Genomic DNA, 144,179 nt, shown 5'->3' with positions numbered 1-144,179 from the left:
AGCTAGCAATTTGTGAAACAGCAGGAGAGAAGCAGTCAAATCGTACTGGGAAGGGATCTGATGTCAGCTACATTCGGCATAAAAGTGGCGATGCTGGTGTTCATCTGTGACTCCAGTTCTCAGCAGATGGAAGCAGAAAGAACAGAAGTTCTTGGGTTTTTTCTCCACAACCCAGCAAGTCTGGGATCCTAATTTCTCTGTTAATTAATTATTGTATTTTAAATTAAAATGAATCCCAGTTTACATTTTCTCTTACTCCCCATGACAAAAGTATTGACGGGAAACTGAAGATTCAACTGTGGCAAGACTGTGTCAGACCTAAGGACTGCAGAATGGGCTGGTCCTCAGACCTAAAGAGGCATGCTGTCTGTGGTCACGGCCTCTCGGCACATCGACAGAATAGAGAAGACACACAGAAGTGTGAGGGATGACCCTGTAAAACTGACCAATCTATTTGGTGTTCTGTTAGCTTCTTCTACCTTTATAGGCATATTCTTTTTTGGTTGGGATTTACTGAAAATATTTTCAGAGTCTTTGAGTTATGATTCCTTTCCTTCTTCTATTATTATTCTTAGGTTTGGTTTTTTTTTCATATTGTTCCAGACTTATTGCATGTTTTGTGTCAGGAACTTTTTAGACTTGGTATTTTCTTTGACAATGTATGAATTTCTTCTATAGTAACTCTACACCTGAGATTCTCTATTGTATCTCTTGTACTGTTGGTGATGCTTGTATCTACAGTTCCTGCTAGCTTACTTAGATATGGCATCCCCAGGATTCCATCAGTTTTTGTTTTCTCTTTTTGCTTCTATTTCCATTTTCAGGTCTTGAACAGTTATGTTTATTCTGTTCACCTGTTTTATTTCTGGTTGGTGTTTACCCTTAGTTTTCTTTAAGGGGCTTTTTGGTTCCTTCAATTGCTTGTTTGTCTTTTCCTGACTTTCTTTAAGGGATTAATTAATTTCCTCTAAATTTTTTTTGTCTTTCCCTAGATTTCTTTAAGGGTTTTAAACATTTTTTCTTTAAGTTTCTCTATCATCTTCATAAAATTGGTTTTAAGGTCATTTTCTTGTGCTTCAGCAATGTTGGAATAATTGGGGCTGGCTTAATTATGATATTTGGGCTCTAGGGTGACATATTACCCTGGCTGTTGTTGTGTTCTTACACTGGTATCTTGGTCTCTTAATTTTCGGGTAATTATGTGTTTAGATGTCAACTTCTGAGTTTATCGCTGTTGGATGGGTATTTTCCCTTAGTTTCTGTTTAACCTGTAGTCTTCTGGCCTAGGTGGATGGTGGTTCTGGTTGTGGGAAAGCCCTCTGGTGTAGTGGGGTGCCTCTGCTGAGGTTCTGGTGGCTTGGGTGACCTCTAGGGTTCTGAGTGCTGGCTTTGACTGTGGTAAGGCAGGGGCCATCTACTGGAGTTGAGAGGTAGGAAATGATGATGATGAGGGATGTTGGGGATAGGATGGGTGGTCTCTGTGGGAGTGTTGGTGATCTGCTAGAGAGGACTTACTTGGGTTTCTGGGTATCAGTGTGGCCTCTGTTAAAGCAGAGTCTTCCACCAAAGTTATTGGCTGGGGTATATGAATTATTATAATTTTGATAAACATTAATATGCTGTTTGATAAAGTACGTAAATCTAAAGTATAATGTGTGTTGTGATTTCAGGAAAATGAAATGTTATTTTGCCATTGATCCTTTCTCAAAGTAAATTCATGAAAGTCCCTTGGACACCTGCCATAAGGAAATAGAAACCAGACAGGGAGGTTATGTGAATGGGAAGGGATGTATCTGAGATGATAATGGAAGAAGTGTGAAAGTAGCATTAAGCAAAGGGTTCTACCTTACACAGCCATTATGCAGGGTGTATATTTGTCTTCTAATTTAACTGAAGGTCACACTTTCAAAAGTTGAAAATAATGAAAGCTTTCCATTTCATGATGGGCTCAATTCTGAGAAATGAAGGTATAGAGCAGATCTGAAATCAAATGGATCAGTTTATTTATTCACTAATATACTAGCTCAGTAACAGTTACTGGGATAAGACAGGACTCTGAAGTGTGATAGTATTAAAGTGAACAGATTAGCATGCCTATGGTAAAATTTTGTTTGTTCAAGGGACAGAAATAAAAGAGATATTTTTAAAGTCATTAAACATGCAATATGTGCTGGGAAGATGCCCCAGTGGCTTAATTTCCTGGTAACAAAGTCTGAAAATCTGTGTTGGAATTCCTAGAAACCCCATAAGGCCAGGACAAATAGTGTGTTCATCTGTAACCCCAGCATTTCAATGGCTGGATGGGAGATAGAGACATGAAAGTCCCCAGGAGCTCATAGTAGCTCATCTGACATGAACAGTGGCTAAAGGGATCTAATGTCAAACAAGTAGGAAGGTGAGGACAAATATCCATGGTTTGGGATTTCCGTAGTTTCTGTCTCACCTTGCTGTGGCATGGAAATACTCACACTCATGGAAGAACACACTCACACACATACATACACCCACACACACACACACACACACGTGCATGCACAGACACATGAAAGTTCATTAACCAAAAAATTCATCTTTTCTGAAGTGACAGATCTTATCCTTGTCACTTGAAACCTAGAAGTAAAGCTCTGATTCAGTGAGACATTCCATAAAAATTCACCATGCATTTCCATTTTCCCTTAACCCTATCCATCTTTATGAATCATCCCATCCTGAGCTAACTCTTCAATGCCTCCAATTTGAACCAAAGTTCTTTGCGGTAATTCTAATGCCAAACAGGACCAGTAACCTGGGATAGATGTGTGAAGTCAGTAAAATGAACTGTGAATACCTGTTGTAAACAAGTGGCCTCAGATATCTTGGGCCATTTTTATTTTTACAATTTCAGTTTTTTGAGTGAACATTTTTCCAATCAAATTTGTTTCCTTAAGTTTCTAATAATGGTTATAATAATTACCAGTTTGTTCCTTTACCTCTTTCCTCTTCTGTCCCCCAACTTTCCCACAAGTAACACTACCTACTTGATTCATTTGCTCTACTGTTAGTAGCATAAGCAGTGTTGTAAGCATAAAAGAAAGTTTTCTAACTTGGCACACCTACAGATAGAACAGTGTGCCGATTTGGCAGCATTTGTGCAAAATTCTCATGAAAAGTTAGAGACAATTATGCCTCTAGAGGTTAATTTTACCTCTAATCAAATCTAAACCTTCACAATCAGCTTATCAGCCAAGGCAGAATCAATCCATGCTTAATTCTATGCTACATTATGTCCTATAAGGGTTATACCATGTTTTCCCTAACATCCTGTAAGCTAGATAACTAAGAATCTTACTCTTAATAGTAGACACTGCTTATCCCTCGTTCTTCTGTCTTTCTACTCTCAACTTCCTTTTGTTTTGGCACAACTATTAGAAATGAGGGAATTGTGAATTTTCATGATCTGCTTCACTCCCTGTTCCTACACTGTTTCCATTAACATCTGACATGACCTAATATTAACATTTTTCTTAGGCTCTTGCGGTTAAAATCATTCTCTCCAGAACATTTATGCAAATCTGTAATGTAAATAAACTGCCATGACTCTTTCAGATTAGTCACAAGATGCATTGGAAAGTTCTTGTTAAGAATCCTGAATTCACCGTCACACTTGAAACATTCTCTATAGCATCTCCTCTGACACACTGAGAAGAGAGTTATCATGGGGAATTTTTCCTTATGCAATAGTCATTTCATCTGTAGCACTAACAAAGTGAAACCAGACGCATCCAGCAGTGTGATTTGTATAAAGAAAGCAAGAAGAGCAGGTAGCACATATGCTACTGGGGTCATGCCCAGAATTGTGCAGCAAACTAACAATCGGCCTTGTCAAAAATGGGTAAGATTCTCCAGGTTCTTGTCACAAGGAGAATTTGTTCAAAATATTCTCAGGCCTTGTTCCCTGAAAAAGTCACATGACCTTCCTGGCAGTTCTTGATGGTTTATTACATGCAACAAACACTGGAGGGAGCAAGCAAAATACTGACACCTCGTTGACAGGCCTCAGCTCTGAGAGATGATGCAAGCACACAGTCTTCATTACATGAATGTCAGAGGACTTCTTCTCTCCATGGCATCAAATCTGAATGTTTGGGGTGAAATGGACTGTGTTAGAAGGGAGAATGTTTCAGAGGCAAGCTTGTATCCTGCTTTTCCCTAGGGAAATTACCAGACTCCTGCATTCAGTGTTCTGTGGTAGAATCAGCAGGATGTGAGCTCAGAGAAAACAGCATACCAAGAACTCTGAAAGTTCATGCAGTATATACTGACCTTTCTTCCATGTTCCAGTCTAAAGATGGTGAGATGGAGACCTGGCAAGTACTTAAGGGTCTTTTAGACAGTTGACAACTTTGTTATTTAATTCAGCAGGTTCTTCTAGGAGGTGAATAAGAGTTTATGACCACATGAATTTTGTGCTAACTCTGACCAGACACTGTGAACTTCTGTCTGTGTTCTGGGGGCAAATCATGCATCAGATACATTTGAATCTGGATTTTCACTAAAGAGTTTCTTCATGTCTGTCTCTTCTATTCACACGTAAGCCTAACACATTAAGTAATATTCATTCACATACCTCTAAGTGATTGTGATTCTCACATTGCAAACACACACTGTGGTCAGTAACATCAAGGATTATGAGGTGCATCCTAGGAGTTTATGACTAAAGAATAAATGTATCATTGGTTCACTCAACACCCTTAATGGCCAAACTGAAATTACTCTTTTGGTATTTTCTTTATTATAACAAGCTCATCCATTTGTATAGCTCTGTTCCAAATTACATAAATATACATACAATGAAATAGATTCTGAATTCCACTTTTCACCTATCGCCATTTCCTAATTTCAATATCTGGGTGCTTTTGTCATCAGTGTCTCTGAATACAAACTTATTTTCATTGATGATTTGTCCATATGACATGGATCTACAAACTTTCTGGGGGAATGCAGAATTTAACACAGGGAACACATACTTCTCGCTTTCTTTCCTTTATGAAAAGTTTTCATTATTCATACTCTTCCAATATAAATGCTAACATCACATAATCAGTCTTATTTCACATTATTTCCCTTGTTTTTTCTTAATGCTAAAAATATTTTATACTACTTAAATACGTGGTATCACTTAGGAATTGACAAACATATCAAACTTTAGCTGCTTTAGGAAAATAATTTCTATGGTTTGGATGTGGTTGAACTATCTCCTCCCCAAGTGTTAACGTGATTGTTGCTTATTCCCTAGGATGGTGTCTTTGGAAAGTTTTGTGAAACATTTAGCAGCAAACCTAAGGGGATGGTCCACAGAATATTGGGGCTATGGTCTCAGATATCAGTTTGGAGAGGTAGCTCCGTGTTTAAAGAGTGCACTGCTCTTGCAAAGGACTTTGGTTCATTTGCAAACAAATGAGGCACATACAACAATATGTAGCTGCAACTTGCAGGGATCTGATGCTTTATGTCCTCTTCAGGAACCTGAACACATGTTGACATATCCCCCCACTTTTTAAATTAATCTGTTTTTGTTTCTGTTTTCATATGTCTGTAGACACTTTCTTAGTATTGTATAATTACCAGGAGTCATTCTCCATATCTCTGGCAAAAGGAACAAATGCTTGGGCTGTCTATTAGCATATTAATGTCTATTGTATATGATAGCCCCCTCAGTCGCTACAAACAAGTACCTGTTACAGAGTCATGCTGCCTGGAATACCCAGCCCCCTACCCTAAACCTCTCCAGACCCTGAGCTTCCCTTCTCTTCACTTCCTTTAGCTTCTATTTTCTCCTATATAACCTAGCCATTTTGGTTATGCACTCTCTTGGCTCCTGGTCATCTATGATAATCTTTGATTTTTTTCTTGGGAATACTCCAGGACCTCTCTTCATCTGTTTACCTTTTCTACTCTTACCACTCACTTTTCTCCCAACCAAGGCTGGATGGGGGAGTCTGCTAGCCCAGTTCAGTCTGCTGAACCAGTTCAGTCTGGATCCTTCTAGCAGTCTCAGCCTGCCCTCTCCATCACATATGGCAAAAAATGTCCTCAACCTATACCTAGGAATAATCATGTCCTCATTTCCTTTACACTGAGTTTTCAATAGCTGTGATAAAATACTGGACAGCTATAGTATAAAGAGTTAAATGTGGGCTTTCATTTTCAGAGGGTGAGTCCATGTCCATGATGGTAAGGAACATGGTAGCAGGCAGGTAGGGAGGCGTGTTTCTGGAGCAGTATGTTAGAGTTTACATTTGATACACATGTGTAAGGCAGAAAGCTGAGAATAGTGTAGACTTTTGAAATCTCAAATCCACCCACATAGACACAACTCCTCCAATAAGGACACACCTCCTAATCCTTTCAAAACAGTTCAGCTGGCTAAGGGTTAAACATTCAAATATATGAGCCTATGGGGGTGTATTTTCATTCAAACCACTGCAGTATTGCTCAGTGTTGGGTAGATTGACCTATTGATGTCTGTTAGGTACACTTAAATTAAAAAATATTTGACTCAGAGCAGCTGTTCCGGTGGCAGGATCAGGTACAACAGGCCCTGCTTCTGGGACTCTGTTCCAGTGCCTGGGGATCGCCTGGGAACTGCACAGAGCTTCCAAACCCAGTGGGAACCACACATGCCAGACTCCAGGACTTCTCTCCTACCAATGAGACTAGGAAAACAGAGGAGCCAGGGAGACCAGGGGAGCAGCTGTTCAGGGGGCAGGATTAGGTACAACAGGATCCAGCAAAGGGTCCAGGGGACCAGGTGGGAGGATAAGCACCCCGGATTCCTGTTCTTTTTCTTCACCCATGGGACCAGAACAAGGACAAGGAATAGAAGATCTATCAGATTATTGGACTTGCTAGCACCCACAAAAGGGAACTCTGGTCCCCTAACCACCAGACCAGTAAGGGGGTCTTTCTGCACCCACTAGAAGAACAGATGGGAAAACGACAATACATAAACACACTCAGCAGCAGATTCGAGATGCGCCACACCAGCAAGTCTCCAACATTCCAAAGGAAACGAAGCAGAAGGGAATGATTAAAACCAATTTCATGAAAATGATAGAGGCATTAAAGAGGATATAGGAAAATCCCTCAAAGAAATGGAAGAAAAAACAATCAAAAATGCAAGAAACAGAGGAAAAATCAAACAAAAAAAGCAAGAAATGGAAGAAAAAACAAACCAAAAAATGCATGAAATGGAAGAAAAAACATACCAAAAAAGTAGGAAATGGAAGAAGAGACAAAGCAAAACTTGCAGGAAATGGAAGAAAAACCAAACCAAAAAATGCAAGAAATGGAAGAAAGAACAAATCAAAAAATTCATAAAGGGGAACAAATGGAAGAAAAGATAAACCGAAAATTGCAAGAAACAATGCAAACACTGCAAGAGTTGAAAACTGAAATAGAGACAATAAAAAACACAATCTGAAGAAAGGTAGGGAATAGAAGGCTGGGCAAACTGTCAGGTACTACCGATATGAGCATTACCAACGGAATAGAAGAAATGGTAGTGAGAATCTCAAGTGTTGAAGATACACTAGGAGAAATAGATTCATCAACCAAAGGAAACCTTAAGGCCAACAAATCCTTAACACAAAACATCCAGGAAATATGGGACACCGTGAAAAGACCAAACCTAAGAATAATAGGTATAGAAGAAGTTGAAGAAAACCAACTCATAGGGCAGAAAACATATTCAACAAAATCAAAGAAGAAAACATTCCCAATCTTAAGAAAGACAAGCTAATGAAGGTGCAAGAAGCTTACAGAACACCAAATTGTGTGGATCACAAAAAAGTCACTTTGCTACATAATAATCAAGACCCCAAATATACAGAATAAAGAAAGAATATTAAGAGCACCTAAGGAAAAAGGCCAAGTAACATATAAATGCAAACCTATCAGAGTTACACCTGATTTCTCCATGGAAACTCTGGAAGCCAAAAGATCCTGGATAGATATTCTACTAACACTATGAGACCATGATGGCAGCCCAGACTCCTATACCTACCAAAGCTCTCAATCACTATAGATGGAGAAAAGAAGATATTCCTTGACAAAACTAGATTCAAGCAATATGTATCCACTAACCCAGCAACACAGAAAATTCTGGAAGGAAAACTCCAACCCAATGTAGTTAACTAAAACCAGAAAAACATAGGCATTAGGGAATCCCACTCTACCAACAGCCAAAAGAAAAAAGAGGGGAAATTCCACACATAATTCCACCAATAGCAACCATTCCAAATCAAAAAAGAATGAGCAATTAATGGATATTCATATCCCTCAACATTAATGGCCTTAACTCACCCATAAAAAGACACAGGCTAGCAGAATGGATTCGAAGACAGAACCCATCCTTCTGCTGTTGGTTCATTGTATATAGCTTTTATTATGTTTATTATGTTTAGGTATGTTCCTCTTATCCCAGATCTCTCCAAGACCGTTATCATGAAGGGATGTTGGATTTTGTCAAAGGCTTTTTCAGCATCTAGTGAGATGATCATGTGATTTTTGTTTTTCAGCTTGTTTATATGGTGGAGTAAATTGATGGATTTTTATATGTTGAACCATCACTGCATCCCTGGGATGAAACCTACTTGATCATTGTGAATGATTGTTTTGATGTGTTCTTGGATCAGACTTGCCAGTATTTTATTGAGTATTTTTGCATCAATGTTCATGATGGATATTGGCCTAAAGTTCTGTTTCTTAGCTGTGTCTTTGTGTGGCTTGGGTATCAAAGTTTTTGAGACTAGCAGAAAGAGCAAGGCAAAGACTCTTTTGCTTCTATTGCATGGAATACTTTGAGGAGAATTGGTATAAGCTGTTCATGGAATTTCTGGTAGAATTCTGCACTGAGGCCATCTGGCCCTGGGCTTTTTTGGTTGGGAGACTTTTGATGACTGCTTCTATTTCCATAGAGGCTATAGGTCTATTTAAATTGCTTATCTGTTCTTGATTTAATTTTGGCATGTGATATCTATCCAGAAAATTGTCCATTTCCTTTAAATTTTCAAATTTTTGGAGTACAGGTTTTCAAAGTATGACCTGTTGACTCTTTAGATTTCCTCAGTGTCTGGTATTATGTTCCCCTTTCATTTCTGATTTTGTGAATTTTCATGTTCACATTCTGCCAGTTTCATGAGTTTGGATGAAGGTTTTTCTCTCTTGTTGATTTACTCAATGAACCAACTCTTTGTTGTATTGATTCTTTGTATTGATTGAGTTCAGCCCTCCACATGATTATTTCCTGGCATCTATTCCTGGGTGAGTTTGCTTCTTTTTGTCCTAGAACTTTCAGTTGTGCTGTTAATTCTTTATTGGGACTGATATCCAGTTTTTTCATGTGGGCACTTAGTGCTATGAACTTTCTTCTTAGCAGTGCTTTCAAAGTGTCCCACAAATTTGGGTATGTTGTGTCTTCGTTCTCATTGAATTCTAAGAAGTCTTTAATTTCTTTTTTTATTTCTTCTGTTACCCAGGTGTGCTGCATTTGTGCATTATTCAATTTCCATGAGTTTGTAGGGTTTCTGCAATTTGTGTTGCTGTTGAATTATATCTTTAAAGCATGATGGTTTGGTAAGATACATGGAGTTATTCCAATTTTTTGTACCGGTTGATGTTTGATACGTTACCAAGTATGTGGTCGATTTTTGAGAATGTTCCATGTGGCACTGAGAAGAAGGTATATTCTTTTGTGTTTGGATGGTATGTTGTATAAATTTCAGTCAAACCCAATTGAGTCATAACTGCTAATAGTTCCTTTGTTTCTTTGTTAAGTTCCAGTGTTGTAGTCCTGTATAGTGCTGAGGTTTGTGAGGTTTTATGTGTGGTGTTAGTGTTAGTAATGTCTCTTTTATGAATGTTGATGCTTTTGTGTTTGACGCATAGAATCGAGACTTCGTGTTGGTGGATTTCACCTGTGATGAATATGAAATGACCTTCTTCATCTCTTTTGATTGATTTCAGTTTAAAGTATAGTTTGTTAGATATTAGGATTGCTACTCCTGCTTGGTCCTTGGGTTGGAGTTTTCCTTCTAGAAATTTCTGTAAGGCTGGGTTAGTGGATGTGTAATGTGTAAATCTGGTTTTGTCATAGAATATCTTATTTTCTCCATCTATATTGATTGAAAACTTTTCTGGGTATAATAGTCTGGGCTAGCATCCATGATCTTTTAATGTTGGTAGAATACCTATCCAGGACCTTCTGACTTTCAGAGTTTACATGGAGTTTTTGAGTTCTTTTTAAATTTTGGAGATCAGCCCTCTTTCAGATATGGAGTTTGTGAATATCTTTTCCCATTCTGTGGAATGTCATTCTTTCTTGTTGACTGTGTCCTTTGACTTATGGAAGCTTCTCAGTTTCAGGAGTTCCCATTTATTGATTGTCAATCTCAGTGTCTGTGCTACTGGTGTTATATTCAGGAAGTAACCTCCTGGACCAATTCATTCAAGGGGACTTCCCACATTTTATTCTAAGAGGTTCAGTGTGGCTGGATTAATGTTGAGGTCTTTGATGCATTTGGACTTAAGTTTTGTATATGGTGACAGGTATGGATCTATCTGCTTTCTTTTACATGCCAGGATCCAGTTACTTGAGCACTATTTGTTGAAGATGTTTTCTTTTTTCCATTGAAGAGTTTTAGCTTCTTTGTCAAATATCAGTTCTTCAAAGTTGTGTGGGTGGATATCAGGGTCTTCGATTTTATTCCATTGGCTTACCTCTCTGTTTTAGTGCCAATACCAAGCTGTTTTCAGAACTATAGCTCTATAATAGAGCTTGAAGTCAGGGATGGTTATACCTCCCTAAGTTCCTTTATTGTACAGGATTATTTTGATTATCCTGGGTCTTTTTTTCCATATAAAGTTGAAGATTGCCCTTTTAAGGTCTGTGCTGGTAGTTTGATGTGATTGCATTGAATCTGTAGATTGCTTTTGGTAAGACTGCCATTTTTACTCTGTTAATCCTACTATCCAAGAGCATGAGAGATATTTCCACTTTCTGGTATCTTCTTTAATTTCTTTCATTGAAGACTCAAAGTTCTTGTTATACAGGTCTTTCACCTACTTGGCTAGAGTTATTCCTAGATGTTTTGTGCTGTTTGTGGCTATTTTAAAGGGTGATGTTTCTCTGATTTCTTTCTCATTCCCTTTATTGACTATATATAGTAGGGCTAATGATTTTAAAGTTAATTTTGTATCCTGCCACTTTACTGAAGGTGTTTATCATCTGGAGGAGTTTCCTGGTGGAATTATTCGGGTCGCTTACATAGACTAACATATCATCTGCAAATAGTGAAAGTTTGACCTCTTCCTTTCCAATTTTTTTTGGTTTTATGAGACAGGGTTTCTCTGTTTTGGAGGATGTCGGTCCAGCCTGGCATCAAACTCACAGAGATCTGCCTGCCTCTGCCTCCCAAGTGCTAGGATTAAAGGCATGTGCCACCAATGCCTGGCCCTTTCCAATTTTTATCCCCTTGATCTCCTTTTGTTGTCTTATTGCTCTGGCTAGAAATTCAAGTACTACATTGAAGAAATATGGAGAGAGTGGACAGCCTTGTCATGTTCCTGATTTTGGAAGAATTGCCTTGAGTTTATCTCCATTTAGTTTGATGTTGGCTGTCGGTTTGCTGTATTCTGCTTTTATTATGTTTAGGTATGTTCTTGTTATCCCTGATCACTCCAAGACCTTTATCATGAAGGGGTGTTGGATTTTGTCAAAGGATTTTTACGCATCTAGTGAGATGATCATGTGGTTTTTCTTTTTCAGATTGTTTATATGGTGGATTACATTAAAGTATTTTCATATGTAGAACCATTCATGCATCCCTGGGATGAAGTCTTCTTGATTTTCTTGGATTATTTTTCTCATGTATTCTTGGATTCAACTTGCCAGTATTTGATTGAGTATTGTTGCATCAGTGTTCATTAGGGAAGTTGGTCTGTAAATCCCTATGTTGTTTTGTCTTTGTGTGGTTTGCGTTTTATTGTAATTTTAGCTTCGTAAAAAGAGTATGGCAGTGATTCTTCTGTTTCTATTGTGTGGAATAATTTGAAGAATATTGTTATTAGCTCTTCTTTGAATTTGTGGTAGAATTCTGCACTGAAGCCCTCTGTCCCTGGACTGTTTTTGGTTGGAAGATTTTTATGGCTGCTTCTATTTCTTTAGGGTTTATAGATCTGTTCTTGATTGAGTTTTGATAAGTGATATCTATCCAGGAAATCATCAATTTCCTTTAAAGTTTCCAATTTAGTGGAGTACAGTTTTTCAAAGTATGACCTGATGATTCTTTGGATTTCCCCAGTGTCTGTTGTTATGTCCCTTTTTTCATATCTGATTTTGTTAATTACCATATTCTATCTCTGTCTTTTGGTTAGGTTGGATAAACTTTTGTCTATCTTGCTGATTTTCTCAAAGAACCAACTCTTTGTTTCTTTGATTCTTTATATCGTTTCTTTGTTTCTACTTTATTGATTTCAGCTCTCAATTTGATTATTTCCTGGTATCTACTCCTCCTGGATAAGTTTGTTTCTTATTGTTGTAGAGTCTTCAGGTGTTCTGTTAATTCTCTAGTGTGACAATTCTCCAGTTTCTTCATGGGGGCACATAGCGCTATAAATTTTCCTCTTAGAACTGCTTTTAAAAGTATCCCAAAGTTTTTGATATGTTGTGTCTTCGTTTTCATTGAATTCTAAGAAGTATTTGAATTCTTTCTTTTTCTTCTTTCACCAGAGGTGGTGCAATTGAACATTGTTCAATTTCCATGAGTTTGTAAGGTTTCTGCAATTTGTGTTAATGTTGAATTCTAATTTTAAGACATGGTGGTCTGGCACTACATTCATGGAGTCTGAATCAGTCTCCTCTTGGTTTCTCAGCCATCAGTCTGGGATTCAAGAGCTCCCCCTTATCTGGTCAGCTATCTTTGTGGGTTTCAACATCATGGTCTTGACCCCTTTGCTCATCACTCCTCCATCTCTGTCACTATGTTCCAGGATTTCCGTTCAGTGTTTAGCTGTGTGTATCTGTCTCTGCTTCCATCAATCCCTGGATGAAGGTTCTAGGATGGCATATAAGGTAGACATCAACCTTACCATCAAGGAGTGGCAATTAAAGTAGTCGCTCCACTATTGCTTAGTTTGCCAGCTGGTGTTATCCTTGTAGATCTCTGGAGATCTCACTAGAGTTATCTTATGCCTCAAGCCTATAATGACTCAATCTATTATGGTATCTCTCATCCTGTTCTCCTGTATTCTTATCTCGACTCAACCTTCCTGCTCCCCAATGCTTTTTTCTCCCCTCCTCCTATCAACCTCTGTGTTTCTTGGTTCCCTCTCCTTTCTCCCAATGTTCCCAATATGCTCAGGAGATCTTGCCCCGTTCCACTTCTTTAGGGTATCTTGCATCTCTCTTGGGAAACTCCTTGTTTCCCAGACACACCAGCACTGGGATTGTAGGCTGATACTCCCCTGATCCATATCTAAAATCCGTATATGAGTGAGTACAAAGCATGCTTGTCTTTTTGTGTCTGTAAACTAACCCTGTATTTCTGCAGTAAATCTAATTTGAAATTGGTGGGTAATATACTTGATGTGTGCTTATATTTGAAGCCTCAAAGCACACTCCCAATGATACACGTCCTCCAATTTGGTCATGCCTGCTCAAATAATGAAAAATGTCCTAATTCTTTCAAATATTGCCATTCCCTATGACCCTATAGGAGACATTGTCATTCAAACCACCACAGAATGATTATATATTTGCTGAACATTAAAATTTAAAAGCTTACAAATGCATATGATTTATATTGCATATAAGTATCTTAAAATGCTAAAGGTATGAATAATTAGTGTAAAGAAAGGAGAAGAGAAACAGGCCAAAGGTAAAGAAAACTTTCTAAACAAAATCAGAGAAGTAAGTCTGCTCCCTATCAAGGTACAAGAGGCATTCAGAACACCAAGAGAGAGAGAGAGAGAGAGAGAGAGAGAGAGAACCAGGAGATAAAATCCACATGACACACAATATTGAAAAAACTAAATATACAGATAAAAGAAATGGTGCGCAAGAATTTTTCCTGGGGAGAATCAACACACATATCTGCTCATTCCAATATAGATTCCATCAGATACAAAGTACAAATACCACAAAAGTACAACCTGGTGAACCCATGAGTTTTCATCGGGGGCTGCTTGCAGTAATATGGCTTTGGTTTACTTACAAGAGCAGAATTGACTCAAAGGCATCTGCACCACCACAGCCCACTCCAGCATGGGAGGCAGACCACAAAAGCTGGGAGCCTGGAGCACAGTGCTTAGCTTGCAGGCAGCTCAACAGATTGTAGCATGTTGTTTCCAGTTGGTCTAAGCACCGTCTAAGAAGCTTCTCCTACACAGCTGGTCAGCTATCACAGGCTTCATTGCCTTGGGTCTGCTCTCCTGAGGAGGGTTCTCAGCTTTTATTGCCAACTCTGACAGGGAGAAGCTTAGTGAATCTGGTAGGTTTTATGGACTTCCAAGGTCGATCTGGAGTTATTTACCTTCCTGCTAAGAAAGCCACTTGACAAACATAATGGTAGTGAAGCTCACCAGAATGAAATTAACACTGTCCAGTCAGGATCAGAGCCAGGTAGATGGGCTATTTCTCAGGCAGATTTCCAGAACACCGACACTGGAGTGGGGGAGCTTTTAGGCCACACTTTCTCTGTGGAAGCATGGAAGCCCTGGTCAGTTATCCCTTCAGCTGAATTTTAAAATATATCAGGCACTCGTCCAGCAGAAGTCTGAAGGCTGACACAGTTGTGGTTTATCTAGGCTCCTGACAGCTTCAGCCATTCCCCCAGAAGGATCCTGAAGGTCTGACCCAGCAGCCTCTTCCACTGAGTCTGTCAGAGAAATGTTGAGATGTTTCCTGGCTCCCTCCAACCCGAGGAACAAAACTGCATCCAGTTTCTCCCCTTTTGGGTCCCAAAATAATGCCACAACCCAAAAATCTTTAGTGCTTACTTCCACGGGGGACCTTTACTCTATTTCCTTTATAGTTTTGCAAGGATGCATGCCCACTCTGGATACTCTGACCAGATGTGTTATATAGTGAACTGTTTGCTCCTCTTGGCAGATCCCCGAAGTGGCTCTCCCCTCACCTGTGTGACCAGCCAGAGGGGACCCTTATAGTCTTTCTTTTTAAACCTATGGCCCCTATCTTGCATCACCCCCAGGAGGAGGCTCGACCCCCACCTTATGTACCACCATGTGCAACAAACACAAAGGCACCCCATTCCTCCCATCCTACCCCATCTTCTGTTTACCCAAAGCCACTTATGGTTAAGGACAAGCTGGCCTCCTCCTCCAACACTAATTCCATCTCTTCACCCTCCCCCATATCCACTCCGGGGTATCTAACCACTCTTGCCGCTCAGACAGCCCAGGACCATAGTCCTACCATTGCTGCAGGCCCCTCCCATACAGCGTACCCAACAAGGGGGGAAACCAGACCCAAAACAGGAGCCCACTGTGTATACACCCCCTTCACTAGAAGTGATATCTGTAATTGGAGAAGCCATACATCCCCATTCTCTGAGAAGCCACAGGATTCAATTTCTCTGTTAGAAAATAATTTTCACAATTTACTATCCACTTGGGATAACTGCCAGCAGTTTTTGCTATCTTCACTTACCAGGAGATGGAGAGGATTTGGGGAGAAGCCAGGAAATTAGTTCCAGGGAATGATGCCTGACAGACTGCACTACAAGAGGTCATTGAGACAGTGATCCCTTCTCTTCCACCCCACTGTAACCCCAATTCCAATGAAAGTGAAGACTCCCTAAAAGTTTCTTGCCAGACTCTATTGGCTGCTCTCCATGAGGCTATCAAGTGTCCCACCAATTTGTCTAAACCTACTCAGGAGGTGCAGGGACCTAAGAAACCCATAACTGCCTCTCTGGACTGATTGATGGAAGCATACCCTATCTCAGTGTCTGTGCCACTGGTATAATGTTCACGAAGTGGTCTCCTATGCCACTCACTGAAGAGTGTCTCTCACTTTCTCTTCTAAGAGTTTCAGTGTGGTTGAATTTATGTTGAGATCTTTAATCCATTTGTACTTAAGTTTTGTACAAGGCGATAGACACGGATCTATCTGCAGTCTTCTACATGCCAATACCCAGTTATGGCAGCACCATTTGTTGAAGATGCTTTCTTTTTTCCATTGTATAGTTTTAGCTTCTTTATCAAAAATCAAGTGTTCGTAGATGTGTGGGTTAAAACCAGTGTTTTCAATTCAGTTCCATTGGTCTACCTGCCTATTTTTGTGCCAATACCAAGCTGTTTTCAAGACTATAGCTCTATAATAGAGCTTGAAGTCAGTTATGGTGATGTCTCCTGAAGTTCCTTTATTACATAGGGTTGTTTTGGCTATTCTGGGTCTTTTGTTTTTCCATATAATGTTCATTATTCTTCTGCCAAGGTCTGTGAAGAATTGTGGTAGTATTTCGATAGGCATTGCATTGAAACTGTAGACTTCTTTTGGCAAGATTGTCATTTTTATTATGTTGATCCTACCAATGTAAGAGTATGTGAAATCTTTCCATTTTCTGGTATTCTTCTTGATTTCTTTCGTTAAAGACTAAAAGTTCTTGATATACAGGTATTTCACTTCCATGGTTAACATTATCCCAGATATTTGATACTGTTTTTGGCTATTATAAAGGGTGATGTTTCTCTGATTTCTTTCTTAGCCACTTCATCTTCTGTATATAATAGGGCCACTGAATTTTTGAGTTAACCGTGCATCCTGCCACTTTGCTGAAGGTAGTTATTAGCTCTAGGAGTTCCCTTGAAGGGTTTTTCATGTCGCTTATGCAATCTATCATATCATCTGCAAATCTCTTAAAGGTGGGAACTGACAGGGGCAGGGGCTGAAAATGGCAATTGTGATAGATTGGTCGAGTTGAACTGTTTCAATTCTCACTTTAAACAACTTAATGTATTTGGTGTATAAGGAAAACAGGCAGTTTTTTGCTGCAGGTGCCCAAGAATGACCTCACCCAGAACTGTCCTGTGCACAACCAGGTGCCCTGTTACATCTTAGACAGAGGACACAATGGCCATCGTCACATCACCCCTCAGTTGTCAATGTAATATTGCAGCCAAAGAAGAGCTAATTCCAATACTCCTCAAAGTATTCCACACAATAGAAGCAGGAGGCTCACTGCCAAACTCTTTTTAAAAGGCAACAATTACCTTGATACCCAAGCCACACAAAGACACAACTAAGAAAGAGAACTATAGACCAATTTCCCTCATGAACATTGATGCAAAAATACTCAATAAAATACTAGCAAACTGGATTCAAGAACACATCAGAAACATCATTCACATTGATCAAGTAGGCTTCATCCAAGGAATGCAGGGATTGTTCAACATTAGAAAATCTATCAATGTAATCTACCATATAAACAAACTGCAAAAGAATAACCACATGATCATCTCAATAGATGCTTGAAAAGCCTTTGACTAAATCCAGCACCCGTTCATGATAAAGGTGGGAATTGACCTTTTATTATTAAAAGCAATATACAGTAAACCAACAGCTAACATCAAACCATATGGAGAGAAACTCAACTCAATTTCTCTAAAATCAGGAACAAAACAAGGCTGTCCACTATCTCCATATCTCTTCAATATTGTACTTGAAATTCTAGCTACAGCAATAAGACAACAAAAGGAGATCAAGGGGATACGAATAGGAAAAGAAGAAGTCAAGCTTTCACTATTTGCAGAGAGACTATTTTAAATGCCCCTCCCTATTAATGATTTTGACGACTACCTTACATACCAACCATTGACAGACATAAGTAGAGGCAGACACCCACAGCTAAACATGGAACTGTACTCCTGAAACCCAATGACAGAAAGGGACAAGTGATGAGCAAAGGGGTCAAGACTGGGTTGTGACACCCATAGAAACATCTGACCTGAACAAGGGGGAGATCTTGGACCCCAGACTGATAGCTGAGAGGCCAGCATGGGACAGATCCAGACCCCCTGAATGTGGGTGTCAATGAGGAGACTCAGGCAACCTATGGGGTTTTTGGATAATAGATCAGTATTTATCCCTAGCATACAATTGGACTTTGGGGACTCATCCCGCAATGAGGGATTCTTTCTCGATCTGTACACTTTGGGGAGGGCCCGGGCCCTCTCCAGAACGAAATGATAGACTCTAGGGATGCCCTATGGAGGGCCTTACACTCCCTGGGGAATGGAGTGGGAATTTCGTGAGGGACTAGGGTGGGGCCTGGTGGGGGGAATGGGTGTGGAGGGGAAGGAGAGGGAGCTGGGAATGACATGGGAAACAAACCTGTTTCTAATACAATATATAATAAGAAAGTGTACAAAAATTAAGAAATGAAAAAGTATTTCATATTGTGATTGCATGTATGTTATTTTATATGTCCTGAATAAAGAATCTAGAGTAAAATGTACATGGAAGTTGATGATGAACATACAGTGAGAACTTTTCCTAATAATTATGATAATAGCGCTACTTCTTCATTTCCCACCAGAGGTGTATGGGAAATGCAGTCTCTCACAAGTGACAAATCCCTATAGTTTCTATTCTTTGCACTTTAGACATGTTAGGGAGTATGAAGTAGTATGTTCTTGTGTTTTAATGTAAATTTTCTTAATGCTTTGGAGATTAAATATATGAGTAACACTATGCATTTCCTTTGTGTTCATATTAAATTTTCTCTATAAGTTTTAAACTTTGCTGTTTCAGCACTGATTTGCAAGTTTTTTTCTAAATTTTGAATTATTTGTATTGTGTGTGCCTTTGTGTGTATGTACATATCGGTGCAGTTGACCAGTAAAACCTGAGCTTTCAGATCCCTCAAAATTGGTTGTCAACCACCTTATGTCAGTGTAAGAAATAGAATTCAAGTCCTCTACAAAAGAAGTCTATGTTCTAAGCTGCTGAGCTATCTCTAGCTCATCTAAAATATTTGTACTTAAACTGTACATTGTTTGATAGTAAGGATCCATGTAAATAATTTCTCACTTGGCCATGGGACAACATTTGGATACTATGGGAAATGCTTTACATGAATAATTGAAGGAAAGGAAAATAGTATTTTTCTCCACATCTTCACTAAGGTCATTCTATTGTTTCTGGCTCCAGGGTATCAAATACTGAGTGTGTCAGAAATATTGTGATAGAAGCAAATTGTAGAGAAAATCTGGTCACATCATTATCATCAGGAAACAGGGACTTGAATGGGTCACAAACATGACTTATGATCAAAGGCCTAATGTGGTTTTATTCATTTCAGTATCCGTGACTAACCATATAGTTTCAAGCTATCGAAACAATGCCACCAAATTATGAGCCACTCATTACTAATCTTATAATGAAGTTAGGGACATTCTGATACAAAGACTCCCTTGAAACCATATTATCTGTTAACTAAGCCTTTTACACATTGTAAAATTTTTAAGGAGATTTAATTTTCAAAATTTAATATTTCAACACAGGCCCTAAAACATATATACCTACCACAATATAAAACATGTTTGTGTAGCAGATTTGCAAATTCCTCTCCACCTTGCAAACTGTAATAGTTACAGGAGTTCTCAAAGAATAAGCAAAAGGCTCTGAAATTTACCTAAATTCCTAGGTACAAGCCTCCAAGGATCAAGAAACAAGTTACATTCTTCCAACACATAATGGTAATACAGAAGGTGCACTTCATTTTCACAAAAGAATCAGTGTTTCTGTGTCCCTTCAAATAAATGACTCTAGGTCAGATGACATGGATTCTTGTTAGAGATGCAAACGTCTACAACAGGGCCAGAGGAGAACACAGAGAAGATCCCAGAATCTAGGATCCTGAGAGCCCATGGAATATCAGTACCTCCCCACAACATCTTCACAGTTCCTATTTCTGGACAGAACCACTGTTGTGTGCATTGATTTTGTCTTTATTTCTTCCCATTGTGTTTGGCTGTTTACTTGTTTTCATCCTCATATACAATTTCACCTATCCCAGAAAATCATCATGATCATCAAAAGCAACGTGGTGTGTAGAAAGCCTACGGATTCTTTTAAGATAATTTTGTCCCCTGCCTTTTGGCAGGAATTCCTGTTCCAATAACTGTTCCTATAAGCTTTCTGATAAAATTTTGGCTTCTAACACACACACACACACACACACACACACACACGTAATCCTATGCAAATGTGGTAATATTATTTTCATTTTTGAAGCTGTATCCCTTTAATTTACTTCTCTGCTTTTTTTTTTGTTTTAAGCATTGCAGGTTACACCTTTATTGCAAAATGTACTAGACACTTTTAAGACAACTTTGAAAAGTGGGTAGGAATTGGGAAGCGTATTCTAACCAGAAGAAACAGCATGAAACAAAAGCATAGAAGTGAAAGTTGTCTCCAAAAGGCACCCAGTTCGATTTGCCTTGGGACATCAGCAGCGTGGCCGCTTTCATGGGGAGTTAGAAATGAATGAGGAAATTTAAGGTAGAGCTTTGGAAATGAGCAGCAGGTGAATTAAGAAAAAAGTAAAAAATTGAGAAATCTCATATAATAATCCATTTAACAACAGTACAAATGTGATAATACTGGGAAATTTTTCAATTTTCTTTTTATAAATTTTTTATTTATTTTTTATTTTACTCCAGCTACAGCTTCTAGCACTATATTTACAAGGAGTGGGCAGAGTGGGCAGCCCTGCCTCATTTCTGATTTTTATGAGATTGCTCAGAGTTTAATTCATTTAGAATAATTTTGGCTACACGATTGTCCTATGTAGCCTTTATTAGGCTGGGATATGTTCCCTACAGTTCTGTCTCTCTAGACCTGCACACAAAAGCAAGTTGAATTTTGTCAAATGACTTTTCTGCATCTATTGAAATGATCCTGGGATTTTTGTAATATTTATATTGAACCAACCCTGTATTTCTGAGGTAAGTTTAATTTGAATATGGTGGGTGAATATGGTGGGTAATACTCTTGGTATGTGTTTATCTTAGGGTACCTAAGGTATATAATTCCTGTTCTGGTCTGAATTTTCAAAGCCCACTCCAATGAAGCACTTCCTTCTATTAGGGCACACCTTCTCCAACAATGACACATGTCCTAATTTTTTCAAATATTGCCATTCCCTATGACCTTATAGGAGACATTTTCATTCACACCTCCACAGAATGATTTTATATTTGCCTAACAATAAAATTTAAAAGCTTACAAATACATATGATTTATATTGCATATAAGTATTTTAAAATGCTAAATGTATGAATAGTGAGTGTAGAGGAAGGTGAAGAGAAACAGGCCAAAGGCAAAGAAAAGTTTCTAAACAAAATCAGAGAAGAAAATCCACTCATTCTAAAGAAATAGCTCCCTATCAAGGTACAAGACACATACAGAACACCAAATAAAGACAACCAGAAGATAGATTCCACATGACACATAATATTCAAAACACTAAATGTACAGGAAAAAGAAAGGGTGCCAAAAGTTTTTAAGGAAAAAGAGCATGTCACTATATAAAGACAGGGCTACTAGAACAATTCCTGACTATGCAATAGAGATTTTCTACTGGATTATCAAACCAGCAAAGGTATCAATCACAATTGATAAAAAAGAAAACATTCATGACTAAAATTTAAAAAAAGAAAATTTTCCCCACCAATTCTGCTCTATAAAATGACAAGAAGGAAAATTTCAGTCTGAAGAGGCTAACTTCACCCAAGAGGACACAAGGAATTGTACAAGTACTTTTCCTGGGGAGATGCAAGACACTTATCTGTTCATTCCAATAAAGATCCCATGAGATACAAAGTACAGACACCACAGAAGTACAAGTTGGTGAACCAATGAGTTTTTATCTGGGACTGCTTGCAGTAATATGGCTGTGGGTTACTTACAAGAGCACAAATGACTCAGAGATAGCTGCACCACCACAGCCCATTCCAGCATGGGAGGCAGATGCCTAAAGCTGGGAGCCTGGAGCACACTGCATAGCCTGCAGGCACCTCAACAGATTGTAGCATGTTGTTTCCAGTTGGCCTAAACACCGTCTAGGAAGCTTCCCCTAGGCAGCTGGCTAGCTTTCACAGTCTTCATTGCCTTTGGTTCTGCTCTTCTGAGAAGGGTTCTCAGCATTTATTGCCAACTCTGGCAGGGAGAAGCTTAATGAATCTGGTAGGTTTTGGGGACTTCCAAGGTCGATTTAGAGTTACTTAATTTCCTGCTATGAATGCCACTCGACAAACACGATGGTACTGCAGCTTACCATACAGAGTAAAAACAACACACTGTCCAGTCCAGATCAGAGCCAGATATAAGGGATACTTTGCAGGCAGACTTCCGGAGCGGGGGAGCATGGAGGCCAGGTGACTCAGCTGTCTCCCCAGCAGAGCCTCTAACACTTTATCTGTGTAAGCCTGGAAGCCCTGGTCAGTCATCCCTTCAGCTGAATTTTAAAATACATCAGGCACTTCCCCAGCAGAAGTCTGAAGGCTGACACAATTGTGGTTTGTCTAGGCTCCTGTCAGCTTCAGCCATTCCCCCGGGAGGATCCTGAAGGTCTGACCCCGTAGCTTTGAAAGACCCTGGCCCAGTCTAACAGGCAGCTGAGGCTTATGGAAAATTCCGTTCCTCCACAGCTGCATAGTCATTGCCTATCAAAAGGAAGTTCAGCCTAAAGAACACAGGCTGCCTGGTGGCAAACACAAAGATATCTGTGGGCGGTCGGATGGCCCGCTCAGCAAGGTTGAGCAAACACAAAGATATCTGTGGGCGGCCAGACAGCCAGCCCAGCAAGGTTGAGCAAACACAGAAACCGATTGTTCCTCAGACAGGACCAAGACTAGAGTTCTGAACCCTAGCCTCATTTGAATTGTCCAATCAGGGTCCTGTTACTAAGCTTCTCGCTTCTGTCCTGCGCTTTGTGCTATAAAAGAACCCCAGAGTCCCCAGCTCGGCGCGCTCAGTTCCCGAGACTGAGACGCCCGGGTACCCGGGTACCCGTGTGTTTCCAATAAAGCCTCTTGCCGTTGCATCCAAGTTAGTGGTCTCGTTGTTCCTTGGGTACGGGTCTCCCTTCCGCGAAAGCACCCCATCTGTGGGGGGGTCTTTCAGCTTCTTCCACTGAGTCCTCTAGAGAAAGGTTGAGATGTTTCCTGGATCCTTCCAACCCCAGGAACAATACTGCATCCAGTTTCTCCCCTTTTGGGTCACAGAAAAGGAGCCACAACCCAAAAATCTTTAGTTCTTACTTCTACAGGGGACTTTAATCTACTTCCTTTGCAGTTATGCAAGAATGCTTACCCACCCTTATATAGTGAACTGTGTGCTCCCCTTGGCAGATCCACGAAGTGGCTATCCCCTCAACTGTGTGACCAACCAAAGGGGAAACTTACTGTCTTTCTTTTTAAACCTATGATCCCTTTCTTGCATCCCCCCCAAGGAAGAGGCCCGACTCCCACCTTATGTGCCACCATGTGCAACAAACACAAAGGCAACCCAGTTCTCCTGTCTAACGTATCTTCTGTTGCCTTGAAGCCGGCTATGGTTAAGGACAAGCTGGCCTCCTCCTCCAACACTAATTCCCTCTCTTCACCCTCCCCCATATCCACTACGGGGCATCTTACCACTCTTGCTGCTCAGACAGCCTGGGACCATAGTCCTACCGTTGCTGCAGGCCCCTCCCATACAGCGTACCTATCAACGGGGAAACCAGACCCAAAATAGGAGCACTATTTGGTATACATCCCCTTCACTAGAAGTGATATCTGTAATTGGAGAAGCCAGACTTCCCCATTCTCTGAGAAGCCACGGGATTCAATTTCTCTGTTAGAAACTATTTTTCTTTTTAGTTTTAAAAGACAGGGTTTCCCCGTGGCTTTGGAGGCTGTCCTGGAACTCACTATGGAGACCAGGCCTGGAACTCACTATGGAGACCAGTCTGGCCTCAAACTCGCCGAGATCAGCCTGCCTTTGCCTTCCAGGAGCTGGTATTAAGGGCATGTGCCACCAACGCCCGGCTATTTTTCACACTTACCTATCCACATAGGATAGGTAAAGTGAAGACTCCCTAAAAGTTTCTTGCCAGACTCTATTGGCTGCTCTCCAGGTGGCTACCAAGTGTCCCACAAATTTGTCTAAAACTAGTCAGGTGGTGCTGGGACCCAAGGAATCCCCAACTGCCTCCCTTGACTGATGGATGGAAGCATACCATACCTGTTTCCCCATAGACTCAGAAGCAGAGTAGACTAAGAGGGCTATCAGCATAGCTTTTGTGACACAGTCTGCATCTGACATTAGGAAGAAGCTTCAAAATTTGAGGGATTTGAGGGAGAAAACTTCTCCAAGTTAGTGGAGACTGACACCAAAGTTTACAACTGAGAAGTCCAAGAGGGCAGCCAGGCTAGGAAGGTGGTCCCTTTACATGAGGAGCACAGACAGATAACCCGGCAGCGCAGGAATGACCAAGGAGACACCAAGAGGAAATTATAATCCTAAAATTTATATATCAAATGTAAATGCAACCAAATCATATAAGAGACATTACTACAGTTAATATCACATACTGTCGCTAAAATTGACCCAATTGGTAATACGCCACACTCACCAATAGAGAGATCATATAGACAAAATCCAAAGCAAAGCGCTTGAGTCAAATAAGGTCTTAATTCAAGTGAGCCTAACAGACATTTATAGGTCTATGCTCCAATCACTGAACAATACTGCAGTGATTTGAAGGAAAATACCCCCCATAGGCTCATATGTTTAGTGTTTAACCCTGAATTACAAAGGTGTGTCCTTATTGTAGGACTTGTGTCTATGTGGGTCGGCTTTGAGATTTCAAAAGTCCACACTATTCTCAGCTCTCTGCCTCACACATGTGGATCAGATGTAATCTCACACATACTGCTCCAGAAACATGCTTGCCTGCCTGCCTGCTACCATGTTCCTTACCATCATGGACATGGACTCATCCTCTGAAAATGAAAGCCCACATTTAACTCTTTATTCTATAACTGCCGAGTATTTTGTCACATCTATTGAAAACTCAGAGAGAAAGAAAATGAGGACATGATCATTCCTAGGTGTGGTTGAGGACATTTTTTGCCATAGATATGAGTGAGAGCACAGGCTGAGATGGCTAGAATGATCCAGACTGAACTGGGCCAGCAGATTTAACCATACCTTGGTTGGGGGAGAAGTGAGTGCTAAGAAGAGAGAAGGTAAACAGATGAAGAGAGGTCCAGGAGTATACTCAAGAAAAAAATCAAAGATTACCAAAGATCAGAAGAATCTAAGAGTGTGCATAATCAAAATGCCTAGGTTATATAGGAGAAAATAAAAGCTTGAGGAAGGGAAGGGAAGGGAAGCTCTTGGTTTGGAGAGGTTTAGGGTAGGGGGCAGAGTATCACAGGCAGCATGACTCTGTAACAGGTACTTGTTTGTAGGACTGAGGCGTCTATCAAATACCATAGTCCTTAATATGCTAATAGACAGCACAAGCATAGGTTAATTGAAGAGCCATTTGTTCCTTTTGCCAGAGATATGGAGAATGACTCCTGGTAATTATACAATACAAAGAAAGTATCTACAGGCATATGAAAACAGAAACAAAAACAGATTAATTTAAAAAGTGGGTGGATATGTCGACATGTGTTCAAGTTCCTGAAGAGGACATAAACATCAGATCCCCTAAAGTTGCAGCTACAGATTGTTGTGAGCCGACTCAATTGCTTGAAAATGAACCAAAGTCCTTTGCAAGAGCAGTGCAAGCTTTAAAAACAGGGCCTCCTCTCCAAACTGACATCTGAGACCATAGCCCCAATATTCTGTGGACCATCCCCTTAAGATTTCCCTGCTAAATGTTGCACAAAACTTTCCAAAAACACCATCCTAGGGAACAAGCAACGATCACGTTAATACTTGGGGAGGAGATAGTTCAACTGCATCCAAACCATAGAAAGTATTTTCCTAAAGCAGCTAAAGTTTGATATCCTTGTCAGTTCTTAAGTGAAATCACATATTTAAGTAGCATAAAATATTTTTAGCATTAAGAAAAAACAAGGGAAATAATTTGAAATAAGACTGATTAGGTGATGTTAGCATTTACATTGGAAGAGTATGAATAATGAAACTTTTCTCAAAAGAAAGTAAAAAGTGTGTGTTCCCTGTGTGAAATTCTGCCTTCCCCCAGAAAGTTTGTGGATCCATGCCATATGGACAAATCGTCAATGAAAATAAGTTTGTATTCAGAAACACTGATGACAAAAGCAACCAGACATTGAAATTAGGAAATGTTGATATCTGGGAAGTGGAATTCAGAATCTATTTCATTGTATGTATATTTATGTAATTTGGAACAGAGCTATACAAATGAATGTACTGTGTTATAATAAAGAAAATACCAAAAGAATAATTTCAGTTTGGCCATTAAGGGTGTTGAGTGAACCAATGATACATTTATTTTTTAGTCATAAAGTACTAGAAGGCAAGCTGATAATCCTTGAGTTTACTGCCTGCAGTGGGAGTTAGAAATCTGAGAATCACAATTACATAGAGGTATGTGAATGAATATTCCTTAAGGGGTGAGGCTTATGTGTGAGTGGAAGAGACAGACATGAAGAAACTCTTTAGTGAGGATCCAGATTCAAATGTATCTGATACATGATTTGCCCCCAGAACACAGACAGAAGGTCACAGTGTCTGGTCAGAGTTTACACAAACTTCATGTGATCATAAACCCTTATTCACCTAATAGAAAAACCTGCTGAATTAGAGAAAAAAGTTGTGAACTGTCTAAAATCTCCCTCCCATTAGGTACTGATCAGCTCTCCATCTTTCCATCTTTGGACTAGAACATGGGAGAAAGGTCAGGATATATTGAATGAACTTGCAGAGTTCTTGTTATGCTGTTTTCTCTGAGCTCACATCCTGCTGATTCTACCACAGAACACTGAATGCAGGGGGCTGGTACTTTCTATGGAGAAAGGCGGGATACATCTGAAACATTCTCCCTTCTAACACAGCCCATTTCACCCCAAACATTCAGATTTGATGCCATCGAGAGAAGATGTCCTCTGACATTCATGTAAGGAAGAAGACAGTGTGCTTGCATCGCCTCTCAGAGCTGAGGCCTGCCATAGAGGGGTCATTATTTTCCTTGCTCCCTCGAGTGTTTGATGCATTGAAGAGTTAACTTAGGATGGGATGATTCATAAAGATGGACAGTGTTAAGTCAAAATGGAAATGCATGGTGAATTTTTATGGAATAGCACACTGAATCACAGCTTTACTTCTAGGTTTCAAGAGACAAGGATAAGAGATGTCACTTAAGAAAAGATGAATCTCTTTGGTTAATGAAATTTCATGTGTCTGTGCATGCACGTGTGTGTATGTATGTGTGTGTGTGTGTGTGTGATTGTGTGTTTGTGTGTGTGTGTTCATGACACAGCAAGTTGAGACAGCACCTGTGGAAATCCCAAAACCTGTGTAGTTGTCCTTACCTTCCTACTTATTTGAGATGAGCTCCGCTTAGCCACTGTTCATGTCAGATGATCTAGTATGAGCTCCTGGGGACTTTCATGTCTCTATCTCCCATCCAGCCATTGAAATGCTGGGGTTACAAATGAACACACTATTTGGCCTGGCCTTATGTGGGTTCTAGGAATTCCAACATAGTTTTTCAGACTTCCGTACGAGGAAATTAAGCCACTGTGGCATCTTCCCTACATATATTGCATGTTTACTAACTTTAAAAATATCTATTTTGTTTCTGTACCTTGAACAAACTAAATTTTACCACAGGCATGGAAATCTGTACACTTTAATACTATCAGACTTCAGAGTCCTGTCTTATCCCAGTAACTGTTACTGAGAAAGTATATTAGTGAATAAATAAACTGATCCATTTGATTTCAGATCTGTTCTATACCTTCATTTCCCGGAATTGAGCCCATCATGAAATAAAAAGCTTTCATTATTTTCAACCTTTGAAAATATGACCTTCAATTGATTTAGAATATAAATATACAACTTGTGCAATGATAGTGTATGGTAGAACCCTTTACTTTATGCTCCTTTCATATCTCTTCCATTAGCATCTCAGATACATCCCTTCCTATTCACATAACCTCCCGGTCTGGTTATCTATTTCCTTATGGCAGGTGTACAAGGAACTTTCTTGAATTTACTTTAAGAAAGGATCAATACCAAAATAGCATTTTATTTTCCAGAAATTACAACACACATTATACTTTAGAATTATGTACTTTATCAAACAGCATATTAATATGAATTAAAAAGTTTCATAATTCATATACCCCAGGCAACAACTTTGGTGGAAGACCCTGCTTTACCAGATGCTACACTGACACCCAGAAACACAAGTAAGTCCCCTCCAGCAGATCACCAACACTCCCACAGAGACAACCCATCCTATGACCAACATCCCTCATCATTATCATTTCCTAGCCCTCAACTCCAGTAGATGCCCTCTGCCTTACCACGGGCAAAGCCAGCACTCAGGACCCTAGAGCTCACCCAATCCACCAGAACCTCAGCAGAGTCATCCCCACTAGAACAGAGGGCATTCCATCCACCAGAACCACCGTCCACCTAGGCCAGAAGACTACAGGGTAACAGAAACTAAGGGAAAAATACCCATCCAACAATGATAAACTCAGAATTTGGCATCTAAACACATAATTATCCAAAAATTCAGAGCCCAAGATGCCGGTGTAAGAACACAAGAACAGCCAGGGTAATATGTCACCAACAAAGGACAATTATCCTAATAAAGCCAGCCCCAATTATTCCAACATTGCTGAAGCACAAGTAAATGACCTTAAAATCAACTTTATGAAGATGATAGAAGAAGAAATGAGTAAATCCCTTAAAGAAATCTAGGGAAAGACAAACAAAAATTTGGAGGAAATTAATGAATCCCTTAAAGAAAGTCAGGAAAAGACAAGCAATTGAAGGAACCAAAAAATCCCTTAAAGAAAACCAAGGGAAACCAACACCCAGAAATAAAACAGGTGAACGGAATAAACATAACTGTTCAAGACCTGAAAAAAGATATAGAAACAAGAAGAGAAAACGAAGACTGATGGAATCCTGGGGATTCCATATCTAAGTAAGCTAGCTGCCATAAGCTAACACAGAGAGAAACAAGTCCAAGAGAACGAGTTGTGTTGCAGTCAACAAAGCTGAATGGCGTCTTGCATTTTTTGATTTGTTTTTGCTTCCATTTCTTGCATTTTTTGCTTCGTTTCTTCTTCTATTTCCTGCCTTTTTTGGTTTTTTTCTTCCATTTCTTGGATTTTTTGGTTTGTTTTTTCTTCCATTTCTTGCATTTTTTGGTTTGTTTTTTCTTCCATTTCTTTGAGGGATTTTCCTATATCCTCTTTTAGGGACTCTATCATTTTCATGAAAGTGGTTTTATGGTCGTTCTCTTCTGCTTCGTTCGCATTGGAATGTTGGAGTCTTGCTGGTGTGGAGTCTCTAGAATCTGGCGGTGTCATATTTGTTTTTCTGTTGCTGACTGTGTTTTTGTATTGTCTCTTTCCCATCTCTTCTTCTAGTGGGTGCAGAAAGTGCCCCTTACTGGTCTGGAAACCAGAGTTCCCTTTTGGTGGGTGCTAGCAAGTCCAATAATCTGGTGGTTCTTCTATTCCTTGTCCACGTTCTGGTCCCGTGGTTGGAGAAGAAGAACAGGAATCTGGGGTGCTTAGCCTCCTACCTGGTCCCCTGGACCCTATGCTGGTTCGTGTTGTACCTGATCCAGAACAGCTGCTCCCCTGGTCTCCCTGGCTCCTCTGGTTTCCTGGTCTCGTTGGTGGGAGAGAAGACCTGGAGTCTGGTGTGCTTGGCTCCCATCGGGATTGGAAACTCTGTGCAGTTCCCAGGCGATCCGCAGGCACTGGAACTCAGGCCGGGAAGCTGGCCTGTTTACCTGATGCTGCCACAAGAACAGCTGCTTCCCTGGACTCCCTGCCTCCTCTGTAATTTTTAATAGAAATCATAAATATTTTCATGTGCATATTTTATATGTATATATCTTTTTTCAAAGTTAATTAAAAAATTCTGTGTGGGAGGATTGTGCATGTACGTACAGGCACCTGAAGAGGGACAAGAGGGCATTAAATACCCCTCAAGTTGGAGTTACAGGTTGTCATGAATTTCTTTACATACTTGGAAATCCAATGAGGTCCTTTGCAAGAGCAGAACATACTTTAAAGCCTGATCCATCTCTCTGCAATGATTTCTGAGACCATACTCCAATATTCTGAGGATTATCCTCTACACTGTCCCTGTTAAATCTCACACAAATTTCCCAAAGCCACCACAATGAAGAGTAAACATCAATCACATGAACTCTGGGTGTGGAGAAAGTTCTTCCTCATCCACACCATGGCATTCTACCTACAGCCTCCAAAAGATGAAGCACTTGTCCATTTCTAACTGAAATCATATTTTAAAATTATAAATAACATAAAGTGATTGTAGCTTTAAGGACAAAGACATAAATAATAGAAAATGAGACTGAAAATATTATGTGAGAATTTATAAGTACATAAAGAATGGATTTTATGAAAAACAGTGAGAAAAACATATATTCTAGGTATGGATTTCTGCCTTTCCTCGGGAAAGTCTTAAGATCCATTTCATATGCACAAGTTAACAAAATAAAATGTTTCTTTTCAGAAATACTAATGATAAAAATACTTAGATGGTGAGATAGGATGTGGGGTTATCTGGAGAATGGAATTCAGAGAGTCTATTTCTTTCATTTTTAATATTTAAATAAAAGTATGTGTTGTATGTGTTGCAGACACTATTTCACTCTTGTCAGCTTAACAAACATCACATGGAAAGTAGTTATCAACACAAACATAATAATTCAATCTCAAAATATGCAGGTGGCACTATACATAGCTACTGTTACAGTGATGGTTATAATAATTACTTTTCTAGATATTCAGTTTGATGGCACCTAGGAGAGTTGAAAATATACATATAGAGATTTGTAACCTATCATATATACACAGTCAAGGATGAGAAAAGGAAGCTTGTCATCAATGAGATGTCCATCTTGCTTCTTCTAGGATCAAGAGCCTTCCAACATCAAATGGGATGATTCTGGTCCTGAGTATGCTGTGAATTCTACCGGTGCCTCCAACAGTAACAAAGCTAGAGACAAAAGTGTTATCATCGCTGCCTCTTCTGCTGATGCTCTGACATTTGTGATGGGTGTGAAACCACAAAACGTATGATAACTCAGTCAAATCAGCAAAGCTTCCTGCAACACCAACTGCTTAGCTCCTATGGCCAAGGTCATCCATAAAAACTTTGGTATTGTGGAAGGACTCATGATGATAGTCCATGTCATCACTGCCACCCAAAATCTGTGGATGATCCGTGTGGGAAGTTGTGTCATGAAAGCCCAGAACTTCATCCCTGCATCCACATATGCTCCAGACTGTGGTGAAGTTCATCCTAGAAGGTCATATCACTGCCATGGCCTTCTGTGCTCCTATCCACAATGTGTCTGGCATGGATATAACTATCACCTGGAGAAAATAGACAGCTATGATGACATCAAGAAGATGGTGAAGCAGATATCCAAGGGCCTGCTAACAGGCATCCTAGGCTACACTGATGACCAGGTTGTCTCCTGCAAATTTAACAGTAACACCTACACTTCCATTTTTGATTGTGGGACTGGTAGTGCACCCAATGTTAACTTGTAAAGGCAATTTCTTGGAATGAAAAAATTATGGCTACAGCAACAGGGCAGTGGACATCACTCCCTCAAAGGAGTAAGATGCCCTTGATCACTTACCAGGCAAGAACGTGAGAGCAAGAGAGGTCCTGGGATTTTAAAGGCCCATCTCAGGTAAACGCTGAGCATCTACCTCACAGTTTCCATCCCAGAACCACAGACAAAAGGGAGAGGCTTAGGGATCCCTAATCTCTTAAACAGTATCAATAAAGTTAAGTGCATACCTGAAATATATTTAGTGTTTGATACTATATTATAAATAAATATGGAAAGTTGAATGAGCCTAATTGTCCAGGTATAAGAAAATAGACACATAAATTTGAGTGTATCATTCAACAAAATACATAAAGCAATTAAAACAAAGAACTGTACCTACATATACCATTAGGAATAAAAATATAAATATACAGTTGAGCATGAAAAATATTACAGAACATCACAGATGATACTATATAAACCTGTCACTTCCTTTCTAATATTTTTATTTAAAAGTTTTTAAATTTTAATGCATACTCATATTCTTCCCCTCCCTCCAAGTCCTCCCAGATCCTTTCCTGCCCCCTATCTACCCAAGTTAAGATATTTCTCAAAAAACACACACAAACACAAAACAACAACAAAACCCCCTGAAACCAAGAAAACAGTTTATGGGGTTGAGTAGACCAATGATGCATTTATTGTTTATTCATAAAGTCTCAGAATGAAAGCTCATAATGATTGATGTTCCTACTATGAAGAGAGTGTAATCAGAGAAAAGCAAGTACTTAGAGAGATGGTGACCAAATATTATTTAATGGAAGAGACTCATGTGAGAATGGACCAGGGTTGATGCCAATAAACCCCTTAGTTAACTGGGATTCAAATCTGTGATTTGTTTCTACACATGTACAGGAAGACACAATGCCAGGTCAGAGTTTTCACAAACTCTACTTGGTGGCAAACTCTTATGTCCTAGAAACATCTGCTGAAATAAATAACAAAGTAATGAACTGTCTAAGAAAAGCTCCCTATCCTTCAACACTGGCCATCTCACTTCTCTGTACTGGAGCATGTATGAGAGATCAGGACATGTTGCATGAACTTGCAGAGAGTTCTTGGTGTGCTGTTTTCTCTGAGCTCACATCCTCCTGATTCTTCCAAAGAACACTACACGCAGGGGTCTGGTGCTTCCTACATTGAAAGTCATGTGGTAGACGTTTCCCCTCTAGTATTCTCTGCCTCAAAAACCATCCCCCATTTGCCCCAAACATTCGCATTTGATACCATAAAGAGAGCACATCATTCTATGTTTATTTGAGAAAGAACAGCTTCTCAGAGCTGAGGACCTGTAGAATAGTTTGATTTATTTTTTTGCTTGATTTTCTATATTTAAATCCATACTAGAAGAGCCACTTGTGCTCTAATTAAATCATTTAAAAATGATTTTTCAGCCATCATATCATCTGGAGCTCGCACGTGTTTCTGTGCACACAGAGCAGACATGCACATGCATGGACACACGTATTTATGCACACACACTTGTACACACACACACACACACACACACACACACACACACACAAACCCTACTCATCCTAGTCATTCTTCCCTAACAGGTTCTTGAGATATTTGAAGAGACAGTGTAGGTAAGACAGTGTAGGGTTTTCTAAAGTGATGTATTTAAATCATTGAACACTGGGAAGTTGGTGCCTACCTAGAGGCTTTATCCCTACTGAAGGTACTCTGCACACTATCAGAGGAAAAAGGTAAACACCAACCCAACTAAAAAACTTCTGACCTCAAATGGTCACCTGCAGACAAGTTATAATGGTACAATAGTAGCACAAAATTTTAAAAGTAACCAACCAGTACACTTCTGAATTTAAGGTCCACTTCATGAGAGAGGACCCAGGCCAATCACTTCTCATGTACTTGTCTAAGACCTTGGCACTAGATATTCCATGGACCTAGGGGAATACCAAATGCTACTGTTCTGCTAAAAAAAATATAGCAATAAAATGACTCCTAATGACATTCCAATATACTCATGGATCACTGTCCTGCTCAGTGTTCATCAGGGATGCTTCCTCCTACAGCACATGAGAAAAATTACAGAGATTTGCAATGGGAGAATGTGCAGATAGTGAAAGGACTTGGAAAAATCAGTCTTGAATAGGATGTCTCCGTCAAATCACTCTCCTCAGAGAGGGCTGGAGAAGAGGAGACAGAAAGATTGTAAGACCCAGAGGCAATGAATGACACCAGCATGGCATTCCAGACATAACAGGATTGATACACCCATAAACATACAGAGACTGTGGCAGCCTGAACAGGGCTTGTATATGTCTGCATCACATGGGGTCTTAGACCTGACAAGGGAAGTAGCCACAAACCACCATCTTAAACCCAGAAGCTATCTCCAATTGATAAACACTCACAAAGGAAAAATTAGTTTTCTCCAATAACGTATCAGTACCTATACAAACCACAGCTAAGTGCAGGCCTCTAGCCCAGAAGTAGATGGCCCATAAAAAAAAAAACGCAATGGTGTTTAGAGGTTGTTTTGTCTCATGATGCCATATGTATTATCTGGGATTCTTCCTCTTCTCATTCTCCTTCCTCTTCACCTTAAAGATCATTTGTTTACAGATTATGATGTCGTGCTTTGTATTTAATGCTGGATCTGTGAGACAGAATGTGTGTGTGTCAGGGTCTATTGTCTGTATTTGCTTCTTTCATCTTTTCTTTGGCTCTGTTTTTTCTTATTTGTTTGTTTTACCCCATTCTTCTTCATTTTTACTTTGTTATCTTAAGTTTTCCAAATGCCTGTTTGCTATCCAATGAGAGAAGAAAGACAGGGAATGAATTTGCGTTGGTGGGGAGGTAGGGAGTGTGCAGGAAGAGTCGACTAGAGCAAACCCTAGTCAGAATATATTCTATGAAACAAATCTATTTTCAATTAAAAACTCTTGTATTCTTCATAGGAATAGCAGTGTCCTATTCCTCTAGTAGCAATTGCATGCCCATCACAATTCGTACTTCCTATGCCTCACCATCTCACCCCCCATCTTGTAGAAGAGACGAAGAAGAAGGCTCCCACTGTGTTGGATTTGTCCTTATTTGCCTCACTCCACTTAGCAGCCCTCCATTGGACATGCCCATGTTCACATTCCCTCTCAATAACAGCACTCAGAGCTCACCTTCACTTCCTTCTTCCTTCCTGTGATGAGCAATCATCTTGGACACACATCACATTGTCATTCTGTTCACCTAAGTGCTTCCTGCTGCTCAACAAAACCGTACTACATCTTTATCTCAACGCCCTACTAACAAACATCAACTATTTGTACATGCTCAAGTAATTCTGAATACATTCAGGGCTGTCCACCAAGGAGAATTGGGAATATCAAGAATTTCTCAATCACTTGTCTATGTCTGTTCTGATGTCTTCTGTTGTGCTTCCATTTTTATTTTCTACATCACTCAAATCATCCAACACAGTAAATCTGCATGCATAATAAACATGGAGTAGTAAATTGTTCCCAATTTGAATTTCTGATACTCTGTGAGATGCTTCTATCATTTTATTAGGTAATTCTATTATATTAAAAAAGAGAAACTGTGAATAGTTCTTTTCCTTTGTCTTGGTTTATTATTTTTGTAAGGTTTCAAGCACAATGATGAACAAAGGTGATGTGAGATGTGCTCATGTCATTCTAGATTTTAAGAGGTGATGTCACTTTCCCACATGCAATAAGCAGCTGGCTGTTTTTAACATATTGTCCTTACCATCTTATGGTAAATTTTCCTATTCCAAGTGGCTCCAGAGTTCTCATCTTGAGGAAACATTCAATTTTGTCAATGTCTTTTTTTAATATTTTGAAATTATCAAATGGGTTTCTTTCATTTTATTTACATTATGTAATACTAATTTTTTGTATGTTGAAGTATTATTTCATTATTGTGAAAAATAACTTATTAATTTGATATACTTTTATCTGATTTTGAATTCTTATCCTTACTGTGGTTATTTTATTTTTAATTTCATATGTGTAAGAAATTCATTTTGATCATATTCACCTTCTATTACTCTCTGTCATGTACCCCTCCTGTTGATCTCTTCCTTCAACAAAATCTCTTTCCTTTTTGTGTGTCTTATAATTTTTATATATGTCTTATAATTCATTTATCATACAGTCTGTGCCCTTGCATGTTTTCTTTTGTTTCTTTTGTTGTTCATTTCTAATTGTACTGGATATATTAAGGCAGGAAGCATTTCAATTTGTTGGCTTTTATACAGACTGTCTTATGACCTAAAACATTTTAGAGAAAGCTTTTTGTTTTGCTGGGAAGCATACATGCTCTAGAGTTGTTTAATGAAGTTAGGCACTTATATATTAAATCTCTTTTTCACTTAAGTGTTGTATTTCTGGTTTCCTTCTCAATTTATATACTGGATCATACATTAATAAGAGTTAGAATCAATTGTAATGGCAATTTCCTATAACCCCAGCAGTCTAGATGCAGAGACAGGCACATCTCCACGAATTCAAGGCCAGCATAGCATACATAGTGCATGTCAAGCCAGCCAGGCCTACACAGTGAGATCTTGTTTCAGTAAAACAAAACAAAGAAAGAAGCAAAAAGAAGTTGTATATTAAGTCACCATTGTGTAGCTGAATTTACTGTCATGTGTATACACTTACACACACACACACGCAAATATTATTTCTTGATGAAGTATCTATTTAGTAGTATACAACATTATTACTTCTATATTTGAAGATTATTATGCCAAATAGAAGTAAAGACACCCTTGTTCTTTCATAGTGCATTCATTTAAAATATTATATTCATCCTTTTGTTTTTTTCTTTTTTTATTTTATTTTCCAGTTTAAATTTAGATAAGAAACAAGGTTGCTTCACAAGTCAGTTCCAGGTCCCTCTCCCTTTCCCTCCCTCATCCCGTACCCTCCCCCCAACCTCCCCCCACACGTTATCCCCTCATTCCCCCAGGGAGGGTGAGGCCCTCCATGGGAGTGTCCATAGTCTGTCATTTCATATAGGTCAGGGCCTAGACCCTTTCCCAAGAGTTCAGGGTGAGAGTGCACCTCACATTGTTCTATGCGAGTCCAAAGTCCATGTGTATACTTGGCATGGGTACTGATCTGCTGCCCAAGGCTCAATAGATTATCTAGGCCTCCTCACTGACACCCAGATTCAGGGGATCTTGATCAGTCCCATGCTGGATTCCCAGGCTGATGCCTGGGATTCAAGAGTTAACCTTTGTCTGATCAGCTGTTTTGGGGGGTTAAACCAGCCCAGTCTTAATCTCTTTGAACATCAGTCTTCCCTCTCTGTTACTGGCTTTCTTGAGTTCAGCTCAGTACTTAACCAAGGGAGTCTGCCTCTTCTTCGATCAGCCACTAAATGAAGTTTCTGTTTCCCAGACTCTCTGGCCATAGGATTGTAGGCTGGCACTCCCCAGATCTATGTCTAAAATCCATATATGAGAGAGTACATGCCATGTTTCTCTTTTTGTGACTGCGTTACCTCACTCAGGATGGTTTCTTCTAGTGTCATCCATTTGCCTGCGAATCTCATGATTCCATTATTTTTTTCTGCTTAATAGTACTCCATTGTGTAGATATACCACATTTTCTGTATCCACTCTTTGGTTGAGGGACATCTAGGTTGCTTCCAAGTTCTGGCTATTACAAATAAAGCTCCTATGAACATAGTGGAACAGACATCTTTGTTGTATGAATGGGCATCTTTTGGATATATGCCTAAGAGTGGGGTTGCTGGGTCTTGTGGTAGGTTTATTCCCATTTTTCTGAGGAATCTCAATACTGATTTCCAAAGTGGCTGAACCAGTTGGCACTCCCACCAGCAATGGAGGAGTGTCCCCCTTTCATCACATCATCTCCAGCATAAATTGTCATTGGTGTTTTTGATTTTAGCCATTTTGACAGGAGTGAGATGGTATCTCAGAGTTGTTTTGATTTGCATTTCCTGGATGGCTAAGGATGTTGAGCACGTTCTCAAGTGCCTCTCAGCCATTTTAGACTCCTCTATTGAAAACTCTCTATTTAGTTCTGCAGCCCACTTTTTAATTGGGTCCTTTGATGTTTTGGAGACTTGATTCTTGAGTTCTTTGTAAATTTTGGAGATCAACTGTCTGTCAGAGGTGGGATTAGTGAATATTTTTCCCATTCTGTTGGCTGCCTTTTTGTCTTGCTGAGTGTTTCCTTTGCCTTACAGAAGCTTCTCAGTTTCAGTAGGTCCCATTTATTAATTTTTGATCTCACTGTCTGTACTGCTGGTGTTATGTTCAGGAAGCTCTCTCCTGTACCAATTCGTTCAAGGGTACTACCCACCTTATCTTCTAAGAGGTTCAGTTTGGCTGGATTTATGTTGAGGTCTTTGATCCATTTGGACTTAAGTTTTGTGCATAGCGATAAACATGGATCGATCCGATTTTCTATGTATGTTTTTGTCAGTAATTTTTTTCTTGCAGACAGTAAACAGCTGGAGTTGAAACAATTTATGATGGTAGATGTCATTCTGTAAATATGTCTCCCTTTTTGGTTATGAGTAAATCTCTGCTGGCCAATATGGAAGCAAGATAGGTGGTACTAAGAGAGAAGAAAGTTTATGGAAAATGTAGTGGGGAGTGGCCATGAGATCCCAGGATGAGAGGATTCATGAGACTGGTGTTTCTCGGTAAGATAAGAGCTTGTTGAAAAACATATATTAGTAGTTATTTGTTAATTCTTAAGATAAGGCTAGTCAATAAGAAGCACTAACCATTGGCCAGTAACTAACAGAGTCTCATTGTGTTATTTGGGGTTGACACAGCACTAGGACCAAGTTGGCAGGAATAGTTACTGTAACAAATTTACTTTAAAGGTTACACTGAGAAATATGCAGTAATCTTATAATTTGGAGGGTTTCCTAGTAGATTTGAATAACAACTCTGAGCCAAACCAATTAACTGTTTGCCAAATAAGAGTTGCCAGTGCCAAGCTGGTTTTTCACAGCAATAGGAACCCTAACTAAGACAGAAGTTGGTATCAGTGACCTGGATATTGCTCTCATAGGTGTGACCATGTTTTTGTTTGAAGGAATTTGAATTTGGGTATTTTGTGTTAAGAACACAGTGGGATGATTAAAGCTCTGCTTAATGGGTCATCCTAGTTGGAGCATGGAAGACAGTGTTGCTAACAGTTATTTGAACTGGATCTCACATAAGAGGTTTCAGAGGAGAAGAATTTCAGTTTGTTACCTAGGGATCATTCTTCTAATATATTGGAGAAGAAAGTGGTTGCCCTTTTCCCTTTTCCTTAGAGTCTGCCTGAGTCTGAAGTCAAGAGAATTGGATTAATTCTATTGTCAGAGGAAAACTCAAAACAGTCTAGTATAAACTCTGTTTTCTGGTTATTAGTATTAATTTTAATGAATACTCATAATGAAAAGGAGAAAGCTGAGCACAATATATTACAAAATATTAAATTTAAGGGAAAAGAAACATCAAAAAGTGTATTGGCCTCCAAAACAATACAGAGAAACCCTGTCTCGAAAAACCAAAAAAAGTGTATTGGAACTAAGTCATATGTTCAAGGATATGAACATATTTACAAAATGCAATAAAGGGAGTGGTGACCTCAATGCACCCAGATCCTACACAAATAAGTTTCCAACTTGTGAATTAAAGAAAATCTTAGAGCAGGCTGGGGTCATGAACACCTAGAATGACAGCACTGGGAAGCAGAGTCTCACAGATCTCTGAGTTTGAGGCTAGCCTGGTCAACAGAGCAAGTTTAAAGACAGGCAAGCTTTGGCAGTGAAGGACAGAAAGCTGGTGAAGACATAACTGAATGAGGAGGCCATGTTCCAGCCCTAGAAAGCACTAGAACTTGGCAGGTTCAGCCATGCAGTTCTGGCTTTAAGGCAAGGACAGAAGAAACAGGTTATAGAATTTGCCTCCATACCTAAAGAAAGCCACTGAGGCCAGGAATGTGTCATGGATGTCCCTGAACAGAGGCCTAGTAGAGAGGACATTTCATGAAGCTGTGAAAGTGAAGCCTGAATTTCCTTGGAGACCCCAAGATGTTAGAGATGCCACAGCCATGGGATACCTGCTGAGGAAAGTGCCTAACTGGGAGAGAAACCAGCCCAAGGGAAAGAAGTGTGTTGCAGTCAACAACGCAGAGCAGAATTGAAGATTTGAAGAGCATCTTGATATCAGACATGGAGACATTGAGTTTGGAGTTTGCCAGGTAATTTTTAGCTTTCCTTTGTTCCACTATTTCCTCACTATGCCCCCTTCCCTGCATTTTGAAAGGGTAATGTACATCCTGCACAATTAATTCATTTTCATGAATCTTAGAAGAGGCTGTGAACTTTTAATTTAAATAAATAATGGAGGCTGAAATCAACTGCAGAAATTTTTGAGGTTGGACTAAATAAATTTTACATTATGATATTATTATAAGCTTCTGGGGGCTAGGGAATGGAATGTAGTAGTTTGAATGTAATTAGCACCCATAATCTCACAGGGAATGGCACAAATAGGAGGTGTGACTTTGTTGGCATGGGTATGGCCTTGTGGGAAGAGGTGTGTTACTGCAGTTCAGGCTTTGAGATTTCCTAAGCCCAATATACAATCCTGTATCTCAGTCTACTTCCTGTTGCCTTCAAGATGTAGGACTCTCAGTTCCAGTACCATGTCTGCCTGATGATAAAGGACCCAAACTCTGAGCCTGAAAGTGAGCCACCCCAATTAAATGTTTTTTATCAGAGTTGCCATGGTCATGGTGTCTTTTCAAAGCAATATAAACTGTAACTAAGACACTGCATTTGACCCCAAAGTGTCATACAAGTTTCATGATGTGAAAACCATGTAGCCCATCTACAAGAGCCCCAAAATCTTGTTGGTTTCTTTGCTTGGTTTTGGTTTTTAGAGACAAGGTTTCTCTGTATTATTTTGGAGGCTGTCCTGGAACTTGCTCTGTAGACCAGATTGTCTTGAACTCACAGAGATCCATCGAGAGTTTCCAAAATCTTAATGGTTACTACATTGCTCAGAAGCCCAAGTCCAAAGTCTCCTCTGAGATCAATGTCTGTGAATCTCCATGAATAATAAAATACAGGAGACTACCTTCTGAGGTGCTGTGGTAGAGAAATCATTGCCATTCTTTAAGGCAGAACAAGAAAATATCGGACAAAAGCAAAATTATCTATATATATAATTTTTAAATTTAAACTAGAAACAAGGTTGCTTCACATGTCAACTCAAGGTCCCTCTCTGTTTCCTCCCCTCCTCCAGTGCCCTCTCACCAGCCCCCTAATATCCCAATATCCCCTCATTTCCCCAGGGAGGGTGAGGCCCTCCATGGGGGTGTCCATAGTCTGTCATTTCATCCAGGGCAGGGCCTAGACCCTCCCCCAAGAGTTCAGGGTGAGAGTGCATCTCTCATTGTTGGATGAGTGTTCAAAGTCCATTTGTATATCCAGGATAAATACTAATCTATTACTCAAGAGTCAATAGATTACCTAGGCCTTCTCACTGACACCACATTCAGGAGGTCTTGATCACTCCCATGCTGGATTCCTATGCATACTCCTTTTATGTCAGCTCTCAAACACTACTAGAGGTCACATGTTAACCCAGGACCAAGGTCCCTAGGAAGAGTCATTTGGATTCACACCTCAAAGACCCGCAGATACTCCCAAATCTATCATCCTGGATAAACAGGTGTCCACTAATTGGTCGACAAAGTCAAACCACATCCAAAGCACAGCATTCTTCCATGGAGGGACTCTTGTCTTCCAAATGAAATTATATTATTTAGATGGAAAGGAACTCAAGCTGCCTGTGATTTGAAGAATGTAAGGCTTAATCATAGAAGAACAGGCTTAGAATTCAGAGCATCTATACTGGAAGAACATAAGATTAACAGATTTTATGGAGTAGGTTATAGGAACTGGTACACATGCTGAAATCTGTGGTTCTTGAGGTGTGTGGGCCAACACACTTCTTTGTACTGATGAAATAAAACGAAAAAAACATTTCTTTTCAGAGGTGCTAGTATTAACCCCAAATATGGGAGGAGAAAGCTCACTGACATAAATCATCATGGCCACATAAATTTAAAAAACAATTAAAGCAAGCATTTTCACTTATGTCTATGGGCTGCAGCTCCCTTGATAAGGAAACAATCCAATGGGTAAACAAAGATATTTATTGAAGGGAGCAATCGCTTACAGGGTAAGTGCTCTGCCCCCAAAGTAAGCCACCCTCCAAGAGAGAGGGGGCACCCACCTGTTCCTTCTTTTATATCCTGAATCTTACCACATACACATGACTAAGTCCTGAACTGCAGGTACCTGGTCTTTCTCTACACCCTCTAAGATGGCGTTCAAGAATTGAGCATTGGATGTGAAAAAGACAAGGCTTTTATTGATGAGGGATGACCTCCTTTATGCCATGAATATATGTTTTTCTTATTGGTTGATGAAGAAATGCTGATTGGCCAGTAGCCGGTCAAAAAATATAGAAAGGCTACCAGACTAGGAGAATCCTGGGAAGAGGAAGGCAATGAGAAGCCACCAGAAAGACGCCATGTAGCTGCAGAGAGAGCAAGAGGGACTTGTAAGCCAAGACAAAGTGCAGATGTATAGTTTAATTGAAATGGGTTAATAATTTAGAGAGAGCTAGCCAATAAGATGCCTGACTTTAAATGGATGGCACTAGAAGAAACAATTCTGAGTGAGGTAACCCAGTCACAAAAACACAAACATTGTATGTATTCACTCATACATAGATTGTAGACATGAATCAGGGGAGTGACAGCCTACAATCCCACTGCCAAAGAGTCTAGGAAACAGAAAGGACCTTAAGAGAGATATGCATGGTATCCCAGAGAAGGTGGAATGAGGCAAGATCTCCAGAGTGGATTGGGAGCATGGGGAGTGAGGGGAGAGTGAGCCAGGAAAAAGAGAGAGGGAGAAGAGCAGTGGACAGTGGGGCATGTGGGTGCAGGAAAGTTGAGTTGGGGGAAGAATAGAGGAGAGTAAGATGATAGGTCCCATAAAAGAGGAAATCATCCTAGGTTTGAGGGGATATCTGTCACTAGTGGGATTTCCAGAGATCTACAAGAATGACACCAGCTGGCAAACTAAGCAATAGTGGAGAGAGTACATTAAATGCCCCTCCCTGTTATATAAGATGATTTTGATGACTATCTTATATACCATCCTAGAACCTTCATCCAGTGACAGACAGAAGCAGAGGCAGACACAACATTGAACTGAATTCCTAGACCCCACTGACAGACAGGGAGAAGTGATCAGCAAAGGGGTTAAGACTGGGCTGTTGAAACCCAGAGAAGCAGCTGACCTGAACAAAGGAGAGCTATTGGACCCCAGACTGATGGCTGAGAGCCCAGTATGGGACTGATCCAGATCCCCTGAATGTGGGTGTCATTGAGGAAGCCTAGGCAAATTATTGGGCTTTGGGTAGTAGATCAGTATATATCTCTGGCACACAAATGTATTTAGAGCACTCTTCCCACAATGAGGGATGCTCTGTCAATCTGGATACTTGGGAGAGGTCCTAGGCCCTCCCCAGAACAAAATGACAGATTCTAGATATCCCCATGGAGGGCATTACCCTTCTTGGAGAATGGATTTGGGATTGGGTGGGGTCCTGGGGGGCTGGTGGGGGAAGCAGGTGTGGAGGGGAGGAAGAGGAAGCTGGGACTGACATGGGAAGCAAGCTTGGTTCTAATTTAAATATATAATAAAATTGTTAAAAGTAGTGCACTTCAGTTGAACAGGAGGAGAGAAACCACAGGAATGTTGATAGCATTGGTCATTACTAAAGAATATTTACTGGGAAATGTCTCCAGCATAAAATTACTCAACTAAAATCAACTAATAAATCAAAGAAGAAAAGCCTTATAAAAAGAAGACTGATCTTAATATAAGCCTATATGCGTTTATTTGAGAATAAGGGGCTGCAGGACCAGGTGGGACAGAAATCTCCATTTACATATTACAGAGCTTGGGTATATGGGGTTTCCAAATAGGGGAAACATCAAGGATACAAGATCAGAACATAAAATGCAGTTGAAACAAGGTAATAACAACAGGTAGTCCTAACAAGGTAATCATAGGTGGTCATGAGTCCTTTTGAAACAGCAGTAGTATTTCAAGATGGCTATAAACAAAGACGTGATTACCATTCCTGGAACATTCAGTATAGAAACATTTGTTCTTAAGGCATTTAAATCCAATCCTTGAGAATCAGAGGTTTAATCATAAACAGGACTGAACCTGGTTTATCTTTAGTATAATTTGGCTCTGAAGATTAAGACATAGGCAGCCTGTTCTTCATTAGTAATTAAAGTATGAAGATGGGTGAGAGTTGGAACACAGGGCACCTGCAGAGGATTTAAAAGGACTGCCAGCTTGAATGTCATTTGCAGGGAAACCACACTGAGTCCACCACTGCTGTGGAGGAAATACCAACAGTGTCACAACATCACCTTCCAGAGACCTACAAGGCAGAAGGGTCTACTTATGTTTCAGTTATACAGTTACAAACCTCCACGCTGGAACTCTTTGATGTCATTGGTAGTGGGAATTGACCCTTAATGGAGAGAACAACAATTATTTACAGGAAGGTAGACCACTCAGGATGGGATGGTAGAGTTGATATGTGAGGCATGATGTAATAAGGATTCAGTTATTCCTACACAACTGAAGATACAACTTGATGTTACAAATGGTGGAAATTGGTCCCTAAATGAGGTGAGAGTAATTATTGGACACAGGTAGACCTAAAAGGATGCAATGGGAGAGGCCAATGTGAGATTGGAGATGGGGCAGATGCCAAGAAACATCTTAGTAGTTATCAGGACTCAAATGTTTCTGGTGTATGACTTGTTTCCAATATAAATATGAGGAGTCAGAAAGTCTACTCAACATTTTTATAAGCCTCACCTGGGTCAGACACATTTCCTCAGATCCTGAAGGCCAATTCCAATTACAGAACAAGGAAGCAAAATCTACAATGAAAGAGCCTTCTTCATCCTTGGACAGCTCACCACCTCTAGACCTGAAAATGGAAGAAAGGTAAGGATATATTCCAAGAATATTCAGAGATGCACTGTCATGTGTTTTCTCTGAGTTCACACCCCCATGCTGCTACTACAAAATGCTACATGAAGGATCCAGGGCATCCTCCTGGGAAGGCATGACAAAGAAGCTTCCTTTTGAAGCACAGAGATGACCTGCCTTAAACAGACTTTTCTTACTTTCCTAAAGTCATTCATATTCATGTCTGTTGTTTCCTTCAGGAAGAAGGTTAAATGGAACCCTATACAACAGGTTCATTGTTTGTTGTTTCTCAAAGTTGATCTGCAGTGTTTGTGTGTCCCATTCAAGTAGAAAAAAGATGGGTATAAATTGAAAAACTGAAGAATACCACAAGAAGGTTTTATTTACAAAGGCCAAGGTCTTAGAGACAGAGGAAATACTTGAGGAATAAAGATGAAGCAAAAGAGGGAAGGAAGTTGTCCACTCCTTGCCTCTCACGATCATCAGCAGGAACTGGTACTGGAGAAGTAGAGATGGGTTGGGGGAGGGAAGGAAGAGAGCTCATACTTATATGTCAGTAGTAAAAGGGGACAGCTAGATGCCTAGAGAAATACCGATATTGTCAATGCAAAGCTGACCAGGAGAGGGGTAGAAAGCACAATTCTCAAACACCTTTCCTTTTGCTCTCTTGTGTCCTTGAAATGTCACCAACTGCCTCTACTAAAAAGAAACTCAGAGAGAAGAACGTCTTTCAGGGGTGAGATAAGGCCCTTCTGTAAGAAGTCAGCAAGCAGAGAGAAAGTTGGAAGGGAAAACTTCCTCACTTGCAAGTCTTCAGGTTATCTGTCATCATATCATTTCTCCCTTCATCTCCGTTAAGACTCATTTTTGTCGTGTTTGTATTGTATTCCTCTACTGATATTCTTGTGGGACACTCATCCATTTTGATAAAAAATAACAAGATTAGACTGAGATCTATGTGGGAAAATGTACTTATTTATTACAACAAGAGAGTGGCTACTCAAATACAGAACTGTAGAATCCATTACCAGAAAAGCTGTTGTGTATAGATTGGCAGCTGCACCTCATCAGAAACAAAAACAGCAGCTTTGCTGGTCCTCAGGTCTAAGGGGGTAGCAGCATCTGTGGTCAAGGACTCTCAGCCACAACAGCATGTCAGTGCAAGGGAGACACACAGAGGCGCAGGAGTGATGTTCCTTTAGAATCCATTTTACATTTCCCCACACATCTCTGAATATCCAGTTTCTGGTCATGTGTTTGTCATCTGATTCAGACAAAATGAAACCTGATGTCCCTTCTAATTTAAAACTCAGATAATTCATTAAGAGAGAAATTAATGGACCTGGTCTCCCTGACAGTCTATAAAAGTCTTGAAAGTCTCCCAAACATGGGATCATAGCAAAAAAATTTTTGCTATCTTCTCAAAAATGCGCAAAGTGGAACAGAGAACACAGAAAAACTTCAGAAGATATGCAGAGAGAAGAACTCAAGGATATGATATCAATGTAATTAAAGGAAACCCATTTTGAAATTTAACCATGCTTCCCCCCATGGAAAACATCACAGAAAATGTAGTTTAAGGAGAGCATGTCTACGGCTGCAGGTGAACACTACCATTGCTACTTTTAAACTGACTGCAGCTGATGTCCACCACTTCCAACATTATCACCATTTGACTTCTCTCCTGCTGCTTGACAAGTTTTTCAGCTAGGAATTTTATTTAACCACAATTGTGACTGCTATCATGCTTATAGTGTGGGTCAGTCTCCTGTGCTTTTTCATTATTCACTTGTAATAGGAACAGGGTGTTGTGGTGTATACAAGTTTGTCAGTGAGGTAATCCTTTCCTGGGATTAGTTTATAAAGTAACTGTGGTACAAGCATGATAACATGAATTCCCACCTCTCCAGGCCTGACAAGGCATGCCCAACATTCCAGTGCTGAAGATGCAGAAACCAGAGGATCCCTGGTCTGCTGTTGAGTCTGTGAACTACATGTGCAGTGAGAAACCATGTCTCAAAAAGTAAGGTAGTGTTCTATCAAAGAAAAGCTTGATATTTGCCCATAACTTCTAAAACACCTAGACACACACACACACATACACACACACACACACACACACACACACACACACACACACACACACCAGCCCTGTTACTAAAGGTTTTTGAAATTCACACTGTCAGATATAATCAATCACTCATCCATTTATGCTACAATTCCATCCTCTGAAAACTGGTAAAAAAAAGAAAAAAAATAATCAGGTGACAATATAGGTAAGCTTTTAAAGAATAAATTCATTTAGTCCGCATATGAGGTCATCCTGTTCCTCTACTAACTATAATCTAGTTGCAACTACTTATCCATCAAGGTTTGTATTTCAACTGCTGCACCTTCTCAGCTTCTCTTCAATTTGCACAGAAGGCTTTTCTCATCAGAGAAAACTCTCCATCTCCTACTATCTTCTGGAAGAGACTATGGAGAAGGCTGGTGTTATATTTGATCTTTCTTTCTCATTTCTCTGCACTCCACTTAGCAGACCTGGCCATTTTCCAGTTCCCTCTCTGTAGCCATACTCAGACCTCACCTTCCTTCCTTCTCCCTCCTTCCTCTGCTGAGCATGTCAGAACCATATCCATCCCCAAGCCTTCACCTAAGTGTGTCCAGATGCTTAACTAAGCTGTGTTGGGTCTTTAGCTGAGTGAACTGCCTTTGATCGATGTCAGTAATTTGTCCATACATCAATATCTTCTGAATATACTCAGGGCTGTTGACAAAAAGAGTTTGGAATAGTGAGAATGTTTTTATTTTTTAATTGAATTTATTTTAAGTGGCTGTAACCAAGTTGACATGAAAAGTATAGATTTGCTCAATGACCATTTGACCAACACTTCCTGTGGTGTGTGGATGGGACCTCCATTCAGCATCTGAGCAGAAATTCAAGGTTTGAATTTGATGGCTTTCTCCTTACCAATTCTCTAATTATGACTCCTATGCATTTCGATCAATCTTCTTAATGGCACCAATCATTTGTGTGGGTTCAGGTTTTGCCATAACATAGACCAGCATGGTGTAGTAACTTTTCTTAGATAGCACAGGATAACTAATAAACTACTTCCTTTTAATGTATGATTGGATTTAGTAAAGCCATAGTTCAAACAAATTAAGGCATATTGCTGACCTCAAAATGGGAACCAGGTCTAAGGAGACCCTTTAACACAGCAACTGAATTAATTCTTTTCTCCATTCTGCTTTTATTGAGAAATTTGATCTCCCATTCAGCAAGCCTAAGAGTAAAATTGTGAGACTGTGTTTGTGGGATGCTGGCTGACTGGGAGGATGACTGACAACTGAGATGACAACCAACCGGTGTGGTTCCCAGCTCTGATCTCATTGTTAAAGGAAAACCACAATGTTCTCTGTCCTGATTTGTATAAATGGTTTACACACAAATGATTACTTTTTCTTTTACAATATTATTAAGCCAGGGCAACTTCTTGCTACATTCGCATTTATAATAGTGTCACATTATTGCAGTGTTGTCATGTGAATAATAGACAATCAAGAGTGAAGTTTTTTCTTTTTTATCTTTAAATAGAAACAAGCTTGTTTTCCAGGCCAGTCCCAGTTCCCTTTCCCTCTCCTCTCCTCTCCCCTGCCCTGACTAATGCCCTATCCATTGGTGGAAGTCCGTTTGTGTATATGTTGATGAATAAAGCACTGTTGACCAAAAGGAAAGCAAGATACATGGGACTAGCAGTCTAGGAGGATTCTGTGAAATGTAGTAAAGAGTGGAGAGTCACCATGTGATCCTGGGAAGAGAGGATACATAAGGCTGCATCCTCGGTAAGATGTGACCTTATAAGTAAGTATCTGTGTGTATGTATGTATGTATGTATGTATGTATGTATGTATGTATGTATGTATGTGTTGCTACTTAACGTGGAACTAGTCAATGAGAAGCCCTGGACATTGGCCAACAGCATTGTAACTAATAGAGTATCTGTGTGTTATTTGGGACTGACACAGCTCTGAGACCAGGTTGGTGGGGAGAATGATTGTTACAGATATTCATATTCCTCTTTGGGGATCTTCTGTTCAAATCTATAATCCATTTTTGACTGGGTTTCTTTTCTTGGTGTTTTCTTCTTTGAGTTCTTTATGTTTTATAGACACCAGTCTTCTGTGTGTATAGCTGGCTAATTTAATGGTTTTTCGTCAGTAAGGTATTTTTTCCTGTCTTCTATAAGTTCATTCAGGTATTAATTCAAATCCTCTTCTTATACCTTGACTTCTTGAACATGCTTGTAGCTCTTCTTTTGAATCCTGCTTCTTGACTTGCATCTAAATTATATTCACTTGGGATACATGCTACAGGATTCATGATCTTTAGGAGAAACATATTGTTTTTAGTTTTAATATTACTTGTAATTTTATGATGGGGCTTGAACCTCTGGAGTTTGGTTCTTGGTTATATCTTTTGGTATATGTTTCACTCATCATTTTGTAGTTCTCAGATAGAGTATGAACTGTGTACTTTGGGGGAATCCCAAAGAAACAAAGTATGTCAGAGGCAGTCCTCTATCAGGAGTCTGTGAGTACCTACAGAGTAGATAAAGGCAGCGTATTTAGCCGGAGAGATAATGTAGTCTTAATAAGGTATAAACAAGGCTGTGACAATTGATTGGAAGTTACATATTCTCTCAGAATGTAGAACACTGCATTTCAGTGCTTTTCCAGATCTAGGATTTTTAGAGGGTACTCTGTTATTTTCTGATAGGTTTTTCTTTATGGATAAGCTGACACATGTTTCTTCATCGTTGAACATCAACATTCTTTATGTTTCATCTAATGATGTCATTATATTTTGTTATGTAGGCCCTTTCTTTTTCATGTACATTTGGATGGCCACAATTGTTGGATTCTCCTTATGTTTATGTAGCTTAAGAAAAATCCATAATGCTATAACATCATGGAATTAATCTTCTGTGCTTTAGTTTGCATCTCAGACCATCCTTCACAGGAAGTTTTCCAAAGTTGAGATCTTTTTCTATTTTCCCTTCCTTCCTCCCCTCCCTCATTCCATTTTTGTACACATTTCCTTTCTTTTCCTTCAGTCAAGGCTTTTTGGAACTAACTCAGTAGCTTTAAATCAAGGAATTCTTCTAGACACAGCCCCTAATCTGACATTCCACAAGTAAGTGGCCATGCTGGTAGATGGCTTCCATTGTACTCTGTCTTCCCCCATAGATGTGTCTGTGTCATAATCCCTCTATTTACCACAGTTGCCACTTCTTTCCTCTTTTTCAATCTTTCTGAAAATTTGCTTTTTTATTCTTTTTTTGTTTTTGTTTTTTGATTATATTTTTTAGAAAAGAGCTTGCTTCACATGTCAATCCCAGTTCCCTCTCCGTCTCCTTCTCCTGCACCCCCACAACATCGCCCCTGACCTCCCACACTATCCCAACTTCCTTCCACATAGGAGATATCCAGAGTCTGTCATTTTGCTCAGGGCAGGGTCCAGGCACTCCCCTAAGAGTCCAGGCTGAGAGAGAGAGCATCCCTCTTTGTATTATAAACACATGAAATCCATTTTTATGCCAGGTATAAATACTGATCTACTGCCCAGGGTCCCATAGGTTGCCCAGGCCTCCTCACTGAGTCTCACACTCAGGGGGTCTGGATCAGTCCCATGCTGGCCTCCCACGTGTTGGTCTGGAGACCAAGAGCTCCCCCTTGTCCAGGTCAGCTGTCTTTTATGGTTTTGCCAGCCCATTCTTAGCCCATTTGTGTATCCCTCCTCTCTCTCTGTCACTGGGTTCCAGGAGTTCAGTTCAGTGTTTAGCTGTGGGTTTTGCCTCTGCCTCCATCAGTCACTGCATGAAGGTTCTAGGATGGCATATAAGATAATCGTCAAGTTCATTATCAGAATGGGCATTTAAGGTACTCTCTCCACTATTGCTTAGCTTGCCAGTTGGTGTCATTGTTGTAGATCTCTAGAGGTCTCAATGGAGCCAGATATCTCTTTAAACCTGTGACTCCCTCTATTATGGTATTTCTGATCCTGTTCTCCCCTATTCTACCCCCAACTCAATCTTTCAGTTCCCCCATGACCTACTATCTACTCCTCTTTTCACCCTCTCTTCTTCCCTTGACCCACTCCCCCAAAGTCCCCACCATGTTCTCAAACTGTTCAGGAGATCTTGCCTCATTCCTCTTCTCTGGGTGACCATGAATATCTCTCTTAGGTTCTTTCCTGTTTCACAGACTCTCAGTCAGTGGAATTGTAGACTGGCACATGGTGGTGGCTTTTTTATTCTTTAAGAGAATTAGAAGTTCAGGTAACCTCAAATCAATGCTCAGATTCTGGACTAAAACTCTTTTAGGTCATTAATATGGTCATTTATTGGATATTCTGGTGTTGGAGAATGACAAAGGCCATCATTAACCATCCCACAACACAATTCTTTCATACACACTAGAATTATTTTCTTTCTTTTCTATGTGTTTTGTGGTACTAACTTACTCTAAAATATTTGCAAAACACTTAATTTAAATTTATAGCTTCTACTGGGATTATGAAAATTGAATTGTTAAATGAAAAGTCTCAATTTCTCACTGTGTTTCAATAGAGATATAGAGAGGTATGATGTAGCAGCAGACAACAGAAAAGTGCTTAATATCCCCAAGGCTTTCCTGCTTTCTAGTTTCAAATCTGAAATACAGACAGAGTCACATTATCCTGAGGGTTTCATTCTCTTCATGCTGGTATAGTCATTCCCATCATTACTCTCTTTCATGATTTCCTATTTTCCCAGTTGATAGCTTCCCCTGCCAGGACTGAGAGGCGCTGTTAGTCATGATTCTGGCTCCTGAGTTTCTGCACCAGAGAAGAACCTTTTTGTTTGTTTGTGACCCTCATAGCACTTCCTTTTTTCTTTCTAGTTTTAAATTTAAATTAAAATAGAAAGAAAGGTTGCTTCACATGTCAATCCCAAGTCCTTCTCCCTTTCGCTCTCCTCCTCCCACGCATTCCCACCCCCCCAATATCCTCTCATTTTCCCAGGAAGGGTGTGGCCCTCCATGGGGGTGTCCATAGTCTATTATTTCATCCATTGCAGGGCCTAGACCCTCCCCCAAGTGTTCAGAGTGGGAGTGCATCTCTCATTGTGGGATGGACACCCAAAGTCCATTTGTACACCAGGGATAAATACTGATATACTATCCAAGGCCCCATATATTACCTGGGCCTTCTCACTGACACCCACATTCAAGAGCTACCCCTTCTTCAAGTCAGAATTTTCTGGGGGCTAAACCAGCCCAGTAGAAACCTCTTTGCTCATCAGCTCATCAGTCCTCCCTCTCTGTCACTGGGTTCCTTGAGTTCAGTTCAGCATTTAGCTGTGGGAGTATGCCTCTGCTTCCATCAATCATTGGATGCAGGTTCTGTTTCTCAGACTCCAAGGCAGTGGGATTGTAGGCTGACAGTCCCCAGATCTATCCATATATGTGAGATTACATACCATGTTTGTTTTTTGTGACTGCGTTACCTCACTCAGGATGGTTTCCTCTAGTGCCATCTATTTTCATGTAAATTTCAGGATTCCATTGTTTTTTTGAATAGTTCTCCATTGTATAAATGTGCTATATATTCTCTATCCACTCATCACTTGTGGGGCATGAAGGTTGCTTCCAGATTCTGGCTATTACAAATAATGCTGCTTTGAACATAGTGGAACAGACATCCTTGTTGTATGAATGGGCATCTTTTGGATATATGCCTATGAGTGGAATTGCTGGGTCTTGTAGTAGGCTGATTCCCGTTTTTCTGAGGAATATCCATACTGATTGCCAAAGTGGCTGTATGAGTTGGCACTCCCACCAGCAATGGAGGAGTGTTCCTCTTCTTCCACATCCTCTCCAGCATAAATTCTCGTTAGTGTTTTTGATTTTAGCCAGTCTGACACGAGTAAGAAAGAATCTCAGAGTTGTTTTGATTTGCATTTCCCTGATGCCTAGGGATGTTGACCATTTTCTCAAGTGCCTCTCAGCCATTTTAGACTCCTTTATTGAGAATTCTCTATTTAGTTGTGTAGCCCATTTTTAAATTAGATCCTTTGATGTTTTGGAGACTTATTTCTTGAGTTCTTTGTAAATTTTAGAGATCAACCCTTTGTCAGATATGGGGTTAGTGAATATTTGTTTCTCATTTTGTGGGCTGCCCTTTGTCTTGTTGACTTTTTCCTTTGCCTTACAGAAGCTCCTCAGTTTCAGGAGGTCACATGTATTAGTTGTTGACTTCAGTGTCTGTGCTACTGGTGTTATGTTCAGGAATCAGTCTCCTGTACCAATTTGTTCAAGGGTACTACCCACTTTCTCTTCTAAGAAGTTTAGTGTGGCTGGAGTTATGTTGAGGTCTTTGATCCATTGGACTTAAGTTTAGTGCATGGCAAAAGACATGGATCTATCTGCAATCTGCTACATGCAAGCATCCATTTATGCCAGCACCATTTGTTGAAGATGCTTTCTATTTTCCATTGTATAATTTTAGCTTCTGTGTCAAAGACCCAGTATTCATACATGTGTGGGTTAATATCATGGTTATCAGTTTGATTTGGTAAGTTTGGATAAACTTGTTGATTTTATCAAAGAACCAAATCTTTGTTGTTTTGATTCTTTGTATTGTTTTTCTAGTTTCTACTTTATTGATTTCAGGTTTCAGTTTGATTATTACCTGGTATCTGCTCCTCCTGGGTGAGGTTGCTTCTTTGTGCTCTAGAGCTTTCATTTGTGCTGCTAATTCTATAGTTTAACCATTCTCTGGTTTCTTCATGTGGGTACTTAGTGCTATGAACTTCCCTTGTCCACTGCTTTCAATGTGCCCCATAGGTTTGGGTATTTTGTGTCTTCATTCTCATTGAATTCTAGGAAGTCTTTAATTTCTTTTTTATTTCTTCTTTGATGCAGGAATGGTGCAAATGTGCATTATTCAATTTCAATGAGTTTGTAGAGTTTCTTCAATTTGTGCTTTTGTTGAATTCTAATTTTAATGCATGGTAGTCTGATAAGATGCATGGAGTTATTCCAAGTTTTTGTACCTCCTGAGGTTTGATATGTTGCCAAGTATGTGGTCAATTTTTGAGAAGGTTCCATGTGGCGCTGAGAAGAAGGTATATATTTTTTTATTAGGATGGAATGTTTCTGTCTCATATTCCTGTCTAATGGTGAGAGTACAGTGTTGAAGTCTCCCAACTATAAGTGTGTGGGGCTTTATACGTGTTTGAGTTTTAGTAATATCTTTTTTACCAACATGGATGCCTTTGTATTTAGGGCATAGATGTTCAGAAGTGAAACTTCATCTTGGTGAATTTCTCCTTTGATGAGTATGAAATGACTTCCTTCATCTCTTTTGATTGATTTTATTTTGAAGTCTAATTTTTTAAATATTAGTATTGCTAACCCTACTTGTATCTTGGGTCCATTTGATTGGAAAAAATTTTCCCAACCTTTACCTTTGTGGTAAGTCTGTCTTTGAGTCTGAGGTGTGTTTCTTGTATGCAGCAGAAGGATGGGTTCCGTCTTCGAATCCATTCTGTTAGCCTGTGCCTTTTTATGGGCGAGTTAAGACCATTAATATGGAGGGATATTAATAACCATTGATTGCTCATTCTTCTTTGATTTGGAATGGTTGTTGGTGGTGGAACTATGTGTGGAATTATACCCCCTTTTTCTTTTGGCTGTTGGTATGGTGAGGTTATCTAATGCCTAAGTTATTCTGGTTGTACTTAAATTCCTTGGGTTGTTATTTCCTTCCAGAACTTTCTGTAGGCCTGGGTTAGTGCATATGCATTGCTTTAATCTAGTTTTGTCATGGAATATCTTGTTTTCTCCATCTATAGTTGCCTGCTGGTTAGAGGACCATAGTTCCCTTCGGTGGGTGCAAGCAAATCCAATACTCTGGCAGTTCTCCTCTTCCTGATCCTAGTCCTGGTCCTGTGGATTGAGAATAAGACCAGGAATCTGGGATTTGTAGGTTCCCACCAGGAGGGGATACTTAGTGGCTGTCTCCAGGCACTGGAACATGGGCCCAAAAACAAACCCCAAATTGCCTGGTCCCATGGGTGGAGAAGACCAGGAAACGGGGGAGCATAGGCTCCCATCAGGCAGGGAGGCTCAGCGGCAGTCCCCAGGCAGTCCCTAGGCACTGGAAGGCAGGTCCAGATACAGTGCCCGGTTTACCTGGTCCTGTAGGTGGAAAAGAAGATCAGGAATCTGGAGTACATAGGCTCCTGCCAGGAGGGGTGGCTCAGTGGTGATCCCCATGCAGTCCTCAGGTGCTGGAATGAAAAGAACCATCTTAAGATAGAAGAATTTTGGGCTTACATTTCTGTTTCTTTTTGACACAACTCCAGACACTGAGTGCCTGTACTGGGGCTACCAGCTATTCTCATATCAGTACAGGACATGGGTTGTAGATAGCCCAAATAAATACAAATTCAATTTGGGGCCTGAGATTAAACCACCAGCCAGGAGGGTGAGAAGTGGAAAGAATGGTATGTAAATGGATGGCAAAAGTCCTTAAAAAAGGGAAGCTCCTTTTTCTTAGAGAGACTTCTCCAGAGATTTCGCCAGAGACTTCTCCTGAGAACTCTCCTAAGCGGACTGGGGTCTCCTCCTAAGCTGACTTGGGAAGCATAAAGTTTTCTTAAAGCAACCGACCGGTCTCTGTGTCATCTATCCCGACCACCTCGCTACATTCTCGGATGCAGGCCGCACAGCAGGTGCGACACATAGAGAGTTGTACTATTAGGAGCTATGGCTTTGTTGGAATAGGTATGGCCTTTTGTGAGGTTGGGTTTGGGGTTCTCACGTATGTCCAATCATGCCCAGTGCCTCTGTGCACTACCTGTTGCCTGCAAGCCATGATGTAACTAGCATCACATCTACCTGAAAGATGCCATGCTCCCTGCTGTGATGATAATGGATGGAACCTCTGAACTGTCAAAAAACTTCCCCAATATGTAGTTTCAATTTTAAGAGTTGTCTCTTCACAGTAACAGAACTTCTAACACAGACAACAAGTGTCTGTGTGACTTTTCAGGGAAGTTGTAAATAGAGATCTACTTACCAATGAAACCCATGAAATGAAAAACATGTTTGTCGCACCTGCTGTGCGGCCTGCATCCGAGAATGTAGTGAGGTGGTCGGGATAGATGACACAGAGACCAGTCGGTTGCTTTAAGAAAACTTTATGGTTCCCAAGTCAGCTTAGGAGGAGACCCCAGTCCGCTTAGGAGGCAGCTCTCAGGAGAAGCCTCTCTAAGAAAAAGGAGCTTCCCTTTTTAAGGACTTCTGCCATCCATTTACATACCATTCTTTCCACTTCTCACCCTCCTGGCTGGTGGTTTAATCTCAGGCCCCAGAATCAGGGAGACACCACAGGGGGCAGGGACAGAAAGAGGCATCTAGCCCTAGGAGGTGTGAAAGGCATGGTATTTCAGTGCCAGCCCTTATCTGAGCCCTATCAAGCTTTAAAGCACTGAATTGTTTTCAGTAAACAATACATAGATGCCTGCTCCCAGGCCGAAGGGGAAGTGGGTTTCTGCTCAAGGTCTGGTGTCCCCACAATTCACCCCTTTTTATTTTTAAATGAGGCACTCCTGTCTTAGGTCAAGTAGGGTCACCCTCCCTGGCCCGTCTTTGGGGGACCTTGAACCCCTGTTAGGTGGGAGTGGTTCTTCCCCACAAGTTGCCCGTCATAAGAGCGCCCCAACTTTAAAATCATTTATAATAAGGCTTTATGGCTATTGGGATTGCCATGGCCTAAGGCACTTTGAACTCAGCATGAAGCCAGAACGCCTACTGCCACTGTTACCATTCCTAGGACCCCCACTGACATAGCGCCTCTCTGTCACCTGCCCATCCCCCGATCTGGGCCATAGCATTCTACCACCAGCCTTTCTTTGCTACAAGGGTGATTTATAGTTACAATTTGACGGTCAAAACAGTGATAAAGTTTACAATTATTTTAAGATCTACTTAGGAAAGCATTAGAGAGTGCACTTGCACAGATACATTAGGTACAATCATTGATGTTACACATGTAGCATTATAAAAAATATGAACAAGAGGCTTGTTGCACTATTTACAGAGTACCAATTTGTTCCTGTGGTGATGTAGTCTGTCGATTTAATGTCAGTAGTATCAGCCGAACATGCAACCCGAGTCAAAGTCTTTTTGTCGCACCAGGACAAACCACATTTCTCCAGAAGAACTCACTGATTCCAGAAACAGGAACTACCAAGTCTGATGTTTCAAGTGACCATGTCCTGTTCAAATACTGAAAAGAGGCTTTTGCCACTCATCACAGTCCATACCAATGTCCAAATGTTTTAAATGGGTCTTTTTTCCCCCAAAGGGAAAAGCTGGCAAAATGAATTCTGTTGTTTTAAGGTGTATCAAAGGCTAGCTGCTAATCTTCCAGTTTTGTTGGCTTTGGGATGAAAACTCACGGGTCCAGGAGGTTGATGTAGCAAGCCTGATGAGACACTGGAAATCTCGAACTGACTGTTTTATTTCTTTCTCGGGCTGTAGATTTGATGACATCAAGGGTCAGGAACACTGACTTAGGAGATCTCGAACTGGCTTGAGCAGGCTCCCACGGTCTCAGGGTCTCAGGTCCAGTTTTTTCTGTTCCATGCATCTCACCAGATGTTGTGACCGCTACTGAAGCTTTATTCTTTTCCTGTAAGAAAACACAAACATGCCCTCAACCCCAAATTAGGGTCTTCTCTACTGTCTAGTGTATGGATGTTTCCATTTGGCCTGAGTAATAGTTATTTAACTTTCATTATGTCAGAATCTGTCTGAAGCAGATTTCTCACTGGCATTTACATTTAAAAATTTTTAAATGAGGAGTGGATTATTTAATGAATCATGTGGGGATTGGGGACATTACTCCCCCTTTTATTTTTAAATTTTGTTTGAACTGTTGAAGTTGGACCATAATAGTAGAAGGATTTGTCTACCCTCCTTAGTCAACTATCTAGGTGAATTGGGATCACTATTTAAATTATTAGTAGATGTCCTTTAAAACGGACATAACCATTAAGTACCTTTCCTTTTTTTTTCTAACCTGTAGCTCTCACTAGCTGACAAGGCCTCATTTGCATCTGAGCTGACAAGGCCTAATTTGCATCTACACAGACACCTTTGGGGGTGGGGGCCTGCCAAAGCGGCAGGACAGTTCCCTGAAAAAACCTCTCTTTCTCTCTCTCTCTCTCTCTCTGACTGGCTCTGAGGGCTTAACTTGAATTTTTTGTTAAAATATTAACCGACTGACTGGATGTTTTTTTTTTGGCTATATCTAAATCGATTTAGGTAGTTTTTTAACTGTTTGAAGGGATTTAAGTATCCCTTTAATCATATCCAAGGCAATTAGAACAGTTGCTTTTGTCAACATTCACGCATTTACATTTCACACTTCATACATACTGACATGGCCACGTCCATACACACAGACCATGCATACATATCTCTCCTTGCCTAGGTTATGATTAGTTTGTTGAACTGAAACTTCTTTAACAGAACAACTCCAGTCAATCTTTTAATTAAAACAAAAGGTTGAAAAAGTCCTGTGTGTCCCTCATCATTTCTTCATTAGAGAAGTTTTGAGCTACACTCAGGGGCTACAGCCATACCCACTCCTTGTAATTCTGTAGATGCAAAGTGGAAAGGCCAGGCTTTTGCCAAAAGTTTTTAGAGATGACTTACAAAATTCAATAACCTACCCTATATAAATGTAACCAAACATTTTTATTTTATATACCTTTGTCTTTTTCTTTACTGAATACTAATACCTCATTTATTAACTGTTACCAATTTTTTTAATTTACCCATCTTTAATCTATCCTCCCATTGAGGATGATCCTCCAATCCACCCTCCAACTGAGGGCAACTTTTCATCTTAGGTTCCCTTTCTTTTCTGACCTTTATTAGGCAAGGGCATATACATTTAATCCAATCCACCCTTCAACTGAGGGTTTAATCATGGAGATATTAAATATTTTTAATAAAGCAGAGATTCCCCTTTTAGGAGGGGGAAACTCAGACTCTCGTGTTGGCAGCAGCCACTCCCAATGTATTTATTAGTGTTATAAAGGTGATGAATGGGGAGCTGCAGTGACTAACTAGCATCAAAAAGGTGGGAGGGGTTTTCCTCACCAGTGCCCACACTTCCCTTACCTGAGTTTGGCAATGTTTGGATCATTTTTATCATGGCGAGCATTCCTAGTGTCGGGAGCAGAGTCGGGGTCAACATGCCTGATGCACCGTTCGGGGACCCAAATAGGCTTCTCACTTCCTGGAGGGAAAACACAAACAGCCCCTCGGACCCTAGCTAGTAGGGGAGTGGGTGGCTGCCATTTTCCTGTAATCAAATCCTTCCATCTGACCCATCCCAAAGACTGGGAGGGTTTGTTCCAATGCCTCTACATAGCAGACAAATTATTGCTGTCTATGGTCAAAAAATTTAAAATATAAAGTATGGTGGATAACTGAATATTGGGGGAGGTGACATATACCCCCTTTTTTATTTTTTTAAAATACTGCATGGGTACGCTCCACAATGGCCTGTCCGGTGGGGTTGTGAGGAATACCAAAAGAATGGACAATGTGATGTTCCCTGCAAAAGGCAGCAAAGCGATTGCTGGCATAGGCAGGGCCATTGTCCGTTTTTAGGGCATCAGGAACGCCCATGTAGGCAAAGGCCTGTAGGCAATGGGAAATAACATCTTTAGTCTTCTCTCCTGAGTGGAGAGAGGCAAAAATCAGTTTAGAATACGTATCCACCGAAACATGCATATATTTTAATTTCCCTGCCTGTGGCAGGTGAGTTATATCCATTTGCCAAAGATGGTTGGCCCTGAGGCCCCGGGGATTTACCCCCTCATTGGGAGAATTATGATAAGGGGCACAGTCAGGGCACTGAGAGGTAATCTGTGTAGCCATGGATAGGGGGCACCCAGTATGAAATTTAATGGAGCGGGCATTTAGATGATATCGCTCATGGAGCTGGTGGGCAAGCTGCTCCTGAGTGTATAAGACCCTAGGGCGGGTCAAGGAGTCAGCAAATTGATTGCCCTGGGCAAGGGGTCCTGGAAGGTTAGTATGTGCAGGAATAAATCCCACATAAGCAGGGTGGATGCGCTGCCAAATAAGATGTTGGAGCTGAACTAATAAGGAACGAATCTGAGAGGTTGGAAGAACATATGGAGAGGCTTCTAAAGGTCTGACAATGTTGGCAACATAGACACTATCAGTATATAAATTAAAGGGCTCCCCCTCAAACATTTGGAAGGCCATCAAACAGGCAAACAACTCTGCAGCTTGTGCTGACGTGTTCCCTATGGGTACCCTCTTCTGCACCTGAGAAGAAACCACCACCGCGAAACCTTTGGAGGAACCATCTGTAAAGACTGAGCGAGCTCCAACTAGGGGGCTCTCCTTTAAAACCTTGGGAAAAATCACAGGATGTTGTTTAAAAAAAGACATCAAGGGGCTATTGGGATAAAGGTTATCAAACTTGGCACCTGTAGATGTAATAAACAGGGTCCACCCATCATGGAAGGTCTGTAGATATTCCATCTTCTCTTTATCATAAGGAAGAATAATTTTATCAGGACTCTTTCCAAAGGTTTGGATGCTAAACTTGTGTGCCTTCCATAACAATTGTAAAATCAGATTATAGTAGGGGGTCACTACCTTCTTAGGGGAGGCTGACAAATGTATCCAATAAATGGGGCCAGTCTGCCAAAACACAGCAGTGGGCGAAAAGCTAGATGAAAGTACAACCAGAACAAGAGGCTGTCCATAATCTATACGCCAAAGGTGGGCTTGCTCTATACTTTTTAACAACAATTGTAGGGCATTCCTGGCCTCTGGGGTAATCTGTCTAGGGGAAGTTGGAGCAGGATCCCCAGGAAGAATATCATAAAGGGGTTTAAGAGCTGCTGTTTCAATAGAAAGAGAAGGGTGAATCCACTGCACCCTTCCCAAAAATGTCTGCCAGTCATGAAGCGTTTTTAAATTTGAACAATCAATTTGGAGTCTTTGGGGCCGGAGGCCAGTTTGTTGAATTTGATGACCCAAGTAAGTATAAGGGGGTCTCTTTTGGATCTTTTCTGGAGCCAAAATAAATCCGCGGGCCTCCAGAAGCTCTTGTAGCTCTGCAAAGGCTATGTAACATTGCCTCTCCTCGGCTGCAGCCAAAAGAACATCATCCATGTAGTGGATGATGTAAAGATCAGGGAATTTACGCCTGAGGGGATCTAAACAGGCAGCTACATAAATCTGGCATATAGTTGGACTGTTAGCCATCCCTTGGGGGAGCACCACCCATTGGAAGCAAAGTGCAGGCTCCCTAAAGTTAATTGCAGGAAGGCTAAATGCAAACCGAGGACTATCTTGAGAATGTAGGGGAATGGAAAAGAAGCAATCTTTTAAATCAATGACAATCAAATACCAGTCTTTAGGAATGGCCACAGGCACGGGCAAGCCAGGCTGGAGTGCCCCCATGGGCTGCATGGTCGCATTTACAGCCCTCAGGTCTTGTAGTAACCTCCACTTTCCTGATGGTTTTTTTAATTACAAATATGGGGGTATTCCAGGGGGACGTGGAGGGGACCAGATGGCCCGCCTCCAATTGTTCTTGAACTAGCTGATGAGCCGCCTGGAGTTTTTCTGCTGGTAAGGGCCACTGTTCCACCCATATGGGATCATCTGATAGCCATGTGATAGGTATGGGGGCTGGCGGCACAACAGTGACCCTCATTAAAAATGGTTAAAATCCTTCCTGTTCCCTGGGGCCCTAGTATTCAAAGGGGGGGATGCCACTGGGAAAGCCTCTCCCTGTTTTAGTTTATCTAGTCTCTTCCCCTGACTCCAGCCCATCCCTTGCTGGGGGGCCCTGCTTTTGGACTTGGGTGCCTGGGTGGTGAGGACCACTCCCATTTCTCGTAGGAGGTCTCGTCCCCAGAGGTTGATAGGGAGGCCAGACAAAACATATGGTTGAAAAAACCCTGTGTGGCCCTCAGAATCTTGCCACTTTAGCATTCTGAGGCTCTTTTGTGGCACAGCCTGTCCTATTCCCTGGAGGGTCACCTTCCCTTCCTGCTTGGCCCAGGCAGGGGGCCAGAATTTATCTGAGAGGACAGAAATGTCCACGCCAGAATCTAAAATGCCTTTGAAGGACTTGCCTTCTATCTTTAATGTAAGCTGGGGGCGGTTCTCCATGGTGGCTACCCAAAATGCTGCTGGGCCAGTACTTCCAAAACCTTGGTTATCCCTTTTCTCTTTAATTTTTTGAGCCTCACAAGGAGCTGTAGGGAGGAGGAGTAACTGAGCAATCCGTTCTCCTGTTGGGATGGCAACAACCCCACTGTCCACTGATGTCATTATTTTAATCTCTCCCTCACTATCCTGGTCTATAACACTAGGGTGTACCTGGATGCCTCGAAGGATAGTACTGGACCGTCCCAAGAGTAGTCCAACTGTGCCTGGGGGCAATGGCCCATGTACCCCAGTAGGGAGGGCCTGGATCCCCATCTCGGGTGTTAGCACTGCCCGGGTGGAGGGACCGATGTCCAGTCCTGCATTGCCTGAAGTGGCTCCAAGGAGGTCTGAGATATGAAGGGGTTGCTCTGGGGGAGTAAACGAATCTTGCTGCTGTCCACAGCGGGGGTCATTGCCCCATATACATTGGTTTTGGGGCCCTGGGGCGGGGCCCTCTTCCAGTTTTTTTGATTATTATTAGTAGGAAGGAAATTGCCCCCCCAAGTCAGTTCTAGAGTAACAGTCAGTGGCCCAATGATATCCCCTTTGGCAGCGGGGGCATAAACCAGGTCTCTTGAGACTAGTAGTACTATTTTGAGGGCACTCTCTATGGAAGTGTCCCTCCCTACCACAGCTGAAACATGTTTTTCTCCCTCCCTGATTAGATCTTTTTTCCCCCTTGGGGTCGAATAGTAGCAGCTAACACTTGGCCCTGGATGAAATTACCATTAATGTCTCTACAGATCCGGATGTAGTCATTTAGACTTTTGTTGCAGTGGGGGCGAAGAGCCTCCTTACAATACTTATTTGCATTTTCAAAAGCCATCTGTTTGATAATTGGCATCGCAGGCCCAATGCCCCCAAATATTCTCTCTGTTACCTGACTGAGGCGGTCTACAAAGTCTTGGAAAGGTTCGGAGGGTCCTTGAAGGACTCTGGACAGGTGATCCCCTCCTTCCTTTGAAGGCAATGCTTTCCAAGCACCTTGGGCTGCTGCCGCCACTTGGGCATAGACAGCGATGTCATATTGCATTTGTCGTTGAGCGGTGGCATACTGACCACTCCCAGTAAGCATCTCCACATTTCTCTGGGGCTGTCCGGCCTGTGCATTCCTTTGGGCTATCTGGCTGCATCTTTCTTGAAACTCACCTCTCCAAATCAAATAATCTCCCCCGGACAAAGCTGCTCTGCAAAGCTGCTGCCAATCGCCAGGTGTCAAATTAAGAGGCACAAAAGATTCCATTAAGGAAAGTGTAAAGGGAGCCTGTGCTCCATAATTTAGGGTTGCCTCTTTCAGTTGTTTCATATCTTTGAAACTTAAAGGGTTATGGCTCCTAATGACCCGCTCAGGGTTGTTTGGGTCTGGAACTTGCATTACTGGGTCCACCACCGGACAGCATTGGAACTCTCCTCTGGGTCTTCCCTCCAGGTCCGAGAAGGAGGAGTCCCTCATTTTAGAGTATGGAGGGTTTCTCTCCCTGTCCTGTCTTTTTTTAATTCGAGTCCTTTTTAGTGCCTTTTTAAGGGCGGAGACCTCAGCAAGTAACCGTTCCTTCTCAGACTCTGACGAGTCAGAGTCTGGGTCTGAGCTATTTTCATTTTCTAGGTCTGACAGAGTAGGATATACCCGATTCTGACTGAAGTCCCTCCTTTTGGGTCGTGCCCCGAGATTTCTATTAACTCTTTTGTTGTTGCTAAGAGGCTCCTCCTCATCCTCACTAACAATGGAGCCTCTAGTTTCAGTCAGGGTTTCTCCAGATGATTCACTGTCACTCTCTGCCTCAGAACTCAGGGAGGCTTGAGTCTCAATCTCTTGTAACTCTGAAAAAGCCTCTTTTGTGGCCTGGACTACCTGGCGGTGGCTAGCCTTATCTGTCAAGAGTGCGCCCTTCACTAATCTCCATAAGGAGAATGTGGATGGGGGCAGGGACTCAGGTCCCTCTTTTCATAAAAGTTGATGAAGATCACGGCGAACCTCCTCCCAATCTGGGATATTTAAGCTCCCCCCAGTAATGAACCATGGACTGGCTCGTTCGATCGACTTTAGAAAGCCTTCTAAGGTTTTAGACTTTACTGTAGTCCCATGTCCTTCAAGTAACTTTTTAACTTGATACTGTAATTTAAGCTTCCCAGAACTATTCCCCATGGTTTCTTTTCTTTCTTTTCCAATCTGTCCCTGGCCAGAAAAAGAGACGAACACGCTCACTTACCTCGCCTTCACGATCTCGGTGGGATCCTCCAATTGTCGCACCTGCTGTGTGGCCTGCATCCGAGAATGTAGCGAGGTGGTCGGGATAGATGACACAGAGACCGGTCGGTTGCTTTAAGAAAACTTTATGGTTCCCAAGTCAGCTTAGGAGGAGACCCCAGTCCGCTTAGGAGAGCAGCTCTCAGGAGAAGTCTCTCTAAGAAAAAAGAGCTTCCCTTTTTAAGGACTTCTGCCATCCATCTACATACCATTCTTTTCAGACTTCTCACCCTCCAGGCTGGTGGTTTAATCTCAGGCCCCAGAATCAGGGAGACACCACAGGGGGGACAGGAAGAGGCATCTAGCCCTAGGAGGTGTGAAAGGCATGGTATTTCAGTGAGCAAGCCCTTATCTGAGCCCTATCAAGAGCTTTAAAGCACTGAATTGTTTTCAGTAAACATTACATAGATGCCTGCTCCCAGGCCAAAGGGGAAGTGGGTTTCTGCTCAAGGTCTGGTGTCCCCACAATGTTCTCCCAATGTTCATCTTGGTGAACCAAATAGTTTACTGGAGTATCCCACTGGAGTATGAGTGAGAGATTAATAATTGAGGAGTGTGGATGAAGATTATTTACAGGAACATGGATGACTCATAGACAGCTGCACTTTAAAAAGGACACCCAACATGGATGATAACTTATGAAAACTGCATTCTTGGAGCTCTCTGCAGGACTTTAAGGCAGTGGGACATGTTAATTTTGGAGTATTAGCTGAACCAAGCTCATGGAAACTCATGGACACTAGACTTTACAACTGTGGAGACTCTATAGGACAAAAGTAGGTACTCCATATGTGGGAGACAGTTGTGATACTTGGAATAGGTGAGGGCCTGCTTACAATAGGACCATGACATAAACCTGGTACATGAACTAGCTTGTTAGAGCCCATTACTTATGGTGGGATGCTGTGCTCAGTGACAGTATGACCATAATATTATCCCAGTATATGAGCTATCTTGTTGGGGTCCACTTTCCATAGAGGGATGCCATTCTCAAACTTAAAGCATGGGAGAGGGGCCTGGATCTTCCCCAATGTATTGCGCCAGATTATGTTGACTCCTCATGGGAAGAGGAATGAACTCAGGGTGGGCTATGGAGAAGGTGCGGGGGTGTGAGGTGGTGAAGGAGGGAGAATTGTGGTTTGGATGTACAATGAAATTAAAAATAGTTTAAAAATGGAAAAAAATTCAGTGTCTTTTCCTGACAGCCACCACCAGTCACAGCCTTGGGAGCATCCTTATTTCCTCTAGGAGGGACGGTTTCAGTTAGAAGGAACTTGATCACACCAGCATCTTTGAGTTTCCTAAAAGCAGGAGTCCATTACTTGAACCTAAAATGAACTTCTGTCTTCTGAGTGGGGACAGCCCTATAGAAGAGGTTGTCTTATCTCATGTCCACAAGCACCACAGAAGTCTATATGTTGTCCTGTAGCAGGAAAGATTTTCTGACTCAGTAAGAAGCTTATGCCCATGTGATGTCCTGGGAACCTTAAACAGTGACAGTGCCCTCATATGCTCATGTGGTGGTTTATTTTTATCTCCTGCCCTCCTCTAGTCTCCACATATGCCTCTCCTCTCCTTCTGTGATGCTGTGTCTGTTCTTCACCTCCAGCCAGGAAGCATAAAAGAATTGACCCATTTATTCCAGCTGCACAAGTGACTGTCCACTTTTGATCTAGCCATGCCTGATTGTCTAGTCCTGGTTTTAGGAAGAGATGAGGTCACAGAAGCCAAATTTCCAAAGTGTTGGGCTGTTCTTAGGCTTCTCTGCTTTTCTTGTTATTTATGGCTATTTTCCATTATATGCCTCATATTTGATACTCCCTCCCCCTGAAAGAGAAGGCAAGAAATAAAAGCGTAACTGAGACAGCTTCAATGCAGACTATTTACCAAGTGTATGGAGTGCTGAGAGAAACGTATGGCCTATGTTAGCAGAGAAGCATTATTATTACCATGATTAAAGATATAAGAACCCAGATTGGCTGTAAGTACCTATGGTTGTGGTAACATGCCATTGGAAAGGTAGTGTTTCCTTACACAGGCAGGGATTCTATGGCACTGTCAATTCACATCCTAACACACAGACAGAGAGAGAGAGAGACAGAGACAGAGACAGACAGACAGACATACAGACAAGAAGGTAAAGTCAGAGTAAGATAGAGAAGGAAAGAGAAAGAATTAAAAGTAAAACAGCTGTACCTATGTAAAATGTGAAAACTGCCTGGCTGAGAAGCCAATGGCAAGGCACAGTAATGCGTGAAGAGAAAATATAACATACTTATGGAACATGAAAGTGTTTTATGTCTTTCTGGAACCCCCAGACAGTTTGTATTTCCAAGAACTTTCTCCATCCCAATATAGCAAACTGGCTTTCCCTATTATCTTCTCCTATGTCTTCTTAAGCAGTGTCACATCTGTGGAATGATGTTTCTGCCGCCACAGCTACCTGAGGTAATGAAGGAAGTGAATAAATGGGAGTATGTAAGTGTTTGTGTTTAAAATTAATTAAATGGTGGGATACGTTTCCATACATATGAAGAATGACATAAAAGAATGGGAGTTTGTTTGGCCTTGTTCCATCTCAGGAGAACTTGTCTCATCTCTTTGGTCACACCTGATGCTGAAATGCATCAGCATTCTTGTTTGAGGAAGAGAAATCTGTCGTTCTTATACAGTAACCAGAACCTGGGGGATATTTGCAAAAACCTCTATCCACCTCTGTTTGTAGGCATCAAGCCAAATGCTAGAATAAAGAAAGGCTGAGAAGTGTGTTCATTTTCCAGAGGCTAAACATTAAGAATCACAATGTTGTGGAAGAAGACATATTTTGAGATGTGTGGTGATTTCAAAGATAATGGCCCCTAAAGAGGGTGGCATTATTGGGAAGTGAGGCCTTGTTGGAGGAAGTGTGGCACTACTGTGGGGGCAAGCTTTAAGGTCTCTTTTGCTTAATCTTCCCTCAGTGTGACAGTCATCTTCTTGTTGCCTACAAGATGTGGCCTTCTCTGCTCCAACGTCAAGTCTGCCTGCATGCCACCATGCTCCTCACCATGATAATAATGAACTGAATAATCACCCGAAATTGTAAGCAATCCACCGCAGTTAAACATTTCATTTATAAGAGTTGCTGTGATCATGGTTTCTCTTCACAGCAATAAAAACCCAAACTAGGACAAGGGAAAATTGGGAGGGTCTATAAAACTTTGGTTGACAGTCACCTTCCATAAGCATGTGAAGGTTTTACTTGGGGACACCACACAGGTAACATTTCTCATAGCTGTGTAATAGGTAAATTATCACATGCATTGAAGTCACTGAAGCTATTATTGAACCTACACTAGACCTTGTGACATCAGCAATATCACTGTAGGCTGCGTCTCAGATTCTGTAATGCACAAAGGCTGGAGGCTGTGGTTACAGCCACTAACAGCAGACAAATCTAGAGTTTATAGGGCATTGAGTTTGATGAAAGGGACATGAGCAAAAACCATATTCATGAACAGAAACACAGTGTTCTTACTGCAGGCAATGAAAAGACAAACTTGACCTGAGAAAGGATAGATCTCATGGCTTTCCTTCAACTTGTTAACCAGCCACAGTTCAGGACTGGAGGAAGATGCGATGGATGATTCAGAGAGGCTGTTCTTATTTCTAATAGAGAATGCAACTTTTTCCCTTAGATTCTGCTTGCCAGGTTAGTTCTCAGCAGTGTGGATGATTGACAGTTGTCTTTTCTGAAGCAAGAAAGATCACATGCATCTAGCTGCCAACATCATTTGGCTCTATTTACATTTCCTCCACTCATTTGCTTGTATCCTCTTCCTTGATTTCAGAAATTTGCTGTAAAACATGTTTTGCTTTTGATTCACTCATTTTTCCTTCATGTCTCCCTATCCATGTGGAGTTGGTCAAGATACCTAGATACTAGGTCTGCAGGATTAACAAAGTGACCGAGCTCCATGGACACAAGTTTATGTCCTGGGGACATGTCTTCTGCCCCCTTTCCTTACCAGTAAAATAAGGATGTGAGCAGTAGTTAAGTCATGGGCTCTGGGAAGTACTCATTTAATGTCAATCCCATTCCCAGCTCCGTTCCCCCCCCCCCGCCCCATGCCTCGCCTGACACTATGAGCTCCCCATCCAATCCCCACTCGACTTTCCAGGCAGGGTGAGGTCCTTCATGAGGGATCTTCAAAGTCTTTAATATCATCAAGGGCAGCACCTAGGCCCTCCCCCATGTGTCCAGGCTGAGAGAGCATCCCTCCATGTGGAATGGGCTCCAAAATCCATTCTGATGCCAGGGATAAATACTGATTTAGTACCCAAGACCTCAAACCTTGCTGAGGCTTCCTTACTGTCACCCAAATTCTGGATTTGTCCCATGCTGGCCTCTCAGTCATCAGTCTTGGGTTCATGAGCTCACCCTTGTTCAGGTCAGCTGTTTCTGTGGGTTTCACCCACCTGGTAATGGACCTTTGCTCATCACTCCTCTCTCTCTGCAATTGGTTTCAAAGAGTTAAGTTCAGTGTTTAGCTGTGGGTGTCTGCCTCTGTTTCCATCAGCCACTGGATGAAGACTCTAGGATGTCATACAAGGTAGTCATCAATCTCATTATCAGGGAAGGGCATTTAAGGTAGCCTCTCCTCTATTGCTTAGATTGCCTTGTGGATCTCTGGAAATCTCACTAGTGCCAGATATCTCCTCACACCTATAAAGACTCCGTCTATTATGGTACCTCTCATCCTACTCTCCTCTATTCTTTCTCCAACTCAAATTTTCTGCTCCCCCATGGCCTCATTTCTCCTTCTCTTCTCCCCCTCATTTTAATCCAGTTTCCTGTTCCCTCCCCCCAAGCTCCCAGTCCACTCAGGAGATCCTGCCCCATTCCCCTTCTCTGGGGAAGCATGTATATATCTCTTAGGGTCCTCCATGTTTCCCAGACTCTCTGACATTGGGATTGTAGGCTGGCACTCCCCTGCATCATGTCTAAAATCCATATATGAGTGATTAAATACCATGCTTGTCTTTTTGTGACTGAAACCCTTATTTACAGATAGGCTCGTTTTTCATTTCCACTAATTTCCTTAATGAATTCTTCTCCCCAGTATTTACATTGGTAGTAAAACTCCACTCAGTCCATGTATGGGAAGCAATAGGTTCATTTATAATAATGATAAGACTTTAGAGAAAATCATTTAATAATTACTCCTGACACTTCCCTGGGTCACCATTATACATTAGCTGTGTTTGCTTAAAACTTCTTCCCCACAATCAATTAAAACTTATCAATAGTAGCATAAATATAGTTCATTACTAAACAAATTCATAAACTATCACTTTAGATCCCAGGAGAACTCTGGGAAGGAGAAACACAGGGAGTCGAGATGTAACGCCATTGGGGTAGGAAGCCCGGAAACCTCTCTGGTAAGAGACATGCTTAGATTAACAATTATGGGGTAATTACTTAAGTCAGAGCTAGCCAGTAAGAAACAAGCAAGGCCAACAGCTTCATAACTAATATAGCCTCCTGTGTGTTTATTTGGGACTGATGCGGATCTGGAACCAGGCGGGCGGGAAGGCTCCTCTCAAGGAAAGCTTCTCTTAACAAAATGGTAATCAGGAGTGGCATCATGAATTTCCACACAAAATAACAAAAGCTTTATAGGAATTTTAGAAACAGAAGAATGGAGAGAAGCACAGATTTTTGGTAGCAGCATTTTTCTCAGGTGTGCTCTGTTTTGCTAGCCACAAGCCAAGATTCACGCGGCTCACTTACCGGAGTCTTCCTGACTCGGCATAAAAAAAAAAAACAGCATGGTTGTTTTAAGAGACTCTGATAACGATTAAAAGGTGTGTACATAAAGCTGGAAGTGGCAGCTTTTGCTGGAGGTCAGCATGGACTGAGGCGGTAAGCTGGAGTCACGCTTATGCCCACCATCTTGAAAAAAAAAAAAAAAAACGGCAGTTTAAAACAGCCGCGGTTTTAACAGATAAGACACGTGGCCAGAAAAACATAAAGATTTACAGTAAAGTCAGACTTGGATGAAGAAAATCTCTAAGGGTTTACAGTGTGTTTAAAAATATACGTGAGATTGAGAGAGAAAATGAAACGGCAAAGTGGTAAATAAATACAAAAGCCGGCATTGTGGTGGCACATGCCGGTAGGATTTACTCCAGAGGCAGAGGCAGGCAGATTTCCAAAGAGAAACCCTGTCTCACAGAAAAATAAATTAAAATAAATGAAGTAATAATATATAAATAAATAAGCCATGTAAAGATGGAAAATACACAGAGAGTCTGGATACTGTACACTATTATGTTTTTCAGTTTTTTCATTGCTAAGGAAGGAACAAATGCTAAAGTACACTTGATTATAAATGCTGCCGAATTAATTCAACTTATATCTTTTGAAAATGCCTTGACTTCAAAATTTAAGTATAAGGATGTGTTACTCTGAAAAAGGAGTTTTAGTTTATGTTTCCACAGAAAATGAAAAGCTGAGGATTCCTTCCAGTCTTCTGTGGTTTGACGAACCAAGACCCCCGGAAGCAGTGGATCAGATGTTCCAACAATTGAAACAGCTAAGATGATGCAGTTTTACAGACCCCGAAAATACGGACTTATACAGGTTTCTGAGTTTTGTCATGATCCCCATGGTATGAACAGCGTCCCCTTCCAGCAGGAAGCAGTTTTGGAATTATCAACATCCTAATTCCCATCTTGTTTATAAATCTTTGTTTTCATTTAAATGGGATTGTTTATAATTGGTTAATGATCACAACCAATCTCCTTTAATGGTAAAAAGGGGAATTATGGTATGGGTATTGTTTTTCATTTATTGATACAAATTCAAGGTCAATTTTGTGATGTGTATATTTCTCCTCTTGTTTAAGTATTGTGCTTATACTGATCTTTTAAAATGTAATGCATAATTGAATACAGACTATAGATAGTTACTTATAATAGAATTTATAATTAGGTAAGTTAGGTTTTCTAGATATATAGAAATATATTTGAGATACATAGACAGTCTTCAAACCTTTCAAAGACCTTCAGAAAATGGCATTTAAAATGATTTAGGGTTTTTCTTGACAATGAGAAATATCTGCTCTTGGCAGCACCAATTATATCTGAGAGGAAGATGGACATCGAAGAAACTTGTTATGGAGTTTGCTTTCAACATGGCAAGATTAGCCATTTGGGCAAGAAACTTCTCTTGCCTAGACTGACTGTTGCTGTATAAACTGGACATGCAGGACCCACAGGAAAGTGACTTCTAAACTCAGTCTTACAGGGTTCCTGCTGCATGGAAGAGTCTACGAGACTTTCTGCAGGACACAAAAATGACTAACAGACTGCTGATGCAGATGGACAGTTTGAAATTTCCTGCTTTGCTGAGAAATCTTCTGGATACATTGTGGCCTATGGGCTGAAGATGGATGCCCTAACATTACAGAGGAACTTCAAGTGACTGTCCAGGCAGTGAGATATCTCTGTCAATCCTAGGGTTTATATATTATCCTTCTGTGGTCTTTGATGGAGTTGAAGATAGATAGTTATAATTATAGTTTTCCTTAGTTATGATAAAAGATACATATAGAACTTTGTATGGGATGGGATGGATGATATTTTCTTTAAATCTTGCTAAAATATTGTAACTATGTTCTTATTTGATAACTGTTCTGTTATACACAATTTGACTGTGTTAAAGTTAAGACCTTTCTTTTTGTTTAAACAGAAAAGAGATGTTGGGGGAAGTCCTGTGCATTTGTCAATAAAGTACTGTTGAGCCTATAGGGAACCAAGATAGGAGGGACTAGGAGTCCAGGAGAACTCTGGGAAGGAGAAACACAGGGAGTCGAGATGTAACGCCATTGGGGTAGGAAGCCCGGAAACCCTCCGGTAAGAGGCATGCTTAGATCAACAATTATGGGGTAATTACTTAAGTCAGAGCTAGCCAGTAAGAAACAATCAAGGCCAACAGCTTCATAACTAATATAGCCTCCTGTGTGTTTATTTGGGACTGATGCGGATCTGGAACCAGGCGGGCGGGAAGGCTCCTCTCAAGGAAAGCTTCTCTTAACACAGTAGCACCATAAACTGCATCTCCATGCTTGGCAGATGTGCTCATAACCAATATTAGCCACATCTGAAAACATATGGAACTCTACACATAATAAGAATTTTGTACTGAAGGAATCATTAAGAATGATTCTCCTACCCAGATATGAACCCTATAAAATATAATCCTAAACTTCCAGGCATGGTGTGCCTATTGGCGCAACAGTGACATGACAGTTATATGAATAACCAACTGCTCCCTGGTTGGGTTTGAGGTCTTTCCAAAATAGAGACCCATGCACAGTCCTGTGAATGAGGGCAATAACCCATGGTGGAGATCTTGGTCCCAAATAGGAGCCTACTACCGTTTGTAATCTCCTTTGACATTATCAAAACACCTTCAAATATTGATGTTTACCAACTCAGAAAAAAATGCTACTCCCAATCTTTCTCTGAGAAGTCTCTCCAAGTTATTCATAATAAAGGTTGTTGTAGGGATCAGCCCTAAACAAGGCATTTTGCTACCCATTTAAGGCTCAGGGAATGTCACAAAGGAAGAAGCTGAAATAACATAAGAACTGGGGATGTGGAGAAAGGCTGTGAAATGCTACCTTATAAGCATGGCATGGTACTGTGAATCATAAAATCACAGCATTTGTGTCTACTGGAAAGTAGATATGAGAATGACCTGACTCAGTGGGAGTCTACTGCTTCCAAGCCTTACCACATGAGTTCCTTTTCAGAGATCTACACATTGGAAGGGCAGAATGGACCACTAAATGTTGTTCTCTTTTCAACAGGTGGGCTTTGCATGTGTTCAACATCTGCTCACATATACAAATAAGCAAATATTGAAAAAATATCTGGGCATCTCAAGGAATTAGAATAAATTAAATAAGATCCACATCAAAATCATAGAAGGGCATAGAGATAAAGATCAGGGAAGACACAAGGGAGGTGAAGACTCAAACACAGCGATGATGAACCAGACAAACTCTTCTTAGAAAGGAGAAGCAAAATTAAAAACATCCAGTAATACTGATCTAGAAAAATAGATACAGGACTCAAATAAACAATATCATTAGCACCGATGTCATGGAAATGCAAAAGGTCATTAGAGACAGTTATGAGAGTGCAGATGCAAAGAGGTTGGCAACTTAACAGAAATGGATGTCCTTGTAACATAAGCAGTACCCAAGATACATTCATGGAACCACAAAAATGACCAGGATGGATATGTGATTCACCAGTTAAAAGCACACACTGTTCTTGCAGAGGACTGAATTTGGTTCCAGCATCTACACCAGGCACCACACAACCACCTATAACTGCAGCTGTGGGAACCCAGTGCTCTACCACCACACAGATTCAGACTCACAAGCACACGTGTGCATGCATGCAGACACACACACACAGAATTATACACAAAGTGTACAAATACTTAGAATAGCAATGATACTCAATTCACAATAAAAATCCCAGTGGAAAAAAGATCTCTGAACCTCCCTGAGCTCCCATGGACCCAAGTCTTACATCTGGGGAACCAGCTTATGCCTGAACCAGGCCACCTGAATATGTGTGTCAGTTGAGGGGGGTTAGGGAGTCTATAGGGCCTCTGGCAGTGAAAGAAGTATTTATCACCAGTGCACAATTGGGCTTTGGGAACCCTTTCTCTATGGAGGGATACTCTCTCAGCCTAGATACTTGTGGGAGGCCTTAGGTCCTGCCCCACATGATGTGGCAGATTTGATTATCTCCCATGGGAGGCTTCACCCTCCCTGAGGAGGGGATGGGGGTTGGGATGGAGGCTGTTAGCAGCAATGGGAGGATGGGATAGGGAACTGGCATTGGTATGTAAAATAAGACTGTTTTAATTTAAATAAAATTTAATGAGAAAATCTGTGAACCATACAGTTCATTGTAGAGTTCCATATAACATCTAAGGAGGCACAGACAAGAATTCATTTCCAATGCATTTTTAAAATACACTTGGAAAACCTTAAAATAGGAATAAACCAAATTCAACAGATTTTTTTAGATTATTCACCACAATATTTGCATTTCACACAGTGCAAAGGGAGTTCATTGTATACTGATGAGTAAATGTGCTAGAATAGTTTTTGCTTCACTGTGATATAATACCTTAAATAGTAACTGGAAATGAACAGTTTTCTTATAATCATGTTTTGATGATTTGGTCCATGCTTGTTTGGTACTATGCACCTGAACAAAATGTAATGGAAATGAGAGCACGTAGCAGAATCAGAAAGGCACAGTACAGAGGGCAGACTATGACTCGAAGGGCAAGGCATTCCTTCCAGGGACTTACTTATTCTGTATATTCTGGATTCTAACATTCCTACAATCTCCCCCAAGTCGCTCCAGTATCTGGAGAGGAAGTATTTAAAGCATCTAATTAATAGAGTGTTTTCCATACTCAAACCTTAACATTCTACTCCTGACCCTAGAGGGTCATTTGCATTTCAGAGTGCTGGATGCATTTAGTTATCTTCATTGCAGGGCCATGAACTCTCAAACCCCCACTTTGATGCTTTTGGCCATGTTTAGACATGTGTTACTTTCTAGGAAGATGCTGATTGACATTACTTATCCAGGAAACCTATGAAGAGCAAAGTAACAGTTCTACCAAAGCTCACCTTGGTGGACCAGCTGTTTTTCTGGAGTGTCTCACATAAGTATGAGTGAGGGATTCCTAGTAGAGTGTGGATGGAGAATTACTTACAGGAACATGGATGCCTCAGGGACAGCTGCACCATAAAATTACTCCAGCATGGATGGCAACTCATGAAAGCTGCTGTCTTTGTGCTCTATGCAGGACCTGAAGGTAGTAAGACATGTTAATTTGGAGAGTCTTCTCCAGGCAGCTTCAGCTGGTCTGAGCCTCAGGATCATCCTTCCTTCCTCCAGAAGAAAGTTAGAAGTTTCACTTAGAAGGGACTTGCTTCACCAAAGCAGCTCAGAGCTGCCTGGAAGCAGGGGTCACTACTTGACCCTAAAATGAACTTCTGTCTTCTGAGTGAGGAGAGCCGTAAAGGGAGACAGTGTCTTATCTGACGTCCCTGGGCACCAGAGAATCCCACGTGCTATCCTGTGGTAAAAAGGGTTTCCTACTCAGTAAGAAACTTGTGTCCACGCGATGATCTGGGCTCCTTAATTTGGCGACAGTGGACCCCACGTGCTCATGCCCATTCCTTTAGTCTCCACATCTGCCTTGTCTCCATTCTGTGAAGTCTGTGGCTGCTCTTCACCCCCACACAGGAAGCTTATACAAATTGCTCCGCTTTCTGCAGTCACTTATGTGACTGTCCAAAGTTAATAGGGCCACGCTTGATTTTTTTAGTGCTGATTTTGAGAAGAGATGACGCCAGCGAAGCACGATTTCCAACCTGCTGCAATGTCCTTATTCTTTGTTGATTAACTTTCTATTCACGGTTTTTTCCCAATGACATGTTCAGTATCTCTTATTACATCCCCTGAAACAGAAGGAAGGAAATAAAAAAGTAACTGAGATTTTCTTCTATACAGACCAAGAAACATGTGGCATATTTTATTAGAGAATAACTACTGTTACCTGGACAGAAGAAATGGAGAGAATTTATAAGAATTTATAAGAATTCAGAATTGTATGTAGGTACCTGTCATTGTGGGAACGGGCCACTGGGAAGGTAATGTTACTTAGTCAGGATTACTATGGCACTGTCAATTTATAGCCCAACACACACTGACATACAGAGATAGAGACAGAGAGACACACACACAGAGACAGAGTTTGTTTGAGGGAGAAATAGGATTAAAAGTAGACCAAAGAAAACATTAATCACCATTCCAAGTTGCTCTCTTCCAGACTACAGTTCACATGTAGCTATATCTATGTAGAAAGAGAAATCAGCCTGGTTGAGAACCCATTGACAAGGCAGAGTGATGTCTTTTACCAGGATGCAGAAGAATGTGAAGAGGAAATATAAGAAACTAATGGAAAATGAAAGTGTTTTATGTATTTCTGGAGCCTTCAAATGGTTTTTCTAAGAACTTTCTTGGAAAGAAAGTATTTTCCAAGCACTATCTCTACCCCAATATGACAAACTGGCCTTTCCCACTATCTCACACCAGTTTGCTTGTGTATTCTTATGTGGTGTAACTTCTATGGAATTATCTTTCTGTCACCATAGATACTTCCAGAAAAGAAGGTCATGAATAAAATGTGAGTACGTATGTATTTGTGTTTTAAGTTAACTACATGATGCAGTGTGTTTCTATACATATGAAGAGTGACTGAAAGGAGAATAGTTTGTTAGGCCTTGACACATGTGAGGGGAACTTGTCTCATCTCCCTGTTTCCATCTGACTCTTGTATGAGGAAGATAAATCTGTGACCCTCTCACAGTAACCTGGATTCAGGGGATATTTGCAAAAACCTCTATCCCCTTCTATTTCTCAGCATCAAGCCAAATGCTGTCATCCATTATAAAGAGAGGGCGATAACTCTTCTATTTTTTAGAGCTTAAACTTTAAGAATCACTGTGTTGGAGAAGACAGATGGTGAGGGGAAATTGGGAGTGTCTATAACCCTTTGGTTGGTATTCACCTTCTACACACATGTGAACGTTTTTTTAGCAACACAATGCAAGTGGCATTTGTAATGGGCAAATCAGAACATAGATATAGGCAACGGAAACTGTTGGTGAATCTTCTCTAGAGCTTGTGATCTCAGCAACATCACTATATGCAAAGTCTCAAATTCTCCAATGCACATGTGCTGCTGGAAGCTGTTCGTTTAACCACGAACACCAGACAAGTCTGGAGTTTATAGTGCATTGAGTTTAATGAAAGGGACACAAACAAAACCACATTCATAAATAGAGATGCAAAGTGTATTCAGTGCAGGGAATGAAATGACAAAGTTGGCCTGAGAGAGGATAGGAGATCTTGTGGCTTTACTTCAATTCATTAGCCAGTCACAGTGCAGGACTGGGGGAGCATGTGATGGAAGCTTCAGCCATGATGTCCTTATCAATCATAGAGTATGCAACTTCTTTCCCCTTAGATTCTGCCTGCCAGGTTAGTCCTCAGAAATGTGGATGATGGAAAGTTGTCTTTTTTGAAGCAAGGAAGATCACACGCATCTAGCTGCCAACATTATTTGGCTCTATTTACATTCCATCCACTCATTTGCTTCTATCCTCTTCCTCGATTTCAGAAATTTGCTGCAAAAACTCATGTGTTAGATTTGACTCACTCATTCCTTCTTGATGTCACCCGCTCCATATGTAGTTAGCCAAGATGCCTAGATACTGGGTATCTGCAGGACTAACAAAGTAATACAACCCCCTTGAAACAAGTTTATGGGACACATCTTCAACCTATTCTCCTTAACAGGAAAATGAAAATACAAACACTATTTTCCTCCTGAGCTGTTGCAAACACTCATTCAAATTCAAATATACACACTTAGATTATTACACATACCAGGCTGAAACTATTGTTTCTTTTTAATGCTTATCTTGTCACCATCAATCTTTCCAGCATGCTGATAAACCCATTATTTCATTTCCACTAATTTCCATAATGAATTCTCCTCCCCAATATTTAAATTGGGAGTAAAACAACAAACAAATTTCTAGTTTCTTTAGATCACAGCACAGAATGACTGTCCTGTTTCTAATGAGTTTCTTTTCATCTTTTCCAATATCTGTCTCATGAAATTTATAGATTTTATTTCTGTCTCAACAAAGTATAGCCTTCTTGATTATCAACAGGCATTGCACTACACTTCTGGTCAACAAATATTAGGTGAATAAGTGAATTTGGTGATTTAAAAAGCACTGATGCATTTTTCATAACTGAAATTTGTTTGATATGTGCTCAGAGCTGTCAATTCATTCAACACCAAAAGTATCTAAAAAGTTCATATCCTATGATTCTTGTCAAATTACTCCAAGAAATTTTCATCTTCACATTTGGAGGCAGATTTTCCTTAAGTGCCATTACCTTCAAGTACTGACAAGATTTTACAAACATGTAACCAATTCACATTTTTATATCATATATAACATATTCTCACATTTTATTTCACATCCCTCTAACAAAAATCAGGAATAAGTGAAACCTTAACCAAAGGCATTATAAACTTCACATAGTTTTGACAGAGCAAAGACCTATCAGTAGCTGTACTTAGGAAACAAATCTATTAAAACATGGGGAACAGGGCGAGGGGGGGGTAGTGGGACCTGGGAAGAATAGAGGGGGTAAAGAGGAAGGGAGTTGGTCATGGGGGAACAGGAAGTTGAGGGGGTGGGGGTAGAATAGGGGGAAGAGGGAATCATAGGATCGAAGACAGATCAGGCACCAGAGTGACCTCGAGTGATCTAAAGGTATAACATCAATTGGCAAGCTAAGCAATAGTGGAAGGACCACCTCGAATGCCCATTCCTGATAATGAACTTGATGTCTATAACTATCCGGGAGCCTTCATCCTGGGACTGATGGAAGCAGAGGCAAACACACATCTAAGCACTGAACTGAACCCAAGGAACCCAGTGACAGAGAGAGAGGAATGATGAGCAAATTGGCAAAGAATGGGCTGGCAAAACCAGCAGAGACAGCTGATCTGAACAGGGGAGTGCTCTTAGACCCCAGACCGACAGTGGGGAGGTCAGAATGGGACTGATCTGGACCCCCCAAATGTGAGTGTCAGTGAGAAGGCCTGGACAACCTATGGGGCTCTGAGCTGTGGATCAGTGTCTATTCCTGGTATACAATCTGTCTTCATGTGCCTATAGCACAAAGAGAGATGCTCTCTCAGCCTGGACTCTTAGGGGAGTGCCTTGACCCTACCAAGAGTAAAATGATAGACTCTAGACATCCCCTATGTGGAAGTATGTGGCAATAGGGTGGGAGGGAGGGTGGAAGGGGAGTGCGGGAGGAGGGGAGGGAGAGGGAACTGGGATTGACATGTAAAACAAGCTATTTAAAATTAAAAAAAAAACTAACGAAAAAAAAAAAAAGATTAGTGTGCCCGTAGAGTATCATCTTGGTTGCAGCACTTGATGCCAAAAGAGCCATGTCACTGTGCCAGAGACTAGTCCCTCAGCAGGGCGTCCTAACCTGTGTGAAGCGTGGAAAGCAAGCGGAGCACTAGGAAACATCTGCTGTTCTGTGTCCTGGCTGTGGGCAGATGCATTCAAACAGCTGCTTCAAGCTCCCGTTGCTGTGACTGCCCCTCCATGATGGACTGCACCCTGAACTGTGTGCCGGAATAAACCCTTTCTCCCTTGAGTTACCTTTGTGTGGGTGTCTTGTCATAGCCACAGGAAAAGCAAATAATAGCTTCTATTATTTGAAAAAGAATTCCATTGGATTTCACAGCTGTAGATAGAAGCTTCGTGACAGAGACTGTAAATGAGGGACAGGAGAGGCTTTCTGCCCATCTTCATGCCAACTGTGATATCCATGACAACTGTTACTTGATTATCATGATCAGCCTCTAGAAGGGGCAGTATGAAGTCAAGGGAGGAAATATGGACTAAAAAGAACGTAATACTTGCTACAGATTAGATGGTTCTTTATGTAAGAATATAAAAGTTTGGAGGACGAAAAAAAAAACATTACATGGGGATAGAAATAATCTACAGTATTATAGACAAAGTAAATGCAGTACATGAATTGAAGTTGACACTTATTATGCATTGAATTGTCAAATGAGAACTTAATTTCTTTACCGTATGGAATGTAAAAGCTGAAGCAGGAAATAAATCAAATCCTACTGTAATTCATATCCTACTACTTCCTATTTATGAAGACAATCAGCCAACCAATCAACCTTATACACAAGCACGCAAACCCAGTGAATAATCCTTTTTCTTTAAAACTCATTCATATTAAAAATGTAGGTGAAGTGAATTTCCTCCTTTATAAAAATATTGTTGGATACACCTGGTAGATGGCTCAGTGGGTAAAATGATTGGCCTACATTGTGAGGTCTTATATTTAAATCCCTACTACCCACATTGATGCTGCCTGGTGAACTGCCTGTAATTCTAGAACTTGGTAGTAGTTGGAGAAAGGTGGATGCCTAGACTAACTTAATAGATTGGTTCTTGTTTGAACTGAAACTAGCATGACAGGGGAGTCACAGTGGCTGGAATCACCAGGAGATAACAGATAGAATCCAGGCCAACTGTCAAGAACAGTCTTGTGAAAAGCGTGACTCAACGGGTTGATGCTGATATTGCCAGCAGATCCAAGTACAGAAAACTACAGTTCTTTCTGCCATCTTGATTAAATGCCTTCCTCAACCACTGGTCTCAAATCATTGTCTAGACGACAGAAGTGTTTCATGCTGGAGGCTGACTCGGTTTACCCTTCACTTTGCCACAGACCAGCTTATCACCCTCCATAAGAAAAATGGAGGAAAGGTAAGAAGCTTTTGAGAACCTTTCCCCAAAGTTGGTACCTATTATTTTTAGCCTGTTACCATACAACTACACCTTGAGATGGAGAGTCCAAAGAGTCTCAGGTTTTCCTGAAGACACAAGCGGCACAAAGTCATTCTTTAGCAGTGTGGACTGTCAGACTTGATTTTGGGAGATTAGAACGCTGTGTATCTAATCCCCTATGTGGAAGGAATTGGCAATAGGGTGGGAAGCTGGGGGAGTAGTGGGGGCGCGGGAGGAGGGGAGGGAGAGGGAACTGGGATTGACATGTAAAACAAGCTATTTAAAATCAAATAATTTAAAAATCTATAAAAAAGAATTCTGTGTATCTAATCAGGGTCTACGTCTTGCAAGTTCTTCTCATTCTGCTCTCATCTCAACTACTCAAATGTTCTGTGATTGTGAGAATTCTTTCACTCTCTTTGACTTAGCAAGCACATGGGTAAAGGCAAACTCTCTAAAAGCACAGTTCTGTCAGCAAGTCAGTCACCTCTGTCCTACAGTGCAGTTTCTATTCCTTCGTACTTCTGCATCAGTTTGAAAAAGATGGTCTAAAAATGAGTGGCTGAGAAAAAGTATAATTTATCAGTAATGTATATGCTTAGGGAAAGTTACAAAATGTGTCAAACCCAACTCAAACTCAAGAACAGCACTAGGAGTGAAGAGAAGTGTAAACAGGAATAACAATCTGAAACGAGAGCTAGATGTTACTGTAGATGGAGGACAGTTTGCTGCCCCAGGCATATAACTAAGTGCATTCTTTGATTAATTTTGTTACTTGATCATTTTACTTCTATATGAAATGTACTCTGATTACCCTCTACTCTCTTACCTTCATCTCATCCCTTTCAATTCTTTAAGAATGTTAGAAATTCAATTCATTTCAGAATCCTATGCCTAATTCTTCGAAATCAGTGTTTTTCAACATTCCCAATGCTGTGACTCTTTAATACAGTTCCTCATAAAATTATTTTAGTTGCTACTTTATAGGTTTGTTACTGTTATGAAATGGAATGCAAATATCTGATATGCAGGATATAATTTCATTGTTACAAATTTACCTGAAAGGGTCACAAGCTATATGTTAAGAACCACTGTTCTGTGTTCTTTTGGAGCCTGTCCTGGAACTTGCTCTGTAGACCTCCACGTGCTGGGATTAAAGTCGTGTGCCACCAACATCCAGCCTTGTACTGTGTTCTTATTGCAGCCAATAACTGGACATTCCCAGGTTGGAGAATGATAAAGGCCATTCTTAGCCATCTCTTCACTATATGCTATTCTCTCAAGTACACTAGAATTTCCCAATGACAGATTCATGAGCAGTGATATTTTCTTCATTTCCATACACTTTGTGGTATTAAATTCACTCTAAATTTCTGACAAAAACATTTGTTCTAAATTTGCATCTATGATTGGGTTTATGATTCACTAATTCGTTTTTTAGTGAAAAAAACTCATCTACTCACTGTGCTTTTATGGAGAGATGGATTCTTGTGATGTAGCAACAGACAACAGAAAAGTGCTTAACAACCTCAAAGGCTTTTCCTGTCTTCTAGGCTCAAATATAAAATGGAGACCCAGTCACATTAACCTGTAGGTCCAGTCCTGTTCATACAAGACCAAGCATGACTTGCTTTTCCCTTCATTACTTTCATTCATGATTTTCATATCTTCCCTGTTGATAGCCTCCACTGCCAGGACCGAGAGCAGCTGATGGTCATGCTTCTGGCTTGCAAGTTCCTGAACCAGAGAAGAACCAGTCTAATGTCAGAAAAAAAGTTGGGTTCAGGCTTCTATTTCCTTTTGACACAGCCCAATCATTGAGTGTCTGTATTAGGAACACCAACTACTCTTATATCAGTGAAGTACATGGTTTGTAGATAGCTGAAAGAAATATTAACAGGATTTAATTAAGGCTCCACATATTTTAGTCTTGATAAATTACTCATCCTTTACAAACCTGTTTCTTCTCTATATCAACCAGGTCATTCACACAGGGCAATATGCACTGAGAATGAAAGATTATACTGTATGTGCTCATATCTTGTTTTTTTTCTTTCCAACTACGTTGTTGGAGATTAAAGAGTAAATTCAAATATCCCGGAATGGGAGATTAACATCATAGCAGGAAATGGAAGAAACAACACTGAAGTTTCATTTTGTAACATCATATCCCACACTATGATTTGGCTTTCCCTCATCATTGGGCTCATTGGACTGATTGGAAACACATTACTGCTATGGTTTCTGGGCTTCCATATGCAGAAGAATGTCTTTTCTGTCTATATCCTCAACCTGGCTGGTGCTGACTGTCTCTTCATGTGTTTTTTTTCTTTTATCATTTTTTATTTTAATTTTAAATAGCTTGTTTTACATGTCAATCCCAGTTCCCTCTCCCTCCCCCCTCCCGCAATCCCCTTCCATCCCCCCAGCCTCCCACCCTATTGCCAATTCCTTCCACATAGGGGATATCTAGAGTCTGTCATTTCACTCCAGGTAGGGTCCAGGCACTCCCCTAAGAGTCCAGGCTGAGAGAGCATCCCTCTTTGTGCTATGGGCACACAATTGACTGTTTGCATTCCAGGGATAGACACTGATCTACTGCTCAGGGCCCCATAGGTTGCCCAGGACTTATCACTGACACTCACATTTGGGGGGGTCCAGATCAGTCCCATGCTGGCCTCCCCATTGTCGGTCTGGGTTCCAAGAGCTCTCCCCTGTTCAGATCAGCTGTCTCTGCTGGTTTTGCCACCCCATTCTTTGCCAATTTGCTCATCACTCCTCTCTCTCTGTCACTGGATTCCCTGGGTTGAGTTCAGTGCTTAATTGTGTGCTTGCCTCTGCTTCCATCAGTCACTGGACGAAGGCTCCTGGATGGTTATAGACATCAAGTTCTTTATCAGGAATGGGCAATCGAGGTGGTCTCTCCCCCTATTGTTTAGCTTGTCAAATAGTGTTATCCCTTTAGATCACTAGAGATCACTCTGGTGCCTGAACTGTCTTCTAACCTATGATTATCTCTTCCCCCTATTCTACCCCATCCACTAAACTTCCTGTTCCCCCATGACCTACTCTCTCTTCCTCTTCTCCCTGTCTCTTCTTTCCAGCTTCCACTCCCCCACCCCTTACTGTGTTACCCATCCATCACAGGATCTTGTCTCAATCCTCTTCTCTTTGGTACTATGCATATATGCATATTTTTAGGTTCATTCCTGTTTCCCAGACTCTCTATCAGTGGAAGTGCAGACTGGCACTATCCTGATCCATGTGTAAAATCCATACATGAGTGAGTAAATACCATGTTTCTCTTTTTGTGACTGGGTTACCTCACTCAGGATGGTTTCTTCCGGGGCTATCCATTTACCTGTGAATTTCAAGATTCCATTGTTTTTTTTCTGCTGAGTAATACTCCATTGTGTAAATGTACCACATTTTCTCTATCCACTGTTCATTTGAAGGGCATCTAGGTAGCTTCCACGTTCTGGATATTACAAATAATGCTGCTATGAACATAGTGTAGCAGATGCCGTTGTTGTATGAATTTGCCTCATTTGGATATATGCCTAACAGTGGAATTGCTGGGTCTTGTGGTAGATTAATTCCCATTTTCCTGAGGAATCTCCATACTGATTTCCAAAGAGGCTGTACGTATTGGCACCCCCACCAGCAGTGGAGGAGTCTTCCCCGCTCTCCACATCCTCTCCAGCATAAATTGTCTTCAGTGTTTTTGATTTTAGCCATTCTGACAGGAGAAAGATGGTATCTCAGAGTTGTTTTGATTTGCATTTCCCTGAAGGATAAGGATGTTGATCACTTTCTTAAGTGTCTGTTGGCCATTTTAGCCTCCTCTATTGAGAATTCTCTATTTAGTTCTGAAACCCAGCTTTTTTTTCAGCTGCCAAATTCTTTTTTTTAATCATTTTTATTTTAATTTTAAATAGCTTGTTTTACATGTCAATCCCAGTTCCCTCTCCCTCCCCTCCTCCCGCACTCCCCTTCCACCCTCCCTCCCACCCTATTGCCAAATCCTTCGACATAGGGGATGTCTAGAGTCTATCATTTTACTCTTGGTAGGGTCAAGGCACTCCCCTAAGAGTCCAGGCTGAGAGAGCATCTCTCTTTGTGCTATAGGCACATGAAGACAGATTGTATACCAGGGATAGACACTGATCCACAGCTCAGAGCCCCATAGGTTGCCCAGGCCTTCTCACTGACACTCACATTTGGGGGGTCCAGATCAGTCCCATTCTGACCTCCCCACTGTCGGTCTGGGGTCCAAGAGCACTCCCCTGTTCAGATCAGCTGTCTCTGCTGGTTTTGCCAGCCCATTCTTTGCCAATTTGCTCATCACTCCTCTCTCTCTGTCACTGGGTTCCTTGGGTTCAGTTCAGTGCTTAGTTGTGTGTTTGCCTCTGCTTCCATCAGTCCCAGGATGAAGGCTCCCGGATAGTTATAGACATCAAGTTCATTATCAGGAATGGGCATTCGAGGTGGTCCTTCCACTATTGCTTAGCTTGCCAATTGATGTTATACCTTTAGATCACTCGAGGTCACTCTGGTGCCTGATCTGTCTTCGATCCTATGATTCCCTCTTCCCCCTATTTTACCCCCACCCCCTCAACTTCCTGTTCCCCCATGACCAACTCCCTTCCTCTTTACCCCTCTATTCTTCCCAGGTCCCACTACCCCCCTTGCCCTGTTCCCCATCCATTCAGAGGATCTTGTCTCCATCCTCTTCTCTTGGGTACTATGCATATATGCATATCTTTTAGGTTCTTTCCTGTTTCCCAGACTCTCTATCTGTGGAAGTGCAGACTGGCACTATCCTGATCCATATTTAAAATCCATATATGAGTGAGTACATACCATGTTTGTCTTTTTGCGACTGGGTTACCTCACTCAGGATGGTTTCTTCCAGTGCTATCCATTTCCCTGCGAATTTCAAGATTCCATTGTTTTTTTCTGCTGAGTAATACTCCATTGTGTAAATGTACCACATTTTCTCTATCCACTCTTCAGTTGAGGGGCATCTAGGTTGCTTCCAGGTTCTGGCTATTACAAACAATGCTGCTATGAACATAGTGGAGCAGATGCCCTTGTTGTATGAACCTGCCTCATTTGGATAAATGCCTAAGAGTGGAATTGCTGGGTCTAGTGGTAGATTAATTCCCATTTTCCTGAGGAATCTCCATACTGATTTCCAAAGAGGCTGTATGAGTCGGCATTCCCACCAGCAGTGGAGGAGTGTTCCTCTCTCTCCACAACCTCTCCAGCATAAATTGTCTTCGGTGTTTTTGATTCTAGCCATTCTGACAGGAGTAAGATGGTATCTCAGAGTTGTTTTGATTTGCATTTCCCTGATGGCTAAGGATGTTGAGCACTTTCTTAAGTGTCTCTTGGCCATTTTAGCCTCCTCTACTGAGAATTCTCTATTTAGCTCTGTACCCCACCTTTCAAGTGGATCCTTTGGTGTTTTGGAGACTTGTTTCTTGAGTTCTTTGTAAATTTTGGAGATTAGCCCTCTGTCAGATGTAGGGTTAGTGAATATCTTTTCCCATTCTGTGGCCTGCCTTTTTGTCTTTTTGATTGTGTCCTTTGCCTTACAGAAGCTTTTTAGTTTCAGAAGGTCCCATTTGTTAATTGTTGATCTCAGTGCCTGTGCCACTGGTGTTATGTTTAGGAAGTGGTCTCCTGTACCAACTCGTTGAAGAGTATCTCCCACTTTCTCTTCTAAAAGTTTCAGTGTGGCTGGATTTATGTTGAGATCTTTGATCCATTTGGACTTAAGTTTTGTACAAGGCGATAAACATGGATCTATCTGCAGTCTTCTGCATACCATTACCCAGTTATGCCAGCACCATTTGTTGTAGATGCTTTCTTTTTCCACTGTACAGTTTTAGCTTCTTTGTCAAAAATCAGGTGTTCATAGGTGTGTGGGTTAAAATTAGGGCTTTCGATTCGGTTCCATTGGTCTACCTGCCTATTTTTGTGCCAATACCAACCTGTTTTCAGGACTATAGCTCTATAATAGAGCTTGAAGTCAGGTATGGTGATGCCTCCTGAAGTTCCTTTATTGTATAGGGATGTTTTGGCTATCCTGGGCCTTTTGTTTTTCCATATAAAGTTGATTAATGTTCTTTCCAGGTCCTTGAAGAATTGTGATGGAATTTTGATAGGGATTGCATTGAATCTATAGACTGCTTTTGGCAAGATTGCCATTTTTATTATGTTGATCCTACCAATCCAAGAGCATGGGAGATCTTTCCATTTTCTGGTATCTTCTTTGATTTCTTTCTTCAAAGACACAAAGTTCTTGATATACAGGTCTTTCACTTCCTTGGTTAACATTATCCCCAGATATTTGATGCTGTTTTTGGCTATTGTAAAAGGTGATGTTTCTCTGATTTCTTTCTCAGTCACTTCATCATCTGTATATAATAGGGCCACTGATTTTTTTGAGTTTACCTTGTATCCTGCCACATTGCTGAAGGTGTTTATCAGCTCTAGGAGTAACCTTGCGGAGTTTTTTGGGTCACTTATGTAAACTATCATATCATCTGCAAATAGTGAAAGCTTGACTTCTTCTTTTCCTATTTGTATCCCCTTGATCTCCTTTTGTTGTCTTATTGCTGTAGCTAGAACTGCAAGTACAATATTGAAGAGATATGGAGAGAGTGGACAGCCTTGTCTTGTTCCTGATTTTAGAGGAATTGCTTTGAGTTTCTCTCCATTTAGTTTGATGTTAGCTGTTGGCTTACTGTATATTGCTTTTATTATATTCAGGTATGTTCCTGTTATCCCTGATCTCTCTAGGACCTTTATCATGAAGGGGTGCTGGATTTTGTCAAAGGCTTTTTCAGCATCTAGTGAGATGATCATGTGGTTTTTCTTTTGCAGATTGTTAATATGGTGGATTACATTGATAGATTTTCTAATGTTGAACCATCCCTGCATTCCTGGAATGAAGCCTACTGGATCATGGTGGATGATTTTTCTGATGTGTTCTTGACTCCGGTTTGCAAGTATTTTATTGAGTATTTTTGCATCAATGTTCATGAGGGAAATTGGTCTATAGTTCTCTTTCTTAGTTGTGTCTTTGTGTGGCTTGGGTATCAAGGTAATTGTAGCCTCGTAGAAAGAGTTTGGCAGTGAGCCTCCTGCTTCTATAGTGTGGAATACTTTGACGAGTATTGGAATGAGCTCTTCTTTGAATTTCTGGTAGAATTCTGCACTGAAGCCATCTGGGCCTGGGCTTTTTTTGTTTGGGAGACTTTTGATGACTGCTTCTATTTCATTAGGGGTTATAGGTCTGTTTAGATTATTTATCTGTTCTTGATTTAGTTTTGGCAAGTGATATCTATCCAGGAAATTGTCCATTTCCTTTACATTTTCAAATTTTGTGGAGTACAGATTTTCAAAGTATGCCCTGATGATTCTCTTGATTTCCTCAGAGTCCGTTGTTATGTCCCCTTTCTCATCCCTGATTTTGTTAATTAGCATGTTCTCTCTCTGTCTTTTGGTTAGTTTGGACAGAGGTTTGTCTATTTTGTTGATTTTCTCAAAGAACCAACTCTTTGTTTCATTGATTCTTCTCAATGTTTTCCTGGTTTCTACTTGATTGATTTCAGCCCTCAATTTGATTATTTCCTGGTGTCTGCTCCTCCTGGGGAGTTTGCTTCTTTTGTTCTAGAACATTCAGCTGTGCTATTAATTCTCTAGTATGACTGTTCTCCAGTTTTTTCATGTGGGCACTTAGTGCTATAAACTTTCCTCTCAGCACTGCTTTCAAAGTGTCCCATAAGTTTGTGTATGTTGTGTCTTCATTCTCATTGAAATCGAGGAAGTCTTTAATTTCTTTTTTTATTTGTTCCTTTACCCAGGGATGGTGCAATTGTGCATTGTTCAATCTCCATGAAGTTATGACCCAACTGGGTTTAACAGACATCTATAGAACATTCCACCCAAATACAAAGGGATATACCTTCTTCTCGGCACCACATGGAACCTTCTCTAAAATTGACCACATAATAGGAAACATAGCAAATCTCCACAGATACAAAAAAATTGGAATAACCCCCTTCATCTTATCAGACCACCATGCATTAACATTAGAATTCAACAATAACACAAATCGCAGAAACCCAGCTTTTAATTGGATCCTTTGGTGTTTTGGAGATTTGTTTCTTGAGTTCTTTGTAAATTTTGAAGATTAGCCCTCTATCAGATGTGGGGATAGTGAATATCTTTTCCCATTCTGTGGACTGCCTTTTTGTCTTGTTGACTGTGTCCTTTGCCTTACAGAAGCATTTTAGTTTCAGGAGGTCCCATTTGTTAATTGGCGATCTCAAAGTCTGTGCCACTGGTGTTATGTTTAGGAAGTGGTCTCCTATACCAACTCATTGAAGAGTATCTCCCACTTTCTCTTCTAAAAGTTTCAGTGTGGCTGTATTTATGTTGAGACCTTTGATCCATTTGAACTTAAGTTTTGTACAAGGCGATAAACATGGATTTATCTGCAGTCTTCTGCATACCAGTACCCAGTTATGCCAGCACCATTAGGTGAAGATTCTTTTTTCCATTATACAGTTTTAGCTTCTTTGTCAAAAATCAAGTGTTCATAGGTGTGTGAGTTAAAATTAGAGCTTTCGATTCTGTTCCATTGGTCTACCTGCCTATTTTTTGCCAATACCAAGCTGTTTTCAGGACTATAGCTCTATAATAAAGCGTGAAGTCAGGTATGGTGATGCCTCCTGAACTTTCTTTATTGTATAGGGTTGTTTTGGCTGTACTGGGCCTTTTGTTTTTCCATATAAAGTTGATTAATATTCTTTCCAGGTCCTTGAAGAATTGTGATGGAATTTTGATAGGGATTGCATTGAATCAGCAGAGTGCGTTTGCAAGATTGCCATTTTTATTATGTTGATCCTACCAATCCAAGAGCATGGGAGATCTTTCCGTTTTCTGGTATCCTCTTTGATTTCTTTCTTTAAACACTCAAAGTTCTTGATATGCAGGTGTTTATCAGCTCTAGGAGTTCCTTGTGGAATTTTTTGGGTACTTATGTAAACTATCATATCATCTGCAAATAGTGAAAGCTTGACTTCTTCTTTTCCTATTTGTATCCCCTTGATCTCCTTTTGTTGTCTTATTGCTGTAGCTAGAACTGCAAGTACAATATTGAAGAGATATGGAGAGAGTGGACAGCCTTGTCTTGTTCCTGATTTTAGAGGAATTGCTTTGAGTTTCTCTCCATTTAGTTTGATGTTAGCTGTTGGTTTACTGTATATTGCTTTTATTATATTCAGGTATGTTCTTGTTATCCCTGATCACTCTAGGACCTTTATCATGACTGGGTGCTGGATTTTGTCAAAGACTTTTGCATCTAGTGAGGTGATCATGTGGTTTTTCTTTCGCAGTTTGTTTGTATGGTGGATTACATTGATAGATTTTATAATGTTGAACTATCCCTGCATTCCTGGGATGAAGCCTACTTCATCATGTTGGATGATTTTTCTGATGTGTTCTTGACTCCGGTTTCCTAGTGTTTTATTGTATATTTTTGCATCGATGTTCATGAGGGAAATTGGTCTATAGTTTTCTTTCTTAGTTGTGTCTTTTTGTGGCTTGCATATCAAGGTAATTGTAGCCTCCTAAAAAGAGTTTGGCAGTGAGCCTCCTGCTTCTATTGTGTGGAATACTTTGAGGAGTATCGCAATTAGCTATTCTTCGAATTTCTGTTAGAATTCTGCAGTGCAGCCATCTGGGCCTGGGCTTTTTTGGTTTGGGAGACTTTTGATGACTGCTTCTATTTCATTAGCCGTTATAGGTCTATTTAGATTGTTTATCTGCTCTTGATTTAGTTTTGGCAAGTGATATCTATCCAGGAAATTGTCCATTTCCTTTAAATTTTCAAATTTTGTGGAGTACAGATTTTCAAAGTAGGCCCTGATGATTCTCTGGATTTCCTCAATGTCCGTAGTTATGTCCCCTTTTCCATTCTTGATTTTGTTAATTAGCATGCTCTCTCTCTGTCTTTTGATTAGTTTGGACAGAGGTTTGTCTGTTATGTTGATTTTCTCAAAGAACCAACTCTTTGTTTCATTGATTCTTCTCAGTGTTTTCCTGGTTTCTACTTGATTGATTTCAGCCCTCAATTTGATTATTTCCTGGCGTCTGCTCCTCCTGGGTGAGTTTGCCTCTTTTTGTTCTAGAACATTCAGCTGTGCTATTAATTCTCTAGTGTGACTGTTCTCCAATTTTTTCATGTGTGCACTTAGTGCTACAAACTTTCCTCTCAGCACTGCTTTCAAATTGTCCCATAAGTTTGTGTATATTTGTCTTCATTCTCATTGAAATCGAGGAAGTCTTTATATTCTTTTTTTATTTCTTCCTTTACCCAGGGATGGTGCAATTGTGCATTGTTCAATCTCCATTGTTTTGTAGGGTTTCTGTGATTCGTGATATTGTTGAATTCTAATTTTAATGCATGGTGGTCTGATAAGATACAGGGGGTTATTCAAATTTTTTTTGTATCTGTGGAGATTTGCTATGTTTCCTATTATGTGGTCAATTTTAGAGAAGATTCCATGTGGTGCCGAGAAGAAGGTATATCCCTTTTTATTTGGATGGAATGTTCTATAGATGTCTGTTAAACCCAGTTTGGTCATAACTTCTATTAGTTCCTACTATAAGTGTGTGAGATTTTATGTGCATTTTGAGCTTTAGTAATGTTTTTTCACGAATGAAGGTGCCTTTGTATTTAGGGCATAGATGTTTAAAATTGAGACTTCATCTTGATGTACTTTTCCTTTGATGAACATGAAGTGTCCTTCTTCATCTCTTTTGATTGATTTTAATTTGAAGTGTAATTTGTTATATATTAGGATTCCTACACCTGCTTGTATCTTGGGACCGTTTTATTGGAAGATCTTTTCCCAACCCTTTACTCTGAGATAACGTCTGTCTTTGAGGTTGAGATATGTTTCTTGCATTCAGCAGAAGGAAGGGTTCTGTCTTCGTATCCATTCTGCTAGTCTGTGTCTTTTTATAGGCAAGTAGAGGCCATTGACATTGAGGGATATTAATGACCATTGATAGATGATTCTTGTTTGTGCTTGAATTATTGTTAGTGAAGTTATTTTGTGTAGGTTCTCCTCCCTTCTTCTTTTGGTGTTTTGAAAAGTGGGATTATATATTGCCTGTGTCTTTGTGAATGTACTTATCTTCCTTAGATCTAGGTTTTCCTTCTTGCACTTTCTGTAGAGCTGGATTCATGGATACATATTGTTTAAATCTGGCTTTGTCATGGAATATTTTGTTTTCTCCATCTATGATCATTGAGAGCTTTGCTGGATATAGTAGTCTGGGCTGGCATCCTTGTTCCCTTAGCGTTTGTAGGACATCTGTCCAGGATCTTCTGGCTTTCATCTTTTCCATTTAGAAATCAGGTGTAATTCGGATAAGTTTGCCTTTGTATGTTACTTGGCCTTTTTCTCTAGCTGCTCTTAATATTTTCTCTTTACTCTGTAGGTTTGATGTTTTAATTATTATATGGCGAGGTGACTCCTTCTGGTCCAGCCTATTTGGTGTTCTGTAAGATTCTTGTATTTTCATAGGCATATCTTTCTTTAGGTTAGGGAAGTTTTCTTCTATGATTTTGTTGAATATGTTTTCTGTACCTTTGCGTTGTATTTCTTTGCCTTCTTCTATACCTATTATTATTCACGTTTGGCTTCTTCACGGTGTCCCATATTACCTGGATATTTTGTATTAAGGATTTGTTGGTTTTGAGATTTTCTTTGGTTGACAACTCTATATCCTCTAATGAGTCTTCAACACCTGAGATTCTCTCTTCTATCTCTTATATTCTATTGGTGATACTTGCATCTGTATTTCCTGATCGTTTAACCAGCCTTTCTACTTCCAGCATCCCTTCATTCTGTGTTTTCTTTATCGTTTCTATTTCAGCTTTCAAGCCTTCAACTGTTTGAGTTTTTCCTTCATTTTTTGGTTGATTTTTCTGGTGCTCTTTAGATTCTTTGAGAGATTTGTTTATTTCTTGAAATTTCCCCCCATTTCATGGATTTTTTTGTTTTTCTTCTATTTCTTTAAGGGATTTCCTCATCTCTTCTTTGAGGGTGTCCATCATCTTCATGAAATGATTTTTAAGGTCTGCCTCCTCTTCTTCGTCTATGTAGTGCTTTTTGGGTCTTGCTGGTGTTGGATCTCTATATTCTGGTGGGGTCATGTCCGTCTTTCTATTGCTGAGTGAGCTGTTATTCTGTCTTCTTCCCATCTCTTCTTCCAGTGGGTGCTGGTGGGGTCTTTCCGTCTCCACTGATCTCCTTCCTTCCTGAAGCTGAAGCTGGGGATTCTGACACTGAAGCTTAAGCAGAGTTTGGGGCCTGGAAGGGCTGATGTCTTTCCTGAAGCTGGACTCGCTGGGGTTTGGGGCTTGGAAGGGCTCATGTTTTTCCTGTGTGTGCAGGTCTTCTGGATGCCAGGAGTGGCCCCAGAAGATTAAGGGGATGTGTGTTGGCAGGGGTCCATGCCAGAGACCCAATCTCATCTGAAGCTGGACTCACTGGGGTTTGGGGCCTGAAGTTGGACTCGCCGTGTTTTGGGGCTTGGAATGGCTGATGTCTTTCCTGTGTGGGCTGGTCTTCTGGATGCCAGGAACAGCCCTGGAAGATTGAGGAGAAGGGTGTTGGGTGGGGTATCCCTGCCTGAGACCCAATCTCACCTAAAGCTGGACTCGCTGGGGTTTGGGGCTTGGAAGGGCTCTCTTCCTGTGTTTCAAATTGCATGTTGTATTAATATAATCCTGGACACTTTCTACTCCAATAACATCAGTAGTCCTCTGATATATTTTGTTGTGCTACATTGTGCTTATCTTTGTGACCTGAGCATGGTTAGTGCCATTAGCATTGAACACTGCCTGTCTGTCATGTGGCCCATCTGATATGGCTGCCAATGCTCCAGATACACATCAGCTGCCATATGTACCCTTCTTTGTGTCTTATCCCTGTTTTTGAGCCTCCTGGAAGGGAAGGAATATGGTCTCATATTTGATACGCTTGGCCCTTGTTGGTGTCAGTCATTTGATTTCATCACTGCTGCATGGTTGATTATTTTCTTTTTAGTTCTCTTGGGGTCCAGTCTGACCTTAGTGCTTACTATCTTCTGTGGCTCACACAGGATTCCTGAGTCCAAGCTATATGTGACCATCATGTGTACAGTGCTGGTTTTCGTGCTCTTTGGTCTGCCCTATGGCATCTACTGGTTCCTCTTTTCATGGATTGAGGGTTTTGATAACCTTGTGTCTTCCTATTTTTATTCAATAACAATAACAATATTTCTGTCCTGTTTCAACAGCTGCGCCAATCCTACCATTTATTTCCTTGTATTAGGGATGCTGGTTCCAGAGGAGCACTCTAAACCTACTCCTGCAGAGAGCCTTGCAGGACACCTCTGAAGAAGAAGAATGTGGAGAGGGGGCTTCTTCAGGAAGACCTAGAGAAATGAAAACAGTTGGACAACGACTGAGAGCTACTTTGATCAGGCTGAAGTAGCTTTGAGAAATAACTTTGTCCTTATTCGTTTGTGGAAATTCTCATAACCTTGTTTGGTACAAGTGGTTCAATTCTGGACTTGTTATACAAATACAGACTGTAGCATTTCTGTAGCTGTCTCACTCAGAGCTTCATCATCTCCTTTTGGTGGGACTCATTGGACTTCTGGTGTTCATGGGAGCTGTTGACTACCATGACAACTCACTCCTTCAGCAGAAGGGTTAAGAAAGTGCTGTAAAGAGCTCTATTTATTTGGTCACTGAACATGGTAATGGTTAAAACCATGTTACAATTTTAAATATTTCCTTTTTTGAATTCTTTTTTATTATTATTTGTTTTTAAGTTTAAATTTAGATTAGAAACAAGGTTGCTTCACAAGTCAGTTCCAGATCCCTCTCCCTTTCCCTCCTCTCCTCCCATGCCCTCCTCCCAACCCCCCATTATACCCTCATTTCCAATATTTCCTTTTTAAAACAACCTTTCTCTAAAAGTTTGAAGTGTTAAATAAGTACATCTTATAATCCAAGTCTTTATTAAATTTTGTAAGTTTTAGAGAATATATGACTGATTGTCTTTCTCATTTAAATTTCTAACTAAACAAATTATGTTCTCCAGAGAAGTGTGTGATAGTTTGTGTTCTGACAAATAAAGCTTGATTGGAGTCAAAAGTTAGAGCTAGTCAATAGCAGGTCCAAATTAACCATAGAAGTTTGGAGGACTGTAGACAGAGAGGGGGCAGTAAGGTAGAGCTGACAGTAGATCTTGGGCCTTTAGGTGGAAGGACCGAACAGAACAGAGGCAACTAGTGGTTGTTGTCTGCTTCTCTGATGCTTCAGGTTCTCACCCCAATATTTGACTCCCAAATTTTACTAATAAAGATGAATTAGATTAATGTTTCATCTGTTGTCCAACTTTTGGGGCATGAATTCACAAGACAGTCACTTGCCTGTTGATTTGCATACACTGGAACCCACCAGAGATGCATGCAGGATCTGAACCTACTGGAGTCATTGTGCTACCAACTGGCTTTTCCTTCTCATTCCCAAGCACTCTGGGGAGTGTTGTGTAGCAGGAAGCCTGTATGCTGCCATTAACCATGTGACTTACTAGAGGCAATAAATAGATGAGGTAATAAAAGAGCGGTTTACCACACTGCTAATCACACCCACTTTAGTCATGACTAAAGATGTATATGGACGGACGTAAAGACGTATACGTATGTAGGCGGTGAACTACGTCACTAGCCAGGCCCACTTTTGGGCATGGCTAGGGGGCGTTATGGTGGAAGGCATAAAAGATTGAACAGCAGAAGAATTGGTCTCTTTTTCAGATTTCGGCTTCCAGTTCAGCAGTAGAAAACTACTGGGCTCATCTGGGTTACTTGTTTGGTATCTTGTGAATAATTTCTACAATAAATACTTGGTTTTGCTTTCAGTAAGTGTGCCGTTTGTCGTTACAGCATCAGTGTTGGATTTTCCTGTTTCAGCCTCTCTACAGCAGTCTCCACAAGGCCCCAAGCGCCACAGAATCCTGGGTTCCAAATGATGCAAGTATTAGCCCCCACCCCAGCCAGCTCTACCATCAGGCAGCTCCGTGCTCTCACTTTGTGCCCTTTATAAGTGCTGCTTTTGCACATTCCCCCGTGTCTACCTTTCACATTACTGGCTCTTTGGTTCATTTTTCCTGGAGACTGTGGGCTTCTCCTAGACCGCCTCTTCATGCTGATTTAACACTAAGGTATCTGCCTCAACACCTGCCTAGTTAGATAACTGCTGCATACTCTAAATTCACAACAATCCACGATACGTAGCAGCTGACCTCATCCTGGCTGTGCAATGCCTATGCTCTCCTCATAGGTGTGTTGTCCAGCAATAGCTAGTCTTACACTTCACTGCCACCTTCAGAAAATTTGGTGATATAAGTTGGAATTCCTAAAGGTGGATCTTTGTTAAAAAACAAAATAAGAGAACTTTTTCCCATGTTAAAAATAGGAAAAAATATTATAATGGAGGGAGTTGGGTCTCTGTATGTTTGAAAAATGGAACAATTAAATGAGGGGATAATTAACTCATTTGGTATTTACAGAATGTCAATTATAATCATTATCATTTTCTAATACTTGTTTTATCCCTAAAAAGTTGGTTGATATCACTGCCAAATATGAGAAATTGATAAGATACAGTCCTTAGGAAAGCTTACTAAAATAACAATGCAATTCTGACTAATAAATTAAAAGACTTAGAAAAACTTATTAAAACAGGAAATAGAGATATTCATGCACACAGAGGAAATTGAAGGAAAAACCAACCTCACCATTACATTATGAAATTAGTGTAGAACAGATAAAGATCATTAAAAAACCAATCTTAATGTATCCAGTCACCATACAAGGACAACTGCCAAATGACAGATATCTCCAACGCTATGGAAGAGGTCACTGGATTCCTTTGAAAATGGTAGATTTTGTCTCATTCTGCCTTCTCTGGGGTATCATGTATATCTCTCTTAGGGTCTTTCCTGTTTCCCTAATTCTTTGGCTGTGGGATTACAGACTGGCACTCCCCTGATTTATGTCTAAAAATCATATATGAGTGAGTACATACCATGTTTGTCTTTTTGTGACTGGATTACCTCACTCAGGGTAACTTCTTCCAGTGCCATCCATTTGCCTGCAAATTTCAAGATTCTGTTGTGTTTTCCACTGAGTAGTACTCCATTTTGTAAATGTACCACATTTTCTCTAGCAGCGGCAGACACCCACAGCTAAACACTGAACTGAACTCCTGGAACCCAGTGACAGAGAGGGAGGAGTGATGAGCAAAGGGGTTAAGACTGGGCTGGTGAAACCCAGGGAAACAGCTGACCTGAACAATGGGGAGACCTTGGACCCCAGACTGATGGCTGAGAGGCCAGCATAGGACTGATCCAGACCCCCTGAATGTGGGTGTCAGTGGAGACCTAGGCAATCTATGGGGCTTTGGGTAGTAGATCAGTATTAATCATGCCACACAAATGGACTCTGCAGATTCAATGCAATCCCTATCAAAATTCCATCACAATTCTTCAAGTACCTGGAAAGAATATTAATCCACTTTATATGGAAAAACAAAAGGCCCAGGATAGCCAAAACAACCCTATACAATAAAGGAACTTCAGAAGGAATCACCATACCTGATTTCAAGCTGTATTTTAGAGCTATAGTCCTGAAAACAGCTTGATATTGGCACAGAAATAGGCAGGTAGACCAATGGAACTGTATTGAAAACCATGAGATTAATCCTCAAACCTATGAGCACCTGATTTTCGACAAAGAAGCTAAAACTATATAATGAAAAAAAGAAAGGATCTTCAACAAATGGCGCTGGCATATCTGCAGCATTGACTGCAGATAGTTCCATGTCTATTGCTTTGTACATAACTTATGTCCAAATGGATGAAAGGTCTCAACATAAATCCAACCACACTGATACTCTTATAAGAGAAAGTGGGAGATGCTCTTCAACGAGTTGTTACAGGAGACCACTTCCTGATCATAACACCAGTGGCACAGACACTGAGATTGACAATTAACAAATGGGACCTCATGAAACTAAAAAGTTTCTGTAAGGCAAAGGACACAGTCAACAAGACAAAAAGGCAGTCCACAGAATGGGAAAAAATATTCGCTAACCCCACATCTGACAGAGGGCTAATCTCCAAAATATACAAAGACATCAAGAAGCAAATCTCCAAAACACCAGAAGGATCCAATTAAAATGTGGGGTACAGAACTAAACAGAGAATTCCCAATAGAGGAGTTTAAAATGGCAAGAGATACTTAAGAAAGTGTTCAACATCCTTAGCCATCAGGGAAATACAAATCAAAACAAATTTGAGATACCAACTTAGGTCATGGAGGAACAGGAAGGTTGACTGGGGGAGTAAGATAGGGGGAAGAGGGAATCATAGGTTAGAAGACAGATCAGGCACCATTGTGACCTCTAGTGATCTAAAGGGATGACACCAATTGGCAAGCTGAGGAATAGTGTAGAGACCACCCCAAATGCCCATTCCTGATAATGAACTTGATGTCTATAACTATCTTGGAGCCTTCATCCAGTGACTGATGGAAGCAGAGGCAAACACCCACAGTTAAACACTGAACTGAACCCAAGGAATCCAGCAACAGAGAGAGAGGAGCAATGAGCAAATTGGCAAAGAATGGGCTGGCAAAACCAGCAGAGACAGCTGATCCGAACAGGAGAGAGCTCTTGGACCCCAGACTGACAGCTGGGAGGTCAGCATGGGACTGATCCAGACAGACCCCCTGATTGTGAGAGTCAGTGATGAGGCCTGGGCAACCTATGGGGTCCTGAGCAGTGGATCAGTGTTTATCCCTCGAATACTAACAGACCTCGTGTGTCCATAACACAAAGAGGTATGCTTTCTAAGCCTGGACTCTTGGGGATTTCCTGGACCCTACCCTGAGTGAAATGACAGACTCTAGATATCCCCTAGGTGGAAGGAATTGGCAATAGAGTGGGAGGATGTGGGGGATGGTGGGGGTGTCGGAAGAGGGGAGGGAGAGGGAACTGATTTTGACATGTAAAACAAGCTATTTAAAATTAAAATAAAAAAATAAGGAAAAGGAACACACCTTTCATGAACAATAGTTCAACCACAGGCAAGACTGAAAACAGACTCAATGATTCAGGAACAGAAAGCAGCAATTAACTTCATTATGGCATTTTCCCTGAGACAAAAGTGATAATTTCAAGCAAGTATCAAAATACCTATTGTTCTCTAAGCTTCAGTAACTCCCACCAAAACTGCCTACATCGATAGAAGTACCACAATTTCCTCCTGCCAGATATAAAACGAATGACTGCTTTTAGCACAGGAACTTTCCTCAAGCCCCTGAAGGAATGGAGGCCCCTATCTAAATGCATGCCCTGGGAGAAAAGAACTACTTCTGAGGACCAGACACTATACTACAATTTAAGAGCAAATTTCATTCCTCAAGTGCCATTATGCAGCATTTGTGCTGAGCTGTTCCCTAATTGCAGAACTTGGAAACAACCTAGATGCCCCTCAACTGAAGAGTGAATAGAGAAAAGTGATACATATATACAATGGAGTATTATTCTGCAGAAAAAAAGGGAATCTTGATATTCACATGTAAATGAATGGCACTCCAAGAAACCATACTGAGTGAGGTAACATGGAATGTACTCACTCATATATGGATTTTAGACAGGGATCAGGATAGTGCCAGTCTGCATTTCCACTGACGGTAGGGTCTACAAAAGAGGAAAGAACCTAAGAGATATGCATGGTACACCAGAGAAGAGCAATGAGGCAAGATCTTCTGAACAGATAGTGAACACGGCGAGGGGTGGGGAGAGTGGGAGCTGGGAAGAAGAGAGGGGGAGATGAGGAAGGGAGAATAGTTCATGGGGGAACAAGAAGGTTGAGTGGGAGGTAGAATAGGGGGAAGAGAGGATCTTAGGTTAGAAGACAGATCAGGCACCAGTGTGACCTCTAGTGATCTAAAGGGATGACACCAACTGGCAAGCTAAATAATAGTGGAGAAACCACATCGAATGCCCATTCCTTATAATGAAACTGATGTCTGTAACCATCCTGGAGCCTTCATCCAGTGACTGATGGAAGCAGAGGCAAACACCCACAGTTAAACATTAAAGTGAAACCAAGGAACCCAGTGACAGAGAGAGAGGAGCGATGAGCAAATTGGCAAAGAATGGGATGGCAAAACCAGCAGAAACAGCTGATCTGAAGAGGGGAGAGCTCTTGGACAGCAGACCGACAGCTGGGAGGCCAGCATGGGACAGATATAAAATCACCGAATGGGAGAGTCAGTCACGAGGCCTGGGAAACTTATGGTGCCCTGGGCAGTGGATCAGTGTTTATCCTTGCTATACAAACAGACATCGTGTGTCCATAACAAAAAGAGGTATGCTCTCTCAGCCTGGACTCTTAGGGGAGTTCCTGGACCCTGCCCTGAGTGAAATTACAGACTCTAGATATCCCCTATGTGGAAGTAAGTGGCGATAGGGCAGGAGGATTGGGGGAATTGTGGGGAGTTTGGGAGGAGTGGAGGGAGAGGGAACTGGGATTGGCATGTGAAACAAGCTGTTTAAAATTAAAATAAAAAACAATAACACAAACTACATAAACCCTGCAAACTCATGGAAATCGAATAATACACAATTACACTACTCCTGGGTCAAAGAAGAAATAAAAAAATAAAATAAAGACTTCCTGGAATTCAGTGAGAATGAAGACACAACATATCCAAACTAATGGGACACTTTGAAAGCAGTGATAAGAGGAAAGTTCATTGCACTAAGTGCCCACGTGAAGAAACTGGAGAATAGTCACACCTAAGAATTAACAACACAACAGTAAGCCCTAGAACAAATGGAAGCAAATTCACTCCAGAGCAGCAGACACCAAGAAATAATTAATTTGAGGGCTGAAATCAATCAAAAAGAAACTAGGAAAATGATACAAAGAATCAATGTAAAAGAGTTGGTTCTTTGAGAAAATCAACAAGATAGACAAACCTTTATCCAAACTTACCAAAAGGCAGAGTATGAACTTGCAAAGTAACAAAATCAAAAATGAAAAGGGAGACATAACAATGGACAGTGAGCAAATACAGAGATTCATCAGTCATATTTTGAAAAGCTGTACTCCACAATACTTGAAAATTTAAAGGAAATGGACAATTTTCTGGGTAAATATTTCTTACCAAAATTAAATCAAGAACAGATAGGCAATTGAAATAATCCTATAACACCTAAGGTAATAGAAGCAGTCATCAAAATTCTCCCAACCAAAAAATGCCCAGGTCCAGATGGCCTCAGTGCAGAATTCTACTAGAAATTCAAAGAATAGCTTATACCAATTCTTCTCAACATATTCCATGCAATAGAAGAAAAAGGGTCTTTGCCAAACTCTTTTTATGAGGCTTCAATGACATTGATACTCTAGCCACACAAAAACACAACTAAGAAAGAGAACTTCAGACCATTATCCCTCATGAACATTGATGCAAAAATACTCAATAAAATACTAGCAAACTGGATCCAAGAACACATCACAAAAATCATCCATCATGATCAAGTAAGCTTCATTCCATGGATGCAGGGATAGTTCAACATACAAAAATCCATCAATATAATCCACCATATAAACAAACTGAGAAACAAAAATCACATGATCATCACACTAGATGCTGAAAAAAATCCTTTGACAAAATCCAATACCTCTTCATAATAAAGGTCTTAGAGTGATCCAGGATACAGGTACATACATAAACATCACAAAAGCTATATACAGCAAACCCACAGCTAACATCAAACTGAATGGAGAGAAATTCAAGGCAATTCCTCTAAGTTCAGGAACAAGGCAAGGCTGTCCCCTCTCTCCATATCTCTTCAATATTGTACTGGATATTCTAGCTAGAGCAATAAGACAACAAAAGGAGATCAACGGGATACAAATTTGAAAAGAAAAGTAAAACTTTCACTATTTTCAGATGACATGATAGTTTACATAAGTAGCCCCAAAACTCTACCAGGGAACTCTTGCAGCTGATAGCACCTTCAGAATGTGGCAGGCTACAAGATAGACTCAAGAAAATCAGTAGCCCTACTATATACAGACAATAAAAGTGCTCAGAAAGAAATCAGAGAAACATCACCTTTACAATTTCCACATATAACATAAAATACCTGGGGGTAATGCTAACCAAACAAGTGAAAGACCTGTATCGCAAGAACTTTGGTTCTTTAAAGAAAGAAATTAAAGAAGACACCAGGAAATGGAAAGATCTCCCATAGAAGGAACAATGTAGTAAAAATGGCAATCCTGCCAAAAGCAATCTACAGACTCAATGCAATCCCAGTCAAAATCCCAGCACAATTCTTCATAGACCTTGAAAGAAGAATCCTCAACTTTATATGAAAAGAACCAAAAACCCAGGATAGCCAAGAAAACCGTGCTCAACAAAGAAACATCTGGAGGCATCATCATCCCTGACTTTAAGCTCTATTATAGAGTTATAATCCTAAAGGCAGCTTGGTATTGGCACAAAAATAGAGAGGTAGACCAATGGAATCGAAATGAAAACCCTGAGATTAATCCACAAACCTATGAACACCTGATTTTCGACAAAGAAGCTAAAAATTTACAATAGAAAAAAAGAAAGCATCTTCAACAAATGGTGCTGGCATAACTGGATATTGGCATGTAGAACACTGCAGATAGATCCATGTCTACAGCCATGCACAAAACTTAAGTCCAAATGGATCTAAAACCTCAACATATATCCAACCACAATGAACCTGTTAGAAGAGAAAGTGGGAGATGCCCTTGAAGGAATTGGTACAGGGGACTGCTTCCTGAACATAACACCAGTAGCACAAATACTTAGATCGACAATTAATAAATGGGACATCCTGAAACTGAGAAGCTTCTGTAAGGCAAAGGATACAGTCATCAACCCAAAAGGCAGCCCACAGAATGGGAAAAGATATTCAATAACCCCACATCTGACAGAGGGCTGATCTACAAAATATACAAAGAACTCAAGAGGCAAGTCTCCAAAACACCAAAGGATCCAATTAAAAAATGTGGGACTGAACTAAATAGAGAATTCTCAATAGAGGAGGGTAAAATGGCTGAGAGGCACTTGAGAAAGTGCTCAACATCATTACCCACCATGTAAATGGAAATCAAAGCAACTCTGAGATATCATCTTATTCCTGTCAGAATGGCTAAAATCAAAAGCACCAGTGACATTTTGTGCTGGAGAGGATGTGGAGAAAGGGGAACACTCCTCCACTGCTGGTGGGAGTGCCAACTCATACAGCCACTATGGAAATCATTATGGACATTCCTCAGGAAAATGGTACTCACTGTACCACAAGACCCAGCAATTCCACTCTTAGGCATATACCCAAAAGATATCCATTCACACGACAAGAATGTCTGTTCCACTATGGTCATAGTAGCATTTTATGTAATAGCTAGATCCTGGAAGCAACCTAGATGCCTCACAACTGAAGAGTGGATAGAGAAAATATGGTACATTTACACAATGGAGTACTACTCAGCAGAGAAAAACAATGAAATCTTGAATTTTGCAGGCAAATGGATGTTACTAGAGTTAACCTATACACAAAAAGACAAACATGGTATGTACTCACACATATATGAATTTTAGACATGGATCAGAGTAGTGTCAGCCTACAATCCAGTGCCAGTGAGTCTGGGAAAGAAGGAGGTTCCTAGGAGAGATGCATGATACCCAATAGAAGTGGATTGAAGCAAGATCTCCTGAGCTGATTGGGAACATTGGGGGAGGGGAGAGGGAACCAAGAAAAAGAGAGGGGGATAAGAAGACGGGAGAAGAAGGCATGGGGGAGCAGGAAGGTTGAGTCGAGTTTAGAACAGAGGAGAGCAGGATGAGAGATCAAGTCATTATAGGCTTTAGGGTAGAGCTGACATTAGTGAGATCTCCAGAGATCTACAAGGAGAACACCAACTGGCAAACTAAGCAGTAGTGGAGAGACTATATTAATAGCCCCTCCTTGATGATAGGTTTGATGACTACCCTATATGCCATCCTAGAACCTTCATTCAGGGACTGATGAAGCAGAGACAGATACCAACAGCTAAACAATGAACGGAACTTCTGGAACCTAGTAACAGAGTTGGAACAGTGATGAGCAAGGGGTCAAGACCATCCTGGTGAAACCCACAAAAACAGCTGACTGGATAAGGGGGACCTCTTGAATCCCAGACTGATGACTGAGAGGCCAACAGGGGACTGACACATACTTTGTGAATGTAGTGCCCGTGAGAGGCCACATAAATCACTGGGGCCTTAGGTAGTAATTCATTGTTTCCTATGGTATATGAATGATCTTTGGGAGCCCATTCCTAATAGAGGGACGCTCTCTCAGCCTAGACACATGGGAAAGGTCCTAGGTCCAGCCCTGGATGAAATGATAGACTTTGGAGATCCACAAGGAGGGCCTACCTCTCCCTGGGGAATGATAAGGGGATTAGGTGGAGGGCTGGTGGAGATACAAAGGATGAGGGGTGGGAGAGGGAGCTGGGATTGACATATGAAGCATTCATGTTTCTAATTTAAATAAAAACATATATTGAGTGAAAAAAGAAGAACAACAATTTCACAACAGATAGTGTAAATCAGAAATTACAAGGTGAGTGTAGGTTCTCCTGGGGCCCCAAATCCCACACATTGCCCCCTCTTTGGTCTTCCTAGACCTGCTCCTCGAAACAAGTGAACCTGTCAAGATAGGTGTGATGGGAGTCTTGCCACATCACATTTTTGGTTTCCTCACACCTGTCTCACTTTGCTTTTGACCCACCCAGACAGGAAGGAGGTGAGTACTGCCCCACCACACTCTTGGCTCCTCCTCTGCCTACTGAGCTCTGCTTTAGTGTGTAGAATACAAGGAGAAGCCAGACCATCTAGAGTTACAGAAACTGAAGTCTTGGCCAGTTACACCACCAGAATACCAGTGAAGACAGAGAGACCTGCACCCACTTGAAGAAGGAATAGGAAGATGACATTATAAGAGCACACTCAGCAATAGAAAGACCAATATGACTCCACCAGAATCTAGAGACTCCATACCAGCAATACCTGGAAACCACAGTCTAGATGAAGCAGAAGAGAAAGATCTTAAAATTATTTTATAAAGATGATAGAGACCCTCAAAGAGGAAACAAGAAAATCCCTTAAAGAAATAGAAGAAAAAATAAACAAAATACATGAAATGGAATAAAAGATGAACCCAAAAATTCAAGAAATAAACAAATCTCTTAAAAAATCTAAAGAGCCAAGAAAAAGCAACCAAACAAATGAAGGAAACAACTCAGAAAGTTCAAGGCTTGATAGCTGAAATAGGAACAATAAAGAAAACACAGAATGAGGGAGTTCTAGAAGTAGAAAAGCTGGCTAAATGATCAGGAACTACATATGTAAGTATAAGCAATAGAATACAAGAGATGAAAGGGATACTCTCAGGTGTTGAAGACTCACTAGAGGATATACAGTCATTGACCAAAGAAAATCTCAAGTCCAACAAATTCCTAACATAAAATATCCAAGAAATATGGGATACTTTGAAGAAGCCAAACCTAAGAATGATAGGTGTAGAAGAATGTGAAGAAATATATCTCAAAGGCACAGAGAACATATTCAACAAAATCATAGAAGAAAACTACCCTAGCCTAAAGAAGGATGTACAAGAAACTTACAGAACACCAAATAGACTAGACCACAAAAAGAAGTCCCCCTCCACATAAAAATCAAAACACCAAACCTCCAGAATGAAGAGAAAATAATAAGAGAAGCAAAAGAAAAAGGGCAAGTATCATATAAAGGCAGATCTATCAGAATTACACCCAGCTTCTCAAAGGAAACTATGAAAACCAGAAGGGACTGGATAAATTTTCTAAGAACACCAAGAAACATGAATGCCAGCCCAGACTACTGTACCCAGCAAAGCTTTCAAGTACTAGATAGAGAAAACAAGATATTTCATGGCAAAACCAGATTTAAACAATACATATCCACAAATACAGCCATACAGAAAGTACTGGAAGGAAAACTCCAACCCAATGAAGATAACTACACTCACAAAAACATAGGCAATAGATAATTCCACTTTACCAAATACCAAAAGGAAAAGGGGGGAACCATACACAATAGCAACACCACCAATAAACTCGAAACCAACAAGAAACAACAATCAGTGGTCACTAATGCCCCTAATGTCAATAGCCTCAACTAGCCTATAAAAAGACACAGGCTAACAGAATGGAGACAAAGTCAGAATCCATGTTTTTGCTACATACAAGAAATATACCTCAACATCAAAAACAGACTTTACCTCAGAGAAAAGGATTGGGAAAAGATTTTTTAGTTAAACGGACCCAAGAAACAATTTGGTGTAGCATTCCTAATATCCAAAAATTAGACTTCAAACAAGAATCAATCAAAAGAGATGAAGAAGGGAATTTCATATTCATCACTGGAAATGTTCATCAAGATGAAGTCTCAATTCTTGACACCTATGCTCCAAATACGAAGGCACCAACATTTGTAAAGGAACCATTACTAACAATCAAATCACACATAAAACCACACACACATATAGTAGGAGACTTCAGCACTCCACACTCATCACTAGAAAGGAACATCAGACAGAAACTTAACAAAGAAACAAAAGAACCAATAGAAGTTATGACCCAATTGGGATTAACAGACATTCATAGAACATTCCATCCAAACACAAAGGAGTGCACCTTCTTCTCAGCTCCACATGGAACTTTCTCTAAAATCAACCACATACTAAGCAACATAACAAGCCTTCACAGATACAAAGAAATTGGAATAACCCCCTGTATCTTATCAGGCTACAATGCATTAAAGTTATTTAGAATTCAACAAAAAGGAAAATCACAGAAACCCTACAAACTCATGGAAATTGAACAATGCACAATTCCACCATTCCCAAGTCAATGAAGAAATAAAAAAATAAATTAAAAACTTCCTGGAATTTAATGAGAATGAAGAAGCATGTACCCAAACTTATGGGAGTCTTTGAAAGCAGTGCTAAATAGAAAGTTCATAGCACTAAATGCCCACATGAAGAAACTGGAGAATAGTCCCAGTAGAAAACTAACAGCACAACTGAAAGCTCTAGAACAAAAAGAAGGAAACACATCCCAGAGGAGTAGAGACCAGTAAATAATCAAATTGAGGGCTGGAATCAATAACGTAGAAACCAGGAAAACATTACAAAAAACCAGTGAAACAAACAGTTGGATCTTTAAGAAAATCAACAAGATAGACTAATCTTCATACAAACAAATAAAAATGCAGAGAGAGAGAGAGAGCATACTAATAATCAAAATCAGAAATTAAAAGGGGGACAAAACAATGGACACTGAGGAAATGGACATTTTTTTGGATATCATTTACCAAAATTAAATCAAAGCAGTTCAACAATTTAAATAGACCTATATCCCCTAATGAAATATAAGCAGTCATCAAAAGTCTCCCAACCAAACAAACAAACACATCAAACAATCAAATAAAAAAACCCCAGGGGCAGATGGTTTCAGTACAGAATTCTACCACAATTTCAAAAAAGAGCTAATATCAGCACTCCTCAAACTGCTCCACACAATAGAATCAGAAGGGACATTGCCAAACACTTTTTTACAAGGCTACAATTATCTTTGTGGCCACGCCCTACAAAGACACAACCAAGAAATGAACTACAGACCAAAATCCCTCTTGAACATTCATGCAAAAATAGTCAACAAAAGACTTGCAAATCAAATCCAGGAACACACCAGAAAAATCATCTAGTCAAGTAGGCTTCATCCCAGGGATACAGGGATTATCCGGCATACAAAAATACATCCATGTAATCCATAATACAAACAAGTCGAGAAACAAAAGTCACATTATCATCACACTAGAAGCTGAAAAAGCCTTTGACAAAATCACCCCTTCATGATAAAAGTCTTGGAGAGATCAGGAATGACAGGAACATACTTAAACATTATAAAAGGAACATACAGCAAACCAACAGCCAAAATCAAATTAAATGGAGAGAAACTCTACATCATCCCTCTACAATCTGGAACAAGACAATGCTGTCCACTCCATATCTCTTCAATATTACACTTGAAATTCTAGCCAGGGCAATAAGACAACAAAAGTAAATCAAGGGGATACAAACTGTAAAGGAAGAAGTCAAACTTCCACTATTTTCAGATGATATGATAGATTACATAAGTCACCTGAAAAACTATACTTGAGAACTCCTACAGCTGATAAACACCTTCAGTAAAGTGGACGGATACAAAATTAACAAAAAAAATAGTAGCACTAATATATGTACATGATAAATGGGCTGAGAAAAAAATCAGAGAAACATCACCCTTTTCAATTCCCACAAAGAACATTAAATGTCTTGGAGTAACACTAGCCAGACAAGTGAAAGACGTGTACAGTAAGAACTATGAGTCTTTAAAGAAATAAATTAAAGAAGATATCAGAAATGGACAGATCTCCAATGCTCTTGATTAGGTAGGATCAACATAGTAAAAATGGCAATCTTGCCAAAAGCCATCTACAGATTCGATGCAATCCCATATAAATCCCAACACAATTCTTCACAGATGTTGAAAGAACAATAATCAACTTTATATGGAAAAACAAAAAACCAGGATAGCCACAACAACCTACAATAAAGGAAATTCTGGAGACATCACCATCTCTGACTTCAAGACCTATTATAGAGCCATAGTCCTGGTATTGGCACAAAAATAGACAGGTAGACAAATGGAATTGAGCTGAAACCCCCGATATTAAACCACACACCAACCAACTCCTGATTTTGAAAATGAAGCTAAAGTTATACAATGGAGAAAAGAATGCATCTTCAACAAATGGTGCTGGCATAACTAGATTCAGACATGTAAAAGATTACAGAGAGATGTATATCTATCACCATGCACAAAACTTAAATTCAAATGAATCAAAGACCTCAACATGAATCCACTCACAAATGGGTATAGGTGACCACTTCCTGAACATAATACTAGTAGCACAGACATTGAGATCCACAATTAATAAATGGGACCTCCTGAAACTGAGAAGCTTTGTAAGGCAAAGGACACAGTCAACAAGACAAAACAGCATCCCACAGAATGGAAAAAGATATTCACCAGCCCCACATCTGACAGAGGACTGATTTCTAAAATATACAATGAACTCAAGAAGCTAGCTACTAAAACACCAAAAAATCCAATTAAAAAGTGGGGTGCTGAAATAAATAGAGAATTCTCAATAGAGGAATCTAAAATGGCTGAAAGAAACTTAAGAAAATGCTCAACATCCTTAACCATCAGGCAAATGCAAATAAAAACAACTCTGATATTCCATCTTATACCAGCCAGATCCAAAACAGTGTCCTCTTTTGCAAGCTCTCTAGTCTCATCTCCAGCCCTGTAGCAGTCCACTTGTAGGGCCCTTTTGTGCATCTCTGACTTTACTCCTAGAGAGCACTCTGAATCTCCAGGCATACCCAGCTTTCCCCTTTTCTGTGTATCCTCTCAGTTCCCACTTCACAGCCCATCTCGATTGTTCATGTGAGACACCAATACTTAGAAACAGGATACTAAAGGCTACACCTTCCAAGTACTCAGAGTCAACCCACAACTGCCACATTTTAAGATCCATAGAGAGCAAAAGATACTAAGGAATGGAACACTGATCCAACAAAGGCAACATCAACACATAGAATCACTATAATACCAAACCTAGATGCCAAGACACTTACAAAAAAACATAACCATTAACACCACTAGATGGCCAGCCTTCACTCAGGACAAGGGTAGCAAAAATAATTCAGTGACTCCATGGACTTGGCAGGTGTGGCTCCCCATCAGAGAGTTATTTGTCTGTTGGTTCAACATGTTGTATACTATTTGCCACCTGCTGTATACTCCCATGTACCCTCTTTTTCAGGGGGAATAAAGACACCCAAGCACAGATTACATAATGCTTTACTGACATTGATCTTTCTTAATGCTAATGAGAAAGGGCAAACAGCTGCAGATAGACAATGGAATACAGAAAATACTTCTGAACTAAACCAACATGTGTATTTCAAGGTTTTCTATGAAGCAATTCTTTTAAGGTGCAGTTAGATCTCTCAATCACTTCTGGTTCTGTAGGATTATGAGGTATACCAGTTACATGTTTTATGTTATAATATTTGAAAATTGTTCCAATTTACTGGAGACATACGCTTGAGCATTGTCAGTTTTTATTTGTTGCAGGTATACCCATAAAAGCCATCACATCTAACAGGTGTGTGATAACAGAATCAGCCTTTTAAGAGCTGAGGGCAGTAGCCCATTGGAAGCCTGAGAACATATCTTTGCTGTTAACAAGTTGTTTCTTATGAAATTCTGAAGCTTCCAACACACTTCCTATTAATAAGCAACCAGTCTTATCATTACATTGTGAAAGAGGACCTGGCAGACCCTTATGGGATCTGATGTGTGATATATATATATATATATATATATATATATATATATATATATAGGATGTGTTCTGTTTCTGATGGTTTTATGTAATTGTAGAAACAATGATGTTAATTCTGTATCATCAGGAACAAATTCTGTAGTCTTGATGTGTAAGATGACTCTCTCTGCATACTGAGAATCTGTAACTATATTGAGAGGGTCTGTAAAGTCTTTAAGTACCATGAGAATGACATACAACTCTGCTTTTTTTGCAGAGTTATAAGGGCTTTGAACTACTTTACTTATGTTTCCTGATTTATAATCTGTCTTTCTGACTTGTTTGCATCAGTGTAGAATGTAAGAACTACAGAGATAGGCGCTTTTCTTACAATACACGGAAGAATCCAAATTATTTCCTTTATGTATTTGATTCTCTCTGTTTTGGGGCAATATTTACTAATCGTTTCTAAAATGTTACTGCAAGACCTTTGCCAATAATCATTATCCTTCCAAGAGGAGGAAATTTCCTCATTTCTTAAAGGTACAATAACCTCTGCCGGGTCCTTTCTATTTAGTTGACGAGGCCTCAACTTATCTTTTAATATCAAATCAGAGATATTTTCTCTATATGTCTTCAGGTTTTTATTATGTTTATGTAGCAGAAATTCCCATTCTAGTATCATGTCTTCCCTCTTCATTAATATTCCAGAGGGGTATTCTCTAAATGATAAAATATCCAGAATGCAGTCTAGTTTTAAATCCATGCTTCTAGTATCCTTTTTTCTACACATTCTAATTCTTTTTCAGCCTCAGCTAATAATCTTTTTAAGTCCTTGTCTCCATTTAGGGTCATTTTCAGGTGTTTTCAATCATGCCCTTCCACTCCAATAATTGTCTGTAGTTGAGAAATTTCTCCTAGTAGTTTTTGAAGATCATTAAGTGTCTGGTAATGATCTCTCCTGATTTGTACCTTATGTGGTCCAATGTTCTGTAGATATATTTTATAAACCAAGTAATTAATAGAATCTTCTCTTTGTATTTTTTCAGGGGCAATCTATAATCCCCAGAGAGGTAAATGTTCCTTTACTGCATCAAACATCTTTTCCAACGTTACTTTTTTTTAATCATCCAGCAGTAAATCATCCATATAAAATTACAGATTGTTTGTGAATTATTTCCAAAGGTTTTTACACAAAACACTTGTGCTAAGTAGGACTGTTTAACATTCTCTGTGGCAATACCTTCCATTGAAATCTTCTAACTGGTTAAAAATTGTTATAAGTAGGCACTGTGAAGGCAAAATTTTCCCTATCTTTTTCATGTAAAGGTATAAAGAAGAAATAATCTTTTAGATCAATACCTATAATTGGTCACACATTAGGCATCAGAGAAGGTAATATCAGAGGAGGTAATGACATTCTAGGCTATTGAGAGCCCATAGGCTGAATTTACTGATAGCTCTCAAATCAGTAAACATTCTCCAATTACCAGACATCTTTTCAATAACAAAAACAGGAGAATTCCATGTACTGTTGGATTTTTCAATATGTCCAGCATTCAGCTGTTCCTGAACCAGCTGTTATAAAAACTCTAGCTTCTGAGAGGTCATAGGCCATTGCCCTACACAGACAGGTTCATTTTTTAGCCGTTTTAAGGGTAGGGCTTTTGGTTCTTCTGGAGGTGTGGCACTACCATCCTGTTTCTGCCCAGCCTGTATGTTTGGCAACTGCTTACTGTAGTGCCTTACAAAACTTTTTCTACCACTAAGAGCTTGTTTATGATTCATATCTGACACAGGAAGAATGCAAATCTGGGTATTCCATTGTTGCAATAAATCATGACCCCAGAGACTTATGCAATATCTGCAGCATATAGCCTCATTCTTCCTCTTTCTCCTTAGGGTCTTATACAATCAACCCATTTTGTTCTTTGTTTTACTTGAGATGTGGCTCCAATCCCTAACAATTGGACATTCACTTATTGTAGGGGCCATTTTTTAGGCCAAGATTCTTGAGTTATGATAGTAATGTCCAAACATGATTCCAGTAAGATTCCAGCATAATATTATTTATCTGAACTCATAATTTTGGTCTTTTATCATGTATAGAGGTCTGCCAAAGTACACATTTTTTGTTTCTTTCAGTATCAACTGGTTCAGTAACTAATCTTTCATTCATAGTGCTATTAGCCTTTACAATAGGCAATAGACCTTCAAATTGCCCTGGGAGAAACTGTCTTCCACAGTGACTGGGAATTACCAGACCACTTTTGACATGGGGGCCTTTGAGAGACCCCTTGAGTAGTTTCCTGATTGTGAAGAATTACTTTGTCTGTGGTCGAACTACATTCATTGGTCCAGTATCGGCCTTTGCCAAATCTCCTACATAATCCAGAAGGCTGAGATCTTCTGTTTGAGTCATTGCTAGGAGGAGCATTATTTCTAGGAATTGTTTGCCTGAAGTTAATACTCAGATGTCCTATTCTACCACAGTTAAAATATCTGGTTTTATGATGTCTTTTTAAACTTCTGGAGATTGCTTCTCCAACCCAAGTCTGTATCTCCTTACAGTTAGGGTATTTGTTATCTTGGTGCCTTTTAATGCCTTTAGAAATGGTCTCTCCTTCCCAGGTTCCTGTATCTTGACAATTATACTCAATATTTGCTGCATACAAGACTGATTCATCCAATGGTGCTGATCTTATTTTTAATGGCCAAAGTATGTGTTTGCATTGTGGATTTCCATTCACATAAGCTAGAGATCCTATAAGGAATTACTTAGAACCTGAATCTGTTACCTGTAATTCTACTGCTCTGAATAATCTTTGTAATAATTCAGTGAACCTCTCTATAGGACCCTTTATCATTTTGCTATACAGTTCAGTATTTTTCTCCTGGTTCATGTAACTTATTCAAAGCATTCAAATCTGCTGTATGGCATAAAGATAGTGTATGGATGTCAAATTCATCTTGGGTCTGTGGATCAGCATACTCACCCTCACCAAGGATATTAGGTTTGAAAGCCTCAAAACCTTTCTTTAGACCTTGAATTTCAAATGCTTTTGCTTCCTCTGTCCACAAAGCCTTCCATTGTATTTGGGGAGAATTGTCAAGTACCACTGAAATTAAATGGCTCCAATCTTTGTGCATTATTCATTTATCCTTGCCAAGAATTCAGCAAATCCCTGATATAGGAGCTGTGGACCCCACAAGATACTATGGCATGCTTAATTTCTTTCAGGTCCTTCATTTGATTTGGCTCCCAATGGTAAGTGATGGACCCATTATGGTACCTCTATGTAGCTGACCTTTCCATCATAGTTACTGGAAAATTCTCCTTAGAATGATCTCCTAGACATCTTGTAGGTATACCTCTATCATTGCCTAGTGGTGTAGTGGCTAGTGCCTCTGAATCTGATGTATCAAATCGTGTATCCTCTAAGGCTTGCAATCTTGTGTCCATAGTATCTCTGAGTGATTGGATTTCCTGAATCAAAAATTGTTCTAATGACCTTGGACTTGTCAGTCAAGCACAATTCCAAGCACTTCATACCGTCGTTCCTAGAGGCTTGAATGGCATGTAAGTTGCCTTCTAGGAATCATCCTATCTGCTAAATGTCCATTGTCTTTAGACACAGAATGAATTGTCTCTGATAATTTGGTAGCTTCCTCCTGACAGGACTCTATTTTGGCCATAAATACAGTGGGCATGGAATCAATTGTGTCTAGAAGGTTTATGTTCCAAGCTATCTGCTCTGGCAGCCAATTTCTCCTTTTCCTGAAGGTTCTGATTTTTTTATTATAATTTTTCCATCATGTGCTCAATTTCCCTGTTTTCCACCCTGGCATTAACATAGTTCTTCCATGCTGTTTTATGCAATATGAAGCTGACCGTTAGCATTAGATCCAAATACATTTGAAATATATCATAATTGTCTCCCAATATATAATCCACTACATTGGCAAAGAGATCTTTAACATTCTGCATAGTTAAATTATCTGCTATGGTATAAATAGGTATCCTATTTTTTCCCAGACAGGATTTCTCTGAGGCTGTCCTAGAACTAGCTCTTGTAGACCAGGATGGCCTCGAACTCACAGAGATCTGCCTGCCTCTGCCTCTCGAGTGCTGGGATTAAAGGTTTGTTCCACCACCACCTGGCATAAATAGGTATGCTTACCACCAATTTTTAGGTACTGTGTTGTAAAATTCACCTCTAATTGTTTTGGATTGATGAGAGGTTTTTTACCTGTAGTTACTGTCCTTGTCCAGAAGGTGGTGGAGGTGTACTGCCAAACACAGATAAGCTGTGAAACCTAGTATATTTCCAAGTAACAGCTGAAAGATCCTAAGCAGCTTATACAGAAAATTAGCAAACAGATTTGGGGAGGGAAGAGTCTTTGCAGACTGGGAGACCCTTGGATAGAAAACAGCTGCAAAAATTTTCAGGTGTAACAGGGAATGCTAGCCACACGGCCCGGCTTCCTGGGGAAGTGTGCATGGTTCTGCCCCAGCAGAGGAAGCAATGGGAGGTAGGGCAAGCCAAGTGAGCACTGGGGAAAGTAGCTGCGGCTGCGTTGCTTTTGTTCTCAGGGTTGGCAGGCAGGTTCACGGCACAGAGCCGAGGGAAACCACAGTTTTGCAGGATGGTATTGAGGCATGCAACTCAGAGAGGGGAACTAGATTCGCTTCAAATCGGCAACTCGCAGAAAAAAAAAAACGAAACTGCTGTGCTGCATCTACAGATGAATTCGGCAGCTCTGCACGGTGCTTAATTCTGGACGTTCCAAATCTCTGTGGGGATTGAGGGAGCTGCGCAGCTAAGCAGGACGACAGGGTGTAGTGCACAAAGATGCAAGCATAAAAGAGGTTGCCCCTTTTCGGGACACTGAGGGGGGGCTTGCCTCACCAAACTTGAGTTTTGGGAGATGGGTGAATCCCTCCCCACACCATATGTGGATGTTCAACGTCTCACACCAAGAATGCTGGGAAAAGGAAGTAGAATATTTACTCAGATAGAAAGAAGTAACTTACATGGGAAGCTGGGAAGCTCTCCGAAATGTGGCCAGCATCCAAGGAGAGAGATCACTTACAAGGGAAGTGCTCTATCATCTCTGAGCTGCAGCCAGGATCCAAGAGAGAGATTAACTTTCTCTTCCCCTTTTATCTCACCTGTCCCATGTACTCCTGTCCCTGCCCAAATGCCCCAAAGGGGCGTGGACAGTATCTTGGGAAAGTGAGCTTTCTCCTAAAATCCAGGGAGTGTTTGCAAAAACATTTGTCTATCTCGAATTTGTCAGCACCAAATCATGTGCTGTCATTTGTATCAGGAGAGGCTGAGCCTGGGGCCTAGATATTTTTCTGGGTTTAAACTGTAAGAATCACATTGTTTCCGAAGAGGACAGATACTGATAGGAACCTGGGTGTATCTACAAGCCTCTTTTTTCGACAGTCATTTTCTGCATGCACGTGAAGGGTTTCTCAGGAACACCATAAATCTCACATTTCTCTTACCCGTATAATGGATAAACTTAGAAGAAGGATCCAGGTGAGTCAATCTGTCATTGAGCCCACTCTGAACCTTGTGATTTCAGCAACATCTTTGTATCTAAGCATCAGATTCCCTAATGCACATGTTCTGGAGCCTGTGGTTACAGCTACAAACACCAGATGCATTCAGATATGATAGCACACTGAATTTTAACAAAAGGGACATGAACAAAACTACACTTACAAATAGAGATGCAGTTAATTCACCATGCAGAAAGAGAAGACAAAATTGGCCTGAGAGAGGAAAAGAGACTTTGTGGTTCTACTTCAAGTCTTTAACCCAACATGATGGAGGACTGCATAGTATGCACCTATGCTTCAGCCCAATTCTCCTCTCCAACAGGGATTGCAACTTCTTTCCACCCAGATTATCCCAGTCCAGGTGAGTCTTCAACAGGGTGTACGATTGGGAGTCGACTGTTCTGAAGCAAGAATTAGCTCATGAGTTTAACTGACTGTATTTACTGCCCTTATTCATTTTTCCTCTTCTTATTTGATTGGATCCTCTTCCTTGATTTCAGAAATTTGCTAAAAAAACCCACATATGTTTGAGAGCCCATTTTGGATTTGATGTGATCATTTTTTTGTTGAGAGAGGTCCCCCCTATTCATCTTCAGTTGGCCCCAAACTCTGAAAATTGACAGAGAGTTCTAATGAAGGACAATGACTCTGACAGCCCATGGGAAAATTGTTTCCTTGGAACAAATTCTCAACCCCTCTTTGCTTCTTTCTCCTTACTAATAAAATGAAAATAATAATTGTAAATACTTAAGTGTGCTCCAAAAGGGACTCAATTCACTTCTAACATATATATGCATTCTTCCCAAGTTAGAGTCACTCTCTAAGAAACCGACAACCTTGTTCAGCATACAAACAGGCTCATTTTCTCTTTCCATGTCCTTTGCTAACAAATTAACTTCTCCAATTTTTAAATTGTGAGTAAATTGCTACTCAGTTCACCTGGGGGAAGTAATGGGTTGGTTTATAATAAGAGCTTTTACAAAATCATTACCTCCACAATTTCTTGCCTCAACTTACATCATCTTCATTGCCATTCACACATTTGCTTTAAATTACTTAATACTTCTAGAAAAGCCAGTTCTCTGATTAACACATTCATGAATTATGACTTTAGAAACTCAGCAGAGCCATGTACTCTGTTTGGAAAACATACTCGTAAATGGTATTAGCCCTTTCTGAAAGCAGAAATGTTTCATGTATAACCAGAACTTTGCATTGAAGCATTCTTGAGGAGTGATTTTCTTATCCACTGAAGTATACAAAGTATAATTCCAAACTCCCAGGCAAGGTGTGCCTATTTTTTAATACTGTTATGAGTGTTATGACAGAAACTAATTGCTTCCTGATTGAATTTGAGGTCTAATCAACAAGAGAGACTTTATACAGAATACTGTAAATCTGGCCATGAACTTATGACTGAGGAGGTCTTAAGCTTTTGTGGGAAACAACAACTGTTGAGTAGCTAACCTGTCATAGTATCAAACCACCTACAAATATATTTTTTATTTCAATTTTAAATAGCTTGTTTTACATGTCAATCCCAGTTCCCTCTCCCTCCCCTCCTCCCACACCCCCCACCATCACCCCCATCCTCCCACCCTATTGTCATTTCCTTCCATATAGGGGATATCTAGAGTCTGTCCTTTCACTGAAGGTAGGGTCCAGGCATTCCCATAAAAGTCCAGTCTGAGAGAGCATCACTCTTTGGGTTATGGACACACAATGTCTGTTAGTATTCTAGGGATAAACACTGATCCACTGCTCAGGACCCCATAGGTTGCCCAGACCTCCTCACTGAGACTCATATTCAGGGGGTCTGGATCAGTCCCATGCTGGACTCCACTGTTGGTCTGGGGTCCAAGAGCTCTCTCCTGTTCAGGTAACCTGTCTCTGCTGGCTTTGCCATCCCATTCTTTGCCAATTTGCTAATTGCTCCTCTCTCTCCGTCACTGGGTTCCTTCAGTTCAGTTCAATGTTTAACTGTGGGTGTTTGCCTCTGCTTCCATCAGTCACTGGATGTAGGCTCCAGGATGATTATAGACATGAAGTTCATTATCAGGAATGGGCATTCGGGGTGGTCTCTACACTATTGCTCAGCTTGACAATTGGTGTCATCCCTTTAGATCACTAGAGGTCACAATGGTCCCTGAACTTTTTTTCTAAACTGTGATTCCCTCTACCCCCGATCTTCCCCCCCAGTCAACCTTCCTGTTCCCTCATGACCTACTCTCTCTTCCTCTTGTCCCCCTCTCTGTTTCCCAGCTCCCCCTCACTCCAACCCTCCCCGTGTTCCCATCGGTTCAGAGTATCTTGCCTCATTTCTCTTGTCTTGGATAACATGCATATCTTTTATGTACTTTCCTGTTTGCCAGACTCTCTGTCATTAGAAGTACAGACTGGAACTCTCCTGATCCATCTCTAAAATCCATATATGAGTGAGTATATACCATGTTTGTCATTTTGTGACTGGGTTACCTCACTCAGGATGGTTTCTTCCAGTGCTATCCATTTACCTGCGAATTTCAAGATTCCATTCTTTTTTCTGCTGAGTAATATTCCATTGTGTAAATGTACCACATTTTCTCTATCCACTGTTCATTTGAGGGGAATCTAGGTTACTTCCTGGTTCTGGCTATTACAAATAATGCTGCTATTAACATAGTGCAGCAGATGCCCTTTTTGTATGAATTTGCCTCTTTTGGATATATGCCTAAGAGTGGAACTGCTTGGTCTAGTGGTAGATTGATTCCCATTTTCCTGAGGAATCTACACACTGATTTCCAAAATGGCTGTACGAGTTGGAATTCCCACCAGCAGTGGAGGAATGTTCCCCTCTCTCCACATCCTCTCCAGCATAAAACGTCTTCAGTGTTTTTGATTTTAGCCATTCTGACAGGAGTAAGATGTATCTCAAAGTTGTTTTGATTTGCATTTCCCTGATGGCTAAGGATGTTGAGCACTTTCTTAAGTGTCTCTTCGCCATTTTAGCCTCCTCTAATGAGCATTCTCTGTTTAGTTCTGTACCCCACCCTTTAATTGGTTCCTTTGGTGTTTGGGAGAGTTGTTTCTTAAGTTCTTTGTATATTTTGGAGATTAACCCTCTGTCAGATGTGGGGTTAGTGTATATATTTTCCCATTCTGTAGACTGCCTTTTTGTCTTGTTGACTGTTCTGTTGCCTTACAGAGCTTTTTAGTTTCATGAGGTCCCATTTGTTAATTGTCGTTCTCAGTGCCTGTGCCACTGGTGTTATGTTCAGGAAGTGGTCTCCTGTACCAACTCGTTGAAGAGTATCTCCCAATTTCTCTTCTAAAAGTTTCAGTGTGGCCAGATTTATGTTGAGATCTTTGATGCATTTGGACTTAAGTTTTGTACAAAGTAATAAACATGGATCTACCTGCAGTCTTCTGCATACCAGTACCCAGTAATGCCAGCACCATTTGTTGAAGATGCTTTCTTTTTTCTGTTGTATAGTTTTAGCTTCTTTGTCAAGAATCAAGTGTTCAGAGATGTGTGGTTTAAAATCAGGGCTTTCAATTCTGTTCCATTGGGCAACCTGCATATTTTTGTGCCAATACCAAGCTGTTTTCAGGACTATAGCTATAATACAGCTTGAAGTCAGGTATGGTGATGTCTCCTGAAGTTTCTTTATTGTATAGGGTTGTTTTGGCTATCATGGGCCTTTTGTTTCTCCATATAAAGTTGATTAATATTTTTTCCAGGTCTATGAAGAATTGTGCCGGAATTTTGATAGTGATTGCATTGAATCTGTAGAATGATTTTGGCAAGATTGCCATTTTATTATGTTGATCCTACCAATCCAAAACCATGGGAGGTCTTTCCATTTTCTGGTATCCTCTTTGATTTCTTTCTTTAAAGACCCAAAGTTCTTGATATACAGGTCTTTCACTAAGTTGGTTAACGTTATCCCCAGATATTTGATGCTGCTTATGGCTATTGTAAAGTGTGAGGTTTCTCTGATTTCTTTCTTAGTCACTTCATCATCTGTATATAATAGGGCCACTGACTTTTTTGAGTTTACCCTTATCCTGCCACATTGCTGAAGGTGTTTATCAGCTCTAGGAGTTCCCTTGTGGAGTTTTTTGGGTCACTTATGTAAACTATCATATCATCTGCAAATAGTGAAACTTTGACTTCCTCTTTCCCTATTTGTATCCCCTTTATCTCCTTTTGTTGTCTTATTGCTGTAGCTAGAACTTCAAGTACAATATTGAAGAGATATGGAGAGAGTGGACAGCCTTGTCTTTTTCCAGATTTTAGAGGAATTGCGTTGAGTTTCTCTGCATTTAGTTTTATGTTAGCTGATGGTTTAGTGTATTTTGATCTTATTATTTTAATGTATGTTACTGTTTTCCGTGTTCTCTCTAGGACCATTATCATGAAGGGGTTTTCGATTTTGTCAAAGGCTTTTTCAGCATCTAGTGAGATGATCATGTGGTTTTTCCTTTGCAGTTTGTTCATATGGTGGATTACATTGATAGATTTTATAATGTTGAACCATCCCCGCATTCCTGAGATGAAGCCTACTTGATCATGTTGGATGATTTTTCTGATGTGTTCTTGAATCCGGTTTGCTAGTATTTTATTGAGTATTTTTGCATCGATGTTCACGATGGAAATTGGTTTATAGATCTCTTTCTTAGTTGTGTCTCTGTGTGGCTTGTGTATCAAGGTAATTGTAGCATATTAAAAAGAGTTTGGCAGTGAGCCTCCTGCTTCTATTGTGTGGAATATATTAAGGAGTATTGGAAATAGGTCTTCTTTGAATATCTTGTAGAATACTACACTGAAGCCACCTGGGCCTGGGCTTTTTTTTGTTTGGGAGACGTTTCATGACTGCTTCTATTTTATTATGGTTTATAGGTCTGCTTAGACAGTTTATCTGCTCTTATTTAGTTTTGGCAAGTGATATCTATCCAGGAAATTGTCCATTTCCTTTAAATTTTCAAATTTTGTGGAGTACAGATTTTCAAAGTATGCCCTGATGATTCTCTGGATTTCCTCAGAGTCTGTTGTTATGTACCCTTTTTAATTTCTGATTTTGTTAATTACCATGCTCTCTCTCTGTCTTTTGGTTAGTTTGGACAGAGGTTTGTCTATTTTGTTGATTTTTCTCAAAGAACCCACTCTTTGTTTCATTGATTCTTCTCAATGTTTTCCTGGTTTCTACTTGCTTGATTTCAGGCCTCAATTGGATTATTTCCTCGTATCTGCTCCTCCTGGGTGAGTTTGTTTCTTTTTTTTTTAGAACGTTCAGCTGTGCTATTAATTCTCTAGTATGACAGTTCTCCAGTTTCTTCATGTGGGCACTTAGTGCTATGAACTTTCCTCTCAGCACTGCTTTCATTGTGTTCCATAAGTTTGCGTTTGTTGTGTCTTCATTATCATTGAATTCCAGGAAGACTTTAATTCCTTTTTTTATTTCTTCCTTTACCCAGGGATGGTGCAATTGTGCATTGTTCAATTTCCATGAGTTTGTATGGTTTCTGCGATTTGTGTTATTGTTGAATTCTAATTTTAATGCATGGTGGTCTGATAAGATACAGGGGGTTATTCCAAGTTTTTTGTATCTGTGGTGATTTGCTATGTTTCCTATTATGTGGTCAATTTTAGAGAAGGTTCCATATGGTGCCGAGAAGAAGGTATAACACTTTGTGTATGGGTGGAATATTCTATAGATGTCTATGAAACCCAGTTGGGTCATAACTTCTGTTAGTTCTTTTGTTAAGTTTCTGTCTGGATGTCCTGTGTAGCACTGAGAGAGGAGTGTTGATGTCTCCCACTTTTAGTGTGTGAGATTTTATGTGCAATTTTAGGTTTACTAATGTTTCTTTCGCAAATGTGCGCGCCTTTATACTTGGGTCGTAGATGTTTAAAATTGAGACTTCATCTTGATGGACTTTTCCTTTGATGAATATGTAATATCCTTCTTCATCTCTTTTGATTGATTTTAATTTGAAGTCTAGTTTGTTAGATATTAGGATTGCTACACCCACTTGTTTCTTGGGTCTGTTTGATTGGAAAATCTTTTCCAACCCTTTACTTTGAGATACCATCTGTCTTTGATGTTGAGATGTGTTTCTTGCATGCAGCAGAAGGATGGGTTCTGTCTTCGTATTCATTGTGTTAGTCTGTGTCTTTTTATAGGCAAGTTGAGCCCGTTGACATTCAGGGATAACAATGACCATTGATTGATGATTCTTGTTTGTGCTTGATTTATGGGTAGTGAAGTTATTTTGTGTAGTTTCTCCTCCCTTTTCTTTTAGTGTTTTGTAAAGTGGATTTGTATATTGCCTGCATCTTTCTGAGTGTAGTTATCTTCCTTGGATCTAGGTTTTCTTTCTAGCACTTTCTGTAGAGCTCGGGTTCATGGATACATGTTGTTTAAATCTGGCTTTGTCATTGAATATTTTGTTTTCTCCATCTATGGTAATTGAAAGCTTTGCTGGATATAGTAGTATGGGCTGGCATCCTTTTTCCCTTAGCGTTTGTAGGACATCTGTCCAGGATCTTCTGGCTTTCATCGTTTCCATTGAGAAGTCAGGTGTAATTCGAATAGGTCTGCCTGTATATGTTACTTGGCCTTTTTCTTTAGCTGCTCTTAATATTTTCTCTCTATTCTGTATGTTTGATGTTTTGATTATTATATGGCGAGGTGACTTCTTTTTCTGTTCCAGCATATTTGCTGTTTTTAAGATTCTTGTATTTTCATATTTATATCCTTCTTTAGGTTATATATATATTTCTTTTCGCTTTTAAATTTTCATTAGTTCCTTGAGAATTTTGTATAAGGTTCTTGGTCATATTCGCTCCTACCACAACCTTTCCCATATCTAACCCCGTAACCTATGCATCCAAATTTGTGTCCTATTTTCTTTAAACACCTTTCACTTTATGTTGTTACCATATTCTTGGATTGAAGCCTATCCTCTGGATTCTGGTTGACTTACTGGGAGGTATACTCTTAAAGAAAATTGACTGTGCATCTCCTAGAGGCTATCAATTTCAGGTAACTCCTTGACTAGTTGTGGGACTTCAAGATCACTTCCCCTCTCCATGACAAGATTTGGTCTAGCTCAAGCTTGAATAGTTGTACAAGGTGTTTTGATCCCAGCTACACTTAAAAACACACAGTAACTGATTCCTAAGATTGAGTTGGTCCCAACTAAGTCCATACAGCATCAAAACAGTAATCTCATGATGGTTGTGTCTGTGGAAGAATGTAATCCATTCATTTAGGGAGTTGAAGTAGGAGGATTATAAAATCTAAGGTCAATCTGGTTTCCACAGTGACTTTGAGGCTAGTCTAAGCCATATACACATAGTCCATTCCAAACAAGAAAAAACACATTAACCCCAGCCTACCTTGTATTCCAAATCTCAAAACTGGTCACAATGTATTAAAGTTAGGGATGAGTGAAGTTTTCTCACTATGGTTCTGAGCTGACCTGTTGGCCATGAGGCTCACATTCTATTGTGAGACCTCTAGAACTTTCCCTCCTCATGTTCTTAGGCGTCCTGTTACTTCCATCCAAAGACCAGCTGATGGCAGCCTTCTGGGAGATGCGGAGTATGACCCAATTACTCTGTCCCTACTTGCTGCCTGAGTAGCATCTATATGAGTGAGGCCATTATCTGCCTGTTGTCCATTAGCATTGAAGTAGCACCAAGCTGAATTCATACTCTGATTACCTACCCACATGAACTATAATTGTTAGAGCTCTAATTTTGTTCATTCATGTGCTTGTGTGTGTGTGCATGCGTGTGTGCGTGCGTGCATGTGTGTGTGTGTGCATGCTTGTGTGATGCTGTGTATGTGTGTGGTTTATATGTATACTGTCACATACACAGAGGCCACATGGAGATCACAGAACAACCTCAAGTGGTGGTCTTCATCTTCCATCTTGTATGAGACAGTGTTTCTTGTTGTCAACTGCATGTTGTTCACCAGCTGGCCTATGAGTTTCCAGGGGCTCACTTTTCTCTATCTCCTATCTCTTTGTTGAAGCACTGTGATTACGTACATGCACTATCACACCCAGATTTATGTTAGTTATGGGGATCCAAGCTCAGTTGCACATTCTCAGGCAGCAAGCACTTTACTTGCTGAGCTATCTATCCCCCAACTCAACTAGCTATATATCATTAGCTCTTCTGCACACTTTGTTACAGTCTCAAGAACCCGAAGACACTGGATCCTGCAAATTAAGATATTCTAAATGGCAGCCTACAGAATGGGAAAATATCTTCACCAATACCATATCTGATCACAGGCAGATCTCCAAAATAAAGAAAGAACTCATGAAAATAGACATCAAAATGCAAAATAATTCAATTAAAAATTTGTCAGAGCTAAACAGAGAATTCTCAACAAAAGACTCAAATGACTGAAAGGCACTTAGGGAATTGCTCAACATCTTTAACCATCAGAGAAATGCAAGTCATAAGGACTCTGAGATACTATTTTATACCTGTCAGAATGGCTAAGGTCAAAAACACTGATGACAACTTACTCAGTTTGGAAATCAGAATGACAGTTTATCAGAAAATTGGTAATGAATCCACCTGCAAATACTGATGCTTACATCCCCAGACAAAGGCTACTCTCCACCTTAATAACAGAAATCTCCATTCACAGTGAATTGCGGGAAATTCAGAGACCACGCTAGGAATAAAGGATGATGCATTTGTACCATCACCCTTAAAGCTTAGGAAATGTTATCAAAGAGGAGACTATAATAATGTAATAACTAAAGATAGGGAAAGGGCTCTGCAATCCCATCTTGTAAGCATGAAATGGATATGGAAATAATAAACTCAAAGCTATTTGGTCTACTGGCACTGGGACTACACAAACTGGGTCCCCTAATAGTCAGGGATAAATACTGATCCACTACCAGAGGTCCCCTCGATTAACCAGTTGATCTCCTTCTTAGCCATCTTAGCAGTAAGGAGGATGACTTAGGTGACCTCAGGTCACATATTCCCTAGAATATTCCCTATGCTGGACATTTAGCAGAAGCAACTATTCTAGTTTCAAAACTGAGACTCTTGCCTAGAAGTCACTGTTCTGCAACTCCATCAGATTTGATCATTATCCTTATGTCAGTTGCTTTATCATTGATTAGTTTTTAAACATAAAGTGTGTTATGACATCCAGATAATGCTACTGCACTGAGATTTCTTGGTATTGCTCACCTCCTCCTTGAAAGAAGCTAAAAAACAACAAGCAATAACAGAGAAAAGGAGCGATACAGATTGGTATGGCCAAAGATAAGAGATAGAAGCCAGGTCAAATATTGAGAACAGTGTTTTGAAGAGCATGGCTCAAGAGAGTGACACTCATACCCAGATACAAACATGGGAAACCGCTGGACTTTCTTCTGCTCTTGATTATACTTCTCTCTACAGCCTCTGAACTACAGATGTACTTATACTGATGAGTGACTCAGGGGACACTCCTGATTGTCCTAGACCACCTTACCACCACCTGTAAGAAGGCTAGAGGAAAGGCAAGATGCCTTTTGAGACATTATTTCCAAAGATATTACCCACAAAGTGTGAAATCATGTCTATACAGGGTATTTTGTTTAACAGTCAAAGGCTTCTCAAAGCATCATCCTCTGAGCAATAAAGTAGCTCCCTGAAATCTCATTTTTAAAAAATATATTATAGTTAAATATTTAGTTACATATACTAGGTTTCTTTACACACTTTACTTTTATTATTAACTCTCTACATTGCCCAATTTACCTATTCCTCCATCTATTGTGTTTGTAAACATACCCCCATATTCCTCTGTACATTCAAATTTCCTTCATTCTGTTTTGTGCCTTTCTTACTTAGCTTTGATATGAGGGAGGGTTTTGGTTCTACCTCAACTTAGTATGCCAGACTTTGTTGACTCCCCAAGGATGGCTTTTTACACACATTTTATTATATATTCAAATTAGAAACAAGCTTGTATCCATATCAGTCCCAGCTCCCTCTCTCTCCTCTCCATACCCACTCCTTCCACAACCCCTCCAGCCCCCCACCCAATCCCCACTCTATTCCCCAGGGAGGGTAAGGCCCTCCATGGGTGATATCTAGAGTCTGTCATTTCATTCTAGGGAGGGCCCAGGCCCTCCCCAAAGTGTCCAGATTGAGAATGCATTCCTCATTGTGGGATGGGTCCCCAAAGTTCATTTGTGTGCCAGGGATAAATACTGATCTACTACCCAATGACCCATAGATTGCCTGAGGCTCTGCACTAACATCCACATTCAGGGATCTGGATCAGTCCCATGCTGGCCTCTCAGCCATCATTCCGGGGTCCAAGATCTCCCCCCTTTTTCAGGCCAGCTGTTTCTCTGGGATTCACCAGCTCAGTCTTGACCCCACTGCTCATCACCCCTTTCTCTCTGTCATTGATCCAGGAGTTCATTTCAGTGGTTAGCTGTGGGTGTCTGCCTCTGGATGAAGGTTCTAGGATGGTATGTAAGATAGTAGTCAAAATCATTATTATGGAGGGGCATTTAAAGTAGTCTCCCCATTACTGCTTAGTTTGCCAGTTGGTGTCATCCTTGTACATCTCTGGAGTTCTCACTTTTGCCAGAACTCCCTACAAACCTAGAATGGCTCCCTCTATTATGGTATCTCTCTATCTGCTCTCCTCTATTCTTTCCCCAACTCAGCTTTCCTGCTCCCTCATGTCCTCCTCTACCTTTCACTTGTCTCCCTCTCTTTTTCCTGGCTTCCTTCCACCTCCCCAACCCTGTGGTCACAATCAGCTCAGGAGATCTTGCCAAATTCCACCTACTCTGGGGGTATCATGTATATCTTTCTTAGGGTCTTTCCTGTTTCCCTGCCTCTCTGGCAGTGGGAATGTAGACTGACAATCCCCAGACTCATGTCTAAAATCCATATATGAGTGAGTACATACCATGATTGTTTTTTTTGTGACTGGGTTACATCACTCAGGATGGTTTCTTCTAGTGCCATTCATTTGCCTGAAAATTTCAAGACTCCATTGTTTTTTTATGCTGAATAGTATTTCATTGTGTAAATGTGCCACGTTTCATCTATCCAATCTTCAGTTGAGATTACTTTCAGGTTCTGGCTATTACAAATAGTGCTGCTATAAACACAGAGGAACAGATGTCCTTGTAATATGAATGTGAATGTTTGGGTATATGCCTAAGAGTGGAATTGCTGGGTCTTGTGGTAGACTGAGTCCCATTTTCCTGAGGAATCACCATACTGATTATCATAGTGGCTGTATGAGTTGGTTCCTCAACCAATGTATGGATAAAGAAAATGTGGTATGTTTCCACAATGAAGGATCACCCAGTATTAAAAAAATGATGACCTCATGACAAATGGATGAAACTAGAAACAAACTATTGTGAGGTAACCCGGACCACAAAAGACAAACATGGTGTGCATTCACTCATAAGTGGACACTAAATATAAAAGATAGCCAGACTGAAGTCCTAAGCTCCAGATAAACTAGGTAACAAAGAGTACACTAAGAGGCACACATGGATCACCCTGGGAAGGATCTACAGGGCAAAGTGTGACAGGTGGTAAGGGAAGAGAAGGCAGATGAGAACAGGAAGGAATTAGATAGTCTAGATGGGGATGGATGCAGTGGGAAAGCAATGAAAGAGATAATTTAAAAGAGAGAGCCATTCATTGACTTATGGAGAAGTCTGGTGCTAGGGCAAATCCCAAGAATCCACAAGTAGGACCTCAACTAAGACTCCTAGCAATAGTAGAGAGGATTCCTGACTATTCTACCCCTTTAGTCAGATTGATGAATACCCCAACTATCATCATAGAGTCCTCATCCAGTAATTTATGGCACCAGATGCAGAGATACACAGCTAAGAAACAGTCTGAGCTCCAGGAATGCAGGTAAAGAGAGGGTGGAGGGCAAGAAAGCTCAAGTTCATGGTGAAGAAATCTACTGGGAAAGCAAACCAAGCTTGTGGAAACTCACAGACTCTAGACCTACAACTGTGGAGACATCAGAGGACAGTGATAGGCCCTTCATATGTGGAAGATAGTTGTGAAGTTTGGACAAGCAGAGGGGCCCTTGACAGCAGGACCTCAATAAAAACCTGGTACATGAGCTAGCTTGTTAGAGCCTACACTCCATGGAGGAGTAAGCTCCATTGCTGCAATCATATCTTATGGGAAGGGCAAAAGTCATAAAGCCAACACAATTGCTTAACAAAGAGCTAGCAAATTTGACCCACATGATAGTAGCCATGAAACTTTTGGTTTATATCTCTCTGTGTTGCATATTTGGGAGCCTTTATTATTTTTATGTTTTGGGGATATTTGATTGACAGAATTGCTTATGAACCATTTACACCTTCTCCCAGGAGTAATGGCCCAAGATTTGCCAGGAGAATACTACCCTCCTGCTTTTAAGGAGACATCCTTATCTACTTGTAAGTCTTCCTTATACCTTGGTGGTTTCACTGTATGAGGCTCTGAGATGTCTCTGTACTTATTCAGGAACAAGATAATTAAAACAAAGTAAACTTTAAATGGTCAACAAGATGCCTGGAAGTGTTGGCATCAGATCATATTACAAGTCTCTTCATATTATACACTCAGGCAAATATGTAACAGTTAAGATTGAGGACTACATGTGGTGCCCTAGAGGAAAATACATAGCAACAAAGTTAGATTGGCCAGAATTACCTCTGCCATACACAGCGTCCTTTATTGATGGACAGAAAGTGTTATGGAAAATGATAAAGGAATGTGGGATCAGGACCTCCCTTTTCTTATGAAATTTAATTCATGCAGGGCTATTGTGGTGTCATATGACAGAGGAGCAAACGAATGCCAGATTAGACATATAAAACAAATTCTATGGTCCAGGGAAGCAGCTGTTCCCAGGGCAGCATCAGGTAAACAGGCAGGCTTCCCGGCCTGTGTTCCAGTGCCTGCAGATCTCCTGGGAACTGCACAGAGCTCCCAATCCCGGCGGGAGCCAAGCACCCCAGACCCCAGATCTTCTCTCCCACCAACGAGAACAGGAACCGAGAGGAGGCTGGGAGTCCAGGGAAACAGCTGTTGCTCTGGCAGTAACAGTGCCTGCAGATCGCCTGGGAACTGCACAGAGCTCCCAATCCCTGCGGGAGCCAAGCACCCCAGACACCAGATCTTCTCTCCCACCAACGAGACCAGGAAACCAGAGGAGGCAGGGAGACCAGGGGAGTAGCTGTTCTGGATCAGGTACAACAGGACCCAGCATAGGGTCCAGGGGACCAGGTAGGAGGCTAAGCGCCCCAGATTCCTGTTCTTCTTCTCCACCCACGGGACCAGCATTTGGACAAGAAATAGAAGAACCACCAGATTATTGGACTTGCTAGCACCCACCAAAAGGGAATTCTGGTCCCCAGATCAGTAAGGGGCTCTTTCTGTACCCACTAGAAGAAGAGATGGGAAAGAGACAATACAAAAACACAGTCAGCAACAGAAAAACAAATATGAAACCGTCAGATTCTAGAGACTCCAGACCAGCAAGACCCCAACATTCCAATGCGAAAGAAGCAGAAGAGAACGACCTTAAAACACTTTCATGAAAATGATAGAGGCCCTAAAAGAGGATATAGGAAAATCCCTCAAAGAAATGGAAGAAAAACAAACCAAAAAATGCAAGAAATGGAAGAAAAAACAAACCAAAAAAAGCAGGAAATGGAAGAAGAAATGAAGCAAAAAATGCAAGAAATGGAAGAAAAAAACAAAGCAAAAAATGCAAGAATTGGAAGAAGAAACACACCAAAAAAGGCAGGAAATGATAGAAGACACAAAGCAAAAAATGCAAGAAATGGTAGAAAAAACAAAGCAAAAAATGAAAAAAATGGAAGAAGAAACAAACCAAAAAAGGCAGGAAATGGAAGAAGAAACAAAGCACAAACGCGAGAAATGGAACAAAAAGCAAACCAAAAAAATGCAAGAAATGGAAGAAAGAACAAACCAAAAAATTCGTAAACGTCAACAAACGGACAAAAACATAAACAGAAAATTGCAAGAAGCAATGCAAACACTGCAAGGGTTGAAAACTAAAATAGAGACATTAAAAAAACACAATCTGAAGAAAGGCAGAAAATAGAAAAGCTGGACAAACAGTCAGGTACTACCAATACAAGCATTACCAACAGAATAGAAGAGATGGAAGAGAGAATCTTAAGTGTTGAAGATACACTAGGAGAAATGGATTTATCAACCAAAGAAAACCTTAAATCCAACAAATCCTTAACACAAAACATCCAGGAAATATGGGACACCATGAAAAGACCAAACCTAAGAATAATAGGTATAGAAGAAGGAGAAGAAATCCACCTCAAAGGGGCAGAAGGCATATTCAACAAAATCATAGAAGAAAGCTTTCCCAACCTTAAGAAAGACATGCCAATGAAGGTACAAGAAGCCTACAGAACACCAAATAGAGTGGACCACAAAAAAATCCCCTGGTAACATAATAATCAAGACCCCAAACATACAGAATAAAGAAAGGATATTAAGAGCAGCTAAGGAAAAAGGTCAAGTAACATATAAAGGCAGACCTATCAGACTTACAGTTGACTTCTCCATGGAAACTCTGAAAGCCAGAAGGTCCTGGATAGATATTCTACCAACACTAAGAGACCATGGATGCCAGCCCAGACTACTATACCTGGCAAAACTCTCAATCACTATAGACGGAGAAAACAAGAAATTCCATGAAAAAACTAGATTCAAGCAATATGTGTCCACTAACCCAGCCCTACAGAAAATTTTGGAAGGGATACTCCAACCGAAGGAAGCTAACTACAACCAGAAAAACATAAGCATTAGAGAATCCCTCTCTACCAACAGCCAAAAGAACAAAGGGGTGAAATTCCACACATAATTCCACCAACAACAACCATCGCAAATCGGAGAAGCATGAGCAATCAATGGTCATTAATATCCCTCAATATTAATGGCCTTAACTCACCCATAAAAAGACACAGACTAGCAGAATGGATTCGAAGATAGAACCCTTCCTTCTGCTGCATACAAGAAACACACCTCACCCTCAAAGACAGACATTACCTGAGAGTTAAAGGTTGGGAAAAAATTTTTCAATCAAATGGACCCAAGAAGCAGCAGGGGTAGCAATCCTAATATCTAACAAACTAGACTTTAAAATAAAACCAATCAAAAGAGATGAAGGGGTCATTGCATACTCATCACAGGTGAAACCCACCAAGATGAAGTGTCTATCCTGAACATCTATGCCCCCAATACAAAGGCATCCACATTCGTTAAAGAAACATTATTCGAACTTAAATCTCATCTAAAGCCCCACACAGTTATAGTGGGAGATTTCAACACACCACTCTCATCACTAGACAGGAATACCAGACAGAAACGCAACAAAGAAGCAAAGGGTCTAATAGAAGTAATGACCCAACTGGGATTAACAGATATCTATAGAACATTTCATCCACTTAAAAAAGAATATACCTTCTTCTCACCACCACATGGAACCTTCTCAAAAATCGACCACATACTTGGCAACATATCAAACCTCAGCAGCTACAAAAAAATTGGAATAACTCCATCCATCTTATCAGACCACCATGCTTTAAAATTAGAATTCAACAACAACACAAATCGCAGAAAACCTACAAACTCATGGAAATTGAATAATGCTCAACTGCACCATCCCTGGGTCAAAGAGGAAATAAAAAAAGAAATTAAATACTTCCTCGCATTCAATGAGAATGAAGACACAACATACCCAAACCTATGGGACACTTTGAAAGCAGTGCTACGGGGAAGTTCATAGCACTAAGTGCTCACATGAAGAAACAGGAGAACAGTTATACCAGAGAATTAACATCAAAGCTGAAAGCTCTAGAACACAAAGAAGAAAACTCCCCCAGGAGGAGTAGACGCCAGGAAATAATCAAATTGAGGGCTGAAATCAATAAAGTAGAAACCAGGAAAACAATACAAAGAATCAATGCAACAAAGAGTTGGTTCTTTGAGAAAATCAACAAGATAGACAAACCCTTGTCCAAACTTACCAAACAGCAGAGAGTGATCACGCAAATTAACAAAATCAGAAATGAAAAGGGGGACATAACAACAGGCTCCGAGGAAATCTAGAGAATAAATAGGTCATACTTTGAAAACCTGTACTCCACAAAATTCGAAAATTTAAAGGAAATGGATGACTTCCTGGACATGTATCATTTGCCAAAACTAAATCAAGAACAGATAAGCAATTTAAATAGACCTATAACCCCTATGGAAATAGAAGCTGTCATCAAAAGTCTCCCAACCAAAAAAAGTCCAGGTCCAGATGGCCTCAGTGCAGAATTCTAACAGAAATTCAAAGAACAGCTTATACCAATTCTTCTCAAAGTGTTCCACACAATAGAAGCAGAAGGGTCTTTGCCAAACTCTTTCTATGAGGCTTCAATAATCCTGATCCCCAAGCCACACAAAGATACAACTAAGAAAGAGAACTTCAGACCAATATCCCTCATGAACATTGATGCAAAAATACTCAATAAAATACTGGCAAATCGGATCCAAGAACACATCAAAACAGTCATTCAACACGATCAAGTAGGTTTCATCCCATGGATGCAGGGATGGTTCAACATACGAAAATCCATCAACGTAATCCACCATATAAACAAGCTGAAAAACAAAAATCACATGATCATCTCACTAGATGCTGAAAAAGCCTTTGACAAAATCCAAAATCCAACACCCCTTCATGATAAAGGTCTTGGAGAGATGTGGGATAACAGGGACATACTTAAACATAATAAAAGCTATATACAGTAAACCAACAGCCAACATCAAACTAAATGGACAGAAACTCAACGCAATTCCTCTAAAATCAGGAACAAAACAAGGCTGTCCACTCTCCCCTTACCTTTTCAACATGGTACTTGAAGTTCTAGCTATTGCCATACGACAACAAAGGGGGATCAAGGGGATACAAATTGGGAAGGAAGAGGTCAAACTTTCACTGTTTGCAGACGATATGATAGTTTACATCAATGACCCAAAGAACTCTACCAGGGAACTCTTACAGCTGATTAACACCTTCAGCAAAGTGGCAGGCTACAAGATCAACTCAAGAAAGTCAGTAGCCCTACTATATACAGATGATAAAAGGGCTGAAAGAGAAATCAGAGAAATATCACCCTTTACATTTGCAAACAAACAACATAAAATACCTTGGGGTAACGCTAACCAAATAAGTGAAAGACCTGTATCGTAAGAACTTTGACTCTTTAAAGAAAGAAATTAAAGAAGCCCTCAGAAAATGGAAAGATCTCCCATGCTCTTGGATAGGTAGGATCAATGTAGTAAAAATGGCAATCCTGCCAAAAGAAATCTACAGATTCAATGCAATCCCCATTAAAATCCCAGCACAATTCTTCACAGACCTTGAAAGAACAATAATCAATTTTGTATGGAAAAACAAAAGACCCAGGATAGCCAAAACAACCCTGTTCAACAAGGCAACGTCCGGAGGCATCACCATCCCTGACCTCAAGCTCTATTATACAGCTATAGTCCTGAAAACAGCTTGGTATTGGCACAAAAATAGACAGGTAGACCAATGGAATCCAATTGAAAACCCGGGTATTAACCCACACACGTACGAACATCTGATCTTTGACAAAGAAGCTAAAAATATACAATGGAATAAAGAAAGCATCTTCAACGAATGGTGCTGGTATAATTGGAGACTGGCATGTAGAAGAATGCGGATCGATCCCTGTTTATCGCCATGCACAAAACTTAAGTCCAAATGGATCAAAGACCTCAACAAAAATCCAGCCACACTGAACCTCTTGGAAGAGAAAGTGGGTGGTACCCTTGAACGAATTGGTACAGGAGACAGCTTGCTGATCATAACACCACTAGCACAGACAGTGAGATCAACAATTAATAAATGGGACCTACTGAAACTGAGAAGCTTCTGTAAGGCATAGGACACAGTCAGCAAGACAAAAAGGCAGCCCACAGAATGGGAAAAAATATTCACTAATCCCACATCTGACACAGGTTTGATCTCCAAAATTTACAAAGAACTCAAGAAGCAAGTCTCCAAAACACCAAAGGACCCTATTAAAAAGTGGGCTGCAGAACTAAATAGAGAGTTTTCAATAGAGGAGTCTAAAATGGCTGAGAGGCACTTGAGAAAGTGCTCAACATCCTTAGCCATCCGGGAAATGCAAATCAAAACAACTCTGAGATACCATCTCACTCCTGTCAGAATGGCTAAAATCAAAAACACCAATGACAATTTATGCTGGAAAGGATGTGGTGAAAGGGGGACACTCCTCCATTGCTGGTGGGAGTGCCAACTGGTTCAGCCACTTTGGAAATCAGTATGGAGATTCCTCAGAAAAATGGGAATAAACCTACCACAAGACCCAGCAACTCCACTCTTAGGCATATATCCAAAAGATGCCCATTCATACAACAAAGATGTCTGTTCCACTATGTTCATAGCAGCTTTATTTGTAAGAGCCAGAACTTGGAAGCAACCTAGATGTCCCTCAACCGAAGAGTGGATAGAGAAAATGTGGTACATCTACACAATGGAGTACTTTTCAGCAGAAAAAAAATAATGGAATCATGAGATTCGCAGGCAAATGGATGACACTAGAAGAAACCATCCTGAGTGAGGTAACCCAGTCACAAAAAGAGAAACATGGCATGTACTCTCTCATATAAGGATTTTAGACATAGATCTGTGGAGTGCCAGCCTACAATCCAATGGCCAGAGAGTCTGGGAAACAGAAACTTCATTTAGTGGCTGATCAAAGAAGAGGCAGACTCCCTTGCTTAAGTACTGAGCTGATCTCAAGAAAGCCAGTAAGAGAGAGGGAGGACTGATGATCAAAGGGATTAAGACTGGGCTGGTTTAACCCCCAGAAACAGCTGACCAGACAAAGGTTAACTCTTGAATCCCAGGCATCAGCCTGGGAATCCAGAATGGGACTGATCAAGACCCCCCTGAATCTGGGTGTCAGTGAGGAGGCCTAAGGAATCTATTGAGCCCCTGGCAGCAGATCAGTACCCATCCCAAATATACACACGGACTTTGGACTCCCATAGAACAATGTGAGGTGCACTCTCACCCTGAACTCTTGGGGAAGGGTCTAGGCCCTGCTCTATATGAAATGACAGACTATGGACACCCCCATGGAGGGCCACATCCTCCGTGGGGGAATGAGGGGATAACGGGGGGGGGATTGGGGGGAGGCCACGGGAGGGGGGAGGGAATGGAAGAGGGACATGGAACTGACTTGTGAAGCAACATTGTTTCTTATCTAATTTTGAACTGGAAAATAAAATTAAAAAATATAAACTAAAAAAAAACAAATTCTATAAAGCAATATAATGTAAACACTATATTGTAATATAAATTGAATGACAGCTTCAGTAGCTTTGGACTGAGGATTTTTCTTGGGCATACTTACCACTAATAATACACCGCTCAGCACTTGGCAATCTGCCCTGACTAGCTTGGATATTTTGTGTCTATCTAGCATTCTTGCAGATGCATGATATGCCAGCCTGAAAATAAGCTTTCATATGTCACTGGATTCCTAAAAGTTGGGTTATGGGATTGATGAGTAAAAATGATTGTAAAAGATAACTGCTCTTAGGGCTGTATAGATGGCTCAGCCATTAAAGGCTATTCCCAGAACAACAACAACAATAAATAGATAACTTTTCTGTCATGGTTTAACAATGACTAAAAGATAATACAAGAGAAAGCTAACACATGTCCAGAAATAGAAATTATATGACCTATGCTTTGGAACAACATGAATCCATCCCTGCTTACTATATTCTGGTGTAAATAAAGAAGTATTTTTACTGCTAGTCAGCCAGTCAGGCTGCAAGTTTTTCATGACCACCATGGCTTGGCTCAATCCTCCCTTGCCTACACCTTGCATTCTCTCTGGAATCTGTTAACCATCAGGGCTAACCCATAGTACTTCCAGAGTGAGCTGAGAGATAGAGCAAGCAGGAAATACTACATCTTTCAAAAGAAGAGGGAATAGGAAGATGAGAGAGTCTTAGAGAACAAGGCTGTAAAGAGGAACTCCATCAGAAGGAGGATCCTGATAGAGGGAGACAGATAAGTGCCTTAGCAGAGAGAGGCTCCAAATCACAGTAGAGAAGCATACAGCAGAATCTAGTGAGCAATGAGAGGAAGGGCCTTTCCTCATGATGGATGCACAAGAAGGCATAGCAGGTTCCGGCAGGCAAAGAGATTAAAAGAACATTTTATTTATTATTTATTATTTATTTCATTTTACATTTCTCCCAAAGTTGTCCCTCCCACCCCTCCTCTCCTCCCTTACCTGCCCATTAGGCTACCCCATCTACTCCTCTCAACAGGTATGGGCTCCCAGGGGGAGATGACAAGTCTGGTACATTAAGTTGGGGCATGACCAAACCCTTCCCGCATTAAGGCTGAGTATGGCATTCCCTCATAGGTTATTGGTTCCATCTAACAAGCTAACTCATGCACCAGGAATAGATACTGTCCTACTACCAAGGGTCCCTCAGATAGCCAAGGCTTCACAACTGTCTTCCACATAAGGAGGTTCTAGTTTGGTCCCATAGAGGCTCCACAGCTGTTGGTCCAGAGCTTAGTTCATGTGTCTCTTTAGATTTCTCCATCATGATTTTGACCTCTCCTTCAACTGCATTCCTGGAGTTTGGCCTGGTGCTTGGTGTGTATCTGCATCTGGCTTCATCAGTTATGGAATGAAGGCTCTATGATGATAGTCAAGGTATTCACTAATCTGATTAGAGGGGAAGGCCTGTTCAGGCACCCACTCCACTATTGCTGGGAATCTTAGCTGCAGTCATCCTTGTGGATTCTTGGGGATTTCCCTAGCACCAGGTTTCTCCTTGATGCTACAGTGGTTATCTCTATCAAGGTATGTCTTTCATTGTCTTGTGTGCTTTCTCTCTCACTCTCTCTCACTCTCTCTCTCTCTCTCTCTCTCTCTCTCTCTCTCTCTCTCTATCTCACTCTCCTCGTTCCACCCCTCTCAACCATCCGGTTCCTTCATGTTCTTATCTCCTAACCCCTCCCCTTTACTGAACCAAGTTTACCTGGGAAATCTCATCTAATTTCGCTTCTCAGAGCAATCAATGTGTCCCTGTTAGGGTTCTCACTGTTACCTTATTGTTACCTAGCTTCTCTGGAGCTTTACATCTAATATCCACTTATGAATGAGTACATACAATGTTTGTCTTTCTGGTCTGAGTTACCTCACTCAGGATGATTTTTTTCTAGTTCCATCCATTTGCCTCAAATTTTCATGTCATTGATTTTTTTTGCAGCTGAGTGATACTCTGCTGTGTAAATGTACCATATTTTCTTTATCCATTCTTTAGTTGAAGGGTATGTAGGTAGTTTACAGGTTCTGGATATTATGAATAATGCTACTACAAATTTTGTTGAGCAAGTGCCCTTGATGATTGAGTATCCTTTGGACAGATGACCACAAGTATCAAAAGAATATTTCCCTAGTGGGCAAGGAGAGATGAGTGGTGAGAACTAGTGGATGGAAAGTGGCCAGTGACGTGGACTTTAGAATTTCAAGTGAAATATGGAGATTGGAAGAAGTCAGCAAAATCAAATGATTTATGTCTTAGTAGTCACTTCAGCAACTTGGGTCTAGTTAGCAGATGATGGGCTCCTTGGAAAAGGGTTCATTTGTGTCCCTCTCATGTGTTTGGTTCCAGATGTATGTGAATGGGGAAGGAAGGGAAAGGATGCTTTGAAATGGACAACTTTAAAACTGTAGTGACAAGTTTCAGAATTCTTTATGTGTCATCTGCTTCTGAAACTTGTCACTTCAGTTTTATTGATGAGTTCTTGTCTATTCAGGTCCATTTGCAATGCCTATCTGTTTCAATGTCTATATCTTTCTGTTGATCAAGGGAAATCCCTGCTTTATTTCAGAAAATCATTTTTTCTGGATTTAATCTATAGCATTTACTAAAATGACTGCTATCTTGTTTTCTAGTTTCAAATATGAAATGGAGACTGGGTCACATTAGTCTATATATAGGTCTGTTTTTTTTCATACTGGTCATAGTAAGACTTGTCATTCCCTTCATGTCTCTTGTTAATTATCTCCATGTTTTCCCACTTGATAGCCTCCTATCACCCCCTCCAAAACTAAGATCACCAATCTGACATGGTTCTGGTTTCCAAGTTCCTGCAGCAGAGATGAATCAGCCTCAGGACAGAGAGAACTTGGGAGTCTGTATTAGTTACTGTTCTATTGCTGAGATGAGACACTGTGACAAAGGAAACTTATAAAGGAATGCATGTAACTGGGGCCTTGCTTATAGTTACAGAGGATAAATTCATGGCCATCATGGATGGGAGCTAAGCACCTGGGCATGGTTCTGGAGCAGTATCTTAGAGATTGGATCTTATCTAAAAGTTACAAGCAGAGACAGAGAAGGAAAGTGGGGCTGGTGTTGGCTCCTCTCCCTTTCCAAAACAGTCCCACCAACTGGTGGCCACACTTCCAATGTATGAGTCTATGAGGACCATTCTAATTCAAACTTCTTGTCACAGACTGAGGCACTGCATGTGTGTCTACACTAGAGTATCATCTACTCTTGTAACACTACATGTCATGGGGAGTAGATAGCCCAAATGAATACAAGCTGAATTTTAAACAGGTTCCACTAATACTGGTTTTGATAAATTGCTTTCTCTCCTCAATCCTGTTTCCCTTCTTTATGAACAAGACAATCATTCCACATAGCAGCGTGGCCCTGAGATTCAGAGAGTGCATGGCATGTGCTCATGTCTTGTTTTTCTTTCCAGGGACACTAGTGGAGAGCTCCCAAGCATGGATTCAAGCACCCCAGCCTGGGAGGCTAACAGAGCACAGCATGGAGGCAACCACTCTGAAGTTTTGTGACTTCATATTCTGAACCACTATGCTGCTTTCCTTTATTATTGCCCTGGTTGGGCTGGCAGGAAACGCTACAGTGCTGTAGCTTCTGGGCTTCCGTATGGGTAGAGATGCCTTCTCTGTCTACATCTTCAAACTGGCTGGGGCGAATTTTCTCTTCCTCTGCTCTCACATACTGTTTCTCCTAAAGGCAGTCCTTTTCTTCTTCCACTCTATCTACTTCCACATCCCACTATTTTTTGTTCACTGTGCCCAACCTTGCTTACCTTGCAGGTGTGAGCATGCTCACAGCCATTAGCGCTGAGCACTGGATGTCTGCCATTTGGCCTCTTTGGTATCAGTGTAGACGTCCAAAACACACATCAGCTGTCATTTGTACTCTGCTATGGGCTTTGTCCCTGCTGTTGAGCCTCCTGGAAGGGCAGAGTTGTGGATCCCTGTTTAATAGTTTTGACTTTGATCAGTGTCGGAAAGTTGAATTCGTCATTTTTGCATGGTTGCTTGTTTTATTTTTGGTTCTCTTTCGGTCTAATTAAGCCTTGCTGGTCAGGATCTTCTGTGGTTCGCAGCAGATTCCTGTGACCAACCTGTATGTGACCATTGTGGTCACAGTGGTGGTTTTCCTGCTCTGTGGCTTTCAATTTGGGATTAGTGTTTTCCTCTTACAATGGATTAGGGATTTTTACAATATTATCCCTTGTTGTTATTATTTTCCCGTGATAACGCTCCTGTCCTGTATTAACAGCTGTGCCAACCCCATCATTTTCTTATTTATTGGCTCCATTAGTCACTGCCGATTCAAGTGTGGGACTCTCAAGATGATACTGCAGAGACCTATGCTCAACACTCCAGAGGAGGAAGAAGGTGGAGAGAGGGGTTCATCGGGTGTGGACAGAGAACTGAACACACACTTGTGCAGCAGTTCAGAGCTGCTTTGATGAGACAAGGGACAACTTTGCCCTTACCTCTCTGGGGCATTTCCACAGCTTTGTTGAGTTGATGTCCTGAGGTTACATCAGGTGGGTATTAACTATCCTTGTGGAAGTTGAGTGATACAGGATATGTTATATCAATACTGCCTGGAACTTTCATGAAATTGCCATATTGAGTCTTCATTGCCTCAACGTGACCCATTGTAATCACTATGGATACAAGACTGCTCCCACTTTCGACAAACTCCTTTTAAAGCAGAAGGCAATCAAAGAAATGACGGCTTTTCTTTGATTACTGAACTTGATAGTGATTAGTAGAATGTTGCATTTTGTACCAGTTTCTCATTTTTACATATTTTGTTTAGACTTTAAAGAATTTAATTGGCCCACTTTTGAAATCTCCTTTCATTTTTATGTGCTTTAGAATATTTATGTAACTTGATTAATATTTCTTAAGTAATTTGGACAATGTTCTAGTTTCATTTTCTGTTGCCTGAGAAAGCATTTTGACCTCAAACAAATGAGGAGAGAAAACGGTGTCCATGTCTTATGTTTTCACTTCATAGTCCATCACTGAGGAAAGTCAGGCAGGACCTGAAGCAGTAACTACAGAGAACACTGCTTACTGGCTCACTCTCTGGACTGAGTAGAGGTCCTGATTAGTTAGTTTTTTTTATGCTACCCAGAGTGGACTGTGCCAACTTGTATTAACTTATGTTGAAGATAATTCCTGAAAGTCAAGCTCATAGGCCAAGTTGATCTAGGGAATTCCTCATTTGTAATTTCTCCACCCATGTGACTTTAAACTGTGTTAAGGTTGATAATGAAGCTCACCAGTACACTCCAATCTCTTTAATTTGACAAGTATATCACTATTAAACAACAGTCATTCCTTTCTTTGTCCTCAGAATAGGATATTTATATAATACAAAATATATCCCAACGTTAAATGTCTCATGCTCCTTAAAAACTCTGGTAATTTAAACATTCCAGGTCATTTAAAAGTCCATTATCCAAGTATACACAAAATTTGAGGTGGACGGTTTTCATGTAGCTCCCTATACAATATCTTGGTTAATATCCCGAACACATGTTTCCTCTCCTTTCCCCTGTTCCGGATTATTTCACTAAGTCCTCATGGCACATTTTTTTTTTTTTTTTTTTTTTTGCTTTCTTTCTTTCTTTTTTTTTCAGTTTTTTAATTTTAATTTTAAATAGCTTGTTTTACACGTCAATCCCAGTTCTCTCTCCCTCCCTCCTCCCGCACCCCCCACCATACTCCCCAGCCTCCCACCCTATCGCCATTTCCTTCCACATAGGGGATATCTAGAGTCTGTCATTTCACTCAGGGCAGGGTCCAGGCACTCCCCTAAGAGTTTAGGCTGAGAGAGCATCCCTTTTGTGTTATGGACACACGATGTCTGTTTGTATGCCAGGGATAAACACTGATCCACTGCCCAGAGCCCCATAGGTTGCCCAGGCCTCCTCACTGACTCTCATACTCAGGGGGTCTGGATCAGTCCCATGCTGGCCTCCCAGCTGTTGGTCTGGGGTCCAAGAGCTCTCCCTGTTCAGATCAGCTGTCTCTGCTGGTTTTGCCACCCCATTCTTTTTTTTTTTTTTTTTTTTTTTTTTTAATCATTTTTTATTTTAATTTTAAATAGCTTGTTTCACATGTCAATCCCAGTTCCCTCTCCCTCCCCTCCTCCCGCACTCCCCTTCCACCCTCCCTCCCACCCTATTGCCAAATCCCTCCACATAGGGGATGTCTAAAGTCTATCATTTCACTCTTGGTAGGGTCAAGGCACTCCCCTAAGAGTCCAGGCTGAGAGAGCATCTCTCTTTGTGCCATAGGCACATGAAGACAGATTGTATACCAGGGATAGACACTGATCCACAGCTCAGAGCCCCATAGGTTGCCCAGGCCTTCTCACTGACACTCACATTTGGGGGTCCAGATCAGTCCCATTCTGGCCTCCCCACTGTCGGTCTGGGGTCCAAGAGCACTCCCCTGTTCAGATCAGCTGTCTCTGCTGGTTTTGCCAGCCCATTCCTTGCCAATTTGCTCATCACTCCTCTCTCTCTGTCACTGGGTTCCTTGGGTTCAGTTCAGTGCTTAGTTGTGTGTTTGCCTCTGCTTCCATCAGTCCCAGGATGAAGGCTCCCGGATAGTTATAGACATCAAGTTCATTATCAGGAATGGGCATTCGAGGTGGTCCTTCCACTATTGCTTAGCTTGCCAATTGATGTTATACCTTTAGATCACTCGAGGTCACTCTGGTGCCTGATCTGTCTTCGATCCTATGATTCCCTCTTCCCCCTATTTTACCCCCACCCCCTCAACTTCCTGTTCCCCCATGACCAACTCCCTTCCTCTTTACCCCCTCTACTCTTCCCAGGTCCCACTACCCCCCCTCGCCCTGTTCCCCATCCATTCAGAGGATCTTGTCTCCATCCTCTTCTCTTGGGTACTATGCATATATGCATATCTTTTAGGTTCTTTCCTGTTTCCCAGACTCTCTATCTGTGGAAGTGCAGACTGGCACTATCCTGATCCATATTTAAAATCCATATATGAGTGAGTACATACCATGTTTGTCTTTTTGCGACTGGGTTACCTCACTCAGGATGGTTTCTTCCAGTGCTATCCATTTCCCTGCGAATTTCAAGATTCCATTGTTTTTTTCTGCTGAGTAATACTCCATTGTGTAAATGTACCACATTTTCTCTATCCACTCTTCAGTTGAGGGGCATCTAGGTTGCTTCCAGGTTCTGGCTATTACAAACAATGCTGCTATGAACATAGTGGAGCAGATGCCCTTGTTGTATGAACCTGCCTCATTTGGATAAATGCCTAAGAGTGGAATTGCTGGGTCTAGTGGTAGATTAATTCCCATTTTCCTGAGGAATCTCCATACTGATTTCCAAAGAGGCTGTATGAGTCGGCATTCCCACCAGCAATGGAGGAGTGATCCTCTCTCTCCACATCCTCTCCAGCATAAATTGTCTTCGGTGTTTTTGATTCTAGCCATTCTGACAGGAGTAAGATGGTATCTCAGAGTTGTTTTGATTTGCATTTCCCTGATGGCTAAGGATGTTGAGCACTTTCTTAAGTGTCTCTTGGCCATTTTAGCCTCCTCTACTGAGAATTCTCTATTTAGCTCTGTACCCCACCTTTCAAGTGGATCCTTTGGTGTTTTGGAGACTTGTTTCTTGAGTTCTTTGTAAATTTTGGAGATTAGCCCTCTGTCAGATGTAGGGTTAGTGAATATCTTTTCCCATTCTGTGGCCTGCCTTTTTGTCTTTTTGATTGTGTCCTTTGCCTTACAAAAGCTTTTTAGTTTCAGAAGGTCCCATTTGTTAATTGTTGATCTCAGTGCCTGTGCCACTGGTGTTATGTTTAGGAAGTGGTCTCCTGTACCAACTCGTTGAAGAGTATCTCCCACTTTCTCTTCTAAAAGTTTCAGTGTGGCTGGATGTATGTTGAGATCTTTGATCCATTTGGACTTAAGTTTTGTACAAGGCGATAAACATGGATCTATCTGCAGTCTTCTGCATACCATTACCCAGTTATGCCAGCACCATTTGTTGAAGATGCTTTCTTTTTCCACTGTACAGTTTTAGCTTCTTTGTCAAAAATCAGGTGTTCATAGGTGTGTGGGTTAAAATTAGGGCTTTCGATTCGGTTCCATTGGTCTACCTGCCTATTTTTGTGCCAATACCAAGCTGTTTTCAGGACTATAGCTCTATAATAGAGCTTGAAATCAGGTATGGTGATGCCTCCTGAAGTTCCTTTATTGTATAGGGATGTTTTGGCTATCCTGGGCCTTTTGTTTTTCCATATAAAGTTGATTAATGATCTTTCCAGGTCCTTGAAGAATTGTGATGGAATTTTGATAGGGATTGCATTGAATCTATAGACTGCTTTTGGCAAGATTGCCATTTTTATTATGTTGA

The 144,179-nt window shown here is 40.6% G+C and overlaps 3 pseudogenes; all 3 read left to right on the top strand.

Annotated features, from left to right (window-relative positions):
* Positions 1-28,801: 28,801 nt before the first annotated feature.
* Positions 28,802-31,824, top strand: LOC121134800 (annotated as a pseudogene).
* A 13,092-nt stretch (positions 31,825-44,916) lies between these two features.
* Positions 44,917-94,624, top strand: LOC101827307 (annotated as a pseudogene).
* Positions 94,625-139,315: 44,691 nt separating this feature from the next.
* On the top strand, positions 139,316-140,228 carry LOC121134799 (annotated as a pseudogene).
* Positions 140,229-144,179: the final 3,951 nt, after the last annotated feature.

The sequence above is a fragment of the Mesocricetus auratus genome, unplaced genomic scaffold (assembly GCF_017639785.1).
Source record: "Mesocricetus auratus isolate SY011 unplaced genomic scaffold, BCM_Maur_2.0 Super-Scaffold_100030, whole genome shotgun sequence".
In the NCBI taxonomy this organism is placed as follows: Eukaryota; Metazoa; Chordata; class Mammalia; order Rodentia; family Cricetidae; genus Mesocricetus; species Mesocricetus auratus.
Note: the sequence above shows the minus strand (reverse complement) of the source record. Positions and strands in the feature narration are given on the sequence as shown.